The sequence below is a fragment of the Colossoma macropomum genome, unplaced genomic scaffold (genome assembly GCF_904425465.1).
Source record: "Colossoma macropomum unplaced genomic scaffold, Colossoma_macropomum, whole genome shotgun sequence".
Taxonomy (NCBI): domain Eukaryota; kingdom Metazoa; phylum Chordata; class Actinopteri; order Characiformes; family Serrasalmidae; genus Colossoma; species Colossoma macropomum.
In genome coordinates, this window is record NW_023494805.1 from 40,030,484 (window position 1) to 40,145,183 (window position 114,700).

Consider the following 114,700-nt stretch of genomic DNA (forward strand, 5'->3'; position numbering starts at 1 on the left):
TATAGTTACTTAAATATTCCACTGTAAAGACATTTAACTGTTTTAATTCTATTCTATTCTTCAGTGAAGGCAATGGTTATGTAAAGAATACATGCATTTTGAACATGTTTCAAATCAATATATTGTTGTTGTATGGCTCTTTAAAGAACCTTGTTAAAAATGGTTCTATCTAGCACCAAAAAGGGTTCCGCTAGAGTCACAGAAACTTTATTTGGCACTACTTTTGGACCCTTTTTGTCTTACTAAGGCTAATACTGTTGTTTTAACTGAATTATACTTGTGAGGAAAGGGTCACTTGTTCTTCAGGTCTGTTTTGTTCTGCAGGGCTCTGCTGCTGCCGCTTCTCACCACTGAGCTACGGAACACCTAGTGTGACACTATTATTTTGGAATGAGGTGTGGCCATGAATTAATATATGGAGGCCATGAATTGCTATACTGAAGCCACAAATTAACATTTTGATGCCATGAATAAATATACTGAGTCCACAAATTTATATATTGAGGCTGCAAGTTAAATTTCATTTAATATGTTGAGGCCACAAATTAATATTGGGGCCAAAAGCCAATATATTATTTTGTGGCCTTGAAATATTAATTTGAGGCCTCAAAACATCAATTTGTGGCCTCCATTAATTATTATTATTAGTTGGCCTCAATATATTAATTTGTGGCCACAAAAAACTTAACTTGTGGCCTCGACATATCAATTTGTGGCCTCAAAATGTTAATTTGTGGCTTCAATGTACGAATTTGTGGCCTCCGTATGTTAATTTGTGATGTCAATATGCGCATTTGTTGCCCTTAATATAGTCATTTGTGGCCACAAGAGGCTTAACTTGTGGCCTCAAAATGTTAATTTGTGGCCTCAAAAGGTTAATCTGTGGCTTCAGTGTACGAATTTGTGGCTTCAGTATAGTAATTTGTGGCCTCCATATGTTAATTTGTGATGTCAATATATCAATTTGTGGCTTCAACGTAGGAATTTGTGGCTTTAGAATATTAATTCATGGCCTCGATATATTAATTTGTGGCTTCAATGTAGAAATCTGTGGCCTTAATATAGTAATTAGTGGCCTCAATATATTAATTCATAGCCACGAGAAACTTTTGGAAAAACAGACACCATGTCACCATAGGAGCTCCGTACAAAAACAGAACAATAAAGCCTAAAACACTGAGGTTTCTGTGCTCAGTACTGGACGAGTTTTTGCACCTCTGACGGTTTTTGTGCTTGCTGGTTCTCGGCAGCTCATTTGTCGTATGTTTGAGTCATTATTTCACCGAAATAAGAATATTTTGCCTCAGCGTGGCTGACCGGCTGTGGCCGCTCTGAGCCGCAGCTAATGGAGCTGCTGCTCCTTTAAGAGCTCCGAGGCGCTCGGGGAGGAAATAGGAAGTCTGTTATGAAGACTTTAGCACAAAGAAACAAAAACGAAAGCAGTTCTTGAGAAATGGCGGGGATAAAAGGTGACTTTGAGCCCGAATTGTTCCCTTTTTCTGTCGTTTTAGCGCGACTATCCTGCTAAAATACGTGTTAGCATAAAGCTACGTCTTAGTTTAGCAACTATCACAACAGTCGACGGGTGGTGGAGTCGCCTCAGCCTGGGAGACGGCAGCGGCCGAAACTGCTCGCTTTTACGATTTTACGACGATATTTAAAGTAAAATATGCAGTTATGATGTTTAACAACAGTATATAGTCAGAATATAGGTGTTAGAGCAAGTGTCACGGTGCGAATTTGCCGAAAATGTTTAATCGTGTTTCTGTACAGCGGGCACTAAATGTCAGTTCGACCTCATTTAGGGTCAGTTTGGACCATAACTATGGTAAAACGCTGCTAAACTTCAAGTGTTTTCAGTTTGTTCTGCGATATTGAAGTTTTTCCATAAGTAACTTTGTGTCTTAACACACAGCGTCCTATAGGGGGCAGCAAAGTCAAAGTCTGCCTGAAACTTGACGCTTGACCAGTTTGTCCATCCTTGTTTGACACGGTTGATGTTCTCTTACAGCTCTGGTCGGTTTGTCCTTCAGTGGTGCTCTCGGACTGACCTTCCTGCTGTTGGGATGTGCATTGGAGCAATTTGGGTATGTGTCCAGTTTCAGGTGTCACTCCAGTGGTGTCCAGTGGAGAGACCTAAATGACAATCTGTCATAAGGCAATATGTGGATTTCAAATATATGACATATGTTAGCATATATGGGTCATTCTCCATTGGGAGTGGGAATTCAGGTTTCACCCCAAAGCTAAATAATCTTAATATGTCCATCAACATCTCCTGTTGTCATATATGCAAACAGGAGAGCTTAATTTCAAATATATTGTACAGTCACTGGTGTTATATGAATAGGTCGTAACACCAGTGATGGTGACTCCAGTGACATTCTGGTTAAAACTGAGGATTTTGTAAATTGGCTGACTCATTGGTGGTCAGGTGACCTTAAAATCAGTAATAAAAATGATATATGGCATTATTTTGACAAAATTTTAATTACCCAGCCATTAAAACACATAACACCAGTGACACATATTAGTTATGTGCTGCCTGATAAACAAAATGATTAATAAATTAATGAAATACAGTAAGCATGCTTCCTCTCTGATGAGCCTTGACCCAAAGAAGCAGTTTAATAGAGCATAACATAAGAGTCCTGATAACACCAGTGACCAAAATCTTTGTGACAAATGAGTTTTTTTAAAATAAAATACATATTTTTTTAAAATGTAGTATAACGTTAATGATATAAAAAGTAAATATGAATCTGTTTTATACAAATTCCTTAGTTAAACCTCTTAGAAATATTGTTTTATATTAAAAAGTTTAAAAGTTTTGGAGCTGTTGTTCATGTAGAGTGACTATGAAACATTAGAGAAATCACAAGGGAAAATTGTCATTTAATCTTAGGTCAACAGTGTAAATGTACATACTGACTTTTGGAGCTGTGCCTAATATTTGAAGCATCTTTATTAAGCCCTGCAACCTTTGTGACATGGCTACCCGCTCCAAATGGAGAATGACCCTCATGGATTTCCCTTATATCCTCAGTCGTCGCATATATTTCAGTCGTATATCACCACATATATATGCAACACATGTATTTAACACTCTTAAAAACAAAGGTTCTTCAAGGGTTCTTTAGTAAAGAAAATGGTTCGACATAGCACCAAAAATGATTCTTCTATCGTTACGACATTTAGCCTGTAACAACATAAGAACCCTTTATGGTGCTATATAGAACCCTTTTCAAAAATGTTTTATATAGAACCACATTCTTTATCAAGAAGAACCATTTCACCATGCAGAGAACACTTTAATCATGCTGAGTGTTCATGGTTCTATATGGAGCCATTTTCTTTGCTAAAGAATCCTCAACAATCCTCATAATTGTTAAGTGTGTAGAAAACATTCATATATGATATATTATTGATACATGCTAGCCTTATGTTACATGATATAAGGTCTGTTGTTGCGTGTATTTTATTTCATTTTGATTTTTTGCTTTATAAAGTCTTTGAGTGTTTGTATTAGATGTAGACAGACAGTATATATGTGATCCATATATTATGCATATAAGTGTTCACCCACCTATGAGACATAATTATATGGCCCATATATATATGGCCCATATATAATATAAAATATATGTACATATATTTTGAAATACATGCCTCACCTTTTATGATATATGTGCATTTATGGCCCATATGTATGATCTCCATATGGTGACTGTGCAGTCCAGTCATGCCCTGTGTTTCTGTCGTCCAACAGGGTGTACTGGCCACTCTTTGTCCTGATTTTCTACATCCTGTCGCCGCTGCCGCACTTCATAGCCTCCAGGTGTGGAGATGACACTGATTCCTCCAGCAACGCATGCAGGGAGCTTGCCCTCTTCCTGACCACTGGCATCGTCATATCGGCGTTTGGGCTGCCCATCATACTGGCACGGAAGCAAGTGGTGAGATTTTTTTTCTTTCTTTTCTTCAACCAACCTGTCGGAGTCAGACACATAAGTTTGCATTAATGAAATAGTCCTCACCCTAAATGTGCAGTCATAACCTTGACAATCTGCCTGTCTTTGAACCACGGACACCAAACATGCCTCAGCTGATCAACTACAGGGTTATGCAAAAGTTTGGCTGCCCCTGTCTTGTTGATTTTGTAATGTAAAAATAAGTAAACACATCCTCTACAGGCATTTTTCTGCAAATTTTGGTGCAGTTTCTACTTATTTTAACATATTGGACCAATAAAACATAAAGTATATAATGTGCCTTAACTTTTGCACAGGTTTTGTGTTTGATTTAGCCCCAAATATGTTAAATTCAGCAAACAGTAATTAAAATGTGCACTCTGTGGAAGATGTGTTAACGTATTTACCCTCAGAAAATCAACGAAACGTAATCTTACCGGGGCACCTGAACTTTTGCATACGACTGTAGTTGATAAGCTGAGGTACATTTAGTGTCCATAGTCTGAAGACAGGCTTATTGTCATGGTTGGGATGTACTGGGATACAAATATACATTGTAATGCATATTCATAATACAGAAATTAGTATCTGTATTCATTAACGTTTTGAAAAGGCAGCATTAAAGATACATTTTTAGAAGAATACTTTTACAATAAAGACCCAATGAATAAAAGAAACAACATCAGTGCTTATTTACTAACTTAAAATTAGCACATGGTTCGTAGCATAAACAGTCATTAGATGGACTTTACAAACACTGAAGTTCCCGCTAAAGCCTGAGTAGACTGATAAACAATAAGTGCTTTTACATGCACTTAATAATCCAATTACTGCAGAAAATCAGATTTTTTCAGTAATCTGATCAACACGTTTACGTGTAATCAGATAATGTGAAACTCTGGGTCTACATGAGTCAGACAGTAATCGGATTTCTGCTTCACAACCAGCCAATAAACTCACAGAAGAAAACGTGATGTAAACGTAATGTAGAACTCAAACGTCTGTTTTCGCACATGCTCAGACTGAGAAATCCAAAAGAAATCAGAGTAAAAGTTTACATGCACTGTGAAATCTGATTACTGATCTTAAATCCAGCCTCTTTATCAGTGCTCTTATTTGTAAGATGTATTCTGAATATGTTACAGTACATTTTGGACGGTGTACAGAGTATTCTGCCATCACTAATTTTTTCAAGATATTCTGCCAATTTATATAAACAAAAATGGACATAAGTGTGTCCCATAGCTAAAAACAGTAACAGCAGCCATCTTGAAGTCTGAATTTTGTGTGTATGTGTTTCATGTTTATAGATGAGTGTATCATACAGTTTTAGAAACCACTTAAACAAGTCTATTTGAGATTACTTGACATTACAACACAGTTAGATGCAAATATGTGATGATTTAGACAGACTTTGCACAGAGCTAATTGGTGGAGTATCCAGAGCAAAGTAAATCACCAGGTGTGAGACAAGGAAAATTAAAATTTGACAGCAAAGTATTTCTTATTCAGGTACCAAAATACTGAAAAATTTAGGCCATAAATTTAGACCGAAAGAAGTTTTTTGGTTTCGTTTTTCAGCCAGATGTATCCTAGATTTGAAAAATTGTTGTTTCACTGCATCGCTATCCTCTGTCTTGTGCTGTAGGGCATATGTAGCAATGCTTTTACAGAAAAGCGTGACGTGATGTACCTGTTATGTACCATGTAACACTCCCTGACTCACTGATGACTCTTCAAATGAATGTCGTCAACAGATTTACTGGGGAGCCTGTGGCCTGGTGATGGCAGGCAATGCCGTCATCTTCCTCACCATTCTTGGTTTCTTTCTGATTTTCGGCGGTGGAGATGATTTCAGCTGGGAGCAGTGGTAGAAGCCTGTGATCACGATGCCAGATTGAGGGTAAAACCTCATGTCTACTGGTCTGGAAACGCAGGAGGGAGGAGGGGAAGGGGGGGAGGGGGATGTGCAATAGAGGGACACTAAGGCCAAACTCCACTAATCACAATAATGCGTTACTTTGGCAATACTATTGAGGAAGAGGACTAGGGGTCACCAAACCTTGGGGGTATGGACATGGACTGAGACGAATGAGCAGGAACTATGGCGCCCCCCCTGAGAGTTTCACTGGACCGCGGACTCTCACTTTAAATCAATAGCCATCTCACCCAGTCATGTCTCCTTTCATTTCTAACTCTCTCTCATTCTACACTTTCAGTAGAGCTTAATGTGCAGCCCATAGCTCAGTGCACACAATAAGTGGTCACTGTAGACTCATCACCACATGCCGCATTACTATTATATTTGCATTATTTCACTTATAATTCCAGCAATCACGTAGATTCTGTGACGATCGTCTATGGAGGTGTGACAATGAGCGCAGTATTTCTCCAAAGATCTCCTGGGAAACTGTAGAACTTAGCGAGCTTAAAGGTTAACTACAAACAAAAAGCATAACAGAGCTTTGTGTTAAGACAAAGCTTCGGCCATATTGCAACATATCAGCAGAAAAAAATCTCCAAACCCTCACTGCGGCCTTGACCGCATGGGTTTGTTCTGCGTGATGCTACCGCCTGGTGTGATTCATCGTTGCTCTTTCGTTATAAAGAACTCTTTCTAACTCTTAACTCAGACATGTTGGCCTAACAAAGTTCCTTCTTATTTCAGCTGACTGTTAGTATTCTACACTCAACAATCCTCCATTTCAGCTCTGAGGTTTCTAGGACACAGTGTGGCTTGAAGTTTGTAGTTACTCTAATTCATATTTGAATTTTAGGTCACTGGAACATAGCCAAGGTTATTGCTGCCTTTTTGTCCATGATCCTCAGCGTTGTTTGTCTTTCAATATGGCCGTCCTCCCTAAAAATCCATCAGCTGAAACGACCAAATTTGGTGGATAACTTTAAACAGCTCTAAATGAAGGTTTTCTTTTATTATTCCACTTTTTTTTTATTTAGACAACTTTCAAATGTTCATATCCTTCTATTTTTCTACCTGCCATTTCTCTTCAGGCAGTTTAAATAACACTGACATGTTCTGTCCTCTCCACCTTTCTTTCTTTGTTGATCCAACCAAATTGTCATCTCAATATTGTCTACAGCGTCCCTCATACTACAGATATTAAGGTCCAGAAAGGTCCAGAAACTGGAGCGCCACCACTGCTAAGTAAAATATCACACATTGTAAAACCTATCGCACAATTGTCATGACTGAGCCAAGAAACTTGCCAAAAAAGATATATATACTCATACCTATGTCCATACACCCCCCCCCCATTCCTTCTCCTTTTCTAATAGCGTTATTTGGTCGAGCCATTTTATCAACCCAGCAGCAGTTTGTCATTGCCAACATTTCAACATGTTGATCCCTCTCACCATTTTAGGCCTTAATGTTCTCGAATCCGTGTTTACATAAGCGTTACCAAAGCACACCCCTTCCAATCCTTCCTCTTTCATCATTCCCAACTTTATGTTTATCACTGAACCTAATACAAACCATGATTTACTCCTACAGTAAGCACCTAAAGGCAAACAGGGCTGTGGGGGAAAGCCATGCTGATTCAGACAGGACCTGTGCCTTCTTTAAATGTGTGTTGGGTGTTGGTTTCCATTGACAAAATGCTCTTTTCTATGTTTTTTTAAGGATGGTAGTTTATTATAATTTGTCCATTCCCTCCAAACTGACACAGCTCTGTAGCTAAATATATGAAGACACTTTCTTTGGGGAAGTACCTATGCAACTCAGAATACACTTATATTTTTGTAGCTCTGTTATCATCTGGATCTCGTCTGGCTCATTCTGTCATGATTTCACGTTTCGTACTACTGGTAGTCATTGGTGTTTTAAAACACATGCAGTTGATAACAGACATGATCATTTTTAATCCACTGTGTACTTGTTTCTTCTTCACTCATTTCCACAAGATTGCTTCAGTAGTTTTCAGATTAACTGCATAGCCTCATGTGTTTATTACAAGCATTTGCAAAAACCTTTAATTTGATTGTGTGTATATACTATTATGAAATAAAGCACTTGTATTTAAACGGTTTGCTGTCATGTTCATTAAAGGGGAACTCAAAAATGCATCATCTAAAAATATAATGCAACCATTATTACATCTGTTGGAAACAGGTCTATTCTCATCCAGCAGAAGTGCTGTAGTGATATTTTAAGGTTTGAAGACGAGGAAATCCCCCTTCTGATGATGTGTCTTTAAGGATATTTCGAAACACTACAAGGGCTTTGAGGCTGATACTTGGGCCCAATCCCATTTCTTAGTTGTCGAGTGTCACCCTAACCCCTTGGAACTGAGTTACAAGGGGTAGTGGTTGAACTCTTACCTACAAAATGGGACCCTCAAATAAAAAGAGCATTACTTCATTAACAGCTACTAGCGCTGCTCTGTAGGCGACCCTGCCAGTCTGCAGTGACAGCAGAGGAGGGTAAAGTTCAGCTCCTCACTGCTGGGCTTTAGTTACATTTAGGGCATCATATGCCTTCAAAGAGGGGGGCAATTATTTATTAACACCCACCCCTAATTCTTCAGTGATATGAAGCTGAAGTCAGATATTCACCAGCTTGTTGTTCAAATTTTCCTGTTACACTTTAAAAGGAGCAACAGTTTTGACGCCTGAGGTGCCAAAATGTGAACTGCTGCACCATTTAAGGTGGAACGAGAAATTTAGCTAACTAGCTACCGAAACTTAAGCATATTACTAGCTTATTTTTTATGCTTGTTGTAAAGAAGAGGACCATAATACATTGAAACGATATTAAACTAAGACAATACGATGATTATTATAATTTTTTACAGTGGAAATTCTCACATTTGTGGGTTTCTTTGGTCTCTTATTCAGCCGTCTTACTGTTTTTTTTTCTCATAACACTGTTTGGAGTCTCTGAAAAACCTGCGTTTGGAGGGTCATGTAGCTTTAACACTTCGCCCTACCCCTCTATCTCAACAACAATCAGGACACCCTACCCCTAGACGTGAACCTGCAAAACAGAGGGCTAAGGGCTAAGTGGTAGGGGCGAGGAGTGAAATGGGACTGGGCCTTGAAGAATGTTTGAAATGGTTTTTCCACCAGCTGGCTAATGCTAGTGGATCAGATAGCTAATGTTACTGCTAGGAAGCTGAATATTACCAGAGAACCTGTAGAGAGGAGAATTACTGCTCTGTAATGTCTTCTGGGTTTCTCAAACGCTAGAGGGCGCTCAGGAGGTCCAAAATGAATAGGTTAAGATGGAGCATTTGAGCAAAATCATAGTTTATAAATGCTGAAACATTTTTAAGATAAATACATACATTCATATCCTGAACACAGAACAGCATAAAACATTTTAACACCGCTGTTATATTTTTAAACGCTTTTGAACCGAGTTATAGTTTAAAATGGCGCCTCATGTACGTCCATGACGTCTTTGAGTGCAAACAGCCAATAAGCTGCTCCGCTTGCCAACCAATCAGCACTCAGTAGCAGTAATGCCAGCGTTGTACTGCCTAAAACCCATTTGCTGTAGAAAAAAGAAAAAATACAGGTTTTTATACACAGTTTTCTTTGCTTTTTTAGTGAAATACATCATTTTAATAAATTTTTTGTTTTTAGCAGTTTAGCTCCATTTACTCCCATTCATTGAGGACTGGCTCGCAGCCGCCCTCTGCTGTTTAGCAGTCATGTTTTTGATTTAACGGAGTAGAATGACGTATTTGTGTAACCTAATTCGTCAAAAAATATGCAAGGTTGAATTCTGTCAAACCAATTAGGCTGAGGGATGCAGTGCTGCTCTACAGAATATTACATAACATGACAAATATCATATCAAAACACTAGTTTTGGGCCAGAATGCCTCTTAACTTTGTCACAACATGTAGATCTATCTGGTCGTGGGTTCCTTGTGACAGCTAGTGTGTAGCTCTAATTCCAGCAGCAGAATCCTCTCTAGGAAACCTTGCGTTATTTTGAGAAACTGCTTCCACTTTGAGCCGACCTTCTTTTCATCTGTACACTTTTGTACTTGTTTTGGCTGCCCACATTAGAGGACTTCTATTTAGAGCTAAAATGGTGGCATGAAACACAAAACTCCTCTGCCGCCCACAGAGCGATTCTGCTGCTATTTGGCATTTTCCAACAACATTTCACACATAAACTCCTGGAAGAGGCAGAAGAAGCTGAGATGCCTTCCAAAAAGGCACAGCTAAATTATCCTAAATATCGTTTTGTCCTTGGCTACTTTATTAGGACCCCATCCCTTGTAGCTCCACCTTGCTGGTCTACAGTAAAAACCCTTAGCCTGTCTATTAATGCACATTTCGTGCTAGAGATCCTCCAGTCCTTCATCAGTGGTCAGTTTCTGATCACAGAACAGCTCTTGGCTAGATATTTTTGGGTCGTGGACCACTCTCAACCTGTCTGCTATCTGGTCAATGGCTGCTCTGTGGTCAAAATGTGTTACAGTCATAGGATGGCACTTTTACCACAAATCAGTTTGTGAAATTTCTACCCTGCTAGATCTGCCCCAGTCAACTGTAAGTGCTATTATTGTAAAAAGGAAGCATCTATGGGCAACAATAGCTCAGCCAAGAGGTGGCAGATCGCACAAACTCACTAGGCGGGGATGCCGAGTGCTGAAGTGTGTAAAAATCGCATATGCTCAGTTTGATCCCTCACTACAGAGATCCTCTGGAAGCAAGAACTGTGTGTCGGGAGCTTCATGAAATGGGTTTCCATGGCCGAACAGCTGCACACAAGCCTAAGATCACTATGTGCAATGCCAAGTGTCGGCTGGAGTGGTGTAAAGCATGCCACCTCTGGACTCTTTAGCAGTGAAAACATGCTTGATGATTCATTCTTCACTATCTGGCAGTCTGAGGGACAAATTTAAGTTTGCTGGAACCCCAGTGAACACCTTTGGGAACTAGAACATCGATTGTGAGCCAGGCCTTCTCGTCCAACATCATTGCCTGACCTCACAAATGCTCTTTACACTGAATGGACACAAATTCCCACAGACACACTCCACAATCTTGTGGAAGGCTTCCCAGAAGAGTGGAGGCTGTTAAAGCCACAAAAGGAGGGCATGGTTTTTAGGATAAGATGCCCAACAAGGTCATATGTGATGGTCAGGTGTCCACATACTTTTGGCCATACGTGTACACATAAGGTAAGTGGCGCTCATGAAGTGGACAGTGAGAGGAAGTACAAGATAGTGGTTTCTAATGAAGTGGATGGTGAGTGTGTAGCTCCGTTAGAGGACTACCATCCCTCTTATTAAGACGTATTAACACAGCAGTCACGACACTGCTCTGCATGAGAGAACACTGAAGAACAGTGTGTTACAAACAGCATCCAAGAATGAACACGTACCCTTGCAGAGGGTGCAAGCATAAAAGCATGACTTACTCAGTTGAGATTAGTTAGAAATAATTGGGCTTGTTATCTAGTACCATGACCAGAAATGCAGGTAAACAGGACCATAGTACCTCTAGGTCAGCAACATGTTGCTCCGGAACCACATGTGGCTCTTTTACTGCCCTGTTGTGGCTCCACGGCAGAATCAGATTTGTAGGTAAAAATAAAATAATCCTCCTTTACAGTAAAATAAAGCTCTGCTGATCGTTCAACACAGTTTAACAATAAATGGTCTTAAATGCTGGAATTTATGTTGCTTATATCTGGTAATTCACCATTTAACCCTGAAGACTGGTGCACAGACTGCTGGTCACCATAGCAACACAGACAACAGTATCACCTAACTAGTAGCTAATGAAAAGGCAAAGAGACGAATGGACTTATTTGCGTTTATAATCACTCCAGCTGGTTTCTTGATACGTTTAAACTGTCAAACACTAAAAAGTCAGTTTCTCTTTTGCCAGCCTCTTGTTCAAATTCTCCCGTTCCACCTTAAATGGTGCAGCAGTTACATTCTAGCACCTCAAGCACCATTTAAGGTGGAACAGGAAAATTCGAACAAGAAGCTGGAGAATGAGAAGTGACTTCAGCCTTATTAAAAATCAAACATTGAGAGACATTTTACAAGAAACTACTCCACATTGGCAGAAAAGTTTCCTGCTGGAGATGTGAGAAAAGTGACTATAGCTGAGCTTAAGCTTAAAGCAGAGCAAAGAAAGTCTGCGTTTTCATATATATTTTTTTGCCTGTGCTAGTACATTAACACATATTAAGGCATATTTTCAGCCAAGATGGTAAAACGTTACTTCAGTAAAATGGACGTAAAATGTTGTGGCTCCCAAGGAGGTTTGATTTTTGTTAAAAGGACAAAATGGCTCTTCTTAACATTTGGGTTGCGACCCCTGCTCTAGGATGACAGCGACTGATAAACCCCTAAAGGCTGCCATTTCTTCTGATTGCATGTCACATGCTTTAGCATCTTCAAGTGTCTGGGAGGAAGAAATGCTGGGCCGTGTGGCCGTGCAGGGGCCTGATTGGCTGATACGTTCAGATAAAGAAGAGGACCTCCTATTCCAATGAGGTTGCTGCCAGTTGTTTTCTCATGGACCCTCAATCACAGAAAGCACTTGGGACTGGAACCCGAATCTCAGCGGTTGGACACGCCTCCGCATTACTAAGCAGCGCCTTCACTAGCTGTGCCGATGGGGGAACGGCACAGCGCTGCTATAATGGCACACGTCTAGGAACCTGACAGCATTTTACAGCAGCATTCATCTCTGGTGGCTTTCCAAGCCACAAAATTTGAGCATTTGAATTAATTTGGCGCCGCCGTTTGATCCGATGTGTTTTTATTGGAGCCGCCTGTGGCACCACATCAAAGTCCAAACACATCTGAAGTTTGGAAATGATTTGTACTCCTGCGGTGGAAAGGCAGAATGACGTGTGAAATGAAAGAGCAGAGGAGAGGGTGACAGTCATTTGGCCAGAGGCGGCTGTCTGCCTGTGCTCAGGCTTTCTCTGAGCTGCTCTTCCCCGCCAGTTAAATAAACGAGAGGCCTGCAGACGGCGACCGCAGTGCCAGTGGTGTGGCTCAGTAATGACCTCCCCCCCAGGGGGCAGCTCTATTTTTAAGCAGACTCAGAACACACAGATGAGACTTTTAAAGTAGAGGTGGAACACAGGCCTGCAAAAAGATGTTCCTAGTCTCTGCCAGTGCAAGAGTCGCCTTCAATCTGAAGACTGTACTGTGATTTCGTGAGTGCTACACATTGGATTTGGATGAATTAATGAATAACGAGTATGACCTGATTACAATGCAGACATCATCGAACATAAACACACACAGATTACCTTTAAGATAAACATAGCCAGCTAGCTTACACCTACAGCTTAGCTAACATTAGCATTGGACTACGACATGATGTAGCAACAAGTAGCTTAGCTACTTTGGCTACATATTTCAGAATAACAAAACAAAACATAACATTACTACTACTCCCACTACTGCTGCTACTACTACTACTTATAATAATAACAGTAGTAATTTAAAAAAGTTTATACTTTGCAAACTATAGTGGTCTCTGTGCAAAAATCAGCCCTTCATTTATTTCACTTCCAGTTAAAATAGCCATTAACTACAAGTTATTCATTTGTCAGGAGATGTTTCTGAGGAGATTAGATATAAGATAATCCACTCGCATAAGAGAGGAGAAAGCCAAAGTGAAAAAAAACCCTTTCAAAACTGGAGTTTAAAAACTGACTAAAAGCTACAGAGAAAATGGGCCTCCTAACAACCACCTGGAAGACCTGGTGGACACCAAAACTGCCCCCATCAGATAAACAGCACTTAAAGCTTTCATCTCTGAGAGAGAGGAGAAAATCAAGCTGCTTCAGATCTGAAAACATCCACAGGTGTTTCTGTCCATCCTTCCACTGTGAGAAGACGACTCAGCGCTGTGGGTCTGAAAGGATGTGTAGCTGTGAAGAAGAACCTCACTGAGAAAAGGAGACGGACACATCAAACAAAGAAGCTGAACAATGGACTGACCACCCCAGAGTCCAGACCTCAACATCCCCTGAACCGTCTCCTGAAAAGAATGGAAGCTGTAATAAAGGTATAGAGTGACTCACTGAATACTGTAAAAACAAATACATATTATTGAGGCTTATTTTGTGTAAAATATGTTTTCTGCTTTTTTTCCCTACACTGACTAGATTTGACTAGAAATTATATGGTCACTATTATTACTCGGATACTAATTATAAAAAAGAATATCATTATAAGTTGAGGCTTTAGTTATTACATATAAAAAAGAAAGCCAAACACTCTTCTCCTCCAAAAAGTCAGCTGTAGGATAGCAGCAATTAGCAATTCAGAAAATTATTTTTGTATTTTTTTTCTCATTATTGCGGAGCCCTGCTGGTGACATCCCTTATAAATAAAAATAACGCATGGCCAAGACATATTAATGCATGGGAACAAGATCCTAATGCGTGGCCACGACTTATTAAGGCGTGAGAACAAAATAATTAAGTCACAACCTTAATTCACAGCCTTAATTATCTCATTCCCACACCTTACTAAGTTGTGACCACACATTAGGATCTTGTGGCCATGACTTAGTAAGATCGAGATCATGCCTTATTAAGCTGTGGTCAAGGCTTATTATCTCATTCTCACGCCTCACTAAATTGTGGCCACGCATTAGGATCTCGTAGCCACAACTTAGTAAGGCGTGGGAACAAGATAATTAAGTCACAGCCTCTACTTGGTGAGGCTTGGGAACGAGATCATGCCTTATTAAGCTGTGGTCAAGGCTTATTATCTCATTCCCATGCCTTACTAAGTTGTGGCCACGCATTAAGTTCTCATTCCCATGCCTTACTAAGTCATGGCCACGACTTAATTGTCTCGTTCCCACACCTTACTTAGTTGTGGCCACGTGTTATTTTCATTTATATGGGCTGTCACCAGCAGGTCTACATTATTACTGTTGTTATTACTATTTTTATTACTAATGAGTTGTTCATTTCCAAACCTGCTTATTGCAAATATCGTCATGCTGACTTTTTAAATGATATGTTTTTTCGGCCTTCCTTTTCATTCGAGTTTGGTAACAACAAACATAGATCTGTGTCCACGTTAATGACACATTCTGTAATCGTCCTCACTGTTATGTAACGAGAAGCAGATCTATTCGTCTTCACTTTGCTACTGAACCAATCTTGTAATGTAGACACATTGGATGGGTGATCCCTGCTGGTAGAAGATCCTCCAGAGTGGGCTTGTAATTCATAATTTAACTAGGGGAAAGCAGTAAATGTATAATTCATGCCTCGTGTTGAGATGCACTGGTTGAAGAGTCAATTGATAAACTCGGTCCACTCAGTAGGTCCCTAGCAGAAAGCAAAAGAGGGCAAAGTAAGTGTGTGGAAGAGTCGGATGAAGTTGAGGGTTAGAGGGAAGGACCCTCCAGTGGCAATGGATCTCTGCATCAGGACAACCGTTGCCTGGAAACAGCCTTACCGTCATCTTTCTTTTTTGTTTGTATCTTTATTTTTGATAGGTACTTTGGCCTTGAATATGGGCCATGGAGACGCAAGCCATGATGCTCTTGCTTTGTCTGACTGCTTCACTGTCGGCTGCCAAAGGAGTCATATGAGCCTTTTCAGATTGACGCAAGCCTCATGCAAGTCCAAGAGGATGAATAAAAACAGGAGGAAAAGGAAGATGGTGCTTGAATGATGCTGCTCATGTACAGTACACTGCTAGTGCTCTGGTCCCTGTGCTGTACTCATGTTTTATTTTCAACACCAATTGTCATCTGCCTAGTGAGCGTTGCCGATGGAGACAGTCAGGAACAATTCCTTAAGAGCACGATGCAGAAACACTGAGAGGAATCAAGAGTCGAAACGAAAAACACTCTGAGATCATGAGGAAGAACCACTGAGAGGAATCAAGGAAAAAGGGGAACAAAGTTTACATGGAAGATTAAAGAGAGGCAATGAGATAATGCAATGGAAGATCCAGGGGTCACACAGATGGAAGATCAAAGTCAGACAGACATCTGAAGGATCTACTGATTGCATGGGACGCAAGCAAAATGGTACAGAACATGGTGGACTCATACAGAACAATAAATAAAAGAACATGGTGGACCATAAGATACAGGACAATAGATACATACACGTACAGGATGATAGATATAGAACATGGTGGGCTTATACAGGACCATAGTTAAAGAACATGGTGGGACACATGACAGATGTAGGACATGGTAGAACACATATCGGATGATAGCTATAGAACGTAGGGGAACACATACAGGATGGTATATGATGTAGAACATGGTGAAACACCTGGTCGAACACATACAGGACAAGAGATATAGAATATGGTGGAACACATACAGGATATAGAACATGGTGGACTTGTAGAGGACAGTAGTTAAAGAACATGGTGGGACACATGATAGATATAGAACATAGTAGAACACATTTGGGGTGAAAGACATAGAACATAGTGGAACACATACAGTACAGGAGATGGCATGGTAGGATGGTAGATAGAGAACATGCTGGAACTCATACAGAATGGTAGTCGTAAGATATGGTGGACATGGTGGAACACATACAGGACAAGAGATATAGAACATGGTGGACTCATATAGGATGGCAGATAGAGAACAAAGTAGAACACATACAAGACAGTAGATACAGAACATGGTGGAACACATATGTACAGTAGACATAAAACATGGTGAACTCATACAAAAGGGTAGATATACAACATGGTGGAACATGTGGAACATGTACAGGATGGTACATATAAAACATGGTGGACTCATATAGGATGGCAGATTGAAAACATGGCGGAACAGGAAGGCAGTTACAGAACATAGTGGAACACACACAGGATGTTAGACATAGAACCAACTGAACCTGGCCATTAGCTGATAAGCTGAATCCAGGACTGGAGTTCCCCATCCCTGATATAGAACATACAGGATGGTGGAACACATACAGGATAGTAGAACATGGTGGGGAAGAAGTTATGAGCACACAGCAGGACTACAACTTCCATAAACAGCTGAAAGAGTTCATGCAAATGTTTGCAGCCATAAAACCATACAAATCATGACAGTTTAAGAATGACTTTGTGGTTAAACCCCTAACATTCCAGGCTTATTATTCATTAACTACAGGGACTCCAATGCAAACGAATGGAGCTTTTCTTAGGTTATAGAAATGTGTAATAAAACTTTGGGCCCGCCGGCGTGCCCATGGCTTGGTAAGGGGTAGTTCGGCTGTTCATTAAAATCTCTGTGGGGACTGTAAAGAAGGGACACTGGCTCAGTGGGATAGCAGGTTTATCTGAGTACAAAACCGAGCGCTTTCAATGAACATGAACCACAGCTGAAGTGGAGTGTGGGAGGAGAAAGAGAGACAGAATCATGAATGCTTTTCTGCTGATGTGGAGGACCGTTCTGCATGTTGTCCTTGAGTGTCCTGCATTAGCGTACCTGTTTTCCAACTCCGGCTCCATCACAGAGAGAGAAATATGGAAGCCTGTTTCTGCCACTGAAAAAACATATAGCCATTTAGTAAGTCATAATAATGAGAACGTTTTCCGTAATTATGGCTTAGTATCTTATAATGATAATTTAATTATGCATTTCATTGTTATGACTTAGCATCTCATAGTTATGACTTACTATCCCACAATAAAGAGAACATTTCTCATAATTATGAATATCTCATAATAATTACTTACTATTTTGTAATAATGAGAAGTTTTCTCATAATTATAGAAACTAAGTCATAATTATGAGATGTCAAGTCATAATCATAAAGTAAGTCACAAATATGAGATGTTAAGTCATAATTATGAGGTAGAATCTCATTATTATGAAATAGTAAGTCATAATTCTGAGAAAGTACATCATAATTCTGAGATGCTATATCATAATTATGAGAAAATAAGACATAATTGTGAGGTAGAATCTCATTATTATGAAATAGTAAGTCATAATTATGAGAAAGTAAGTCATAATTATCAGATGCTAAGTCGAAATATGAGAGCCATAATTATGAGATGACGAGTCATAATTATGAGATGCTATATAAACCATAATTATTAGATTGAATCTCATTATTATGAAATAGTAAGTCATAATTATGAGAAAGTAAGTCATAATTATGAGATGCTAAGTCATAATTATAAGGTAAGTCACACATATAAGATGTAATGAGATAGAATCTTATTATGACATAGCAAGTCATAATTATGAGAAAGTAAGACATACTTATGAGATACTAAGTCATTATTAATAATATAAATAAATAAATAATATTTTTTTCCATTGGCGGAAACACAGAAAGCTAGTAAACGGAGTAAACGGCGGTTTGGTTCATAACAGGGGAGGCAGAGACTCAGTCAATCGATGAGCCAAAGCCTGAGAGCACAGAGGGAGAGAACAGAGGCGGAGGAGGAGGTGGAGGAGAGGGCTAGTCACTCCTCTTCTACTGGGATAGGAGGAGAGAGAAATACTCTCTCATTCGTTCCCCCCATCGTTATTCTACTCTCCATCTCTGTCTGCACCTGCTTTCGACACGCGAGTGAACAACACAAGGTAAGCTGCTCTCAGTCTGTGAGGCAAAGGCGCCTCGAAACAGCCGAAAGGGGACGAGGCTGAAGTTGGCTCCCCATTCGCCAGCGTCTTGTTCGAATTTTCCCGTTCCACCTTAAATGGTGCAGCAGTTCCATTCTGACGCCTGGGCGCCAGAATGGAACTGCTGCACCATTTAAGGTGGAACGGGAAAATTCGAATAACAAGCAGAGTTCAGCTTCGTCCTTTCGAAAGGGAGGCATTGTTTTGGTGACGGCAGGGCTTAACAGTATGCTGTTAGATGCTCTACGGCAGAAAAACATAGTCACTCATCCATTACTTCTCGGTTTTAAACTTTTTTTGGTATTAAGTTGTTAAAAAAGCCGAATTGTCGTCCTAAAACGTGCACTTGCAGCATCCACTGTTAGAGTTCAGTGTAGCGTTAGTCAGGCTACAGACATGGTCAGCGTAACGTTATGCTAACGCCGACATAACGACATAATATTTCATAACGGCGATAAAAGTTGACCATGTTGGCTAGATAAAGTGTTTGGACGTTAGACGAGTTAAAAAAGCCCAAATAAAGTCCACAGAAAGCGGGAGTCCGGACTCCGGTGGTCATTTTACGTCACGTTAACGTTAGAAGTGAAGGTACAGGCTAACTTAACGCTAGCAGCCCAGTCGAAACCAATGAGGATTCGCTTTGTGTCGTTTTTGGCGAGAGTTTTGTGTTAAAATGCGCTCTAAACTTAATAAGGGAAGTTTTCAACTCGAATGGGACGAAGTTGTTGTCTTTAACAGCTTTAACTTACACAAAAGAAGCAGTAAAATATCGTCGTTAGCCTAAAGTTAACCGATTTGTTAGACAACGATAACTGCTACGTATTTCGCGGTATTTTAGGCACTTTCCATTAATACTGTTCAGTTTGTGTCCCATTACCTTTTTAAAAGCGATAAAGTGGATGTTGTTTTCTGTTTCTGTAAAAAGTGAAGAGATATGTGTTCTAACTTTAAATAAAATTAATGTAATTAGCATTTAAATGATCACAAAAACACATAAAATGTCGGTGTCCCCCCTTTATACGCTGAATTTGGGCTCTACCAGCTTACTGACGTTCAACTTCTCTATGAACCATATTCGTTAAAACACACTAATTGCAATGTTATTTGGTTAATTTCCAAGCAATTTAATTGCTTTAAATGTTCCAGATTTTACGCACATTGTTACCCAAACTCGTTCTGTATTAAATAAAATGAATGTAATTAGCATTTAAATGATCACAAAAACACATGAAATGTCAACGTTCCCCCTTTTATATGGTGAATTTGGGCCGCACCACCTCACTGACATTCAGCTTCTCTATGAAATACATTCGTTAAAACACCATAAACACGCTGCTGTTTGTTCATTTCCAAGCAATTTAATGTTAAAAAAGTTATTCTCCCCTATTAATGGATTTAATTGAACGAAAAAGTCATTTAAAGCGGTGTTCCACATTTTATGCACACTGTTAGCCAAACTTGTTCTCCCCCTCGTAGAAAAATGGAACGTTCCATTTATTATGATGCTGGAATTAGCGTCATGTTGTTTTCTGCAAAATGACCATCAAATAAGTCAGTTTTCTCAATCTGTTTTCTCAGTTTATATACAGAACTTTCGTTTGGCTGCAGTAAGGCTCGATCACTGGACCCTGTTACCAAAATTATTGTAATAGAATACATATTTTTTAAATGCATGTAATCTGTATGGTTATTAGTAGTTAGCATGCAGCATGTGCACCCTGTCAAGCTGACCGCTCCTGAATGCTGCTTATTTTAGCTCATTTTACCAATTTTTTAAAGCTTCAGTTATTTGAAATTAAAAAAACAAAGATTTAATGAAAACATTTTGATTAAAACAAATTTTTGATTTCCCTTCTGCTGTATGTTGTGTAGTGTAATTGCATTAATATCAACTAAATGGCTAAAATCTCTGTGTTCAATCCTGTTACTCGCTTCAACCCTGTTTTTCAGTTATTTATGGTGAGAACAGCTCATATATTTTCTGATTTGACAGCCTGAGGTGGGAAAATAAATTTTTCTGAAGGTTAAGCACATACTTTGACTGAAACTTTGTAAAAAAAGAGAATTTTTAAAGAGTTTGGAGACCTAAAATAAACTTTCACAGAAAGTGCCTGTAAACGTTGCTAGGATACGACAGTATGATTCCTCTCAGTAATATACAGACTGTACTTTATATCCAACACGTTTTATATTTATGGTTCGGTTCACAATAAACGGCAACAACTCAGACTTAAGCTCTCCTTTCTTTCGGTGTTTCAGTGTAGTTTCAGTATATCCTTTACGCCAAATGTGAAACCTGAAATATTTTCGGATGATCATATTTTGTTTTTCAAAAAAAAGAGGATACTGTGGGCAGGAGAGTGGCAGAAGTAGTCTAGTGGTCTCTAATGCTAACCATTATTCCAGTTTCCATTAGAAAGCAAAACCATCGGGTTTTAATCATAATGGTTCTGTGTTTTTTTTCAGCAGGGAACAGAAAAGCAAAGCCAAATCCAGGACATTTTAGAAATCCCAGTCGGAAGTCCCAAAAAGATGTGCTGAAAAAGAGGCGTATAGTCACTGTAGAATATTTGGGTTCAGATTTTTGACTTTAATCGTTAACTATATTTCTATTATAGATATTGTTGACCATTTCAATGTCGTTGTTAGCACCGTGGAAAAAATGAGCAAATGAGCTGAACGTCTTTCTCACAAAACAGGTAAACTGCCTTTGGGCAGCTACTTCCCGTTTTGTGAAAGCAAAAGAAGAACAGAGAACAGACAGTTTCACAACCTCGTTCAGGAGCTGGAACTTTATGAGTGCTGTCACACTCAGACGACTGTCAGAGAGTTGTAGTTGCTGAGACGAAGCCAGTCAGCCCGTCTGTGTTGTCGCCATGTCGGAGCCAGAAACAAAAGCACGGGATTAAATTCATTAAAAATCTGAATTTGAATGTTATTATGTTATTAATTTTAATGTGTTTCATAGCACCTGAAATGGAAAATGGAAATAAAATCCAGAAAGTGTGTGTGTTTACATGCACTCAATAATCCGGTCATAATCGGATTTCTGCAGTTATCCGATTATTCAAATGGTCATGTAAACACCACACTCCGATCTAGAAATCCGATTAATAAATCTGATAAAGAGGCTGGATTTTAGCTCAGTAGTCAGATTTCTCAGTGCATGTGAACTCTTACTCTGATTTCTTTCGGATTTCTCAGTCTGCGCATGTGCGGAAACAGAAGGTACCCGAAGTAGGCAAGCAGCTTTACCGCGAGATGCAGCAAAACACTTTTGGAGCGGTGCGGAAACCAAACACGACGGAAAGGATTTAAATATTCTTCATCTTTTAGATGATGTATGTACATATTTTTAGGTAAAGTGGCGCAGTGTTAAAAAAAAAATGCGGCATGAAGTTTGAGCTTTATGTTACGTTTACGTCACGTCTTCTTTGAGTTTTTTAGCTGGTTGCAAAGCAGAAATCCGATTACTATCTGACTCATGTAGACCTGGAGGTTCCCCCTTATCTGATCACAAGTGCATGTAAACATGCAGATCTGATTTTCTGCAGTTATCAGATTATTAAGTGCATGTAAACGCACTCAGTGATGAAATGAAATATTTATATTGTCATACATTCCGGATACATCATTTTCGTATGTAGTACATTTGTCCTGTATTCTCTTAGTCAATAGTTCTACACCTTCTCATGCAGCCTCGATATACTTCATTGCTGTAAACACCCTCAGGCCTGGGCTCGGTGACGGTTAAACTGGTTACCGTGGTAACAGCCCCCAGTGAGAGCAAAAACATTTACCCCAGTCGAAAACTTGTCATTCACTTATTGATTTATATTATGTGAACCATAGGAAGATGCCAGCATTCCCACCAACGAGCATAATTAAACCTTTAATTATGGTGATGTGACTTCCTGCATTAATACCACGTTTATTGTACATAACATGGATGAGATTGTTTGGCAGTTGAGCTGCACAGGCTGAGCTCAGTGCTGCAGGTACATATCAGGAATGATGAGGATATTGGTGTTTAGTTAAGAATAATAAGGTTTGGTGGGGAATGATGGTGTTTGTAGGAGAATGATGGTGTTTGGTGGAGAATTATGGTGTTTGTAGGAGAATGATGGTGTTTGTAGGAGAATGATGGTGTTTGGTGGAGAATTATGGTGTTTGTAGGAGAATGATGGTGTTTGGCGGAGAATGATGGTGTTTGGTGGAGAATGCTGGTGTTTGGTGGAGAATTATGGTGTTGGGTTGAGAATGATGGTATTTGGTCGAGAATGCTGGTGTTTGATGGGGAATGATGGTGTTTGGTGGAGAATGATGGTATTTGGTCGAGAACGATGGTGGTTGGTGGAGAATTATGGTGTTTGGTTGAGAATGATGGTATTTGCTCAAGAATGCTGGTGTTTGGTGGGGAATGATGGTGTTTGGTGGGGAATGATGGTATTTGGTCGAGAATGATGGTGTTTTTAGGAGAATGATGGTGTTTGGTGGAGAATGCTGGTGTTTGGTGGAGAATGATGGTGTTTGGTGGAGAATGGTGATGTTTGCTTGAGCATGTTGGTGTTTGATGGAGAATGTTGGTGGAGAATGATGGTGTTTGTTGGAGAATGATGGTGTTTGGTGGGGAATGTTGGTGTTTGATGGAGACTCATGGTGTTTGGTGGGGAATGATGGTGTTTGGTGGAGAATGTTGGTGTTTGGTTGTGGTTGAGAATATTGGTGTTTGGTTGAGAATGATGGTGTTTGGTGGAGAATGTTGGTGGTTGGTGGAGAATGTTGGTGGTTGGTGGGGAATGATGGTGCTTTGTTGGAGGACGTTGGTGTTGGTGGAGAATGATGGTGTTTGAGAATATTGGTGTTTGGTGGAGAATGGTGGTGTTTGGTTAAGAATGATGGTGTTTGGTGGAGAATAATGGTGGGGAATGATGGTGTTTGGTTAAGAATGTTGGTGTGTGATGGAGAATGATGGTGTTTGATGGAGAATGAAGGCGTTTGGTCGAGAATGATGGTGTTTGGTGGAGAATGATGGTGTTTGATGGAGAATAATGGTGTTTTGTGGAGAATAATGGTGTTTGATGGAGAATAATGGTGTTTTGTGGAGAATGACGGTGTCATTGTGAATACGCTATTGTTGTTGTTGCTGTTATTATTATTATTATTATTATTATTGTTATTACTTTCTTTTTTAAGTGTTTACTGTGGTTATGTCCAATATGGTTGCCCCGAATAAGAAGACTATTCATTCATTGCAGTACTCACTGAAAGCTAGATAGATTGTGTGTATTAGAGCTATTTTGGATTATTTATGCTAATATGATTATTTGTTTACTTAAACTAATATTGATTATTAGTTGGCTTGTCCTGATGTAGTAGAAGGAGTATTTGTAGCGTCTGGCCTTCTGTTGATTCACAGGGCAAAGTCTCAGCCGAGACCGTAGCTCACGAGGCTGAGACAGTGTTTTTAAATTGAATTTGGGAATTTCTTGCTTCCTAGGAAAAGTCGATATTTCCAATAAATAGCATCACCCCAAAGTCTAATGGACTGAATGAAACAGAGCTTAAACCATAGACCATCATGTCAATACCTCTCTCTGGGGACCTCATACAGTGACACGTGCAGAAATACTGAAAAGCAGCAGCTGTCTGTCTAATGGGAACGCACAATATACTGTTTGTTTTTACGGCGTTTAAGTGATCCAAAAAATGTAAATAATTTTGCTCAAAATAATGCAGGCCGATATTTAATCATGCCGTCTGAGGTCCACAACTTAGTTCATATATATTCCAATAACAATCAAAAATGCAGTAATCTAATTACATATTGTACAACCATTATGAGCATCAGTGATATACAGTTATTATGTTGAGTCAACCACAATATTACTGCAATAATTCCCACTCTAAATGCACAGTTTTTATTGCTGGAGTGAAAAGTAGCTCAGTTTGGAGTTATGAATTTGATAGGCAGGTCCTGATCCAGTTTTTTTGACCCTGAACTGTGTATTTTAATGTTGAATGTCGACTGATGCCAGTCCGATCTTTGTATGTTCATAGATTTTATAGTGTATTTAATATTGATTGCAGTCTAATTTGATTGACTTCCCTGATGATATGACTACCAGTTGTCTTTCTATCTGTCTGTCTTTCTATCTATCTGTCTGTCTGTCTGTCTGTCCATGTATCTATATATCCATCTATCTATCTGGCTATCTATCTATCTATCTAACTGTCTGTCTGTCTGTCTAGCTGACTTTTTTTATCTGTCTGTTTTTCTAACTATCTGTCTGTCTGGCTGGCTGGCTGACTTTTTATCTATCTGTCTGTCTGTCTATCTATCTATCTATCTATCTATCTATCCATCTATCTATCTGGCTGGCTGACTGGCTTTCTATCCATCTGTCTATCTGTCTGTCTGTCTGTCTGTCCTTCTATCTGTCTGTCTACCTGTCTGTCTGTCTACCTGTCTGTCTGTCTATCTATCTGTCTGTCTATCTGTCTTTCTATCTATCTGTCTGTCTGTGTGTCTGTCTGGCTGACTGGCTTCCTATCTATCTATCTGTACGTCTGTCTATCTATCTATCTATCTATCTATCTATCTAACTGTCTGTCTGTCTGTCTGTCTGTCTAGCTGACTTTTTTTATCTGTCTGTTTTTCTAACTATCTGTCTGTCTGGCTGGCTGGCTGACTTTTTATCTATCTGTCTGTCTGTCTATCTATCTATCTATCTATCTATCTATCTATCCATCTATCTATCTGGCTGGCTGACTGGCTTTCTATCCATCTGTCTATCTGTCTGTCTGTCTGTCTGTCCTTCTATCTGTCTGTCTACCTGTCTGTCTGTCTATCTGTCTGTCTGTCTATCTGTCTTTGTATCTATCTGTCTGTCTGGCTGACTGGCTTCCTATCTATCTATCTGTACGTCTGTCTATCTATCTATCTATCTATCTATCTATTCACATACTACAAATGCCATGCAGAAGCACTGAAATGCAGTACAGTTGAATAATTGATGCCGAGTGTTTATAACTCTGTAAATCATACCTGTGCAAAAACAACAAGCAGCTCAGATGTGGGTGTGACTGAACCAGCCGGCTTCTAATATAGATTAAACATGAAACATCACATATCTTTCTCTACTTTCATACCAGGCGCCATGATTATTACATGAAAGTGAATCTGAAAGTCATGGTGTGATTCTGACTGCCTTATTAGAGCGATCTGCCACATTTGTGCGGTCTGATGCGTGACAATCAAGATGTTCCACAGCCTGGATCTGGAAATCGGATTGTTCCGTGTGCCTCTTGCATAAAAACCCATCAATGACAACTAAAACACAGCAAAAAGTAAAATACTGTCTTATTACGTAAACAGAAGTTTTTCTGGCCCAGAGGGTCCAGACTGCCCTGTTGATAATTAGCTTTGCTGGGAGTCAATATGTGATCCACATGTACAGCTACGTGAAACACTGCATGAAGCATTTGAGCGTGGACAGTAATGACGCATTACATGGCATGACATTACATGGTATTGACCAGATCTCAGTCAATAAGACACGCATGTGGACACTGTGCTCTGTCAGATTTGTGTTGCGAGTTAAAAGCTGCTGAACAGTCGGAATATCAGCTGACCCAGGGGCCAGCGGCTCTTTTACTGCCCTGTTGTGGCTCCACAGCAGAATCAGATTAGTAGGTAAAAATAAAATAATCCTCCTTTACAGTAAAATAAAGCTCTGCTGATCGTTCAACACAGTTTAACAATAAATGGTCTTAAACTCTGGAGTTAATGTAGAACTGCTAATTCACCATTTAACCCTGAAGATCAGCGCAGAGACAACAATCTCGCCTAGCTAGTAGCTAACGAAACGGCAAAGAGAGAGATTTAAGACGAACATCGATAATTTGGAGACGAATGGACTGATTTGCGTTTATAATCACTCCAGCTGGTTTCCTGATACGTTTAATCTGCAACGAGAAACTGTCAAACACTAAAAAGTCGTGAGGCTGAAGTCGCTTCTCATTCACCAGCTTCTTGTTTGAATTGTTCTGTTCCACCTTAAATGGCGCAGCAGTTACATTCTGGCTCCTCAGGCACCATTTAAGGTGGAACCGGAAAATCTGAACAAGAAGCTGGCGAATAAGAAGCGACTTCAGCCTCATAAAAAGTCAAACGTTGAGAGACATTTTCCAAGAAACTGTTCTACTTTTGAGGAAAAGTTTCCTGCTGGAGATGTGAGAAAAGCAGCTACAGCTGAGCTAAAGCTTAACCTTTTAAACTCCTTGAGACCACCGGTGGTCCCAAAACGCACTTTGTCATATTCTTCATAACTTTCATAAGCTACATTCTAAAGGTGGGAGTCGTATGAGGCTGCAACTGTCTTCTTTCCACTCAAATAGATGGGTGATGTAATTTTAAACCCTTATAATAAAAGAAGCTGAACTCAACTGTTTTTGTCTGCTGAAAGTCGACCCATTTTTCCTCAAATCTGGGCTATAAACTATAAACAGATGGCGTCCCTTCAGTGATCTGATCTGTAAAAATTACTTTTATAAAATAATACAAAGAACGTCCAAGATTTTTGCCTTTCAGCAGTAAATTGTAAGCATATAGTAATATGTGTGATCATAAAACACACGTTCTGTTAATTTGAGGTGAGCTTTTACAAAAAATAAGTAAATAAAATAAAAATTTACATTTATTTCATGCAGTTACTGAATAATTTGCCTTACGATTTGTTCATGTAAATTCAGATGGACAAATCAAAATATACCCTGGAGAATAAGAGGTTAAAGTAGAGCAAAGTAAGTCTGTGTTTTTGTTTATACTGTAATTTTTAGCCTATTCTTGAACATCAGCACATACTGAGACACATTTACAGCCAAGATGGTAAAATGGGCATTAAATGTTGTGGCTCCCAAGGTGGTTTGATTTCTGTTGAAAGGACAAAATGGCTCTTCTTAACGTTTGGGTTGCGACCCCTGAGCTAACCTGTCCATAAGACATTTTACTGGAGACATATTACAGACTCTTTATGTTCTCTGCACTTAGATGCTCTTCTTGCTGGTTCCTGTTGTTCCTGAGAAGCTCTTCTTGTCGAGTGTTGTAGAAATGTTGCATTTAGGATGTAGTTTTGCAAATGAAGCTTCCCAGCAGAGCAGCAATGTTGCATACTTACATGTAAAATTTCATCACCCAGAAAGTGGCCTCTCCTCTCGCCTTCAGCCAGAATTCAAGACACCTGCACAACCTGCGAGACAGAGAATAAGTTAGACCTCACTGCATTCAGGTTCTCCACTTCCACTTCACTTGTCTGGCATAAACACAGCCGTCCCAGGGGGCGGAGAACAGGACTGACCTTCGTGTTAACCCCCTGAAAGTCTCAGAATCAAAATTCTGAACATGAACCTGGCATTCTGCACACTTGATGGCTTTTCAGTGGTTCTTTAGTAAAGAAAATGGTTCTGTAAAGAACTATGAACACTGCATGGGGTTCTTTGCATGGTGAATGGGTTCTTCAGATTGATGGAGAATGCGCTGTAGATGGTTCTACATAGAACCTTTAAAAGAAAAGTCCTATATAGCACCAAAAAAGCTTCTTTTGTTGTTGTGATGTCAAGCCTGCACTATTAAAACTGATGGTTCTTCAAGGGTTCTTTAGTAAGGAAAATTGTTCTATATAGAATCATGAACACTCAAAGAACCATTTGCATGATAAAAAGGTTCTTTGCGTCATGAAATGTTCTTCAGATTGGTGGAGAATGTGCTGTAGATGGCTCTATATAGAGTCTTTTTGAAAAGGGTTCTATATAGCACCAAAAAGTGTTCTACTGTTACAGTGTCAAGCCTGCACTCTTCAAAATGGTGGTTCTTCAAGGATTCTTTGGTCAAGAAAAAGGTTCTATACAGAACTATGAACGCTCAAAAACACTGCATGTTCAGTGTTCTTTGCATTATGAAAGGGTTCTTTAGATTGATGGAGAATGTGCTATAGATGGTTCTACATAGATCCTTTTTGAAAAGGGTTCTACATAGCACCACAAAGGGTTCTATTGTTACGATGTCAAGCCTGCAGTCTTAAAAATTATGGTTCTTCAAGGGTTCTTTTGTAGAGAAAATGGTTCTATACAGAACCATGAACACTTAAAGAACTCTAGAACCCTTTGCATGATTAAAGCGTTCATTGCATTGTGAAAGGGTTCTTCAGATTGGTGGAGAATGTGTTGTAGATGGGCTTGTATAGAACCTTTTTTGAAAAGGGTTCTGCATAGCAGCAAAAAGCGTTCTATTGTTACAATGTCAAGCCTTCACTCTTAAAAATGATGGTTCTTCAGGGGTTCTTTAGTAATGAAAATGGTTCTATATAAAACCATGAACACTCAGAGAACCCTTTACATGATTAAAGGGTTCTTTGCATCATGAAATGGTTCTTCAGATTAATGGAGAATGTGCTGTAGATGTTTTTATATAGAACCTTTTTGAAAAGGGTTCTGTGTAGCACCAAAAAGGGTTCTTCAGTTGTTACGATGTTAAGCCTGCGGTCTACAATGGTTATTGTAATTTTCTGACAGATTTCTTTAGTCGTTTGTTCAGCCAACTTGCCGGTTTTTCTTTTTTCTCATAATTCTCTGTTTGGAGTCTCTGAAAAAACTCCGTTTGGAGGGTCATGTAGCCCCAACACTTCGCCCCACCCCTCTATCTCAACAACAATCAGGACGCCTGACCCCTAAACATAAACATGCAAAACGGAGGGCTAAGGGCTCAGTGGTAGGAGTGAGGGGTGGAATGGGACTGGGCCTCAGTATCACCTGCTTAATTTGACCAAACAGAAAGATAATAAAGATGATGTCTTTTATCTTGCAGCATTATTTTCTTATTATTTCTGAACTGTAGATATGTTAAGAGCTATTCCTAGGCCTCAAACTAAGTGATGCAGTGCTCATTTGCATTTCTGCTTTACTGATGTTGGAAAAGTTCTTTAGTCCAGACAGTAACGTTTTATTGCAAATACAAATCGGTGCTGGGCATTAAAGACCCCCTATTACTGTCAGTCAGACAGGGCAAATGTAGTCCAGTTGAATCGGTTAATAAGGCTGCCAGCATCAACTTAATGAACTTTATTGCTGCTTTTAATTTTACTTCCAGAAAACCATCAAAATAGCCTCGGTTTCTGTTCGGAGTCCCTTTAGAGCTAATTAGAGCTGCTTGAGTAACTCTGCTACTGGCTTGTTTTGACTGGTGTTACAGTAACCTCATCATCAATGCTGGTGCTTCTCCCACAGAAGGTCATACTGCTGAAACTCATGAATGAAAATGTTTATTTATATCACCATATTATTCGCAAATCTGTTGTCTGAAAAAAACCTCGTATCTCCAAAATGATAACTTCACAGGAGAAGGGAAAAACATATTTCACTTTTAATGTAGGTCAATGGAACCAGAGTTTTATCCTCTGGGCCGTTTCTTTTGGTCCATTCATCATGAAACTTCCATATAATGTAAAGGCCAACAGGCATTTTCAAATTATGTCAAAAACTGAAGAATGGGGCGCCATCCAACCCACCCAGAGAGCGAGGCCAATTGTCTCTCTTGGACTCCCGGCCAATGATGGCTGTAGCATTAACAGGGATCGAACTACCGATCTCATGACAAAAGGGCCAACGCTCAGTCCAGGGGTCGCAACCCAAATGTTAAGAAGAGCCATTTTGTCCTTTCAATAAAAATCAAACCACCTTAGAGCCACAATATTTTATGTCCATTTTACCATCTTGGCTGTTAATATGTCTCAGTATGTGCTGATGTTCTAGTAGAGGCTTAAAATATTATATAAACAAAAATGCAGCCTTACTTTGCTTTAATCTTTAGCTCAGCTGTAGCTGCTTTTCTCACATTTCCAGCAGGAAACTTTTCCACAAAAGTAGAACAGTTTCTTGTAAAATGTCTCTCAGCGTTTGATTTTTTATGAGGCTGAAGTCGCTTCTCATTCGCCAGCTTCTTGTTGGAATTTCCCCGTTCCCCCTCAAATGGTGCCTGATGTGCCAGAATGTAACTGCTGCGCCATTTAAGGTGGAACGGGAAAATTTGAACAAGAAGCTGGTGAACGAGGAGCTGACTTGAGCTTCATGACTTTTTAGTGTTTGTCAGTTTCTCGTTGCAGATTAAACGTATCAGGAAACCAGCTGGAGTGATTATAAACACTAATAAGTCCATTCAGCTCCAAATTATCGATGTTTATCTTAAATCTTTCTTTGTCTTTTTTATTAGCTACTAGCTGGGCGAGATTGTTGTCTGTGTTGCTATGGTGACCAGCAGTCTGCACACCAACCTTCAGGGTTAAATGGTGAATTAGCAGTTCTACATTAACTCCAGAGTTTGAGTGCATTTATTGTTAAACTGTGTTGAACGATCAGCAGAGCTTTATTTTACTGTAAAGGAGGATTATTTTATTTTTACCTACAAATCTAATTCAGCTGTGGAGCCACAACAGGGCAGTAGAAGAGCCCCTCAAGACATATGCTAATGCCAGGTGTGAACAGGGTCTAAAATACAGGACACATTCTCAGTTATTGTGCACCATCGCTGTAAGATGACTGATGCAGTAACCTTGGCTGGAGTTCATTGGGGATGGTTCACTACACTTCTCATAAAACCTTCATAAGCTATAATAGTTTAAAGTTACATGGGCTCACCTTTGGTTTTGACTCCTCTCGTTCAGTATGTGCGTATCATAACTGTATCGAAAGGATTCAAGGTCTAGACATAAATATGGAAGATGGTAAAGGTATCGTCTTGACCAAATCCTAGCAGTGTTGCTGAGTAAAGACAAAGACAAAAACAAAATGCATTGACTAAAAGAAATGTTTATGAATGGAGGGGTGAATTATTATTATTATTATTATAATTATAATAATTATTATTATTTTATGAATTTATCACACCGGGGCCATTTTTTTCTAATATTTCTCTCCGTGGTGACAGAGAAGCTTTTAATTCCTTTCTAAAGTGGTAAACCACACTGCATAGTGACCCACATCGCCGTCTTCATGGCTCCTTTTAAGTCTTCTCTTGTCAGTTGTTAATGCATGACGCCATACGCATTGCCACGTTGCTATAGCTACAGCCCTGAGGATTGACCCCTGTTGTTAGGGACCAACCGGCATTTTTGAGCGTTCAAGGCTAATTTGAATGCATCCGGTTGGTTCTGACTCTTAACAGATAATGGACTGTATCTCGAGTGTCTCAGGCTGTCACTTCATGCTTGTGAGAAAGAACGTCTGATTGGAGTGTGAAAAGATCTCTGGTGGTGATTTTGATTTCGCTCGGCGCTTCCTGGATGTGAAGTTATTATTTGGAGGGCCGGCTGATTTTATGATGTTCGGGTCAGCCAGATAGAAAGTTCCCCGCTAGGATTCGTCACCAGTGACCAGCAGACAGTTGGAGCAGCGGTGCTGCTGGGGACCTTTCGCCATCAGTCTTTTTATAAACCATAAAACAGTGAGTGTGTTTACATGCACTCAATAATCCGATCATTATCGGATTTCTGCAGTTATCTGATTGTTCAAATGTTCATGTAAACACCATACTCCGATCTAGAAATCCGATTAACAAATCCGATAAAGAGAGCTGGATTTTAGCTCAGTAATCAGATTTCTCAGCGCATGTGAACTCTTACTCTGATTTCTTTCGGATTTCTCAGTCTGTACATGTGCGGAACAGACTGATGTACCGGAAATCAGCAAGCAGTGAAACACTTTTGGAGCGACTCTCCATCCAGAAAGTACATTTCAGAGATTCAGAGACGGCTATTCCAGAACTGTACAACCGAGTGTCATCACAGTTAGCAGCGCAGTTAGGTAGATGTTAAATCCATGAGCTTCACAACTGATATTTGGAGCTCAGATGTGAGTCCAGTGTCTCACATAAGTCCCACTGTACACTGGGTGAACTCGGAAGCATAAGGACTACAGCATTCAGAAAGTGCAGGGAGTCACACACGAGCAGTTCAGCTGCAGCCTCCATTACAGATGTGCTTAGTGATTGGAAGATTAAACACCTTAAACACAACCTAAATACCAACAATAATGATAACATTAAAGTGAAAAGAGCTCTTGTATCGGAATCTGTGTCGGTATCGGTAGTTATGTATCGGAATCGGATGGGAGCTGAAACAGTGTGGATCGGCTCATCACTCATTTAAATACAACAACATCTGCTAACATATTTAGTAGTTGCGTACACCAAGCTGCAGAGGACGCACTTGTAGAGGACTTTATTAGAATCCATTGTGTGTACTGCCTTTTTAATACAGCAGGGTTTGTACACACGTCGCTGTTGATTGGGTGACACCTCTGATGCCCGTCGAACGAGAGAAAACATACCGCAAAGTCCGTCGCAAGCGTTGTACAACCTGGAATCTGTAGCAAAATGGTACACAATCAGTGTGTTTACATGCACTTAATAATCCGATCACTGCAGAAAATCTCATTTTGTCAGTAATCAGATCAACAAGTTTACATGCACTTGAGTAATTAGATAAGGGGGAAACTCCAGGTCTACATGAGTCAGACAGTAATCAGATTCCTGCTTTACAACCAGCCAATAAACTCACAGAAGAAGACGAGACGCAAACGTAACGTAAAACTCAAACTTCATGCGGCGGCTTTGTGCCACTTTACCTGAATATATGAACATACATCATTTAGAAGATGAAGAATATTTAAATCCTTTATTTTGTGGTTTCAGCGCCACTCCAAAAGGATGCCAGGTGACTGAGCTCCTGGGAACATGTACATTTTTAATATTTCATATGTCCATGTAATATTTCAAGGTCTACTACAAGTGTCTATATTTTATTATTGACGTTTTTGCAAATTAATTAAAAACGTTTTTCTCTCTGGCCCACGAATTTGATGAGATTTTTTAATATGGCCCTTTTACTGGTTGAGTTTGACACCCCTGGTTTAGAGCGTTTCCAGCGCAGGCATGTTTCAGTAAATAAATCGATATTTGGCGCCAGTGTATCGATAACGTATCGCAAAAGAAAGCGAAACGATATATCGCCGAATCGATATTTTATCCCACCCCTAGCTGTCAGTCACTTCTGATCCAGCTCCTGACCTGGAAAATCGCTTCAATTGCGAGGGGCAGATCGGGGTTAAAGTCGGGTATAATCGTGTAGTGTACGCCCAGCTTTAATCAGATACATCAGGTGTGATGGAAGCTGGAATAGAGCAAAAGCTCGGACCATCTGAGGGTCCCTAAGGACTGGCTTAGGAAAACAGTTGGGAAGAAGGGCGGGCTGCCTTGCTGCCGAGACAAGTGGACTGATCGAGCTCTCCAGGACCCCTGGGCATCGTCAGTGCCTGGTACAGCTTGGATTCAGCCAATTATTCTTCAGATTGAGCATTCTGTCCATGCAGCTCTACTAGGCTAAAATAAGTGAATTGGATTTGGGTTGGATCTTAATTGACCCCCTTAGCATCTCCTCCAGCTTTTACATAAACACTCTGATTATCTTCTCAGGTCTAAAACGCAGCTCAGAGAGGCCAGGCGACTCGGATGAGTCCTAGCAAGATGCAAATTTACCTGAAAAAAAAGAAAAACTCAAGGCAAACAGAGATGTAAATGGCCTCATCAGGGAACTGCTCAAGGGGCCCCGCAATCATTTTTCACACTGGTCATGGAATTGGAGTGTGGAGACGCCGCAGAGAGGACGCTGAGTTCTCCGGCAGCAATTGCTGATCTCTAATGAGAACTTTCTAAGAAATTGTGTTTTGGCTGTAAAAGTGTCGTAATAAATTGCATCAGCCTCTAAATCACATGATATTAGATTGAACTCAGCCTTTGTGCTCTGCAGTGAACATGCTGTAATAGCGAAATTGGGCGTCTGGAAAGTTAAGCAGTGTCTTTCTAGGATTGTGATTAGATGAATGACAGAAAAAAAGATTTCAAAATGATCATTCAAAAATGTAAATATATACATTATTGAATGATATGGCTAAAACATAATATCGTGACACTTAAAGGATTTTCAGGATATATTACATGTCACGATGTTTAAGAACGAGCAGTGCTACATTTTTCAAAAATATAATCAAAAACAGTGAACACAATGATTTTTCTGTAATATTTGGCACTAAATCCAGTTAAACAGGACTAATTTTGCTCTCTTTATAATGATCAATGCAGTTGGTCAGTGTTCTATAAGTACTGACGATATACACAATGTTCAGAAAAGCATACTGTGTAATATTGTGACATAATTTATCACGATATATTCTCATATTGCCCAGCCTTTATTTAAAATAAATCTCAAAAATATTAAAAGGTGTATGATGTGGATTTATCCGATTTGTTGATGTTATAATGGTATAAATCTGTCTTTAAACAGGATCAAATGTATCACTCAGAAAATAAAGAATATTAGATTTTAATATTATTTATAATGAAAATGGGTATAAACCAGCGTTTGTACGGGTACCTGTATAAACATTTGTCCTTGAACTTAAGTTTATACATATAAATAAACGTTATTATAGTAACAGGTTGCACCACCTGACTTGGTAAACTGAACCAACCTAACAAAGACTTCAAAATGACTATTTTTTTCAATATTTGCGAAAGTGCTACTGAACTTGCGCCAAAATGGTCACTTGCGGTCTTCTTTAGGATGCAATAACCTGCAGTACTCTTACTTAAAAGCATGTCAAAATAAAAGTCCTTTGTTGTTGGTCGTGCTGCATGACATTTGAGGAAATCAGACATTAAAGTTTGTCAAAACTTTTAAAGTTTGTAATGTTACGATTTTAACATCAGCAAATATGCCAAACGTATTTATTTAGAATTTTATACAGCTAAAACACTTCAGTCGGAATAGTCTAGTCCGATTGAGGCCATTCGGAATACAATTCCTATCCGAGTGAACGAGGTGGGCAATCCTGTAAATAATCTGTTAAATAGAAGAATAATATCCGTGTAAACGCCTGTATCTGATTACATTCCCTATCAGAAAGTTTAAGTCCGTTCTAATCATGTTCGTCGCGTCATAGTGAAAGTTTATACCGTTCAACATGGCGGAGCAGAAACTGGTCTGCAGAGGAGACGGACGTCCAGCTTATGTGTCTCAGAACACGACGTCTTCCTCTCGGCCTTCTTTAATAAGGACATGTGAAGGACGTTTTCCTGAGTCTGACATCATTTTAAAGCAATTAAAAACACAAGCGCTGCTCACTGCTGCTCATCTCACTCTGACTGGACTCATGCTGGTTGCCATGGCAACATCTACGCTAAGCAGTTCTCTACACAATTTTGGATCTGATTACTTGTAGTGAGCATGTAAACAGAGATTTTCCATCAGATTGTTGAGTAGAGTGAGAATAAACACCTCAGTCTTAGTCTATAATCAGAATGTGTTCAATCAGATTGGCAAAAATCTTTGCATGTAAACACAGACGGTGAGTCTTTAGTGTGGTGCCACATAAAGGGATTCAGAAATGTATAGACAGAGTTTGACAGCTTGTACACCTCTAGCAATTACAGCATGTTGTATAAGGACAGTTTGGATGACACTTGGCACAATCTGAGCCACTTAAGGAGTCATTTTCTGGACTTTCCTGGGGCTCTCCAGCTGGGTCAGCGTCTTCTCACATTTCATTTGTTGTAGCTTTAGCTTCAGAAGACCAAGAGCATTGTAAAAAAAAAGCAAACCCCAAAAAAAACAAAAAAACGACAGGGCATCCAGACATGTTCAATAAAAGTCTGGATGGATCCTCTGTGCTGTGGCTTTTGGCCAAAGGTCACCCTGACCTTTTCGCTCACAGGACAGATCGTGGACCATCTCTGGTCAGAGAGCGACTCTGAATCCTTTTTTAACACAAATATAGCTCCCAGTGGTGTTCGTTATCTTTAACCTTTTAGGCTTTGTAGGTGTTGGGTCAGTAAAGAGATGTTCCTACGGTCCTGCAGTGTCTTTAGAACATCGTACCGTTTCCCTTTTTTATGTCTTTGTCTTTGAAAAGAACTGTCTGTTTTTGAGACGAGTCTGATTGTGCTGATGATGCCGTTCTCAGGTTTGGAGAGCCCCATCTGCATTCAGGACGCTCACCCCGAGGAGAGAGAGGAGGCTCGGCTGGACGCCCGTGAGAGGGGAGCATGAGGAAGAGCCGCAGTGTGTTGACAGTGACGTCCAAAGATGTGAGTCTGATTGACGCTGTCGAGTCACGTTCGGATCTCAGCATCAGCCGCTGGGACTGGAGCCAACTGCGGTTCAAATGATCTCACCACATAATTTATACACAAACAGACTCTTTAAACATCAGTCATCCACTGTCTACCCTCACTGTCCATTTTATCAGCTCCACTGACCATATAGGAGCACTTTGTAGTTCTACAGTTACAGACTGTAGTCCGTCTGTTTCTCTGCACGCTTTGTTACCCTGTTCGTCAGTGGTCAGGACCCCCATGGACCCTCACAGAGCAGGTACTATTTGGGTGGTGGATCATTCTCAGCACTGCGGTGACACTGACGTGGTGGTGGTGTGTTAGTGTGTGTTGCGCTAGTACGAGTGGATCAGACACAGCAGTGCTGCTGGAGTTTTAAACACTGTGTCCACTCACTGTCCACTCTATTAGACACTCCTACCTTGTCAGTCCACCTTGTAGATGTAAAGTCAGAGACGATAGCTCATCTGCTGCAGCACAGTTGTGTGTTGGTCATCCTCTGGTTTTTCATCAGTGGTCACAGGACGCTGTTGGCTGGATATTTTTGGTTCTCAGTCCAGCAGTGACACTGCGGTGTTTAAAAACTCCAGCAGCACTGCTGTGTCTGATCCACTCAGACCAGCGCAACACACACTAACACACCACCACCACGTCAGTGCCACTGCTGAGAATGACCCACTACCCAAATGATACCTGCTCTGTGGAGGTCCTGTGGGAGTCCTGACCACTGAAGAACAGGGTAACAAAGTATGCAGAGAAACAGATGGACTACAGTCTGTAACTGTTGAACTACAAAGTGAAATTATATGGTCAGTGGAGCTGATAAAATGGACAATTAATGTAAATACAAGGAGTTGTACCTAATGTTATAGCTAATTGGTGTCTGTGTATACACACACACACACACACACATATGTATGTATGTATATATATATATATATATATAAAATCTCCTTTGTTTCTGTAGCAGTGAAGGGTCTCTTACACAGTGTGCTGTGGTTCTACTGTACTGCACTCTCTCTGTAACAGTGCGGAAAGAGAGAAAAAAACAGACGAAGGTCAATGTGAGGTGTGCGCGTAGTGGACGGCAGTGAGTCAGAGCATATGACCAGCACAACAGACTGGCGTCCCACAGGACCCGGAGGGGAGGGGGGTGGTGGAGCGGGCACCATGTCCATCTGTTTCTTTTTGCTGTAGCTGAAAGCATGTTTATGCCAGACAGTCATGCTCACCGGGGGTCTTATTGATTAGCAGAGGGGATATATGGAGCTGAAGCCTGAGGCTCAAACCATTGAAGTCCTATAGAAATAATTCACCAATGAATTACACAGGATCTGCACTCTTCTTGGATTGGATGTATGGATCTAGGAAAAACCTTTAAATGGTACTGAAGGGAAAAGTCTATATGTACACTTGCCTGTATTTTTAGTGTCTTTAGCCTTTAGGTAACACTAAAGACATATTTTCACCAAATAGCTAAATGGTACAAACTGTAGATTCTAGAAACTCATTAATACTGCATTCATTAGGAGACAGATATTTAATTATCAATACATAGATTTTTAATTCTAAATACAAAAGCTCAAGAGTCCCTTTATTAGGATCAGTGTATCAGTACTATCATGGTTAATAAAAAGGGGACAAAGCACAGGTAGTCAGAGGTAGAGGCAAATCCATAACCAGAACCGCAATTAGAAGTATTTGTTTATTTGATGTTTGTCAATAACGCCTTTAGAGGGCGGCGTGAGTGACGTTTGTTTATTTTACTGTTAATATCGCCTTCAGAGGGCGGCGGTGAGTAAGGTTTGTTTATTTGATTGTTAATAACGCCTTTAGAGGGCGGCGGTGAGTAACGTTTGTTTATTTGATTGTTAATAACGCCTTTAGAGGGCGGCGGTGAGTAACATTTGTTTACTTGATTGTTAATAACACCTTTAGAGGGCGGCGGTGAGTAACGTTTGTTTATTTGATTGTTAATAACGTCTTTAGAGGGCGGCGGTGAGTAAGGTTTGTTTATTTGACTGTTAATAACGCCTTTAGAGGGCAGCAGTGAGTAACTCAGCACTGTTTAATGCAAAAACTTTCACTTTATAAAACGTTTTGGTAACCAAATTACCACCGTGAGTCTTAATTAGCATTAATCCAGCGGTGCCCCTCTTCTCACGCCGGGGGTTTAATCTCAAATGGCACCCTGCTCCCTACATAGTGCACTGCGTAGGAATTTAAATACTGGATCCTGCAGCCCAACAGAGCAAAATATAGCTAAGAAATACTCATTAGGGGCTCAGACACATCCACACTCGATAGATGATGCACTGTTAGGCTGTTGAGACTAGAATTTCTAAACTCTAATAGTTAGAACATTATTTAGGGAATATGAAGCCATTTGGGATTCAGCCTGGGTTTGATGCGACTTCTGACCTAAACACGGAAATTTGAAGTCATTCAAGTGACATTTTTAGACTTTTATTCTGCTGTTTTACAGTTAATCATACCGCAAGTACTTTAATTCAAGTCTGTGATATTAATGATGGAGCTGATTAGGCTGTTGGCTCTTTAAGCCTGTTAGCTAGCTGACCAGCCAGGTTCTAGTTAAGAACATAAGTTGCCAGCCCCTCAGTTTAAACAAAAAGCAGGTTCTTACTTCGTCAATATACCCGGTGGTCCATATGAGCAGCATTAGAGTCAAAGATAATTCCATTCACAGCACAAAGATATTTTATGGCGCAGTGATACAGAGTTCAGTTGTTGTGAGGCGGTTATAGTTGTGAGTATATCATGGATTTTACAACGGCTTCGAATGCAGCTCAGCCAATCAGATTTTAGGACCAGAAATATCCGACTTATAATTAGGTTGATTAACAACTTGACACTGGGAGTGATTTAGTGAAGCAGGCTGAACTGTGCTAATTGGTGGGCTATAAGCTTCCATTGCTTGTGAGCCTCATAGCTCCAGTACAAATGAAAAGAAACTTCAGACACCAAACATGTAATTGACTACAACTGGGGGTCATTTATTTTCTCCGGACTACCCCCTCAATCATCAGTCCACTGTCCCCAGTGGTCTAAACTGTGGACGGATGTGCTTTGTCTGAACCCCCGCTTTGATGTGAGTGCGTGTTTGGTCTCGGGTACGTCAGCGGCGCGCTCTCCGGCTGCGGTGGCGCTCCTCAGGGTTCGTGCGTTTTCTTCCGAACAACGTTACTCAACCTTCAATCATGTCTCATTGTAAAAAAGGGAGGCAAAGTGGTTGCCATAGTAACAAGGCTTTCTTCTGATTAGCCGATGCCTGACCCTGTACTCAGTCGGCAGTCGCGTCCAGCTCTGACGTACATAACGAGACGAATGTGTTTACGCATAAAGGGTCTTACGCATCAGTGTGTTTGTGAAAATGGTTTGTTTGGGTCTTTGCTGTTTTCGCTGCCCGCTGTTCTGCCCCGCAGAGCCGGACGTTACGTCTGGTTTGTTTCTTTTTCTCCTTCTGAAAAGCGCGGCTGTATTTCTGTTGTAGGGTCTGTTCGAGACTCTTCAGCCGCCTGTCTGACCGTTTAAGGTGTGGCGTCACTTCCAGTAACAGCACAGCAGCATGTGTTAAGGTTTTCTTTATCACCGGCCACTTTACCCTTGAAATAGTAGAGTTAGAGATTGTGGCTCATCTGTCTATGCATGGTTTGTGTTAGTCATCCTCTAGTCCTTCATCAGTGGTCAGTTTCTGACCACCAAACCGCTCTTGACTGGATATTACGTGGGTGCGGACACTGTTTGGTGGGAAATGCAGCAGATATGCAACCACTAGTCAGGATACGAGGTACTTGTGTCTTAGCTGAGAGAAAAATGGAACACAATACTAAAACACAATATTAATATTAATAGTTTTAGTTAAACAGGGTGTAACTGACTATGATTGTCTGTTCTCATTAGTCACACTTATTAAACTCTAATGAACAGTAGAAAAGTCACAGCTGAGATAATATAAATGTTGCAAAATTCTTTGCGGATTTAGTTCAGGATAATTACTTCTTATTTTTCTTTTTTTCCTCTTCTTCTTCTTCCTATTATTATTATTATTATTATTGTAATTTTATCTCATTTTTATAATTACTTCTTATTTTTTTCTTATTCTTATTATTGTATCTATTATTTTTATAATTACTTCTTAATTTTCTTTTTCTCCTTATTATTATTATTCATTTAAATATTATTTTATGTCTTATTTTTTATAATTACGTCTTATTTCTCCTCTTCCTCTTCTTCTTCTTATTATTATTAATATATCTCTTAATTTTATAATTACCTCTTCTTCTTCTTATTATTATTATCATTATTATTATTTTATGTTTTATTTACCTCTTATTTTTCTTATTGTTCATTACTTCTCTTCATAAAAAAACAACACATTTGTGGTATTTTTTTAAGTACGCTACCAGCTGTGTTCCCCAATGGAACAACAGTTGAAGTTTTTGCCATGTCATCAGGAGATCATGAGATCAAATCCTGCTGACGTTGCAGACAAAGCAGCTAGGCCCAATGAAAATGTGTAGGCAATACACGATAAACATAGAAACACGTCAACCGCAGGTCTTATTTAATAAAACAAAACTTGTTTTTTTGCAGGAAATGCCCTTTTTGAAAAGGGTTCTTCACCCATTTCGGCAGATATTACAGAAAAAGAAACAAAAAATGTTTCTAAAATGAATCCAGCTTTAATGCGGTTAGTAAAACGGTAGCTTCTGATGCTGAAGGAGGCACAAGTGCTGTAGATCTAGTGGGTGTTCAGTCTTAGCTTTCATCACTTGATAAAATACAGCATTGAGGAAGGGGAAGGGAGGAGGTGGTCAGTTCTAATCCTCCTGCCCTCCTTCTATCAGAGCCCAGAATGGCGGAGCTGTCAGGACTAATGTATGCTTATATGAGCTTAAAGTCAACAGACCTGCAGCGAGAGCTCTGGGCTGCAGGGTGTTGGCACCAGCCAGCCGTCTGTTTTATGTGTCTTGTCATTGTGAGTACAGTATGATCCGTCTTATGACCAGATGAAACGGTGCTGGAGCGTTTTTGGGAAAAGGAATCAGACACTATACTGGCAGCGTTCATTAGCATGCTGCTCTCGGCCAGTCAGATTCAGAGGCTGGTCTACAAAAAAGTGGAGACACCTGATTAAGTTGGCTTGAAAAAGCGAACTCACTGTTCTTCGTTATTATTCTACACTCAAAAAACAAAAAGGTTTCTTGTCCCGCAGTTTTCACACTACAGCCTATACCCGATTAGGCTGCTGGTGCTTTTCTAGGCGATCCGATGTACAGTTTTCATAAAATAATTGTTCAAAGATATTTTGAACAATAATTTTTTTTACCAAAGGAAATGAATGCCAGAATGTTCGGGACATTCAAGTCAACAGTGGACGTCTCTCACACAGACACCTATACACAGTACACACAGACTCACACCCTTACAGCTTAATGCACTACAACAACAGCTCAAAAAAAGGATTCAAGGTGGAACCGCACTTAAGGTGGCACTGAATTTACGGTGAAACCGCATTTAAGGTGGCACTGAATTTACGGTGAAACTGCATTTAAGGTGGCACTGAATTTACGGTGGCACTGCATTTAAGGTGGCAGTGAATTTAAGGTGGCAGTGAATTCAAGGTATCAGTAAATTTAAGGTGGCATCGTATCTGAGATATCAGCAAATTTAAGGTGGCGGTGAATTTAAGTTATGATTACATTTAAAGTGGCATTGAATTTATGGTGGCAGTGAATTTAAGGTAGCAGTTTAAGTTAGCACCTGGCAACACATTACCATCCACCTTGGATACTGTAGCAACCGCCTAGCAACATCTAAGCGACACTTTTAACAACCATCAACAGGCTTCCACCTTTTTAACGTTTTAACGTAATTAGCCGTCTTTTTCAAGCCAACTTAGAGTTCGTTCGCAAACTTTTTTCTTTCTAGTTTAATATGTTTTCCATCATGAAAATGTGGGATGTTATTAGTTCATGTTTTATGTTTAAAAAACAATATTAGGCTTAGAAATAGTCTACAGTTCTACGCTTTTACTCTGGAGACCTAAGCTTGTGTATTACTGCAGATTTTAAACATACATAATAGTAAATTAATTAAAAATACAACCTGCACCCTAAAACTAGCTCACACAGGGTCCGTTTCTATTATTTTTAAAATGATTTAGTCAAACAGTCCTGAAATATGGGAGTGCTGCAGCCTCACTCACTGAGGCAGGAGTCCGCCAGGGGGCGCTATGAGCAGTCTAGTATGTCTTTGTGCTTTGTAAGAGTGAAGCTGTGCGTCAGCGTCACCGCGTGTCCTTTTTAACACTGTAATTCTGTATGGACTGTTTCACAGTTCAGTCTTCGCTGTTATTACAGCATTAAAACAGCGAAACTCGTGAGATTCTCAGAGACGGAGAGTCGGGAGTTTTCACTGGTGCTGAATGTGAAACTGAATTTGTGCTCAGACAAACAGAAACAGCCGACTGTCAGGTGTCTGACTCCTCCCCCCTCTCCTCTGAAACAGAACAGAGTGTCTGTTCTTTATCTCTCTCCTCTTGCGTTCTTCTTTTGGCATCCTGTCATCTATTTATCTCTCTCACTCACTCGCTCTCTCTCATCCTGTCTTTCTCACTCTCTCTCTCTCTCTCTCTCTCATCTTTGTATCTCTCTTCTCTCTCTTTCTCTCTTTCTTTCTCTCCCCCTCTATCATCTCTGTATCTCTCTCCTCTCTCTTCCCCCTTCTCTCTATCTCTCTCTCATTCTCTTTTTTCTCCCCCTCTCCCTATCATCTTTGTCTCTCTCCTCTCCTTCCCCCTTCTCTCTCTATCTCGCCCTCTCTCTCTCTCTCTCTCTCATTCTCTTTTTTCTCCCCTCTCTCTATCATCTTTGTCTCTCTCCTCTCTCTTTCCCTCTTCTCCCTCTCTCTCTCTCTCTCATTCTCTTTTTTCTCCCCCTCTATCATCTTTGTATCTCTCTCCTCTCTCTTCCCCCTTCTCTCTCTCTCACTCTCTCTCTCTCTTTTCTCCCCCCTCTCTCTATCATCTTTGTCTCTCTCACTCTTACTCTCTCTCTCTCTCCGTGTGTCTCTCTCTCTCTCTCGCGCTCTCTCTCTCTCTCTTTTCTCCCCCCTCTCTCTATCATCTTTGTCTCTCTCTCTCTCTCTCTCTCTCTCTCTCGCTCTCTCTCTGAGTTTACAGCCCTGTCAAAATTACCCAGAACACCGAGGGGGAGGGGCCGCGATACCAGGAAATTCCTCAAACACAGACTTGGGTGGGGGGGGCGGGTGAGGAGAGAGATACAGAGATGATAGAGGTTGCGTTTGAGGATTTTCCTGGTATTGCCCCCCCCCCTCGGCGTTCTGGGTAATTTTGACAGGGCTGTAAACTCGGTTGACGGTGATTCACGGGGGACGTGACGGCGCATTTAAAGTGGAATGTTATTCACAACACAGGGCGACCAGGCGCCGTTAGAGGAGAACCAGCAGGCCGTTAAACACGGCGTCCATAAAACACTGTCAGCACACAGGGTCACAACGAACGGCCGGCGGTCAGTCAGCGCAAACACGCTCCGTTCCTCGCAGCATTATGGGAAAAATGCTTGAAGACGCAACATGTATCAGGATTATTAGTTATAGAAACGCTGTAGCCACGTTTCTGTTTTTCTTCTGAAAAACATTTAAAAAGAAATTCTTCAAGGGTTGTTTAGTAAAGGGTCTGGTTCTATTTAGAACCATGAGTTCTATATAGAAACTTTTCATGCTTAAGTGGTTCCCTGCATGGTGAAATGGTTCTTCAGATTGATGGAGAATGTGTTGTAAATGGTTCTGTATAGCACCCAAAAGGGTCCTTCTGTTGTTGCAAGCTCGACATTGTAACAGCGGAAGAACCTTACAGCACATTCTCCATCAATCTAACGAACACTTTAATCATTAAAAAGGTTCTTTGAGTGTTCATGGTTCTATATAAAACCATTTTCGTGAATAAAGAACCCCTGAAGAACCACCATTTTTTAGAATGCAGGCTTGGCATCGTAACAGTACAGGAACCCATATACAACACATTCTCCATCAATCTGAAGCAGATAGTTCTATATAGAACTCATGGACCCTTGAAGAACCATCTTCTTTAAGAGCGTAGGTCAGTGTTTTAGGTAATATTTTAAGACTTTTTTCGACTTTAGCGGAAAAGTTGCTTATCGATACCTGAAATACTGTTCTTCACCTCTAAAGAGCAGCTCATTCCAGTTTGATGCAGTAGAGCGCCCTCTATTGTACATAATGTATGTGCACTATGGAGTCTCTAAAGAGAGAGAACCCTTGTACACTTCACTGTATTAGAAACTCCAGCCTTGTTCTTCCACTCACTGTCCACTTTATGAGCTCCACCTGCCTTAAAGGGGCCACTGTATGGACCGGTCCACCTCAATTAGTTGCAGTTCTACAGTAAAAAATATAAAAATAAAAACAATGAAGTATTCAGACTTTAGATATTTACAATGATTGTCATGATTGATTTAAACTTATATATGCATATGTGTATGTGTATATATATATATATATATATATATATATATATATATATATATATGTGAGAACTTTACAGGAGGAAACAACCTACTTTACTTTTAATGTAAGTCAATGGAACCGGACTTTCCAAGTCATTTTGGGTCATTTCTTTTTGTCCATTCATCATGATAAGAGATTTTCTTCCGACAGCAGCGATATATGCGTGTGTGTGTGTGTGTATATATATATATATATATATATATATATGTATGTATATATATATACATATGTGTATATATATATATGTCTATATATATATATGTATATATATGTGTGTGTATATATATATATATATATATATATATATATATACACACCAATCAGGCATAACATGCATAACATTATGACCACCTCCTTGTTTCTATGCTCATTGTCCATTTTATCAGCTCCACTTACTATATAGGTGCACTTTGTAGTTCTACAGTTACAGACTGTAGTCCATCTGTTTCTCTGCATACTTTGTTAGCCCCCTTTTACCCTGTTCTTCAGTGGTCAGGACCCCCATGGACCCTCACAGAGCAGGTACTATTTGAGTGGTGGATCATTCTTATTTTAGCCACACCCTTGCATTTTAGAGCAGTATGTGAGACTGCATCCCTCATGGCCACATGGTGAGCAGTTAGATCCCATTGTTTTGTGTCACAAAGTCTAAAGGTCAGTGTGGAATTGTCACTACCGAAACACATTTTCTACAGTTAAGTCAACTTTTTCCTGTTTTAATGATAAATATGATGATCTTATGTGTGTACAGCTGTTCAAAGCTGTGTTTGTTAGTCATGTACTGGCTGCAGTTATGCTCAAAATGTCACTACCGAAAAAGTCATTTCTGAAATATTTGACTATCATGTTTATCGTTCATGTAATTATACTCTGTTCCGTTGTGTAGGACGGCAAGGAGCCCCCAGCAACCCCCTCCTCCGGGGCGACTCTGGGCGCGGATCTCCGCCGGTGCTGCCGCCGCCACTCAGGCACGCTGGTGCTGCCGCCATTGTCATGGCGACAGGTGGAGAGAAGTCGGACTCCTGAGGAAGACTGCATGAGCCGGCCAACCTCGCTGGTCTTCACAACGACTCCGCGCATAGACATCACTCCAGTGGCTCCTGACAGGTGAGTTACATGATCTCAGAGTTCAGGTGAACAGAAATGAGCTGTCACAGATGGAAACAGGCGTATGTGTTTCTAATAAAGTGGCCAGTAAGTGGAAGTACAAGGTAGGTGTTTCTAATAAAGTGGCCAGTGAGTGGAAGCACAAGGTAGGTGTTTCTAATAAAGTGGCCAGTAAGTGGAAGTACAAGGGAGGTGTTTCTAATAAAGTGGCCAGTTAGTGGAAGTACAAGGGAGGTGTTTCTAATAAATTGGTAAGTGAGCAGATGCACAAAGTAGGTGTTTCTAATAAAGTGGCCAGTGAGTGGAAGCACAAGGTAGGTGTTTCTAATAAAGCGGCCAGTAAGTGGAAGTACAAGGGAGGTGTTTCTAATAAAGCGGCAAGTGAGTAGAAACACAAGGTAGATGTTTCTAATAAAGTGGCCAGTGAGTGGAAGTACAAGGGAGGTGTTTCTAATAAAGCGGCAAGTGAGTAGAAACACAAGGTAGATGTTTCTAATAAAGTGGCCAGTGAGTGGAAGTACAAGGTAGGTGTTTCTAATAAATTGGCTATTGAGTAGAAACACAAGGTAGGTGTTTCTAATAAAGTGGCCAGTAAGTGGAAGCGCAAGGTAGGTGTTTCTAATAAAATGGCCAATGACAGTACAAAGCAGGGCTTTCTAACACTATAATGTTGCAAGGAGACAGATGTGCCACAAGGTGGCAATATTCTCAGCACAATCTCTCTCAGGTACGATCCACATTCAGATGCCCTCTTTTCTATTTCTGCACATTGTTTAATCTCCTGAATTGAGAGTGAACCGCGTGAACTCGCGCTCACCCAGCACAGAACATCAATATGACCCAGTTTTACGTAAAACGGGGTCGTTTTTCTCCACACCTGTTTCTTTGCGTCAGAGCTGTGCCTCACTTACATTTGGACGCTGAAAGCGTCTGGGCTCGAGTGTCAGCTCCACGGCAATTGAGGATACTGAACTTTCCGCAAAAGCGTGTGTCACAAGGGCGAAGGCTTGGCAAGCCAAAGAAGAAGGAGGAGAAAGAGGGAGCAGTGCAGAGGAGAGAGAAATGAGGGAAGAGGGCAAGATAGAGGGCAAAGGCTAGGAAACAGAAAGCTCAGGACATTCTACTAGCAGCCGAGGAGAGTCCAGCTTTTCAGTGCAGACCACCAGTGCTGCTGCTACTGGGATTAGAAGCTCAGGCTCATGGAGCCCAGTTCAGGAGGCATGGATTTGAACCAGGAGTCAGAGCCGAGCTCCAGGAGGCAAAGGCTCCAGCTCAGGTTGGATTCGGACGCTCAGTCCAGCATAATGGAGCAGGAAAGGGCCTCATTCCGGAAGCTATTGGTCAAAAAGACAGTCCGGCAAAGACGGCGATTCACCGTGGCCGTATCTCACACATGGTAAGAGTGGAGTAGCGTCGGGAGGAGGCAGGAATATGTGTGGTTGGTACCGGGAGATAAATCGTCTGTATTGGTTTTGGTGCCTAACAACAATACTTACTTCTTGTTGTGGTGGGATTGACAAATAACAGTGCTGCAATTAGAGATGTCAAACAATTTAAAAATATTTTAATTGTTAAATGGAATGTATGTTCATAAAAGATTATTGTCTGTATTTCACAGACATTTGCAGTTATTTTAAGAGTTGTTACTGTTATTATTATAGTAAAATACTATAGTCATATGCAAAAGTTTGGACATGTTTTGTTGATTTCCTAAGTGAAAATAAGTTACCAAATCTTCTGCAGGGAACACACTTAAATATCACATTTTTCTTCTCATTTTAGTGCACAAAAATCTATTTATTGGGAAAAAATAAAACATCCAAATAACATTTTCATATATATTCAGCAAATAAACGTTAATTGTGCATTAAAATGCACAGAAACATGTTCTCTGTGAAGGATGTGTTAACACCCTCTTAAGTACTGAGTGTTTTAACCGGCATAGTAATGTAAGAGCGCTTTTTGGACCGTGCGTTTGCAGTGCATTTACCAAGCATTGCCATTTGCGTTCTCATACTTGCGCTGAGTATGTCTCTGGCCTCACACCAATTTTGAAGGACCCATGTTAGGGAAAAACATTTATTTTTTAATTCTGTTAAAATAGAGTAGTTTCAAAACATACTATTCACTCCACATTTCATTGTTTTTCTGAAGTCACACAAACATTAACATTTGCATATATCCACCTGTTCAGTCCACAGCAGTTTAGCTCCGCCTATTTACACTAAAGCTACAAAGAGGGTTTCAGGCTGGACTGCTGGACTGAGGCGCAATACAAGACAGCCAATCAGAACAGAGCTCATCTACATACACCAGTTGTAAAGGCATAGGAACAAGGACAGCCTGTTTAATTCTGAGGGGTAAACAGAAGTTGACAGATGGTCAGGGAGAAATGAATTATCACTGTTTTTGGTACATAAAACCACACAAATGTTATAAGTGAACAAATGAAAAAAAGAGTACAGGAAAGTGTTGGATATACGCCCTTAAAAACTTGAAAGAAACTGTTGAGTGGGAAGTGAAGTGCCAGGAATGATATCCTGGATGTGATTTTATAAAAATCTGGCAACATATCGCACCACCAAATGCTGAAGTTAAGTAATAATTAAGCAGTATGGACTAGCGGATTTGCTGTTACAGCCAGGGGTGGGCGATATGGCAACAATATTACATCACGATGCTTCAAGATATTTTCACGATACACAATATGCATCGATATGCTAGTGCCACATATAAAAATACTGTAATAACTGCAGTGATTTTATTCAGTGTTTTACAAACTGCACTGCACTGAATCCAGTTCATAGTATTGCATTAAACTATACTTAATTTGTCATTAAGACCACGTCGCCATTTTGGTTGGCAAGCTGTGACTCTGACTGAGCTCATAACTTCACCTTTACAGAATTTACAGCCCTGCAAGTGGATAAAAAAACAAGCAAAATGGACCAGAATGACCACTAAAAAGATTTGAAGACATGTAGACGCTTTAAATGCCTCTCCAGAAAACGCTACGAGGAGAAGATTAGCTAGATTGGTGATCTGGATCTGTCTAACCTGCACATCTCCAGAGTTCACAGCATTTCAGTGTGTGATATTTTATAAAAACTAATAAAAGTGCCTAACAAAGCTGCCAAAGTTGGTCTTAAATAAAAAACTCATACAGGGTGATTCAAAAAGATTAATCCGATTTCAAAGCGCCATATTTTTACAACGGTGAGGCGCCTCACATTCCAACTGAAACAGGGGGTCATAGAGTTTCTGACTGTCAGTGGAAGATGGCTCCCTTCAGTCTGAGAGACGATGAGACCCCTGAGCAGAAAGCGCTCTGCGTTCTCCACTTCAATAAGAGTGAATCAGTCATAACTGTGCAACGTGATTTTCGTGGGCAGTGAAGCTCCAACAGCTCAGAGCGTTCGTCGTTGGTTCCACAACACTGGATGATCTCCGAAATCGCACTGAAAGAGCTGTGAGTGCAGCGACACCCGACATGCTCAATCCAGTATGGGATGAATTTGACTATGGCGTTGATGTTGTCTGTACAGCTGGAGGAGGTTCATACTGAGACCTTGTACAATTACATAATAAACTTTATGCTCATTTAAACCATTTACAGTTCACTGCATTGTTCTGTAATGATTTACAAGAGAAATAAATCATTTTGAAATCGGATGAAGCTTTTTGAATCACCCTGTATTTTAAGCTCAAGTCAGCTTCTTATTCACCAGCTTCTCATTTGAATATTCCGTTCCACCTTAAATGGTGCTGCAGTTACACTGAGGCGCTTTAATCGTAGAACAATTTCAAAAGCTGGCAAAAATGAAGCCAACATCAGTAAATGCATCAGTTTGCCTCAATAAATGCTCCCTAATCAACAAATACCTCAAACCTTTGCTTGGAGATGTTCAGCTGTTACTGAGCAGCTAATGTGCAGCATAGTGACGCTATAATCAGCCATTGGAGCTGCTGATCGCGTCTCACTGGCTGATCTAAGGCGGCGTCCCAAACCACACACTTCTGCACTTCACCTACTACACTAATGAGTACAATGGGATATGTGCTAGTTTTGTGTACTGTTTAGTGAGCTGGTATGTAGTTTGTAATGCAAAAATAATAACGTAGCTGGGGAATCTCAGCTGTTCAGATTATAGCTTTGTTTGTCATCACTACAACCGCAAACCAAATGAAATCAAGTCAGTACACTCAAATACAGTGGTTAATATGCTTTATATAGCAGTTAGTTCCAGCCTCGCAAGCTGATTGGTTGAGAAGCATTGTACCCGTGCTGTTATTTCACCATAACATCACATTTTTTTTTCACAAACACTGTATCACTCCGCTAAAACGCTGTTGCTAAGCAGCAGCTGTGCGAGACGCTCAGACCATTTGAACGTTTTTACTTCTTACTTTGCCACAAACAGAAAATGGACACTTTTAAGATCACATTTGACCGACAGCCGATTTGGTCAGACACTAAATTCCCAAACTGTCATCACCACTGAGCAGCTTTTCAGTCGGCAGCTGTGACAGAAGAACAGCTGAACAACCTGGAATCAGCCAGAAATGAACCCAACACCATTCGCCAAACGTGTAGTCTGATCTTCAGAGTCTGACCAAATCAGACTGAGACATAAAACTGACGCAATAAAAAACAAAAATCTTGCTCAGTGGTGATGACAGTTTGGGAATTCAATGTAAAGAGCTGGAGAACGAACTGCCAGCTGTGCAGCGAGTGGGCGGAGTTCGTTACTCTGACGTAGCAACAAGCTGCTTGTTAAGGAACTATAATTTGGTGAAGGAACTGCGAACATTGAAACATATTAAACGCTGCGTTCACGGCCCAGTTTATTAATTTATTACTGTATTTATTTAACTGTTGTATAAAAGCAACAGAACACTCGAGGAGTGTGTTATCGCCAATAACATCACGGCTGTGATGATCTACGGCGACCAAATCACAGCCGTGATGTTATTTCGAGAAAACTCTCCTTCTCGTTTCTGTTGCTTAATTAAACATTTTTTACAGAGTTTAAAAACGTGTTTTACTGCCTTTGCTGGATCAGTTATGGCTTTTTTAATTCATTACACAGCCACAGCACTAATGAATGAACCTGAAGTTGCTATCCAAAATTGTGGCGGCACAATTGTGACGTCATCGGAATACTATCAGTTACACAGGCCTAATTCTGCTCACATTGTAATGAAAAGACGTTATTTTAGGATAACAATGTCCACGATACGCTCAGAAAAGAGTATTATGACATAATTTATCACAATAACAACATCATATCATCACGATCCTATTGCCCAGCTTGAACCATGAACCTTTTGAAAGTGCATTGCAGTACTTGAGTACGTTGTGAAACTCTGAGTAATGTGTTTGAACAGACATGAAACCCTGTGTTATTCCGGGTTGTTCTGTGGGTGCTGCTGTCCTCTGGACATCTGGTCTCCTGAGACGGCCTTAACATCTTTAGCTTGCCAGTTATGATGACCGTGCACTTTCAGCAGTAACTAGAGCCTGGAAATACTCGAAGCTCTGCTACCCACACACAAATATACACTCCCCGTCAAAGTCCGGGGACTCTGTCTGCTGACCGCAACGGAACGCAGACTAATCAGGACGAGCTGACGTTAATGACATGCATGCAGAAAGGAACTGGACAGCAAGTCAGCAACCTAGATTTTGGAGTGTGCTTACTGGTTCACTGATGGTGGTACGTCTGCTTAGGTCAGGGCTGGGCTGTGTGGACCGTTCTACCTGAATTAGTTCAGACTGTGGTCCCATAGTAAAAACTATTTTGAAAAACATTGAAGTATTCAGACTTCAGATATTCTGAAGGACTTTGTTATGATTTATTGAAACCCAAGGCATTAATAGAGATAGTAATAAGCTAAATATATACAAAATCATGATTTATAGGGTACTTTCTGTTGCGAAGTGACTGTTCCAAACCCTAACCTCTAAATTTACACTTGTGAAAATAATACTTATTTTTGTGTTTTTCAAAGTTGTTTTTAAAAAGATCTTTCTGATTTCTTTTAAAAAAGAATTTTGGTCTGTAGGCGGGGCCTTATGTTAGCCAGGCCCCTGCATTTTAGAGCAGGAATTGAGGCTGCATCCCTGTCCCTCATGGCCACATGGTGAGCAGTTAGATCCCATTGTTTTGAAGTAAATGTGTCCCAAAGATTAAAAATCAGTGTGGAACATTGAGAATTGTCACTACCGAAACACATTTTCTGAAATTAAGGAAACTTTTTTGCATTTAGTGAAGCATATTATGATTTTATGTGTGTACAGCTGTTCAAAGCTGTGTTGAGTTCTGCTCAAAATGAGCGAAAATTGTCACTAATGAAAATTTGGTAAAGTTTTAATAAAGTTTTAAAGTTTTAATAGTCCAAGTCATTTACAAGTCCCAATTGTGTTTTCAGCTCTGACTTTGAACCAATTTCAAAATTATGTTGTGTCAAATTTCTATTCCACATCTGAACAGCCAAATAACCATATTTCACCCCTGTATATTTTAGAGGGGTGTGGGGGCTCACTGATAGATGGTGCTGACAGAAACTGACACTGAAAAAACAGAAAAACTAAGCATGAAAGTGGCTAATCGACAGATAAGAGCTACACTCACCAAAACACGTTCAGCTTTCACTCTAACACCAGTCACTCGACTCTACGCTCTCAGATATCCTCTAAATGGGTGTCATTTTAGCTTCAGCTAGCTGGAACCGAGCATCTCAGATGTTAGTTTTGTCATCTACACTGATGGCAAAGCTGGTGGTCCACTGGCGTTTTCTGGGTGGCTCACCGGTGTTTAAGCAGAGTATTAGACAAAATTCCACTTATCATCGCTCATTTTTCTCTCACAGTCCGATTTACTTATTTTTCCTTCCTTCCTTTCTTTTATACTTAGTTTAGTAAATAATTTTAATCCAGCACAGCGTCAGTAACATGATTTGCTATAAAACCATTTCATATCAGGCCAAGTCATTATTTTTTTCTCTAAGTTGCTTGTAATATTTGTTTATTTTCTAAAATTAAAGTCTCTGTGCCTCTAAAATCTGTTTGAGATTAAAAACTAGATAGAGCTTGAATGCAGGACAGTAATCTGGGAGGTCCGAGAGTGGAACAGCAGTGGGAAACAGTCAGCGGGGTGCTGACCTTACCAAGCCAGTGGACCGATATATGCACGCTGTCTGGGTTGAACTGTGCACTGTGACCCGCTTATTTGGTGACCATGTGAGCAAACTATTCTGTTTTGTTTTTATTCAATTTTAAATTATTGCAGGATGTTAACAAAAACCGCATTAATATTTGGAGATGTTTTAAAACTATTAAAACTGCCCCACCCTAACTTAGGTCTTACAGTCTGGTACTGAGTGACATGACTGAGAGTTTTTCAGTGCACTGTGGTACTGAAGCAGTTCATTTGGTGCCATGAAAGTATTGAATTTCACTCGTGCTGACATGGTTACAGCAAGGAGATCAAATGTGTGGACACTGGCGTTCCTTAGCTTGCATTGCCACATATTTTCCTCTTAATAAACCGTAATAAACCTTTGAACTAGACTTTAATATCACTGCTGTCAGAGGAAAACCTTGTATCTCCATTTTTGTTGTTTTTCAGTTTTTGACATAATTTGAAAATGCCTGTTGCTCTTTATGTTATTTGTGAATTACATGATGAATGGACCAAAAGAAACGACCCAAAATGACTTAGAAAAAAGTCTGGTTCCATTGACTTACATTAAAAGTAAAGTATGTTTTTTCCTTCTCCTGTAAAGTTACCATTTTGGAGATACGAGGTTTTATGTGTTAAGTTATTGCAAACTAATGAAGAAAGATGCTCGTTTGTATTTGAAACATTTCAGCTGTGAAAGTTTGGAAGGTGTGGGAATGGGCAGCAGTGTCCAGGTCTTGCTCAATGCTCTCAGTGTGTCTTAAGTCATCCTGTGAATGGTCAGTAGTCGCCCTCTGCTCCTGCTTGGGTCAGAGCTCGGTGTCGTTTGCACCAGTTCCCCTTCACCCCACTTCCTGCAACTCTCTCATCAAACACACAGCTGAACAGTGGGCTTTTTCTGCCGTGACTCATTTTGATCCATATTAGGACACAAACTGCTGCTCATACGTTTGGAATCACCGGTCAGAAGTTTTGTCACAGATACTATGGTGAGCAGAAGAGACCAGCATTTACACTCTTTCTTTTGGTGACACATAGATGCACTCAACTCTCGCAAGAGGACTGGTCTCCATCCGCCTCTCTCTCCCTCCCTCTGCTGGAGTTGGTCTCTCTCTCTCTCTCTCTCTCTCTCTCTCTAACTTTCTCTCTCTCTCTCACTCCCTCTGCTGGAGTTGGTCTCTCTCTCTCTCCCTCCCTCTGCTGGAGTTGGTCTCTCTCTCTCTCCCTCTCTCTGCTGGAGTAGGTCTCTCTCTCTCTCTCCCTCTCTCTGCTGGAGCTGGTCTCTCTCTCTCTCTCTCTCTCTCTCTCTCTCTCTCTAACGCTCTTTCTTCTGGATCTGCTCTCTCTGCTGCAGCTGTTTTTTTCTCTGCTGGAACTGGTCTCTCTCTGCTGTAGCTGGTCTCTCTCTGCTGGAAGTGATACCTCTCTGTCTCTCTCTGCTGTAGCTTGTCTCTCTCTCCTGGAGCTGGTCTCTCTCTCTCTCTTCGTTGAAGCTGCTTGCTCTCTCTCATGCTCTCTTCTGGAGCTGGTCTCTCTCCTAGAGCTGGTCTATCTGCTGGAGATGGTCTCACTCTCTCTCTCGTTCTCTCTGCTAAAGCTGGTCCTATTCCTTCTGCAGAAGCTGGTCTCTCACTGCTGTAGCTGGTCTCTCTCTTCTGAAGCTGCTCCCTCTCTGCTGTAGCTGGTCTGTTTCTTCTGAAGCTGCTCTCTCTGCTGTAGCTGGTGGTCTCTCTCTCTCTTTCTCTCTCTCTCTTTTTCTCTCTCTCTCTCACAAAGCTGTTTTTCTCACTCTCTGCTGGAGCTGGTCTCTCTCTCTCTCTCTCTCTCTCTCTCTCTCTCTCTCTCTCTCTCTCCCAAAGCTGTTTTCCTCACTCTCTGCTGGAGCTGGTCTCTCTCTCTCTCTCTCTCTCTCTCTCTCCCAAAGCTGTTTTCCTCACTCTCTGCTGGAGCTGGTCTCTCTCTCTGGTGGAGCTTCTCCTAATTTTCAGGAGCTTATTGTTTTTCTACCACTGTCTATCAAACACCACAACCCACCTCCTCTGCCAACAATATCCACCTTTCAGCTTTATGACAAAACCAAAATCCATCAGTTTCGCTCTTAGGAAAGAACCATATATGAGACTTTCTTTTCTTGTGTTTTACAAGCATGAGTTCTTGATCTTTAGGCTTACAGATTCTTGAGGCTTCCAACTTAAGAACCTATTTCAAGCCTGTCCTTCAGGCTTGCCCTTTTAGCCGGGTTAATGTTTTTTTAATGTTTATGTGTTGTTTAGAGGAATGATCTGAAACATTGTTCTTACCTGAGTGCTCCTGTGGTTGTGTCCTGTGTGTCCTGCTGTAGTTTGGAGGTGGAGAATGGCCCGTCGGCGGGCTGCAGTCCGCTGGATCTGCAGCTGTCCCCCGGCTCAGGCCTGGTGCTGCACCCCAGCATGGCTGGACACGGTCAGCGGCGTGAATCCTTCCTCTACCGTTCGGACAGCGACTACGACCTGTCGCCCAAATCTACCTCCCGCAACTCTTCCATCGTGGGCGAACTGTGAGTGAACCGCACACCTTTGTTCAGATCTCTTTGCTGTTAATTGGCCTATAGACGAGTGCAGAACTATACGCCATAAAACAGGTTATTATCCCAGTTTTTGTCATCAAATGTAACAATAAATTGACAACCCATTGAATTTCATTAACCCTTATGCTGCGTTCATATGTTTGCGTTAAAAAGACGTCGTTCTGTGCCTCGTACCGTTACGCTACCGATAGCGGCATGAAGCCACGCAAACATCGGCGTGTTGACAGCTTTACCAGCAAAAATGGATCGTTATCAGAGGAAAGCTTTAGCAGTGTGTATTGTCCACTGACTCGTCTAGAGTCCAAGTCATTTACAAGTCCAAGTTGTGTTTTCCGCTCCAATTTGGTAGTATGATCCATATAACAGTAATAAGGTATTCTCCGGTATTTCAAAGTAATGTTGCGTCAAATTTCTATTCCACGGGCTCCTGAGTGGCGCAACCGTCTAAGCGTTGGCCCTATCGTCAGGAGATCGCGAGTTCGATCCCTGGTGATGCTACAGCCGTCCGTAGGGAGTCCGAGAGAGCCCAATTGGCCTCGCTCTCTCTGGGTGGGTAGGATGGCCCCTCCCTCTCCCCCATCACTCACTCAGCGCGATGCTAGTCAGCGTAGGTGTCTGTTAGCTGACGTAACAGATCTGGCGGTTGGCGCTTTCCTCCGAGCGCGTTCGGCTGTCCAATGACGTTGCGTGAGCGGCAGTTCGAAAAGATGCAGTGGCTGGTTTCACAGGTCTCGGAGGAAGCCTGTGTTAGCCTTCACCCTCCTAGCGTTGATAGCGTCGTGTGTGATTGGGGGAGTCCTAACTAGCGGGTGGAATTGGAGACGACTGAATTGGGGAGAAAACCGGGTAAAAATTGAAAAAAAAATTACACATCTGAACAGCCAGATAATCATATTCCACCCCTTATATTTTAGATGGTGCTGACAGAAAGTGGGGGACTATTAGAGCCAAGAAAAAACACAGAAAAACTAAGCATGAAAGTGGCCAATCGACCAATATGAGCTACACTCACCAAAACACGTTCAGCTTTCACTCTAACACCAGTCACTCGACTCTACGCTCTCAAATATCCTCTAAATGGGTGTCATTTTAGCTTCAGCTAGCTGGAACCGAGGCTTTGCTGCGGTGTGTGGCACCTTTGGCCTAATAACTGAGCTATCATTAGCTTAGCCAAAGCGCTACAGTCCCAAACACCACAGAACAGGTTAGATTTCATCTTTCTGTCACTCCAACACCGGTCACTCAACTTCAACTCTCTCAGACGTTAGTTTTATCATCTACACTGGTTTCAGCAGAGCAGCACTCAGTCAGAATCAAACCTGTACTGTGGTGAGGGGCTCTGTTTGGGTCTGTAGCCGCTCACTATGAACCGCTGTGGTCTCCAGAACGTTGCTGCTGGCAGTGGCAGAATTTTCCGTCGCGGCTCCATCGAAAAACCATCATCTGTCTACCGCCAACATGTAAACGCAGCATTAGAGGCGTGGAGTTATTAGTACTTGATTATAGATTTAAAAGACATTAATCGCAATTATTTGAAAAACACTATATGAATAATTACACAGTTATATGAACGACATAATAAGATGTATAATTAATGTACATTCAGCTTTTAGTCTGCACTTCCGAGTTCTGTTTCATTCTTGTTCCACAGAATTTCTCTGCTTGTTTCGGTGAGCTAGAAATGAGAGATATTTCAGATAAAATGACCACATGCTTTCATTATCTCCAGTTATAACTGCTGCTCTAAGGGCTGGATTATTCTTCTGAGTCTCCGTATCTGTGAACGGGTGTAGGCGTCGTACAAAACAGAAAGTACAGAAAACAAAGAGGAAAGTCTCACCTTTCTGCTCTCACTCTCCAAGAATGAGTACTCACTTCACCATTGTTGTCATATTTTGAAGATGTGGTAAACCCCTTCTCCGCTTACCTCCATCCATAAAAAAGAATAAATCAGCCCTGAGAGTTAACTCAGCAAACGGCCGTCTAGACCTCCATTCTTCACTCCTGTACCTTCTACTTTTAAAAAGGTCTACATAATTTAATGGTTAAGATGTAAACAGTCGTTCAGGGTGGTTTGGTGTGAAACGCTCTGTTCTAGAGAAACTTACTGAGTCAGAATTGTTCACAGTGGTGGTGATGGGAACCAGACGTCCACCTCTAAAAGCTCCCTCATAGAAAGTTACTACATGAAATGGTTATGAACAAGCTGTCTGATGTCTGAGACGTTGTTTAATGATCATTTTGAGAAGGTTTTGGTCGCAAACGTGTTTTTAAAAGAACCCAAAGAACCCCTGATTTTTCTGATTTTACACTGATTCACTATTAAATATCATCACTGTCCAGAGATAAACAAGTATCTGCAAAATAGTAACAGCGGAGGGCAAAAACGTTCTTCATTTTTAATGTGAGTTAATGTAACATCATTTAATTCCAAGCAATTTTGAAGCATTTCTGTTGGTCCATTCATCGTAAAATTTCAACACAATATAAAAGACAGCTGCTAAACTGAAATGTAGGAACTAAAATTGCAAAAAAACTGAGATATCTGTTTTTTTTTATTTTGAACAGTAACAGTATGACTCAGGATACACGTGTAGGTTCACTGGTGGTTTTGGACGGTAAATAAAATGTCTATATTTGTGTTGTAGTCATGGTGACGTCTGGTTCCTATCACCACCACTGTAAAGAAATCTGAGTCAGTAATTTTCTCTACAATGAAACATTTCACATCAAAACACTCTCAATGACTGTTCACATCTCAACCACTGAATGATGCAGAATTTTTTTAAAATTGGTGGAATTCCCCTTTAAGAATAACTTAATAGTTTCCATTTTTCCATGTAGTCTCTGAATAATAACCCGCCAGTTAAGGGGTTAAATTTCATTTAACTAATTTCAGTTTTCATTTGAATTTATTTCATTTTAGTATGTCCACAGAGTTTAGAGCGTAGATCTGTATCAGCCTATCAAAGGAGAATTCCACCCATTTGTAGACATTTCTACACAGTTCAGTCGTTAACATGCAAATAATTATTCATTATTATTATTATTATTATTATTATTATTGTTACTGTTATTAATTATAATAAAATCAATACATAATTTAAACATAATATGTAATAATACTGATATATAAGTTAACATATATGTTATAATTATGATATAATAGTAAGTAATAGTAATATATAATACTATTAGTAATAACATTATTAATACATTGTTATTATTATATTATTGTTGTTATTAGTATTATTATTATTATATTATATATTATTATCAATGCGTAAAATAATCTGAAAACTACCTTTTTCTTGGAGACTACTTTACCTTACAGCACTACGCGTGCATCTCTTCGTCATGAATGAATTTGTAAAAATATGTTTTATTGCAAAATCTGATCTCACAACTATCGTTAAACAGTGTCTCCGATATCAGGCAGTGAATTCATAACCATTTCATGTAGTAACTTTCTGTGAGGGAGATTTTAGAGGTGGACGTCTGGTTCCTATCAGCACCACTGTGAACAACTCTGACTCACTTCTCTTGAATGCACCATATAAAAGCCAAACTACTCTGAATGACACAGTTTACATTTAATCATGCAGGAATATTGATATTTTGAGGTTTTCTGCTTGGTGTCATAAGTGAAGTGTGGTGTGTTATCACTAGTGTTGGCACTAACAGTGTTTTTCGGTTCTACAGACATGGTGAGGACCTGATAGTCACGCCTTTCGCTCAGGTAAATGTGTCACTGACAGTCAGTCCGGTTCATCCAGGCCACATTCAGTGCTTTATCAGCTGATTAACTCAGATGATTTACTGCATCCATCTTATATTTTGTTTCCCGAACTCCAGGTGCTTGCTAGTCTGCGTACAGTCAGGAATAACTTCAGCTTTCTGACCAATGTGCCGTGTCCCTCCAGCAAGTGAGTCCCTTTTTTCTTACTTTACTGTAGTTTCCAAACAATGTGACAAAGTGGCCACTAGAGGGCACCCTTACTTAAGGGTTTGAGTTACTGAGGCTTTTAATTTGTAGGTGTTTGCTGTCACTGTAATGGAAGACTGTTGCATCTGCTCCAAAACACACAATGCTGAAACCCTGCTTATGCATGGAAATGAACTTCATGCCATGGACTACAAAGTTTTTTTTTATTTACAGAGTATCATTTTTGTTATTTTATGAGATGAATAAATCTCATAGATCCACAGAAACAGCAAAGATCATCATATTTACTGCCCATTAACTTTAAAAAGACATGTTTACAGTTAACAGTGACTGAAAAGGGCCACAGACTGTATTAAAAATACGACAAGCAAATAAATAGAATAGAATAATGTTATAACATAAACATGTAGTCTACAGTCTGACAGAGACGTACTATGTATTGCACAATTTAAATTAATATTATATCATACATACAGTACTGTGCAAAAGTGAGAGACCACCCTTCACTTATTTAATTTCCAGCCAACACAGCCATAAAGTACAAGGTATTCATTTTTCAGCCTCAGGAAAGAAGCAGATCTTAAAAAATAAATCTTTAGAAATAAAGATCTTTAGAAATAAAAATCTTATTAAAAAGGACATGATGTGCATTTTTATATCTGCACATATATATTTACATTTATATTTATGTGTATTTTATGGCTTAAATATAGTTAGTATTATCAAAGCTTTTAATTGCCTATTTCAGTTATTAAAACTGTGCTGGTTTGGTTGCGCCACCTGACTTTTCAGACTAATGACGTTTGCTTAGACACTGTAGAAACCTTTATTCTTGAACTTGAGTTTAAACCAAATTTTTTCAAATACATAAACATTATTATAATTATTACACATTTTTATGGTTCTCCTGAGGTCATAACACTTGACATGGTAAACTGAACCGTTCTAACCACGACTCAAAAATCAGATTTTTTACTAATTTTGTGAAAGGGCTACTGGCCTCAGTATTGCACCATGAAGGTCACTTGGGGTCTTCTTTATGATGCAATATGCTGCCCCTTCTTTTGTAAAAGCCTGTCAAAATAAAAGTCTTTTGTTTTGGTTGTGCCACCTGACATTTGAGGATGTAAAAACTTGCGGACAAAAGTTTTTCAGTGAATTGAGTATTTTTAAAGTTGCCTTATTTTGCAACATGTTTCTTAAAGTTTTCAAACATAAAATCATCAAACTATTTTATTTATAATTTTATATAACAATTACTTTTTTGGATAGTTTATTTAATCAGCATATATGGTTGGATGGTTGCACCACCTGACAAACCAAGGTGAATTTTATATGGATGCTCTGACAACAGTTTCACATAAATCAAGTATTGTTAAATAACTTGATATGTCATATATTTATTAAGTTATTTGTTAGGACAATAATGGGCTTGGACACAAAACATGCATGCCATGTCAATGACCGCTATTCTTATTCTGTGCTCTCCTCTGTTTTTCCTTCAGGAGATCACCAGTGACGACTCAGCCACCTTTAACTAGAGCCTGTCTGTCAGGTAAGGCTGTTAGATCACTGTGGAGTAAATGCTGATATTGCAGAAAGATGCAGTGTGTATAAGAGCTGTCTAACAAAATACGATGTTTTTGTTTGTTTGTGATATTTTTTATTCTATGAGCATTCTGACTAACTTTAGATGAGTTTCTATGGGTGTTTTAATGAATCAAAGCCTTGTGATCCTCAAAAATTAAATCATTTCAGTAAAAATAATGCAGGCCAATCTTTTGTATAAAAGGTTGTTGTATAAAAGGTTCACTAATGTGTGCTTTTTAATATATTGCAAAGCGTTTGACATTTCCAATATGTAGCGATATAATGGCCGTAAAGTATTTGGTCCATATTGTACAGGCCTACTACGGACAGTTTGGGGGTTTTTAAACTGTGGGTCATGACTCAGTGGTGGGTACAAGTGGGTCGCGAAGATTAGAGTGGTCAAGAATTGTCATTAGGAAATGTCAGCCAATGACAGTTCTAGAGTGTAAACAGTGGCCAAGGAGTTCTCTTCATCAAATGCTGCTGATCCTCCTGAATGCCTCTGGCTTATCTAGATGTTGTTTTTGGACACTTCAGACGTTGACTTATGTGATGATTTTGCAGGTAAGGATTTCTTTCTGATTAATCTTTCACGCAGATCATGTTTGTGCAAGCAACACTGCACAGTAGAACGCTGCACCACCACTCCTGCGTCAGCTAAACCTTCCTGCAGGTCCTTTGCAGTCATATGGGGGTTTTGCTTTGCCTTTCTGGCCAGCATGCAGCATTTCTTGATGACATTTTAGAAATTGGAGTGGAACTTGAGAGCTGAAAGCTCTTTTTTCATTTTATAGCCTTTCCTAATTTGTAAACATCAGTTAAACTTCATTTTCAGATCCTCAGCCAGCTGCTTAGAGCCCATGGTTGTTGATTGTTAGCACAACGTTTGAAGAGTCAGTATAAAACAAGCTTTAGCTTAGTTAATCGTCAGTGATCAGAGTTCAGAGCTGGCTGTCCTTCTAAACTGGCTGACAACATGTATCAGAACAAACGTAAAACTTAAAGTAAAACATATAATATCCAACTAAATATTAATGAAATGTTAGTGAAACAAATATTAATGCGTTCATACTGAAGGTAAGAGCTGGATTACGTCTGAATACAGAACAGATAAGCTGTGGTGAACTGAAATGTTCCAAACCTGCTACATTTTGTCCAGTGGAGATTTTTCCTGGTTAACTGAATCCTCTGAATTACGAGGTCGTTAAGGAACGGAAATATGAACGTTGCCGCATGCAAGCTAATACTGTTGTGCACTGAACTAACACCATAAGACCTTACCTGAATACCCCAAACGGACCAGCAAGCTTTGTCAAACGTGGTTGTTCAGTTGCTTCGGCAGGTTTAGACTATAGTTTGAGTAGCTGGTGTTTCTCTATAACAGTGTTAAGGTTTATTAGTTAACTTACTTTCACACAACGTCATTTCAGTGCTCAGGAGTGTTAGCTTGTTTGTAGCATTTTCCATATTTTGACTACTTAATGACCTCATAATCCAGAGGATCTGATGACATTTGGGGGGGAAATGTGCACCGGATAAAATATGCCGACTTTCTAACCTGTACGCATTTTGACATCAAAGCATGCTAATATTTGTCATTCTAAACTACACAAAGACCTGGTGACGCCTGTGAGTTCCATTGTGCATGTGCAGTAATCAAATCTAACGGCAAGAGGCAGCAGCGTCCAGCCTTCCGGAAAACAAAAGAAGAAGAAGCAGGGATGACAAATGCATAATGTCAATTATTTCAAGAGACCGCAAATCGACAGCAACACAAAATGGTTTTTATCCCTCTTGTTCATTCTCCTCACTCCGTCTGGCTGGTTCCACCAGGGAGGACGGTGCTTTTAGCTCCTTTGCCAAGGTAAATGGGCTGGAGTTACTTAACACACATCTGCCAACCATCTGCAAATATCTTTATTATTAACGTTAATAATATTTGCCTAACGTTATGTAATTTGTAAGCTTGTTTGCTTGTTCACCAGGTGTTTACATTGGCAAAGTAACATTAAATTATATTGTCTGTGTTTCACTGTCTGTGTTTACATGAAAAGAGTTTTGCCAATCCGATGGAACACATTCTGATTACAGATTAAGACTGAGGTGTTTATTCTCACTCTACTCAACACCCTGATGAAAACCTCCATTCACATGCTCACTACAAGTAATCAGATCCAAAATGATGCGCAAGAACCACTTAGTGTAGACGTTACCATGACAACCAGCATCACGTGAGTCCAGTCAGAGTGAGACGAGCAGCAGTGAGCAGCGCTTGTGTTTTTGATTACTTTAAAATGATGTCAGACTCAGGAAAACATCCTTCACGTGTCCTTATTAAAGAAGGCCGAGAGGAAGACGTCGTGTTCTGAGACACATAAGCTGGACGTCCGTCCCACCGCCGTCTTTTAGAGATCAGAGCATAAACTTCGTCTCCTCTGCAGACCAGTTTCTGCTCCACCATGTTGAACGGTATAAACTCTCACTATGACGTGACGAACATGATCAGAACGGACTTAAACTTTCTGATAGGGAATGTAATCAGATACAGGCGTTTACACGGATATTATTCTTCTGTTTAACAGATTATTTACAGGATTACCCACCTCGGATAGAAACTGTATTCCGAATGGCCTCAATCAGACTAGACTATTCCGATTGAGGTGTTTACATGGACGCATTCTATTTATTAACAGATTATTAGGCTGCATGTAAACATGGCGAGAGAGCAGCAGGCCCTGTTGAATAACTGAACTTGACTAGCATATTTTCCCAAGGTTGGCAGCTCTGCAGACGGGGTCTGGAACATTTCTGTTTACTACAGGGTGCAATATTGGCAATTTGCCATTTATTTTTCCCAAAGAGAAAACATGCCTAGACTCTGAGCTCCTTATACAGGCATGAGGCCGACTTCAGACAGCTAATACAGTGTTCATGGTCAGTGTTACGTTGACTGGACTAGCAGCTCTTTAGTTCGTCTTCAGTGGTGCACGGGCACAGATGGACCCTCCCTACAACAGCTCTTGGTGTTCTCTGATATATTTTTCTTTTTGTGTTGTTGTTAAGCTTGTGCTTGACCCAGATTTTCTTGAAAGAAGAATAATGAGCATAAAGCTTATGAGAAGACAGAAATGAGTGTGTGCATGTGTGTGTGTGTGTGTGTGAGTGAGTGTTAGGGGGGATGTGAAAGTGTGAGTGAACCACATTGTGATGTATTACAGAGTGAGAGCTTTTACGCAGCTAAACCACAAAGAAAAGCAGTGTGTGTGTGTGAAAGTGTGGGGGAGAGTGGAATGAGATGTGTGTGTGTGTGTGAGTGTGTTTGACGTCTGCCAAAGTTTGATGCAAGCTGGCCTTATTATATTTGTGTTCGACTCCTTAAACTGCAGACGTATTATTCAGTAACTACTACAAATTATTCATAACTACTATATATTATGCATAACTATTATAAAATATTTAGTAACTATAATAAAGTATGCAAACCTCTACACATTTTTCAGTAACTACTATTACATATTCATAATTACTGTCTAAATTTATTAATTGCTATGAATTATTCAGTAACTACTATATAAGTAACTGCTGTTACTTATTTATAACTACTATGAATTATTCGTAACGGCTATAAGTGGTTTAGTAACTGCTATAATAATTTATTAATTGCTGTTAATCATTCATTACCGCTGTGTAGTTACTACGCCTTCTGCCCAGTGACCGCTGGGATAGGCTCCAGTTCCCCATGCAACCCAGACGGATAAGCGGCTTAGTGTGTGTGTGTGTGTGTGTGTGTGTGTGTGTGTGTGTCACTACTATGAATTTTCCTGAATCTATTTATTATTCAGTAACTACTACCACATTCATTATCTACAAGAATATATTCACAATAACTATTATTTTTTCATTATTATTACTAGAAATTACTAAAAAATGTATATAAATTATGCATAACTATGTCATTCATTACCTTTTATTAATTATTAATAATTAATGTTAATTATTTAGTAACTTCTATAAATGATTCCATATCTACCATGAATTATTCAATAACCTATGAATTATTCAGTTTCTATTATGAATAATTCAGTTTCTACTCTGAATTATTCAGTTCTACTGTGAATAATTCAGTTTCTAATATAAATGATTCAGTTTCTATTATAAATGATTCAGTTTCTATTATGAATGATTCCATTTGAACTGTGAATAATTCAGTTTCTATTACGAATTATTCAGTTACTATTATGAATGATTTAGTTTCAGGGCCAACAACACACTCCTGATTTTTAATGTGCTTTTACCAAAAGCTCCATGTTTCCTAAGGTTAATATATCTTATTGTTTTCTAATAATTACATAACAATTATGCCGTTATTCTTGGTATATATGTGCATATGTGTGATCTTTTGTTTTATACATGGTATAAAACACCTGTGTGTGTGCGTGTGTGTGTGTTAGTTCAGGTCAGGTGGAGGTGGCTGTAGCGCAAGTGAAGCAGGCCTGTGAGCGGAGGGGGGGGCAGGGGATTGTGGGATGTTTTGGTTCCTGTTTCGTGGTCTCTGATGCCTCATTGACGTCAGATGCCGCCCACCAACCAGCTCGCTCACTTCCTGCCTGCATGAATGGGCACTCCTCACCGCTTGGAGAGGAAAACATTCACGCAGACTCAACTCCCCCCACTGCCCCCCCAACACCACCATCGCACACACATAGTCGTTAAAGACGTTGGAGAGGTGTTTCTGCTCACCTCACGTTTTTCAGTGGAAATCAGAGTACAGTCTTACTCTGTACACTAAACCACCCTGCGGTGCACCTCCACGCTGACGTCCCAGTTACGGTACCTGTCAGTTTGATTTGGCCACTGGTGACTTAAAGGAATAGTTTGTCAAAAAGATGTTCACAGTTTTCCCCTCACGCTTAACGTCGCTGATTTGTTCAGACGTGTTTACTGTCTGTCGTTGGCACATTGGAATCTGATTTGTGTCTGTTGTACTGCAGAACAGCTGAATGTTTAGGTGACGCTGGGTTGCTGTGCAAAACATATACATGTTTAATTAATTTCTGATAGATTTTAGGTAGATTTTGTCCTAATTTCTACAGGGAGATTCACTCGAAAGAGGCCCTGAATATTCTGTAATAACTCTTGCTAGGATGAAGCGATCTGAACAAAACAACGTGCAATGAGCTCCTCAGTATATGGAGCTTCGAACAAGCCAGGATGCCCCTGCGTCGGAGCGATGAGGTAGGCGCCGGACAGCCGTCATGACGTTTAACCTCCATTTGCAGCGTCCGGGTGCAAACCCCCGTTCCCCTTCATGTGTCTGGCAGAAAACGGAGATCACTTCCAGCATCGCATGTAATGCAATCGATTACACATACGTCACGGTATGTAGCATATTTTTAGGTTCAGATCGCTTCATCATAACGGGAGTTACAACAGAATATTCGAGTGAATCTCCCTGTACATTCTATAAAGCTTTATGTATCAGCATTGGCAATGTACATGAATAATATCAAGTTTTGGCATCGGCTCACAACCCTATATCGGTGCAGGCAATAATATTAATTAATATAATTAATTTTGTAAATGTAAAGTGGATTACAGGTCAAACTACACAGGAGAGGGTAAAAAAGTAAGAAAGTGAAGTGATTTTTTTGCATTGGCCTCATTACGTTTCCTTTTTTCCAATATGCTGAATTCCGATAATAAACGGTAACTGCATTAAAATGAAGTGTGTTCTCTGTAGAGGATGTGTTCACTTATCTCCACTTAAACAAACTATGCCGTTTGACCAGGGCTGTCAAACTTATACAGCTATATTGTAATTTAGACCGATATCTAGTTAAATCTGCCCTTGTGGATTCATTCCTGACGGTGGTGTCGCTCAGTGTGTCAGAATTAAGAACTGAATGGAATTATCAAACGAATCCACTGAGAGCGCAGAATAAACAACACTTCACGCACGTTCAGCAGAAATGCCAGAGCATTCAAAATAAGAGTCCTGTATAATTCTACTGTTAAATATGGTGGTACTTGATTTAATCGAGCACTAAAATACAAAAACTCCAGCAGCACTGCTGTGTCTGATCCACTCGTACCAGCGCAACACACACTAACACACCACCACGTCAGTGTCACTGCTTGGGAAAATGTACGGGACTTTTATTTTATAATGTCAGATGACGAACGCTAATCTACGTTAAAAAAACAAAAAAAAACAGGATTTTTCATGGGAGAAGATCACCAGAAGTTTGCAAAAGTTTGTGCGCCCCTGGTCAAAGGGCATGTTTAAATAGAACACACTGCTGCACATTTTAATACACAATCACTGCTTATTTACTGAATTTTTTAAAAATTGATTCTATTTTTTCCCCCCAATATGCTCATCAATCAGTCAGCCTGTGTTTTCACTCGAAAAATTCATTGAAGGTGACCCTCATTTTCAGTGTAGCCGAGCATTTACGACATTAAAGGGACTGAAAAAGAAATTAAAATGGAATTTAATGATAAAACACATTTTTAGGTTAAACTAAAATAAACAAAAGTACATGAACAAATTAACAGAAAAGCCAGACAAGATAAAAGACAAAAGAGGTAAGAGACCAATTAAGATTTGATCAAGAGAGAGAAATATAAAATTAAACCAAGATAATAAACCACTGAATAAGATTTCGAAATAAAAGGATGAATAGACAAACTAAAATTTAAAACGGTTAAGTAAAAGGATTATAAAAACAGTAACAGAATGGAGGTAAAATAAAATGAAATGAAATAAAATAACAATGTCAAACAATAAACAATTGACTTAAGTTCTCTGAAGAGGACGTATTCATTTATTTTCACTTATAAAACCAACAAAACATTTAATTCGACCTGGTTTGTTCAACGTTTTACCCGCGACTGTGTAAGTTAACTGTTTGCCTGAAGGCCGAGGTGCTGTGCGTGGGATCTCTGCACACCTGCGTACACAGCGTGCTGCTGCTGTTTGGCTGCTCCTGCGCGACAGGCTGTTTGAATTAGAGCCTTTGAAACAACAGAAGCGGCGCGGCGGAGGAAAAGAAAGATTTAGTTTCACACTCGCCGCGTTTTATTACTGCGCTCGCGTCATTCAGCCTGCAGCCAACGTCCTGTCCCTGACCCACACTTCTTTAAAACCCTTCCAGAGAAAAACGCAGAGAGGAGAGAGAGGAAGAAGTGGGGAGATGGAAAGCAAAAGAGTGATTGAAAGAGAGAGAGAGAGAGAGAGAGAGAGGGGTAGGTAGAGAGAGGTTCACACTTTAAAGTGAAGCCAGACTCTTGTGGAGAGAAGAAAGTGCTCGTGTTTTGTTCTCCAGCTGTTGTGTACAGAATAGACATAGGCACAGTATGAGTGAGGAGGCCATGCAGGAGGATTCAGGCTCAGGCAGGTCAGACTGCTGCTGATGGTCACCCTGCAGGCGAGGAAAGACACAACAGCTGACCGCCAGCTTTAAACCTGAAACTGACTGACCAACACAGCCTCTTTCTGTCTGAGCAGTTTCCGCCAGCAGAGTGAAAATTTTTAAATAATATAATCAAATAAAATATTTTCCTGTAGCTCTGTTATAAAACTAGGGCGCTGTTGTTGCTCTGTGTATGTTGAGCTGCTAGAGAGCAATGATGAGGTGCAGGGGGGATGTGAGAACCCCCTCCTGTGAAAAACAGCTCACACCTCTACACAAAAACGACCGTGCTGAGATAAAACGGACGACTGCGTGTCATATTTTCTTAATATCAAACAATCCTGCACTGCTGACACAATAAACGCAGCATTTGAACATGTTTTTGGAAATGTTGACTTACTCGCTCACTTACAAAGAAAATCCAGCCCCTGGTTTAGTAAGTTAAACATATTTCCATCAGAACGTGAAGAGTTTCATTCCAAAATGCTGTATATCCATTTGTAACAATAAAAAAAATACTGTCCTATGTTTTCATGTCACTACCAAAACACAGAGTTTTAGTCGGTGGGCGGAGCCTTATTTTAGCCACACCCCCGCATTTTAGAACAGGAAGTGACGCTGCATCCCAGTTAGATCCCATTGTTTTGGAGTAAATGTGTCCCAAAGTCTGAAAATCAGTTTGAAACGTTAAGAATTGTCACTACTGAAACACATTTTCTGCATTTAAGTAAACTTTTAAGTGAATTTTAATATGTGTGTTAACTGTTCAAAGTTGTGTTGAGTTCTGCTCAAAATAAGCTGAAATTGTCACAGACTGAACTGTTCAAAGCTGTTTGCTACCGAAACAGTCAGTACTGAAACATTTGGTAAAGTTTCAGTTGTGTTATGATTGTTTTGCTACTGACAAAATTGAATGGTCAATCATTTGTTTTAATAAAATGAACATAGTTTAGTTATAGGGTCACTCAGAGCAAAAGGATTTTAGTCTAAAGTCCAAGTCTTTTAAAAGTGTGTTTTCAACTCTGAAACAGTTCGGTAGAATCATCTACGTCACTAAAAAATAATTTTTTTAATAGTCTGGAATGCATTTTGAATGCATCCCTCCATCAATGTTACTGAAGAAAAAATGCTTATTGCAAAAAGTGAAGAGCCTCCAAAACGAGGCTGATACTACATTTTATGGCTGCTGTGAAAAAGCGTTAAACAGGGTTTCCCAGCACTTTTACAAAGCAGACCAAACCGCATCCCACAACAGTTCTGATGGACTTGTAAGGAGTGGATAGTTGGGAAATGTTTTGTTTCCAATGTTGGAGTAACTGGACAGCTTCATTGTCTCATTCACTACATACCACACATAATGGGTCTGGCGCATTAGCATCCCCAGCGGTGATAAATCCGCACTTTATGTGTCTGTTTTCACATTTTTCTTCCTGGTATTGTTGTCATTTGCGTATTTGATGTGTTTTTTCAGGGTTCGTGTTAAAAATAAGTGTGTTAATGTTTCAGTTTCCTTGTTTTTGACTTCTTCACTCACTCTAGCCAACTGAAAGCAGCCAATAGTAACCTACAAACACACAAGGCCTTGCAGAACGAGAAGTAGGCTAATATATTTAAAATACAAACATAAGATTTAACATGTTATGAACATTTAAATGGCGAGAATGAAGCATTAAATGGAAAACAATGTTAAAATTAGTGGTCACAAATTTTTATTGATTCTGATTTCTTGACAAACAGAGTGGCTGATGGATGATTTTTTTGGCCAAATTTGATTAGCCTTTATTTTATAAAGTATATACTTATATATATATATATATATATATATATATATATATATATATATATATATATAGTTGCTCCAAAATGTCAGAGCACAATACACGTTTCCACTCCGCATCAGACAATTTCTAATGAGTCTGAGCCCAGAGAAGTCGGCGGTGTTGTGGATGCAGTGATGGATGGTGTTTATTGACAACAGTTTTTTCAAAGTATTCCCAAGCCCATGCGGTGACCTCTATCACAAACACATGCCGGTCAAAGGTTGCAACCATTCAGTTGTGATGTGGTGTTCGGCCTCACCCTTTATGCACATAGATTTCTCCAGATTACCTGAACCTTTTGACGTAAGTATTCACTGAGGATGGTGAAATGCCTAAAAGCATTGCAGTCACTCATTGAGGACCATTGGGCCTCTTTCACCAACCGTTCTTAAATAGAAAATCCTTCTTAAAACCCACTTACGCAGTTTTCACGAAGATGCTGACCTTCACCAGTGTTTTCTTATTTGGGATCTATTCTTGGATAAGAACAGAATCTACACACACTCAAGAGCACAAAGGTGAGAACACGTCATGAATCTGACATAAGACTTTTTCTTAGGAACTTCATCAACACATTTAAGAAGAAACTTAGGAAGCATTTGGTGACCCAGTGTTTTTAAACTGTTGCATTATTTATTGACACATTTTTTTGCCAAGCACCAACAAGCCTTGACCCGTCCTTACTCTTAGAGGACAAGGCCTTTCCTGGATATTCTCTTCATGCTTGCATCACCTGTTCACGGTGTTTTTTGAACATTTCACTATGTTCCTAGTCTTAAATTGCCCCTTTCTCAATGTTTTTAGACCGCAGGCATCTAAAAACATTGGCATCGGTTTCAGAATGAGACTATACTGAAAACATAACAATGAAGTTAAGATAAAACACTAAGGCCTAATCCCATTTCACCCCTCGCCCCTACCACAGAGCCCGTAGCCCTATGTTTTTTCGTGTTTACGTCTAGGGGTGGGGTGTCCTGATTGTTGTTAAGATAGAGGGGTAGGGTGAAGTGTTGGGGCTACATGACCCTCCAAACAGAGGTTTTTCAGAGACTCCAAACAGAGCGTTATGAGAAAAAAGCAAGATGGCTGCACAAGCGACTGAATAAACTCACAAATGTGAGAATTTTCTCTGTTATAAAATTAAAATAACCACTGTATTGTCTTAGTTTAATGTCGTTTCAGTGTATTTTGGTCCTTTTCTTCATAACAAGCATAAAAATCGCTAATAGTATGCTAATGTCTCAGTAGCTATCTAGCTAACTTTCCCGTTCCACCTTAAATAGTCCAGCAGTTTTGATGCCTGAAGTGCCAGAATGTAACTGCTGCTCCGTTTAAGGTGGAACGGGAAAATTCAAACAAGAAGCTGGTGAATATCTGACTTCAGCTTCATATCACTGAAGAATTAGGGGTGGGTGATAATAAATAATTGCCCCCCTCTTTGAAGGCATATGATGCCCTAAATGTAACTAAAGCCCAGCAGTGAGGAGCTGAACTTTACCCTCCTCTGCTGTCACTGCAGACTGGCAGGGTCGCCTACAGAGCAGCGCTGGTAGCTGTTAATGAAGTGATGCTCTTTTTATTTGAGGGTCCCATTTCAGAGGGAAGATTTCAACCACTACCCCTTGTAACTCAGTTCCAAGAAGCAAGGTAACACTCGAAAACAAGGGGTAGGAGTCATTATAAGATATGGGACTAGGCCTAAATGTCTTCTGACTGAGGAGTGAATGTCTTATTTTACACACTGAACAGTGTTTACACACTACATCAAACTCTTACTTTAAAATAAAGCAGGGAAAATGAGGTTTTCTGTGTCATGAGCTGTTTAAGGTGTTGGTCCATCAGTTTCTATGACACGTATAGCAGCTGAGATGTTTCTCCTGCCTGGACAATAAAGAATAGAATAGTGTGGACGTTTGTCACGCTTGGCATTATCCGCCTTAAAAACCATTCACTTGTGGTGTTCGGCCTCACCCTTTACGCACAGAGATTCCTCTGGATTACCTGAACCTTTTGACATAAATATTCACTGAGGATGGTGAAATGCCTGAAGGCCTTGCAGTCACTCATTGAGGACCACTGAGCCTCATTCACCAACCGTTCTTAAGAAGAAAATCCTTCTTGAAACCCACTTACGCAGTTTTCACAAAGATGCTGACCTTCACCAGTGTTTTCTTATTTAGGATTTGTTCTTAGGTAAGAACAGAAACTACACACACTCAAGAGCACGGAGGTGAGAACAGCTCTGCGTTTTAAGAACACGTCACGAATCTGACATAAGACTTTTTCTTAGGAACTTCCTCAAGAGCACACTTAAGAAGAAACTTAAGAAGTATTTGGTGACTGAGGCCCAGTGTTATTAAACTGTCGCATTATTTATTGACACATAAAGAATAGAATAGTGTGGACGTTTGTCACGCTTGCCATTATCTGCCTTAAAAGGAGATCAGTGTCGGTAAGTGACGAGCAGAGATTGTGATGACACGGCGCAGGAATCTGATAAAGTCCTGAAGTGGTTAGACAGGCTGTTGCATACGTCAGCACATACATGACTGCCTGGATGAGTATCTGAGCGCTTTCAGTTTTATTACATGTAAGCTGTTTGCTGTGAGGCAGGGCGGCGCAGGATGTGTAAACAGTGTGTGTGTGAGTATGTGCATGTGCATGTCATCTGCGTAAGCACACAGGCTGCTTCTCCGCGGTCACGTTTGTTGGTTTGCATGCCTTTGCATACAGTAGTCTGCAGAAGGCAGAGACCACCGTTCATTTATTCGTTTCCAGCCAAACCGGCCCTTCATTTCACAGCATCAGGAACAAGAGCAGACAAGATATTGTTGAATGCCAAAGTTTGGGCACCCCCGGTCAGACCACATGCTTTGTTGATTTATGAGTGAAAATAAGTGAACACTTGCAGTACAATGAAGTTAAGTATGGCATTTTTCTGCTAATTGTAGCGCAGAGTTTCCATTTATTGGAAAAATACAACAAAAAAATAAAAAATGCCCAACTTTCCCATTGAGTTACATTTTTACATGTTTAATTTTGTGAACTTTGTTCCAACAGGCAAAAACAGTGGAAACTACCTTTTTACCTATTTTAGATTATGGTGATATTTTTATAGGTACTTCAAACATAACATTGCACTCACTGAACTGTATGAAATGGTTGGCCTCCACTTTCAGTGCAAAGCCAAATTCAATGGATATTTTTGTCTATAAAGTGTTTATTGGTCCGCTTTTTTTTGTTTGTCTGCATTTATACTACAATTTATGTTCTGATATGAGTGAGAATCTCTTGGCACCTCACAATTCGATTCGATTACGATTCAGAGGCTGCGATGCGATTATTAAACGATTATCGATGCATCTTGGTGCACAAAGTCCTCACACAGTGAGAAAATAGAAATGCTGTATAGAAAAAAAATCTATACAGGATTTCTTTTTTTCTCACTGTGTGAGGACTTTGTAGCTTTAAAGCATCATATTTGTAATGATCCATAATGAATTTACTTCCAATATCTTTTATTAATAAATCAAATAAGTGAATACGTCCAGTACAATGAACTTAAATATGGCATTTTTCTGCTAATTGTAGCGCAGAGTTTCCATTTATTGGAAAAAAATACAACAAAAAATAAAAAAATGACTAACTTTTGCATAGGCCACATTTTGTGTTTTATTTTTTCTCAATATGTTCTCAAAATTTCAGCATTTCACTTTATTTAACAGGCAAAAAAAAAACAATGGAAGCTCCTTTTTACCTATTTTAGATGGTGATATGGTAGTATTTTTATAGGTACTTCAAAAACAACGTTGCACTCATTGGACTCTGTTTATTATTCTGCATTAAGAATTATATATAAATTTATAACAGAAATAAAGAATTTATAACGGAATTATTATGAAATGGTTGGCTGGCCTCCACTTTCAGTGCGCAGACAAATTCATTGGATATTTTTGTCTATAAAGCGATTATTAGTTAGCTTCCTTCATATTTGTCTGCATTTATACTACAATTTATGCTGTAATAGTTATATTCAGCTGGACGTTCTGATAGTACGGTCTGAATATGATGAGGCAGCTTTTAATTACAGAGCTCCATCTGCGTGGAATGATCTGCAAAAACATTTGAAATTGACCAGTAAGTACAGCAACGTGTTTCGGTACAGGATGTTTGCAATTACATAGTTCAGCATACAACAGAAAATCACACAGAACCTCAAAAACTGTAACACATATTTTTTTAAATCAGTATTTAGTGCGTCCACTCTGCCTTTATTCATTTCAGGAGACTCGCTTTCAGTTATTCAAAGAAATCTGCAGGGATGTTTTTCCACACCTCCAAAGTTCAGTCCAACAAGTTGGTTTTGTATTTTCTGCTTCCCACCTTCCAAATAATGCCATTTGGTGGTGTTGAGGTCTGGACTCTGTGGTGGTCAGTCTATTGGTGTTTGTTATGCACCAAAGATCTGTACCATTTTTAAAAAACAGAAACATATTTCTTTACTTTGGTCTTTAACTAGTTTTTAATAGTTTCCTTTGTTTTTACTGGAATATTACTGTTATTTTTACTTTCTTGTTATTTGGATTTATATTGTATTATTTTCTTTTTATTATACTTTAATCTTGTGCTTTTTAATTCTAATTATTAATATATTTTTCTGCTATTTATTAGTTGTATATTTTGTTTTTATTTTTGATGATCTTTTTTCTCTTCTTCCTCTGTTGTTTTTACTTTGTGAAGCACTTCGAGCTGCATTTTTAATCTATGAAAGGTGCTGTATAAATAAACATTATTATTATTATTATTATTATTATGAGAACACCGGCAGCATCTTCATTTGATTTACAAATATTCTTCTTGGAGCTTGATTTTCTCCTCTCTCTCAAAGATGAAAGCTTTAAGTGCTGTTTATCTGACGGGGGGCGTCTCCCAGCTCTTCCAGGTGGTTGTTAGGAGGCCCATTTTCTCTGTAGCTTTTACTGAATTCTTGACGTCCAGTTTTGGAAAGTCTTTGACTTATATTTAAGTATTTCCTTAAACATGAATAACTTGTACTAAACGGCTGTTTTGACTGGAAATGAAATGAAGGATGCTCTCTGACTTCTGCACAGTGCTGTATGTATGTGTATTAGCGAGTGTGCGTTGTCAATGTGTTAGGGTGTGTTAGCTTGGCGTGCTAGCTGTGGAATGTAGCACCTCAGTGGTGAGTATGTGCACTCAGCATTAGCTGATCACAGCGGGGGAGGGCTAGTCGCTGACTTACAGCAAGTCATTAAGGTCACACTGCAGGCCATAATCTGCCTTTTTCCTCTAAACACTGACGCTTTCAGTAAAGCAGCCAGCAAAAGCGCACTCACTCAGACAGTGACTTATGGTGTCACCCTCCACGTCCTCGCGCCTTCCTGTCTGGCTGAGCTGATGCTAAGGACTTTCAGAGAAGCTCGGTCAGCAAAGAAAAACTGCAGCTGCTGTAATGTTGATGCTTCCTCGCATTACAGTTAAGGACACGTTGGTAAACGGCTCATATCCTGAAATTTTCTTGTACGTTCCTTTTTTTCCCCCGCAGTCCACTCATAACAAGAGATGCACCGACGTCTCTTATTTACTTCTGATACCTGGATCAAAATTATCATCTGTTAAATTTCTGTTCCATGTCTAAACAGCCAAATAAACCAGGAAAAACCTCCGAAAAATAAGCATGATAGCAGCTCAGCGACGGCTAAGAGCTACACTCACCACAGAACATGTTCAGCTTTCACTCTAACACCAGTCCCTCGACTATCCCTCTCAGATATCCTCTGAAAGGGGGTTATTTTAGCATCAGTTAGATGGAACTGAGCCTGCGCTGTGGTGTTTGGCATGTTTGGCCTGCTAACTAAGCTATCGCTAATTTGGAATCTGGTTAGTGATCAGTTAAAGCAGTTTTAAATAGTAGTAATATTTTGTCTGTCTGTCAGTCTGGCTTTCAGAAAGAAAACATAGCACTGATACTGATACCACTGAAGTACTTAGTGACATAATTAAGGCTCTTGATAGTAGAAAATCATGTGCTGTACTATTCGTAGATTCATCAAAAGCTTTTGATGCTGTTAACCATAACAACTTGTCCCGATTGGCTGGTGTTGGGTTCTCTGACAAGGTTATAGGCTGGTTTAGAACTTATTTAAGTAACAGATGTCAGCGTGTACTTTTTGATGTTTTTTTTGTTTTTATGAGAGGCTTACTATTAAAACTGGGGTGCCACAGGGTTCCATTTTGGGGCCCTTGCTGTTCACGATATGCATTAATGACCTCTGCCATCATGTTTTAAATGCTGATATGCGTTTTAATGCAGATGATACTTTTATCTTTTGTTTTGCTTCATCACCTGCAGAAGCTCTTTCAAATTTACATGAAGCATTTGTGACTGTTCAGCAGAGTCTTAGCTCTCTAAGGCCTGATTCACACGTAATGCTTCTGCGTGGGGTGAGCCGGTTGCCAAGGCGTCTTCCTTCACAACAGTGTTTGCACCTCCTTTTCAGCAAGTATCGAAAATAAACTCCACTTTTTCTCCTTTGATGTTCTATCTTGTTGCCTTTGACGCTGATTTTGAGTTTTATCACTGCATCCTGAAGCACTAATCAGTGCCTCTAGATGGAAAGAGCAGCTACAGAACAATGAATTGAAAGCGATCCAAATTTTTAAGGTTTAATAACAGCAAAATTCCTCTGAATCTCTTTTGCATGGCTTGAACTGGGAGTTCTAAACAAGTTAAATTAGTCATAAGTGTGTTTTGGCTAAAACATCCCCATTTCAGGCCATTCAGATTCAGTAAAACATGATCCAGGCTGCCAGTTTGTGATGCTTTCTGCGAGCACAGAAGGCCACGGCCTTGCCGTCTGCAGATCCTGTTTTCAGCGACGGGAAAGTACCTGTGTGCCATCTGAGACATGAGCAGTGGTTTCACATGCTTGACCCCCAACAGCAGCCTTGAAGAACGGAGACAGTGACAACGTTCGGCTGCTTCCAGAAGAGCTGCTTATTAAAGCAAATAAGCCCACTGTACCTCACAGGAATGCCGCAGCTTTCAGCATTTTAGGTACTTTCCAGACTGTCTCAGCTGCATCTGTACCAAACTGTACCAGGCATACAGTATTGTGCAGACATCACCCTTCATTTATTTAATGTCCAGTGAACAAAACAGGAGTTTCCAAAACTGGAATACAAAAACTGATTAAAAGCTACAGAGAAAATGTGACTCCTAACAACCACCTGGAAGAGCTGGTAGACCCCAAAACTGCCCCTATCAGATAAACAGCACTTAAAGCTTTCATCTCTGAGAGAGAGGAGAAAATCAAGCTGCTTCAGATCTGAAATCCACAGGTGTTTCTGTCCATCCTTCCACTGTGAGAAGACGACTCAGCGCTGTGGGTCTGAAAGGATGTGTAGCTGTCAAGAAGAACCTCACTGAGAAAAGGAGACGGACACATCAAACAAAGAAGCTGAACGATGGACTGACCACCCCAGAGTCCAGACCTCAACACCACTGAATGTGTTTGATTACTTCAGAAAATGATCAACCAGCTTCTAAGACTGAACTTTGGAGGTGTGTCTGCAGATTCTTTGAGGAGCTGAAAGTGAGTCTCCTGAAAAGAATGGAAGCTGGAATAAAGGTGAAGAGTGACACATTAAGGCCTAATCCCATTTCTTATTTTTACCACTACCCCTTGTTTTCGAGTGTTACCTTGCTTCTTGGAACTGAGTTACAGGGTAGTGGTTGAAATCTTCCCTCTGAAATGGGACCCTCAAATAAAAAGAGCATCACTTCATTAACAGCTACCAGCGCTGCTCTGTAGGCGACCCGGCCAGTCTGCAGTGACAGCAGAGGAGGGTAAAGTTCAGCTCCTCACTGCTGGGCTTTAGTTACATTTAGGGCATCATATGCCTTCAAAGAGGGGGGCAATTATTTATTATCACCCACCCCTGATTCTTCAGTGATATGAAGCTGAAGGCAGATATTCACCAGATTCTTGTTTGAATTTTCCTGTTCCACTTTAAATGGTGCAGCAGTTCCATTCTGGCACTTCAGGCGTCAGAACTGCTGGACTGTTTAAGGTGGAATGGGAAATTTAGCTAGCTAGCTACCGAGACATCAGCACTACTAGTGATTTTTTATGCTTGTTATGAAGAAAAGGACCATAATACACTGAAACAACATTAAACTAAGATAATACAGAGGTTATCGTAATTTTTGATGGAGAAAATTCTCACATTTGTGTGTTTCTTTGGTCTCTTGTTCAGCCAACTTGCCGGTTTTTCTTTTTTTCTCATAACTCTCTGTTTGGAGTCTCTGGAAAACCTCCGTTTGGAGGGTCACTTCGCCCCACCCCTCTATCTCAACAAGAATTAGAACACCCTACCCCTAGATGTGAACGTGCAAAACAGAGGGCTAAGGGCTGAGTGGTAGGGCCGAGGAATGAAATGGGATTGAGCCAAAATACCCTGAAGTTATATTTACTTGTTCAGGTTTCAGGATTTTGAAGTGTTTTCTGTTTTTTCCCTGACACTGAAAAATGAATAACTTTTTTTTAAAAATCTACTTAATTTGAAAAGAAATTAAAGAAATGAAGTCTCTGACTTTGGCACAGGACTGTAGATTGGACAAATTTGTATCAGGCAAAAACACTGGTGAATTAAGGTTTGAATCTCAGTCGAATCCACTCAGAATGTAGAAGCCAACAACTTTACTCGCAGTAACTTCAATTTAAGCATGAAATGGTTCTATATAGTGCCCAATAGGTCCACTGGCTTTACTAAAGAACCCTTGAAGAACCATCTTTCTTAAGTGTGTAAGATGTGCTTAAAAGAGTGCATATCTTAAGTAGATAGGATTCACACTCATCGATAAGATAAGATAAGATAAGCTAAGATAATCCTTTATTAGTCCCACAGTGGGGAAATTCACAGAGCTACAGCAGCAAAAGGAGAGCAAGGCACTCAAGAAAAGAGTAACAAGAAGAGAATTAAAAAATTAAGTAATTAACCTTTTTATTTACTTAACAAGGTTACAGTTTGTTACTTATTGCTGTATAGACAAGATAAATAATACTAAAGAATATCCTTCACATAAACTCTATTTATAATATAAACATTATAAATAGAAAAAACAAAATAAATTACACTGTAAGGATATTTTACCCGAATCGCACATGAAGCATTGATTAAATTGCACATAGGAACTGTGATGAATTAACAAACATTATAAATAAAAAAAACAAAAAAACTTTACACTCTAGAGACATTTAACACGTATTTCACATGGAGTATTGATTATACTGCACGCAGGTTTGGTGGTGAATGAAGTCTTTTTGTCTGAAGTGCACAAAACAAGGAAAACTGCCTAGAAATACTTCCTTAAAAAAACCCCCAGTAAATTAAAGCTGGAAATGTTTGTCATTATGCAAATTCTCCATTTCCTCCATGTTATCCACGCTACCATTGGAAATGGTCCGTCAGATCTACTAGGCCTAAACGGCTGACTTACAAAAACAGCTTTCTCAAGGACATCCTTCATAACTCACTGTGGGATCGCTTCCGTCTGTTCTGCCTCGGTCTACAACGACTCGGAGTTCCGCCAAGTGAGGCAGCTAATAACAGCTAATACTGCTGCTGCTTAAATAAACACGTTTTCAATGGCGGAGTGGGCCTTCTTGTATTTGTTAAAAAAAGAGCTCAGAGCCAACAGTTTAGTGGCTCTGAGAAAAAAGCAATGCACTGAATTTACTGCATGCAGTAAATAATAATAACACAGTTACTGACAAATAAGAAAGATGTGCTGCAGTAACATATTTTATTCATGTGGAAATGATGTCCACATTTCAGTGCCTTCTGCTCCACTACAGTCAGTTATTTGGACTCCTTGTACAACTAAAGGCCACTCAGCCATTGATATGTCTAATAAAACAAGGCCTAGTCTTGCTGAATTCCAGCCCTGCTTGGCTGCTTTGCATGCTCCACTCCGCCGGATCCAGTCCAGGTTTTTCGGGCCTCCGGGCTGTAAAGCGGTAGTGCAGGTCTCAAAGCTTGCACGCTGGTTAGTATTTGAATTATGCCATTGACGTCAGCAAAGCTGTAAAGCTGACCGGCGGCCCTTCCCTAAAGTAATCCCCAGCCAAAAGCGCTCTATGGTGCATTGTGTAGGCTGTCAGACAGGCCTGAGATGAGAGGCAGGAGCGAACCAGAGAAGGAAGCAAAAAAATAAAAAAAAATAAAACAGAAACAGAAAAGAGAAGGAGAGGGTGTGGATGCCGCTCTTTGCCAGACTTCTTTTATTTGATGTGGCTTGAGATAAAACCGCCCTCGTAAAAACCTCCAAGCAAGAAAAAAAGTCATAGAAACGTCGCAGCAAGAACAACAAATGTCAGAGAGGCGAGATATCGGCCAGCTCGCTGCGCAAGCTGCAAAAAGGATGTGGTTGATTTCAGGTTTGCACAGAGCCCGTGCAAGGAATGCTGCATGAGATCTTTCCAAGAAAACGGGGCGAGTTGCCTGGCCTGTACGGAACGGCTTTGACCGCGGGTGGCTTTGTGTCAGCCTTCATATGCAGAACTTCTTACATATCGCTGCTGTTGAAAGGAAACCTCGTATCATAATTTGAAAACGCCTGTTGCCCTTTACATTATGTATAAATTTCCTGATGAATGGACCAAAAGAAATGGTCCAAAATGACTTCAGAAACATTCTGGTTCCATTGACTTACATTAAAAGTAAAGTAGGTTTTTCCTTCTCCTGTAAAGTTACCATTTTGGAGATGATGGATGAGGTTTTGTTCAGACAACAGCGATATGTTACTCCAGTCCATGCACCCGTACTGTATACACCCTTAGGCCACAGGCACAGTCGACGCAGTTCAAGTAGCGCGATAAAGAATTCTGAACTGTCTGCTCGGCATCGTCAGATCACGCTGACAGTGAAACCTTTGCCTGACTTGAAGTGTACATAAGTTTTTGGTCTGGACATCTTCTGTCTCTCACAGATGTCAATCATTTCTGTGTGAACAAGAAAGTAAAATGTCCTCAAAAATACACGAGTCATTCTACCGAATTGGTTCAGAGATGACAACACATTAGGGACTTTTAACTTGGATTTTGGACTAAAATTCTTGTGCTTTGGGTGACCTTGATTTTGTTTATTTTATTAAAACAAAAGATTAAACATTCCATTTTGTCACTACCAAAACAGTCATAACACTCCCATAACTACCAAATGTTTCAGTAGTGATGGTTCCGGTAGTTACAATTTGAGCTCATTTTGAAACGCAGGCCAGTACATGACATTTATATTTTTAGCATTTAGCAGACGCCCTTGACATGACTAGCAAACACAGTTTCGAAAGGTTGTACATAAATAATATCAGCATATTTTTTTTAAAACACGTATATAAAACGTGTTTCGGTAGTGGCAATTCTAAATGTTCCACCCTGATTTTCAGGGATACGTTCAAAATGCAGTAAAATGCAGGGGCGTGGTTTAAAAAAAGTTCCACCTATGGACTAAAACTCTGTGTCAGTAGTGACATGAAAACACAAATTTTTATTTAAAAATTAGACTCATGATAAATTTATCATGAAAACGTGATTAAAACTAATGTTCTATAACTTGTAATGATAGCAAACCTGTAGCGTTTTCGAGTTCCTCTCAAAATGAGCTAAAATTGTCACTAAAGAAACAGTCACTTCAGAAACATTTGGTAGTTTGGGTAGTTATGATTGACAAAATGGAATGTTCAATCTTCTGTTTTAATAAAATAAACAAAATCAGGGTCACTCAAAGTCTAAAATCCAAGTCAGTTAAAAGTCCCAAATGTGTTTCCACATTTTCCATCATCGAGAAGAACCATTGAATCCTGCAAAGAGCCATTTATGCATTCACTCCATTTTGTCACAACCAAAACAATCATATCACTACCGAAACTACCAAATGTTTCGGTAGTGACTGTTTCGGTAGTGACAATTTTAACTCATTTTGAAACGCTAGCCAGTACATGACTAGCAAACACAGCTTTGAACAGTTGTACACACATAGTATTGTCATATTTTTAAGTAAAACACAAAAATATTACTGGCTTGCAGAAAATATGTGTTTTGGTAGTGACAGTTCTTCCACATATTCCACACTGATTTCCAGGGATTGTCAGTCTCACTGCTTTAAAATACAGGGGTGTGGCTAAAATAAGACTCTTGCCTATGGACTAAAACTCTTTGTGTTTCGGTAGTGACATGAAAACACAATTTTTTATTTAGACATTAGACTCGAGATAAATTTGTCATGAAAACGTGATCAAAACTAAGGTTCTATGACTTAATATAAAACAAAATTAGGGTCATTTAAAGCATAAGGATTTTAGTCTAAAATCCAAGTCAGTTAAAAGTCTCTAAAGTGTTTCCATGTTTTCCCTCATAGAGAAGAACCATTTATTCATGCAAAGAACCATTTATGCATTCAGATGTTTTTTTCAGTGTTCACTGTTTACTAAAGAGCCCTTGAACCATTGAACCAAAGTGAAATAGCTCTTCTGTTTGTCTTAAAGGCGTCGAGTCAGTTAATTTAGTTTGCTGACTTTAGTATTCTATCATTATCAGGACCATTAAAGTCATATCAGAATATGATCTGGTTCTTTTCTGACAAAGATGAAAGTCAAAGTAAAGCCTTTAAACTGTTCCAAACGATGATGCCTCCCATCTGACATCAGAAACCCCTCCTGTCCTTTTTTAACTGTATTAATGGAGCAGTTCCTCCTGGTTTTAAGAGACTGCTGGTTGTGATGATACAGTTGGAAACCTGGGGCTGTAATACAGAAACTTCTTAAGTCTGAAATCTTATTTGTTTAGTCACCATGACGACTTCAGTTAGGACAGAACTCCAGATAAGAAAACAGCATCACACAAACATCCTGACTAGACTAAACCTCCTAAACACTGTCCTAACTTTAGGATGAACCCCAACAGGGTCCTCACTTCTGTTTAACCATCTGTTTCTACAGTTTTGTGCAGTGACAGGCAGCAGTTCACTGTAACTGGTATAATGATGCTACATTTATTTACACCGAATGTCTTGAGAGGGTTTTTAACAGTGTTTGAAAGCCCCAGGCGCTGCAGACTCGATCTCCACCGCCCCTCTGATTACCTTCGTGTGTTAATGTTGATGATGAAATATTACAGTGATGGTAGTGAATAATGAGGAGGCGGAGCTGAACGTGTGTCTGTTTATTAGGAGGAGTAACGTTAGCGCGCTCGGCTAAAGCGTTCGGGAAATGGAGACTGAAACTGGGGAGCGGCGACGCTCTGATAAACAGCAGGGGGCGCTCTCACAGTATTCTTAACTTCAAGCTTATTACGTTTTAGTTTACATTTTGTTTGTCCTTTATATATCAGTAACGATAGCTAACGGTAGCTGTCTCGCTAACTAACTTGATTATTTTGAGTACGTGTTTATATCTCAGTTGTGCACGGTTGCTAGGTTACAGACATGAAAAGTTGATTGCCAACTTCAATCAAGCAGATTAAGATTTCCTAACTTGAGATAAGATGCTGTAAGATAAGATTTGCTTCTGTAAAACAAATTAGTGAAAAATCTGATCTTGACCTGTCAGATCTTAACTGGCAGGTCAAGATAAAAAAAAGGAAAGTTTCTGTAAAGCAGCCTTTTCTTCTCAAACTACTGTAAACTCTAAGCTTTCCTACCAAACAACTGTAAGCAGTTTAACTCTGCTGAACTGACGGATCTGATTAGAGATTATTAGAGATATTAATCTACAAACGCTGTTAGCTAGCTAGCTTGGTGTAAACATGCTTTTAAGTACATTTAACAACAATCAGTTAGAAAAACAGTGGCTTAAGCATAACAGTTATGCAAGGCTGTCATTTTGTGAAAACCCGTTGACGTGGAACAGGCCTACTTTCCTCAGCCATGCAATTTACTTCACATTACAGTACCTGAGCCGTTTGTTGTTCACACGAACCGCCGGTACCGGAGCTCTGGCCCAAATGAACGCCTGGTTTCTCCCATAATCAAGTAATTTAAGTAATGGCTTGACAGCATTTATCCATTACTGTTCAGCTCGAAATTAGGTTGCAGATTTTATGCTTGACCAGGGCAACCAAAAGCTACAGTAAAAGGCCTTGTGTAACACTGGATGCTAGTTTAGAGTCCCATATGAGTAAAATCTCTGTGCTCTATTACTTGAGAAACATATCCAAAATAAAGACAGATGCTATTTCTTCACAATGCTAATGAAGTTTCATGCTTTCACAGCTACTAGATTAGACTGAGAAAGTCTAATCAGTAACGTGTTACTGGCCGGTTGCCCTGCTCGCTCTCTAAATCGGCTCCAGCAAGTTCGGAACGAAGAAGTCTGTGTGCTGACCAGGATAAGAACGTTTGAGTGTATTACTCCAGTCTTATTCAGCTTATAATGGCTTCCTGTTAAGTTTTGCATCGACTGCAAGGTCTTGTTTATGGCATTTAAGGCTCTTAATGGCTGAGCTCTGGCACATCTTATTGATCTGTTGAGGCCTGTCCAGACTACTTTACTCAGCTGATTCAGGCTTACTGCAAACATCTAGGATCTCTAACAGCTCAGTTGGTGGAAGATCTTTGTCTTATATAGCCTCTAAACTCTGGAAAGGCATTCCTGGGAATATCAGGAATGCAGGTGTTTTTGACTCCAGATTAAAGCATATTTGTTTAGGCTGCCACAGGGGTCGGCAACATGCGGCTCTTTTACTGTCCTGTTGTGGCTCCACAGCAGAATTAGATTTGTATGTAAAAATAAAATAATCCTCCTTTACAGTAAAATAAAGCTCTGCTGATCGTTCAACACAGTTGAACAATAAATGGTCTTAAACTCTGGAGTTAATGTAGAACTGCTGATTCACCCTTTAACATTGAAGGTTGGCACACAGACTGCTGGTTAGATAGCAACACAGACAACAATCTCGGCTAGCTAGTAGCTAACGAAACAGCAAAGAGAAAGATTTAAGACGAACGTCGATAATATGGAGATGAATGGACTTATTTGCATTTATAATCACTCCAGCTGGTTTCCTGATACGTTTAATCTGCACTGAGAAACTGACAAAGTCAGTTAATTCTCATTTACCAACTTCTGGTGCGAATTTTCCTGTTCCACCTTAAATGGTGCAGCAGTTACATTCTGGCACCTCAGGCACCATTTAAGGTGCTACGGGAGAATTTGTACAAGTAGCTGGTGATTGAGAAGCAACTTCAGCCTTGAAGTTGAATGTTGAGAGACATTTTACAAGAAACTGTTCAACTTTTGTGAAAAAAAAAGTTTCCTGCTGGAGATGCGAGAAAAGCAGCTATAGCTGAGCTAAAGCTTAAAGCAGAGCAACGTTTTTTTCATTCTATACTAGTACAGTAGCACATACTAACACATATTTACAGGCATGATGGTAAAATGGACATTAAATGTCTCCCAAGGTGGTTTGATTTTGTTGAAAGGACAAAATGGCTCTTAACATTTGGGTATCGACCCCTGGATTAGCATATGCATAGAAGTGTTTAGGCTCATTTTCACGTGTTTACAATTGTGCTTTTATTTTTAATTTATCTTCTTAGTTTTTCATTTACATCCTGTTTAAGGCACGTTTGGGATTTTGTAACTGCTATATAAATAATGAGTATTAATTTTATTATTACTATTGTTATTATAATAGTAGTAGTAGTAGTAGTATTACACTATTTTGTTTGTAGTCCCGCGTGCCCCCTCGCTACAGCAGCTGTTGAAAGCAGGTGACTTTCACAACATAGTGTAAATGCACAGTGCTCATTTCCACTGACAGGTTTTGCCCTGGTGGTCACGTGCCAAGCCCAGACAAACAATATAAGGAGAGGGAGGTGGGAGGCAGCGAGCCATGCTGGGGTCAAGCGTGTGCCCTGGGCGTTTTTCCACACGCATCCCAGAGGCCCGGCGAAACCATGCCAATTCACCACCTCCTCCTCTTCAGCCAAGTGTTAGTCTAGCGAGACAAATAGTGTGACCTCCGCTGAGAGTGCAAAGGGATCAGAGAGGGGCGTGCTTAATTGCTTTGGCTGAATGTGACTAATTGTTTAACATTACTTTCTCACTTCGTTTGTAAACAGCTCGGCACTCCGCAATTATTAACCGATATACACGGAAACACACAGTACAGTCCGCAGTGACATTAAACAACATGACACAAATGTCAGAGTTCAACAAACTGAGGAGATCTTTTGTGGTTTTGAGATTTGGTTCGGTGTCCAAAGCCAGATACATGTCCTCGGATGAGGCATCCAGGCCCTGAAAGATGAATCTAGTAGATTATGAGCAAAGTGCTTACGTGGGTTTGTCCCGTTTGTTAAACTTTAAACAGAGATTCGGAAAATGTGGGGCAAAGTCACACCGACCAAATCAGGAGGTCAGCGAGGAGTCAAAAGCTTTGCTTCCAAAATGGGACGAAAATCCATCTGACTGAGGGGAACTGTAACCTGAGCAAATAAATGACCTTCGAGCGGGATTGACTCCCAGAAAAACAGCCAATTATAATCAACGACCTTGCACATGTATCAGGATATTCTCAGTTGATGATTCCTCTTCCAATCGCTTCAGGCTTTTGGCCGTATCATCCCAGTCTGAGAGTCATGCTTCTGATGGGACATTTCAAAGGCATGAGCCGACATAAGGCCACTCTAACAAGACGCACATCAAAAAGATCCGAGACATGCAGCTGTAGTATGTTTACAACTTTGTGACTCATATTCGGCAAAAGCTGCAGGCTCTTTGGTTCTTTATGAGCAGGTCTGGGAAAAGCCTGGCCCATATATCACCAGTGCGGCTGGGGGACACAAGCAGACAGAGAGGAGTAGTGTGAGGCTGGCCAGGGAAGAGGGGGGGGCTGCTGGAACAGCCAGCCACTTGGACAGAGCCGGTTTTGTGGGCCCAAAGAGGATTCTGGGTAAATCCACACTGTGGGTTTTTGTGGAGTAAGCCCATACGGTGGACCCATCAGACAGATTACCAGACCTGGACGTTCCTTGGCCTTTCACGAGAAAGTGTTTTGCGTATGAACTGGTACGCGGTGAGCAGCCTGATAGTTTGTTCACGACTGAAGTGCGTCATAAGAGTCGCGGGGGAGGCAGCGTTGCATCACAGACTCGCTTTGCATTTCGACTTTTCAAGGCACGTTCTTGTCTTGAGATCTTGCAAAAAATTGCAGAATTTTAATACCTGGCATCCTCTTTGATTTGATTAATAATCTACCGTACCTTGCTGTAGTTTCCTATGAATTTCCTCTAATGTTATGATGTTATGTTCAAAACCAATTTGGTCATTAAACTAATTTAAAAGCCCCTTTCCACATAGACACGGTCCATTAAAGATGCAGAACAGAATCACGTTAACGACAACAGAATGCAAAATAATCAAATATCTTTCTTTTTTGATCATGGTTTAACATTCAGGAGATTGTGGAATCTCAACTTCTTTGATACTCAAGATTACGAATTCTGCCTTCTCTCTAATTCAGAACGATTTAAAACCGTAATTTTGGGTGTGGGTAGTTCGACGGCACACTTTCGGGTTACAAGACGCCCCTGGTAGAACGTGCCCGCAGTTCTCCCCCTCTCAGACTCCTGCGGTGGTGACATATTGACAGCAGTATTCGTGTGAATCCATGCCAGGCCTCAGATCGAAACACATGGCTTAAATCGGCCCCATATGTGGAGCACACTGAGCACAGGAGTCAGAGCTTCAGAGCAGCCTTATTCATCAACTGTAATGCTCCGTATATCCCTCAACGGACGTCAGCATGTTTAATCTAAACCTTCCCCTCAATTTTATTGCTCGTCTACATGTGTAATCTGGAGACAGACATAGTGGGTTCAGTCATGAGCATCGACTAAGATGTTGATTAAAGTCATTCATTAAGCGAAATGTCATCAGCTTCCATGGCAGACTTAGTGTCATATTGCTTGGACTCACTTTATTCCTACACTCATTCCATGGTGGAGTTTTGTTGAGGACTCTTGTAGAACATTAATACAATTTACCGTCACTTCTGGTTGGTTTTGGGCTGTTGACCGAAGTTGGCCCTCAGTACGAGGGGGTGCGAATGGGAGACGGACCAAGGCAACCTGGCACTGCAACATTACACCAAGGTCACTGAGGCACAGCATGCCCTTGGGGAACGAATTATCTCGAGCATTGTGCTGGCAGATCTCACAAATAATGACTCAGTACGAGTTTCAGAGTTTCAGCAACGAGCGTCATTGTTCGCCTTACAACAATGGTGTCCATCCCGAAAGTAGAAGTGGCCTGTAGCCGCCGGTCAGTCAAAGTGTCATGTAGAAATCTGCTCCGCAGTTTAGCGGCGTCTGGCCTTCAGGGGGAAGTGGTTTGATTTGCTTGGCTCCAAATCTGCTGTGCTTGGAAGCCAGCCAGAGGAGGGAGTAAAGTTTGCTTCTCGTGTTGCTCCTGCAAACACAGCGCGGGCTTTGATTTCATTCCCCCACCTCGTTATTTCTCTCGGGGCGGATCAAAGGGAGCAGTGGGGGGCTCATGAGCTGTGGTGTCAACCAAAAGTAACGGCAGAAGTCTGGTGTAGGGGTGGTAGAACCTTTCAAATGAGACGTAGAGGCATCAAGCTTTTTCTCTCCCACTTTCCTTCTTTCTTTGTTCTTTTTTTTTTTCTTTCCGCCTCATTCCACAACTTTCTGCTCAACTCAGTTATCCCGACACTGTTTCATGCTCAGTCGTCTCCTCCTGGGGTAACACTGAGGTGATTTCAGTCCACAAGCTAACTGATCTCTTATTGTGATTTAACCAGTCTCCTCAAAGTCTGTTTCGGTTGACCTCGCTCTCACGCCCTTTCATTTTGGCGAGAAAACCCAAAGCACCTTCACGTCCCTTCAGTGTAACATTGTTCAGAGTCGCTGATAGTGAGGGAGCAAAGGAGGGAAAGAGAATGAAGGAGTTTTAGAGTCCCTCCCTCCAGAAGCTCCCCTGAGTTTGAGAATCATTCACACATTAGCGTCAAAGCCAGTCAGAAAGAGAGAGAGGACAGAGAGAGTGAGAGATGGGGGAAAAAATAAACGGGTAGTAGTGACGGAGTGACGGAAGACAAAGACTAGCATGAGGAACTCGCTGCAAAAAAAACTGACAGACATTGAAACGGTTTAAGGATCATGGACTAAACCGGTGGTCCAGTGGAACCCTAAACCGATCTACCAATGAAGAATGCAGCCACAACCACACCAACATGAAAGGTCATTCTTGCCCTGTTTGTGCCAGACCACCTCCTCTGGCCCCTGACTGCATGTCCGCGTGTCTCTTCCCAGACGAGTCCTACCAGAAGTTGGCCGTGGAGACCATGGAAGAGCTGGACTGGTGCCTGGACCAGCTGGAGACCATCCAGACGTACCGCTCGGTCAGCGACATGGCCTCCACTAAGGTGAGCCCGAACCCACACACTTCCAAACAACCTGAAAATAGGGCTCGGCGATGTGTCAGCAAATTAGAAACACTGCGATAAATTTTTACTAGAATTATCGCGATAAATCACATCATTTTAGGGTATAGCACGGGTATTGTCACTACTTCCAAGGTACAATTAGACCAATTATGGTGCATCTGTAAACAACAACCACAGTTGACATAGTAACAGGAGAGTACATCCATCAATCACATAGGAACCAAGTAACTAAGTGGATGTCAGCTCGTTATGCCATTATTCATGGTTCAGTTTCAGTCCAGAGTGTCAAGATGCAATTATAAAACGATTCTCAGTGCATCTCGGTTTATGATTTTTAGAGCCTATGTTGTGATTTTGTCTGGTGTTTGTCATTAACAAGTACTGTTATATTTAAATGTAGCTTAGATTCTGTGCACTAGATAAGTCTACAGACCTATTTTCATATAATTGGTTTACACTAAAATAAAAATAATAATAAATAATAATGAAAATAATAAATAAATAGAAATAATAAATAATGAAATGACATTTTTATTTAATCATTTTGTTCTTTATTTTACATATTTAATACAGTTACAGCTCATAGCATTTTATTTTTCATCAAAAATGTACTGAAATATTTGATTTAAAAATAAAAGACTGGTATTGAAAAGCTGCACTGTAGAGCACTGCAAGGTAACACACTAAAATAGGTGTCAAAACATTTAGTGTAGCAAAGCACAGGGATGGGGGAAGTGGGGGTGCTGAGGATGCGGCAGCACCTTCAGATTTTAGGACTGTTCAACATAATAATATAATATAATATAATATAATAATTCACAAAAAAAGAGGAGAACTTTAAAATGATTTGAATGCGATAAAGACCTGTATGTGCTTGTTTGAGAGCGCAGTTTGTATTTTCAGGTTTCATTCATGTATTTTCAAAACGTGCACTGTTACATTTTCATTACAGCGACCTGAATCACTTCCACCACCGACCGCTGGCCACTTTGGGGCTCATTGTTAAAACACAAGCAGCTGAGCTGTTCTGAGCTCCAGAGCAGCCTAATATTGTTTTTTAAACCCCAAAAATATTTTACCGTAGTAATATCCTGCACTTTGAATACATCAATGTTTTTAAATCAACCTTTCTATCAACACTCTGTGTTGAATCTCAGTGCGTGGCTGTGGGCGAGACACAGTGGGTTCCTGTGCCACACATCAACAATGTGATTGGTTGCTACGTAGCTTATTTGCATAAAGTTTGTTCAAAGCAGAGTGAGCGGGGTCTGCATCAGCCGCTTGAGGTGTGAGTTATATGTATATATTGCAGTCTCTCACCACGTTATAGCATATTATGATACGTTCTGCTTGATGAAAATTATCCCAAAAAAAAAAAGAAAAAAAGAAAATCATTTTGCATGACGTTATCATTCACACTGTGAAGCAAACCCAACTTCGAACTCCTTCCTGTGACCCTGGCATTTGATATTCCAGTCATTTCATAAGATATTTAATGTTTTGTTACATTATCGCAAACATTATGTCCACAAAAGATCGTGAAAATGGCAAATTTACAGGAGAAGGCAAAAACATTCTTTATTACAATGTAGGTCAGTGTGCGTTTCTATTGGTCCATTAGTCAACAAACAAATGATGAAGTGAAAATGACAACAATATGAGATATATATATCAGTATTAGTGTAAAAAAAACAAAAAAACAAGTACATCCAAAATGGTAAGAGGACAAAATGTGTGTGCGTGTATTAGAACAGTCTTAAACTCAATGTCAGTTAACGTAAAAAGATGTTATTCTTAGTCATTTTGGGCCATTTCTATTGATCCATTCATCATGAAACTCTTTCTCAATGTAGAGAGAAAGAGCAGCTGCAGCTTTAATCAAGTGTTTATTTGACGGTAAAACAAATGCAGAGCCAGACAAAAGTCTGATGATGACGTTTCAAGAAAGAATTGTGATTCCTTTTAGAACTGAAAATTTCCTTTCAGACCAAGGAGGCATGCCAAGTCCATAGCAGCGTGATAGTTGATTGTATTTGAATGAGATTAGTGCTGTACCTCGTGCTGCATAATTACACTGGGCTACAGCTTCTCTTTCACAGTTCTGACTCTCAGCCGAAGGCGTTGTTTGTGGTGTATCTCCTGTGAGGGGTTTGTTTTCCATCATTCAGTTGGGATATTTTGATACCCTCTTGTGGCGTTTGGTGGTAGTAATGGTGGAAACAGGTGACAGTTGTATTCGTGCTTCTTACACAGTTTGCATTCCAGTTGCATACAGTATTTTTTTCTGGCACAGCAGCGTAACTGTGCACTGTGGTATTGTATCTGATGAATGAATGCACAGTGTCTTTTATCAGATCGTGTGTGTGCGGCTGCAGGATGTTATCTGGCTGCTGATTTCAGGGTCATGTTTGCTCACAGTGAAGGATGGGTTTATAGCAGGGAGAAGCCTTTCCAGCTCTGGCTCTCACCACAAACTGCAGGTTCATGCTGCTTACAATGCTTTCTGCTCCAACCAGCGCTACATTAGTGCGCATGCTATGGTGAAGGCACATGCTTAGAAATGAGTTTCCCAGTCCAACTCCAGGCAGCAGGGAAGATGAGGTTTTGCAGAAACGTGTATCCTGATCCAAAGCCCTGCTGGCGAAAACGGTCCTCCTTTTCTTTCTGCCTAACTGAAATACGCTTGACTAACTTGTTTTACTTGCTGCTGTGCATGTAAATTAAAGCGTTTTGAATGGGCGGCTCTGGATTTCACTGGACATGGAATCAGTGTCGTTATACATGTACACTACTGTGCATGATACATAAATGATATGTAAAGTCATTTATCTGGGCTGTAAGTGTTTGTTCACGTTAGAATAAATATAAATAAGCAAGTAAACAATACATTGTGATTGGATACGTGTGTGTGTGTTGGCTTAACCGTTTCCAAAGTGTTTCCAGTGTTTACACTTATGATCTAATGCCTAGTTTATCTAATCAGGGTTAGAATGGTAGAATATAACAATTGACTGAAGTGCAAATTGGTGTTCATCTAACTGTATTTTACAGTTGTATGCCATAGTTTAAACCTCCCACCTGGTCAAATAACATGTTTTGTTGATATTCTAAGCAGGAAAAAAGTCAACACATCCTCTACAGAGGAGTAAATATGGCAGTTTTAGAGCACAATTTCTATATATAACATATTGGAAAAAATATAAAATATAAAATGTATCACAGCTTTTACACAGGCCACATTTTATGGTTTATTTTTTATCCTGTATGCTAAAAAAACAGTAACCATGAATTAAAATGTGCATCCACAGATACATTTTTCACTTAGAAAATCAACAAAACATGTACCCAAACTTTTGCATATGACTGTATTAATACCTCTACAGCAAGAAAACAAGAGAGGATGTGACGCTTTACTGTATTTATGCTTATTCTAATGTTATATAGTGTTTTTATTGTCAAAATATACTCGTTTACGTGCGACTCTGTTGAGCTGCTAGTGAGCAATGAGGGGTGAGAGCAGAGGGCTGTGAAAACAATGCACACCTCTTCTCAAAGACGGCCGTGCCGAGATAAAACAGCACAGCTGCAGCCTTCTTGATACAACAAATCATGTACAACTGCCACAATAATAGAAATGACATTTAAATTATACATTAAAGAAATAAAAACGCTTGCTTTGCTCGCCTGTGAAGAGAGAAATCCAGTTAGCTTCCATCAAAATGCATTCCATCAATATTATTGAAGAAAAAAATGCATAGTTCAACTGAGGGACCTTTGGTAGCTACAATGGTGATAACGTAAAACTAGGCCTGTAGTTTAAGCGATTTCTTCCAGACTAAAATGCTTCCTCGTTTCAAAGCCAGCTTAAACTCAGTTTGCAGGGTCATATCTAGGCCTGGGATGGCTGCTTTTTCTGCACCTGACCTCGTTCCTCTGTTTACACTGATAAGAACTCAGAGACTGGCATGGGGTAATACTGGACACACATGACCCCACGGCCAGGGCTGCGTGATTGGTTGCAAATAGCTTTCCACAGTTATTAATTCCTGCATTAAAAACTTCATCTGTTTTTTTTTCCATTTGAGTTAAAACATTCAAAAAAGTGAAAGCAGGCCAACGCGTAATGCGTGCCTGCTCATAGAGTGTAGCGGTGGTGATTTCAGTCAAGGTTTTTTCACAACAGCAACTGCAGAAAACAAGTGAAAAACTGAAATGACGGTGGTGCAGTTAAGGGGGCGGAGGGGCGCACTCATTTGTAATCAGGAAATGAGTGTGCGGCTCGGGCTGAAATGAGTGCGTACCTGGGGCCGCGGAGAGAGTGAGGGAGGAGCTGGAGGAGGGAGGCGGGCGCGCTCAGAGAGAGAGAGGGAGAGAGGTGAATCAGCCAGGTCTTTGTCTAATGCACTTCCTGGCATCCGTCAGTGAGCGAAGGCAAGCGGCGCGGGGCCGACACACACTCAGCACGCATCGCGCCTGCAACCATGGGACTATGCTGCTCTGAGAAAAGGAGAAAGTCAGGAGTTCTGAAAGGCTGGGCAGAGGTGAGTTCCAGCTAGAGGACCGTTCGAGCATTATTGCAAGTTTTCATCAGCGCAAAAAAAGAACTTCTGAGTGTTTTCTTCGAGCTGAATGGTTGACCTGAACGCATAGCGCTGCAGATAGACTCACTTTTCCAAGTCATGTGCTGATAGAGAAACTTCGTTTTTGTTTTGCTTAATCTTGAGGGGGTTTCTGGAATTGTGGATCATATCCACTTTTATGTAAATGAATGAAAAAGATGTGTTTTCCATACTTTCGAGAGGTAAACCTGCTCCGTTGCCCTTCGGTTAAACAGAGAATTCTCTGTACATACTGTCTTTGTTACCTTGACATAAATTACAGTTGTTGATGGCACAAAAAAAATACACCTCCATGCAATTTATGTGGCTTTTGTTGAATAAAATCAAAATAAATCTTTAGTCCAAATTGCGTAAATCAGCTGCTTGAAAACAACACAGTTCCTTTGCTTAATGTCGGCATGTTTCCAGGTTGTAAGGCAAGCGTGTAAGTTCGTCTTTTGAGGGGATAAAAATGTGCCTTTGATATAAACTTCTGTTTAACAGATTCCCAGATTAGCTGCGATTTATGTAACTAGGGTCGGTGCAGAACTCAAATTCTGTAGCCCACAAATGATTGAGTTGTGACTCATGACTTTGTTTTGGAGTAAAAAGTGGCACAAAATAATCACTTCTTTGCCAAAGATCTGCCACTAGTTCTTTATGACAGTTGAGCAAAGAGCCAGGCTGTAGGGGCCATCACTCTGTTTTCTAGGAAAAGAGGTTGATAGAGAGAGGAAAGGTGGAGCGCATGGCGTCTCTCAGAGACAGACTCACTGTCTGAGCTGGCTGACTGGACACATGAATCACTTATCTGCTTCCTTTGGTGTCAGACAAAGGAAGGATGGTTTGGACTGAGTAAGGCTTACTGGGACTGACTAAGGCGTATTGACGCATGTGAGTCTACAGGGTAGCTCTGTGTGATGTTATCAGCTTGGTGGAAAAAGTCCTGAAAGAGACTCCGCTGTACGGCTGTTTGCACGCACGTGCAGGGGATGCGAGGGGGTTTTTCCCTATCACGCGAATTGCAGGAGAATGATGTAGGGCACAGGGAATGGAGAGGGGGAGAGAGAGAGAGAGGGGGAGAATGAGAGCGAATGAGAGAGACTGCAGAAGAAGGAAGGAAGCGGACTGAGGCAGACAGTTTGCTGTCGGTGTAGAATGTGGAGAGCTACTCTACTTCAGCCTCTGTGCCTCGGAATTCTGCCTGGATACCTCGGCCTTGTTTTTCCGCACCGGAATTGGATCTGTGACAGAATGCAGAGGGGATATGGCGAGGATGCTGCGTGTTGTTTTCCACATGTTGGGAGAGTTGTGTCAGGCAGCGTTGTGGTCCAGTAGCCACAAGAGAGGAGCGCAGTGCAGACTGGGTAGTTGGTGCCCACTGCTGGGGCGTCCAACATGCCTGAGGCCAACTACCTGCTCTCGGTCTCCTGGGGTTATATTAAGGTTTGTGTGGGGGTGCATGCTTGCAACATTTGCTCTTATTCTGATTGATTATGATGGACTGGAATGTTTATAAAAAATAATGTATAACTTTGTATTTAAGGCAGATGGTTTAAAGGCCTGTGCGGCACATGGCGCTTCAGTTATGTGTTGTTGACTGGACTCAATTTTTAAGAGAACAATGGAAGGCATTTAACATGACTCGTTTTCTTTTGTGTTTCAGTTCAAGAGGATGTTGAACCGTGAGCTGACACACCTGTCGGAGATGAGCCGCTCAGGCAACCAGGTGTCCGAGTTCATCTCCAACACATTCTTAGGTGAGTCAGATCTTTCGGGGCTCATTCCGTAGGCTTAGCCAAGCGTGGCTGGGCATTTTCAACACGTGCGAATCCCCTGCGGAATAACTGAAAAAGTGTCTTAAAAAGTATTACAGTCTTATTATAATGCATCCACTCTGTCTGTGGGAAAAATCATAACGCAGTGGGCGAGGGGATGAGGACTGAGACAAAGAAGGCAGGATGAAGAGCTAGTATAACTACCCTGCAGTGAGAGTGAGAGAGGGAAGCAAAAGAAAAAGGAGGGGTACGGTAGCTGGATGCCTCGTGGTTTGCCTGCACCGCTGTTCTCAAACCAGTCTGATCTGGTCTGCAGCCTGCAGAGAGAGCGTGTGAGTGTGGGACAGAGGGGAAAGTAGGAGGAAGACAAGAAGAAGAGGGTCTTACAAAAGACAGAGTAAAGGAGTGGGGGAGAGTGACGTCCGTGTTTGATTCTGAAGGGTCACCGTACTCCCCTCACCTTTTGAGTTCAAAGCCCTGAGGCCCACTGTTTGAGTCACTTAGTGGCTAGCGGACAGGTTTTCTGCAGCGTAGCATGCATATGCAGTGCCGGCAGGCAGACGGAAAACTTCTGTTTTCCTGGAAAAGAGGTTGACAGACAGAAAAACAAAGGAGGAGCTGCAAGAATCTGTGCTAGCGGTGGGAACTAAGCAGTATCAGGATTACAGGAAAAGACTGGAGAAGGACTTACTTGTATCAGCTTCTTTCAGTTGAAAAAGTGAAAAGAAACATGATAGGTAATCAGAAAAGGCTGCGTAGTGGCAAAACATAAACAGTACTAGTAGTGAGGGACCTATGCAGTCTACCTGTATGCCTCCATTCGGTTGACGAGCGTGACGTAATTCTTTGAATTCCCCCCCTAAACAATTCATTAGGCAGAATTCTCTGTTTTGCTTTGGGTTTGCTGGCCGTTTGTTTTGTGAACAAAGTGATGAGGGTTTCTTTCTTGGTTGTCAATGGCTTTTCAAAGAGATTTCAACGTTTTACTTGTAACTGCGTTGTTTACCTTCTTCATGGCATGTGACTCAGTCCTGAATGTCATGTTTTTGTGAAGAGATGTTTTTAGCCACATGAATTGCCACAAAGGCCTTAAAGGTCACAGAATCAGTTGCGGGTTGAGTGTGTGAAGGATGGCTTCGGGACATTAGCATAAACGATAGACTAAAACCTCCCCCTCCCCACCGTACAGACAAACAGAATGAGCTGGAGATCCCGTCGCCTACTCCGAAGTCTCGAGAAAGGAAGAGGAGGCAGCCAGGGCAGCAGCAGCAGCAGCTCATGACTCAGATCAGCGGGGTGAGGAAGGTCACACATGGCCCAGGCATCTCCAGCAGCTGCAGCGTGGCCCGGTTCGGCGTCAAGACGGATCTGGAAGACCTGCTTGCCAAGGTGAGCTCCTAAAGATCACTTTCTAGTGCCTAATTCTTAAAGATGACGTGCTTTTAGCAAGTTTGACTCGAGCTCAATAATGGAACTGTCCTCTGTTCTTCCTGCCAGGACTTGGAGAACATTAACAAGTGGGGCTTGAACATCTTTAGGATTGCAGAACATTCCCATCAACGTCCACTTACCTGCGTCATGTATGCCATCTTCCAGGTCAGTGCCTTTAGTCCACTAGTCCAATGAAGTCACATGACTTGATGTGGTGAAACTCAGCTAACCTTCATGTATTACCTGCAGGAAAGAGACTTGATGAAGACGTTCAGGATCCCAATGGACACCTTTGTGACTTACATGATGACCCTTGAGGACCACTATCACTCAGATGTGGCCTACCACAATAGTCTGCATGCTGCTGATGTCGCACAATCCACACACAGCCTGCTGTCCACCCCTGCTCTGGATGTAAGCATCTATGCTACTCAAACAGTGCCTGTTAATCATATACTGTTGCCTCTTCTAGTCCAGGAAACTTTATCTGTATTAGCCTTTAAGCGCTAAGAATGCATGAAAGCCCTGGTTGTCTATTTTTAGTTAGCTTTTTTAGGCTTTATCTTAAACCCGTGGTATTCATATCTTCTGTACCTGTAGGGCTTAATCTAAATAGTTTGTAAACTGACAGTTTAGCTCCACTAATCCCCAAACAATCTGCCATGTTTGTCTGGAGCTCATTCTCACTGTCCATGTTTCCACTCAATGGTGAATAAACACGTCAAAAGCCAAAGCTGGTTTGAATCAGCTGCTTAGCGTTCAGCTTTTTGAGATTTGTCACTTTGAGTAAAATTCACCCGTTCTCACATTCTAATTTTTGTCTTTTCTAATTTTCAGGCGGTCTTCACAGACCTAGAGATCCTGGCAGCCATCTTTGCAGCAGCTATCCACGATGTGGACCACCCAGGGGTCTCCAACCAGTTCCTAATTAATACCAGTGAGTGCTCTTGCCCCATCCACCCCTCCTTTCACATGCAGTTAGACTAACCAGATCCAGATGGAGATCCACCAAAGAGCAAAGATTCAGTCCTATTTATCTACTCCTCTGTTCAGCCACGTCCACTGAGAGCATTGCATAAACATGTCTGCTATTTCTCTACTGCAGACTCAGAACTGGCCCTCATGTACAATGATGAATCCGTTCTTGAGAACCACCACTTGGCTGTTGGCTTCAAGCTCTTGCAAGGGGAGAACTGCGACATCTTTCAGAACCTTTCAAAGAAGCAGCGGCAGACCCTCAGGAGGATGGTCATCGACATGGTGAGACAGCACCCTCTCTTTTTTGGGGACATTATTTGTCTTCCTTGGATTCCTAGAGCCCCTTTAGCTAAGGTTCCCTTGCTTCTCTCTCTTAGGTGCTAGCGACAGACATGTCCAAACACATGAGCTTGCTGGCGGACCTAAAGACAATGGTGGAGACCAAGAAAGTGACCAGTTCGGGAGTGTTGTTGCTGGACAACTACACGGACAGGATACAAGTAAGTTTTTGCCCCTGTGACCAACTTACAGTTGTGCCTTGAGAAACGGTTGACAGCATCTTTCTCCAGCTGTGAATCCCTCACTAACCAATATTCACACTTCCACACACAGGTTCTGCGTAACATGGTCCACTGTGCCGACCTTAGCAACCCCACTAAGCCTTTGGATCTCTACCGGCAGTGGACGGACCGCATCATGGATGAGTTCTTCCATCAGGGTGACCGGGAAAGAGAGCGTGGCATGGAGATCAGCCCCATGTGTGACAAGCACACTGCCTCCGTGGAGAAGTCCCAGGTGGGGCACGTTCTAATTGAAAGTTCTGTCTAGAAAAGACTCCAGAGACCTTGCTGCTTTCATCTGTTCACACTTACTGACCATGTTCTCGTCTTCCCTTCAGGTGGGCTTCATCGACTACATTGTGCACCCGCTATGGGAGACCTGGGCTGACCTGGTGCACCCCGATGCCCAGGACATTCTGGACACTCTGGAGGAAAACAGGACCTGGTACCACAGCATGATCCCCCAGAGCCCCTCTCCTCCTTTCTTTGAGACCGGGGGCGACGGTGGGGACAAGTTCCAGTTTGAATTGACTCTGGAAGGTGATGCAGGGGAGGATGTGACTCAGCAGGACACAGTCAGTCAAGGTCCTTCTTCACCCGCAGAGACGTAGCAGGCCACTGTGACCACGCCGTATTCGCCTATACCATGAAACGGAGATGACTCCTTCTGCTTAAGAAGCTGCTCGGGAGCTTGACAGGTCCAGGAAACTGACGTGAGGCGCTCTGCCGCTCTGCTCTTATTCTTAGAGCTCAAGCGGAAGGTAGTGGTTTGTTTGGACGTGAGCTGAAGTTTGCAGAACTCACCTGCAAAGTTGGACCTGTTCCCTGCAGTTACAGTCACTCGTGGTTTCCACAGTGTTCCTCCAGCGCCTGCTGGATTGAAAGAAACACAGCCAAACAGAATTTCGGATTCTGACACTCGAGTTTGGTGCTGGCATGAGATGCCACGAAGGAGAACTACTGACTTACAAATCGGACGGATTTACTTTTTTTGTACCGCGGATTCACTATACCAGCGTGTATTTTGTGACTCTCATAAACACTTGCATATATATGAAGGACCTGTTTTATGCTGAAAGCAAAACCGTGGATTAACCCAAGGTTTCTCAGAGATATTTAGATCAGTCTTCCTTGATTTGGGGCAATAGAACTGTTTATCCTCAAGCCTGTACATTAACCTGATTCAGATATTTCTAATTCACACGAGACAGTATTTCGTATTTTGTAACATCTGGTACAATGTATCTGTTGTAAATAGGATCCAAAGAACCCGTGATGAAAGCACTTTAATGGCGACACTGAAACCACTTTACTATGGGCAGATAAGCTGTCCCAGGGCTGAGCACCCTATTTAAAAAAAAACCTCAACATATAATGATTTGGAATTATTCTGAAATGCAGGAGCCCTTTTATAGTAATCTAGCAGAAGGGTACCAACCAGAGAGGCTAATGCAACCTTACACAAGGGAGAAACTAGAGAGGCTACGCAAACAATTCAGAGAATATAAGTGAAATCTTTCACTGTAACTGGAGCAAACGCTTTAAAAATAACAGAATATTTCCGAGTCATGCCAACAGCGAGCCTCTCTGTAACAATCGCTGACGTCAATGCCTTTTGTTTCTCCGCGTGTTAGCGTAGACTCGCTAACACAGGATGTGGCGTCTGGCCTACACAGCACTCAGTCTTAAATCACCGAGTTGAAATCTATTAAGGCAGGTAGTTTTTCCCTCGTTCCGTACCAGGTTCCTATAAGGCCACATGTGCTGTTATGTTTGCTGTAGCTCCCACATCTTATCGGTACGGCCACATACAACTCACTGAAAGCGAAAACCGTTGTTTGCTTTTTTCCTGAGAGTATGTGAGAAGCGATAGAATAATGTTTTAGCCTTTTCTCTCCTTTTTTTTAAACAACATTATGTTTAAAACAACTGCTTTGTTTGTGAATTTGTTTCCTGTTTTCTTTGTATTGTTAAACGGAAAGCAGGAAGCCGTGAGCACAGTTCACTGAAAGTGACGAGGCTGTTCTGTAGTCAGAACATTTCCTACGATGACAAGAAGCTACTTAAGAAAAAATAAAAAAACTACAAACTCATACTTTTGTTTTTTTTTTACTTTGTATCATTGCGATGGCGATGGTCCTGCACACTGTAGTCTGTGATTTCCCTGGTGGAATTAACATTCATTGCCATTGTTATTGTTCAAATTATTTTGTGCGGCACAAAAACAACTGACTAAATTGTCCAACTCAGTGATGCCGTGATGTACATGTGTCACAAAGAACCTATTAAACCTGTACATTTTGGAAACGTTTGGTCCTTCGTTGACATTTCAGATGTTTTTTCTTCCTTCAGGGCTGAAGCTGGCCCATTGAGATGTTTGATTTGGCCCACCTGCACCACCCCAACCAACCAATGAAAGAACAAACATTTTTTTTTACTACAATTGTGTGCAAAAGTTTGTGTGCCCCTGCCCATTTTAATGCACATTTTCTGTTTATTTAATGAAATGTATCGGGGAGAACAAAATAACACAAAATGTATAAAAAGTGGTATAAAAATTTTGGTCTCCCCCCCATTTCATTTGACCAGGGGTGCCTAAACGTTTGCTTCCATAAAATTGTATATTTTTAAGTGTTTTAGAAACAATAGTGTAGTGTTACTTGATTTGAAACCTGCCTAACTTATTTATGTGTATATCATTTTGTCTTTTTGCCCCCCAAGACAAAAGATTTGGGCCCCCTTTTAGGGTTGTATGAATATTTAATATTTAACACCTGTATATATTTGACTAATTACTTATTTTAATTTATTTATGGTGGCATTGTTAAGAAAAAACAAACAATAATAAAAGTAATTAAGTCCAACATTCTCAAATGTAAATAAAATCTATGTAGGTAACTGGGCCAGTTTTCCACTCATGGATTAAATGGATTATAAACTCCACCAGTTTTTCATAATTCCTGCATATTTTAGTCGAGTCTTCTGAGTTTTTATAATATAATGTTGATGATGGTAAAATAGTGGTTTTCTCTGGGGACTATTTTGCCTCACAACACCCTGCATGTATCCCTTCGCCAGGAATGGATTTAAAAAATATATGTTTTAGGCCAAAACCTTCTCAGAACTATCGTGAAACAATGAGTCTGGCTTCAGGCACTTCATGTAAAAACTTTCAGAGGTGGACGTCTGGTTCCTATCACCACCACTGTGAACAATCCTGACTGGATCAGCTTCTCTAAAACAGCATTTCACACCAAACCACTCTGAATGACTCTGTTTACCATTTAACCATTTAATTATGCAGGAATTTCGAAAAATTCCTGTTAGCGTTCAAAAAGACGGTTCTTCAAGTTTTCTTTAATAAAGAAAATGGTTCTGTACAGCACCACAAAGCGTTCTTCTATTGTTACGATGTCAAGCTTGTATATAGTAGAAGAACTCTTTTTGGTGCTATATAGAACCTTTTTTCAAAAAGGTTCTCTATAGAACCATCTACAGCACATTCTCTATCAATATGAAGAAAGCTTTCATGATGCAGAGAACCCTTTAGTCATGCAAAGGGTTCTTAAGCATTTATGGTTCTATATAGAACCATTTTCTTCACTAAAGAACCCTTAAAGAATTTTTTTAAGAGTGTAGTCTTGAACAAAACTGCAGCGTTAATGGTGAACACATTTTTAGTCTAGGCTTAGGCTTAATCTGAGTCTGGGATTTGGTAACCGCCCCACTATGTTATAATACGAAGCAACGACTACACTTTCTGTCAGACCTCAGAGATATCTGTGCTAGGCTCCGCCCCTACAATCTCTCTCCCATAGCCAGCCATCACAGAAGATACAGATCAGGTAGACGTGACACTCTCCACTACCCAGAGGCAAAGAACCAGCGAAGCGTGCTGTGTACAGCAAGACTGGCTTTAACCGGATTTGGGGCAGAGGTTGCTGGTAATGCTGGAATACTATCACAGTTCAGCATCAGATAATAACGGCTGTTCTCAGTTCTGTGACATTATACACAGAAGTACCGTACATGAAGTACATGAGTAGGTCGATGGCCACAGATGGACACTGGACGGAGTGTTTCTTCTAGGCTGCAGAAGACGTAAAAAGGGCTGTCAAACCAAACAATGATGCAATCAAAGCCATGGAAAGTTCTTCATTTCGCTTGCTTATCAAAACCAAACATCCACAGGTTCCTGATGAGGCAACATTCGGACAGATGCAACCCTTGAGAGGTTTAGCTGTTGATACTAGATCGACTTCCTAATAAAGTCCCTCCTTAAAGCCACTTTATGTAAACATAAACTTGACCGTGTACCACCACTTTCTTTTCTGGATGCCACAAGTTCAGAGAGACTCGTCACGGGCCACTATGGTACCATTATTTACACTGCTAGAGAAACGTGTCGGCTTGTCAGGTCACTGCCGAGGATATTTTGCATAGGGCTCATTCTATGAATTGTGTTTGATGGTCTGTAAATCAGATGCATTTCACATTAAATAGTGGGGTCTCTTCTTTGGACTTCCACCATAAGCGTAGCCTCTTCTCTGGAAAAGCACAAAAAGAACAAGCAATAAAGCCTGCTTTGACAAAAGGTAGATAAATGCTGGGTTTGAAAAATGCTCAAGGGAAGCCATTTTTTTCCCTCTGCCGTGGCCATTTGAATCCCAAGAAGCAAAGTTGACTGTTTACCCAAACATCCAGTGACACCAGGGCCAAGTTTTTCCATCGAGGCTCCAGCGGGAGCCAAGAAATCTGGGGAGTTTATTTTCGAAAAATGCTGCGAGGACCGAGGTGTGCTAAGGCCGGCTGACGTCAAAGCACCGACGGTCCAGGGAAAACGGTATGCTGGAAAGCCCAAATATGAGAAACGAGGAACCTGGGGCTGGAGCCCTTGGGGTGGAAACGAGAACAGGATCCTACCAAAACAAGTCAGCTCGCTGCACTTTCAGAGAAAGGAGTCGGCTTCCTGCTCGCCGGGCTTCTTTATCGCTTCCTCAGAATGCGGGACAGAGGCCAGCGCTCATATCAGATGGAAGGTTCATAGAATTTATTCAAAAGGAAAAAGACAATGAGGTTGCTGACAAGGAGAAAAAGCCTATTCCTGAAAGGGCAACAGGGGACACAGGGGCGTTAGTAGGCCTTTAGGCCCGGCGTCAGGAAGTCATTTATTGGGGCAATGCATCACCAACTCCACCACCACCATCACGGTTTCTCCTAAATTGAATTCTATTGATATATTTTGTAAAGAAAAATATTCAACAGAAAATTACACAGAATTATACAATGAAATATAACATTTTTTTCAGTACTTACTGTGCCTCTTTCCCTTTATTCCAACTTCCATTCTTTTCAGGAGACTCACTTTCAGTTTTTAAAGAATCTGCAGACACACCTCCAAAGTTCAGTCTTAGAAGCTGGTTGATCATTTTCTGAAGTAATCAAACACATTCAGTGGTGTTGAGGTCTGGACTCTGGGGTGGTCAGTCCATTGTTCAGCTTCTTTGTTTGATGTGTCCGTCTCCTTTTCTCAGTGAGGTTCTTCTTCACAGCTACACATCCTTTCAGACCCACAGCGCTGAGTCGTCTTCTCACAGTGGAAGGATGGACAGAAACACCTGTGGATGTTTTCAGATCTGAAGCAGCTTGATTTTCTCCTCTCTCTCAGAGATGAAAGCTTTAAGTGCTGTTTATCTGATGGGGGCAGTTTTGGGGTCAACCAAGTCTTGCGGTTGTTACTGTACATTACCGTCCAAGCTTAGCGGCAGTGGCCTGATATTCACTAGCAAACCAGACAGAGTGAGCAAACAAGCCACAAGCACTGATGATGGGCCACTCGCAATATCTGATGATGCTATCAGCATGGACTTCAGAAGATACTTGAAATTTCAGCGGCCGAACCTTCTGCCAGCACACTGTCGCCATCTCTGCTTTCTGCGTAGCTTTGCAGAGTTACTGATACCGATATCCCGTAGGCTCCTCGGATTACTCTTCCTTGTGTGGATATGCTGCCCCCCTTGTGCTTTTTGGATGCTCCACTCATGATTTACTTCGGCCAACAGTCTTGAGGTACACACTGCAGCTTCCAAAAATATTAAGCACAAAAACGTGGTGAGCATGCTGTGCGAGTACGTCAGTTGACTCGATGTTGATATCTCTTTGCTCTTGGAACAATACAGCACACTGCCTCTCCACTCTGGAAATTACACTGCAGTGACTCATAATATTAATGTGTTTTTGCTATTTCCCAGTCATATCTAATTAGACCTGGGTCAAACCACAAGCACAGCCCTTGCTACAGGTATTCTTGTAGAAGCTGTAACATATGATAATGTAGCATCCTGCAAGCAATGTCGCATCCTGTGAGGAGGCAGGAGAGACATTTGATGTAAATAAGTTGCTGTTGTTTGGTTACAGATGTGCACATGCCGTTCTGGGCTGTGGGGGCAGTTGGTGCAGTGTTAAGGCCTTATGTCGGAAGTGTAGGCCTAGAAGAGACCTGCGTGCTGTCAGTAGCATAGCTCGATGCTGGAGGAGGCAAGGCGAGGCACGATGGCGGTGCTGGCAAGAGGGAAGCCGGTGAAAGCATGGAGCGGAGCGGTTGGTGAGCCGGCGTTATGAGAGAAAAGACACTGTGTGGGCAGTGCTGTGAGTAAACGGATGCCGGCCGGGAGGTTCAGTGGCAGCTGCTGGCTGGGGGTCTTGGAATGAGCTCATTGCCCTCGACAACATCCCTACTGTGACCAGGCGTGTTCACGCACACCAAGAGAGGTACATCACACAGCTGGAAGCCGGCCATCGTCCAGCTCAAGCTTAAGGTGGTGGGTCGCTGGGACCGACCTTTGAAGAGGGGGTTATGTGGCATCCACTACTGGCTGCATGCAACTGTGAAAGGCTTGGGAGGCCATGCAGAGGGCTGTGCGAAGAGGCTTCCTGATTTAGATGTTGTTTAAATTGTTTGTTAGTATAAAGATGTGTAGTGTTTTATTTGTGGTTTAATGTGTCTGGGGGTGTAGGAGTTTTGTGCTGATGGTTGGTCACAATGGGCTATGGTGACCTCCCCTGTGAGCTGAGTGCTTTGTATGTGCCTTTCTGCTAGTGTCTAATAAAAGAGCACTACTCACAGCAGAATCATGGCCTCCCTGGCTCTGCACCGACACCACAATATCATCACCATACCTGCTAATTCAGCTGGACTATGAACTTTAAGAAAGTAAGCTCGTACTTGTTCCAATCTGATCACAGAAGCTACCTCAGACTACAGATCTGACCTGCAGACCTACAGTCCAGCTAGAGGTGGTGCAGAAACACTAAAGGCTGACAGTTTAAAACCACAAAAATGATCATAAAACCACATTAACATTTTATTTTTTAAGAGATAACATAGTAATATCTTGTTAAGTCCAGGCTTAAAATGAAAACTGACCTGTTTTACTTTGTTAGACCAAATAAAGGGGAATTCCACCCAATTCTCAACATTTCTACATACTTAAATGGTTGAAATGTAAACAGAGTTGTCAGAGTGGTTTGGTGTGAAATGCTCAGTTCTAGAGAAACATACAGAGTCAGAACTGTTCACAGTGGTGGTGATAGGAACCAGACGTCCACCTCTAAAGGCTCCCTCACAGAAAGTTACTACATGAAATGGCTCTGATTCCTGACACATTGCTTTAGTTCTGAGAAGGTTTGGGTCTTAAATATATATATTTTTAAACCCATGCAGGGTGTTGTGAGCACCCAAAAACATGTTTTCTCATTTTTTCCATCAATACATAAAAAACTCAGGAGACTTTCTCTACATCTCAACATCTGAATTGAAATGAAAAATCAGCGGAATTCCCCGTCAAGCATGATTCATCATAAATCATTTAAAGGACAAAATTCTTGTTTTCCTGTAATCTTTGATCAAAGTGTTTGCCTCGAAAACATTTCCTGTTTGGATTAAGTCAGCGTGCACCAGTGGGTGGGGGAAAATAATAATAACCAATAAAGTTATTTATGTGAGTAGGTTATTTGAGCCCAACGGTGCTGGTTATGAAGGGTTATAACATCCTTGTTTTGTAGCTAGACGCTGCTTTCTGCTTGCATTAGTCACCTGTCGCAGGATCCTAAAATGATTAACCCTTAATAAGCCATGAATAAGCCAGGCCCAAAGCTTCATTATACACTTCTATAACCTAAAACTGCTCCATTCGTTTGCATTAAAGTCCCGGTAGTTACTGAATAATAAGCCTTTATGTGGCATAAACCTGGAATGTTAAGGAAACAATGGAAACACAGTGAAGTTAAATTTTTTTACACTTCTGCATAATTAAGTTGTCAAGATGTAAACGAGGTCATTCACAAAACAGCAATGGTTATACAATCCAGGAAGTTGTCTGATGCCTGAGGTACTGTTTTACAAGAGTTTTGTGATAATATTTTGGCCTAAAACATATTTTTTTAAATCCATGCATGGTGGGAAGCTACCTGCAAGATAGAATAGTAGAATAAAATAGTAGAAAACTTTTTTTCACATCATCAGCATTGCACATCACTGCTGTCGGAACAAAACACTGTATCTTCAAAATGATAACTTTATAGGAGAAGGACAAAACATGCTCTACTTTCAATGTAAGTCAGTGGAACCAGACTTCTTTCCAAGTCATTTTGGGCCGTTTCTTTTGGCCTGTTCATCATGAAATTTGCCCACAATGTAAAGACCAACATCTATTTTTATTAATTATGCCAAAAACTGAAAAACGTCAAAAAAGGTGATACGAGGTTTTATTCCGACAGCAGTGATATAACTCGGAAGGCACGCGTGGATTCCCTGGATAAAGTTTTTGGATAAATAAAATGGCTGTATTTGGGTTATAGAGTCTGTAGATTTCACCACAATACACAACAAACCACTTTGAATGACATTCAACCACTGAATTATGCAGAAGTTCTGAAAAATAAGTGGAATTCCCTTTATTACATACTTAGTCTTATTATTCAGTAACTACAGGGACTTCAGTGCAAACAGGCTGAGCTATTCTTACATTATAGAAGCGTGTAATAAAACTTTGGGCCGGCTGGCGGGCCCTGACCATTTAAGGGGTTAGCTCCATTTATGAGAGCGTGATAGCTAGTGGCCCACCTTCACTGCAGGAATAAAATGATACGTCAGCATAGTGTTGTGTCAGTTATGCCCCTAAACCCCCCCTCCCTCCCCACCGCCGCCCTCATGATGGACTGTTTACATTACATCTCAGTTCTAAGCCGACAGCAGCCCTGAATAAATGGAGCTTTTCTCAGCATTAGATTCTATTAAATGACATATATTACTTGAATATGACACATATTGGTCCACACAAAGCAAGGTAGAGGTGAACGAGGCCTTAGACGCCCTAAACTCTTAATATTTTGTTTGGAAATGCATGACGACATTCCCAAACCTCCGACAGTAACACTGTGTGCAGTAAGTGCTTGTTAATGCGTTTAGCTCCTGCTGATCCACCTGAGTCCTCATCCAGATGCTCCTGAAGGCTTCATCAGTTCAGCCAGATGTGCTACATTAGCAGAGTGGACATAATTAAAAGCGGCTCAGTGTTTCCGAAGTGTACCACCTATGGGTGTAACACAGGCCTATTCCCAAGGAATCGAGGGTCTATCAGCGCTCTAATGTAAATCCTAAGCCCCCTGTCTTCTCTCAGCTTTGTAGTTTATGACTCGCAGGCTTTGAAATCTAACCCAGTTCTCAGATGGAAACATTGACACAAAAACAAGGGCCCTATTCCTTCTGGGTTTACAATAAACAAGCACTAACAACCTCCCTGCGTTATGATGACGTCTTTTCCTTCAAACAGAACTTACTCGGAACTGTTGTTAGAGAATGGCATTGCATCACACTCGACCTGTTTGTTTTTCAGGCTTTTCTGCAGCGTCTGCAGAATAAACCACACAAGTGACTGTTATGCAGACTATTGTTTTCCACATTATCATCTCTAGAACTTCAATGCGGCCTTTACAGCAGCCTTGCTGAACGGTGGGCATGTGAATGTAACCGTTTTTAGATCAGTCTAATAAAACCAATGATGACCTCGTGTTTAAATATATATATATACGTCATTTCAACACACCAGCTTTAGATTGTGTGTAAATTTCATGAAGAATGGACAAACAGAAACGGCCCAAAATTACTTGAAAAAAGTCTGGTTCCACTGACTTACATTAGAAGTAAAGGTTTTTTCCTTCTCCTGTAAAGTTGTCATTTTGGAGATACGAGGTTTTCTTCCCACAACAGCCACATATATATATATATATATATATATATATATATATATATATATATATATATCGTCACTATCCAAAACAAGTATCTCCAAAATAGTAACTTTACATGAGAGGGCAAAAACAGTTTTACCTTTCAATGTAAGTCAATGTAAAGAGGTTTTATTCTAAGTGATTTTAGAGCATTTCTATTGGTCCATTCATCGTGGAATTTTCACACTATGTAAAGCTGGTGTGTTGAAATGATGTAGAAAAATAAAAATTGACAAAAATAGAGATACACAGTTTTCTTTGGACGGCGACGATACATAATATAGTACTATCATATTATTTATGTGTATTATAGTGTTATTATGTATCACTATAATACATATTGCGGATTATAAAAGGATAAAGGATCTTTTCAAACATAAAGTACTAAAGAAATCGTATTTTTATATTCTATATTCCAGCTCCTCCATTTAGCTGTGTGTATTTGGTTGTTTTTGCCGTCTAGCAGGCCGGCTCGCTGACTGACTGACTGACTGACTGACTGTCTGACTGTCTGACTGTCTGAGTGATTGGCCTGATTGTGTTTGTAGCTTTATGGCTACTGGCTGCATTTCTCTCAACTGTTATATCGTTTAATTACATGAATGTGTGCTCTACGCTCAGGTTAGAAGGCAGTGCAGGAGGGAGAGCTGCAGAGACGACAGGGCTGTTAATAAGACTGGTAAGTTCTATCTGGGCTCTAAATGAATGATTGCTTCCTGCTGTTAAACGCTGTTGACACTTGTGTGATTAATGCTTTGCAGCCGATGGCCGTCTGACAAAACTAGGCTCAGCTAGTGTTGTTTATAATATTTCTGAATCATTCCAAAATAATCTAATCGGATCAAAGTCAGGTGAGTGTTCATGATGCACTGAATTGATTACTTAAAAACCATAATCAAATCAAATTTACAATCTGAAACTAGCACATTTGTGGAATTTGGCAGTCTGATTGGCTCGACTGCTCCAGATAGAACAGGAAAAAGGCAGGAAACCCCACTCTGTGTGATTTGAGTGACTTTTCTGAAAACAGTGATCTTCTTTAAAAGCGTGTATCGTATTTCTGCATGTTCAGACAGCACAGTCACCTAGAAACGTGTGCAAGGACACTGGAATGCATGTCAGTGCCAAACGTTTTTACCGAGAATCAGTCAGGGGACTAAAACACACACACACACACACACACACACACACACACACACACACACACACACAAACTTAGGCTTGTTTTTTATACCTTGGAGGATGTGAGGTCATATATTTAAACATAATAATGTCACATAAGTGTTTATTATGTATTGTATTATGTCCCATCTATATATATATATATATATACACACACTGGTGTTCTTACTTGTAATATATTATATGTAATATATTATATATATTATATGTAACATTTCCCGCATGTATTAATTTTATAATGGTCAACAGGTGTTATGCTCAACATAAAGTACAGTAAAATCATTTTAACTCAAGGCCTTGAGTCAGGGACAGATCATAGTCTCATGAGACCCCTGGACACAAGTGTCTTTAAAGGCCCCCCAACCCTCAGATTTTTACTCTTGAATGCAAAAAATGACCAATAAAACAGACCTGCAAAACAACTTATCACAGAAAGCTGGATTTCCTCATAGATGTTCAATAAAATAGGTTGATGTAGCATGTAAACCACTGTTAAAGCACAGTCTGCACCGTCCAAGCTGTGAAATATGAATTCAATGTTTCAGTGATGTCACAAAAACACACTTGCATATATCAGCCTATTCAGTCCACAGCAGTTTATCATAGCTCACACTTGCTTCAGCCTGGACTGCTTTTTGAATGATTCCCAAAACAAGACAGCCAAGCAGAACAGAGCTCATTTACAAACAGCAGTCTTAAAGGCGCATTTACAAAAAACAGTCTATTTAACTGTAAGTGAAATGGAGAGGTTGGAAAATAGTCCTTTAGCTTTTGGTACCTAAAGGCACACGAACGCAGTGAGTCGACCTCAAAGGACATTATTAATTACGAGAAAATGTTGGATATCGGCCCTTTAAGCCCTAAAGTCCCAGGCTTATTATATACTAAGACTCATTATTCAGTAGCTACAGGGACTTCAATGCAAACTGGCTGAGCTATTCTTAAGCAATAGAAGTGTGTAATAAAGCTTTGGGCCCACCCTGGCCATTTAAGGGGTTAATAAACCGCTTATATTTGTTTATGTGCACTTTAAATGGCGCTGGGACAAAATGCAATCTAACCAAAATTCTCAGATTATTTCCTACCATTATATTTTTGCATATTTAAGTGTTATGGGGCTTCATTTTGAATATGCTGGCAGGATGTGGCCATTCATTTAGTCTTTACGTATAAGGGCTATTTGGTCATTTAATTTCTGTATCTGCAGCGGACAGTTCTTAGTCTTTGAGCCGGTGGTCTGAGACCCCCTGAGGCCCCTGGAGGACAGAGGCCCTTGAGCACTGGCCCCACTGGCCTGGTTAGTAATCCATCCCTGCCTAAAAGTTTACACAGTTTACTTTATTATTAGATCAACATAACTGCAATTCTTCTGCTAAGCAGTGCAGGTAATTCACAGTATAATACGGTTTCCAAGCCGCAGAGGTTATTAGCAATGACATGTTCGACTGTGTTCAGACGTGGCTCAGCCAATCAGATCAGTTTTATAATAACTTTCTATGCCTAATCCTAAATACTAAACAAAAATGTTTTCCAGTTTTGTAAAAAGCACTTCACAAGGTCAGGGGCATGTTGTCGGTCCTGCAGGTCTTCCCTGTTTTCCTCTAGTTTTCCTGCAAAGTCAGGACATTTCTCAACCCGAAAATGTATAAAAACAAACACAAACAGGGCTCAGAAGAAGTTCGAAGCTACATTCGTTACATCCACATACCTCTAAACTCTGTTCAGAGAAGTACCGATGTTACCATGACAACAGCGAAGAGCCTAAGAGTCCTATGAGTCAGTTTTATGTAGCACCCACATCATCTCACACGCATATTCACAAATTCATAGCACAAAGACGCCTGTCAGGCCTTCTGCAGCAGCTGGACCGTGGTTTTGTTTACCCTCCAAATCTTTCCCATACTGTAATTACGGGAACTCTGCTCAGCCTCTCAGAATTCCCTATGGACGTCCAGCAGGCGCGGACGGCTTGCAGAATGTACTGGCCTCCCATTCAAAATGTGCATATATAAGCCACATAAAGGTACATTTCAACTGCCTATTAAAACATATGCATAATTCAACTATTAAGATGTAAACAAAGTCATTCAGAGCTTGTTTACACCTTGCAACAACATGTGTTTCGTGTCCTGATCGTATCTGGATACACTTTGGCTGGATTCCATTTACACTTTCCACTAAAACGCGTCCCCAGTTTGACCAGATGAGATCCGATTGTATCTTTCCTGCGTAAAAAGACACATCGACACGTGTCGTTTCCGTTTTACTTCTGTTTACTCTTTTCTCCTTTATGATAAAAGTCAATAAGCTAAGCTTTGATGCTTTCATCGGCCTGGAGTGCATGACGGCAGTGCCTCCATCTTTCGTGTCTTTGTTTATCCTCTGACTTGCTAGTCAGCACTCGGCAGACGCACTTCTGCTCATGCATTTGTGTTCGGATAACGAAACGCATTCTGTTCAATGGTCAAGATCCGTCCCTGACCTCCTCCGAATGTGGTTTGACTGATACGATCATGATCCAAACACAATGTGTCATCAATTTTCAATTTTGTATCAACTGTGCATCAATTTTGAGAGATTTTGGAATTCCTCTTGAATATTTCCTCTTCAGGGGGCACACATTTGAACCCTCCCCCCTCAAAAATGATCCCAGTCCTTCAGCCAAGACATGAGTTGGTTTGCTTCTTTAGTTTTGTACAAGTCTAATGTTGCTTTTAGTAATGCGAGCTAATACTTCACCAATTAACATCATGCTAACTGCAGGCCTAAATCAGCACTCACTTGCTGCAAAGTGCATTTGTTGTGTAATCTCGAATAGACTTGCTTATGTAATGTCTGATACTGCATAACACCCTGTTGTCTATAAACATGGACAAAAGCAAGCTGAATATAGAGGAAGCCTCCATCCTGAAGCCTGAATTTAGGTTAAGCAGGTCTAACTGGTGTATATTCGCTACCATTGCTTGTTAGGACAGTGTGTGACGCAAATAAAAACAGAGCGGAGTGATTAGTAAATTCTGTTCAATCTGTATTGAATTGAAAACAAAAACATGATATTAAAACATGATGAATTCCAAATGTGATACCTGCAACATTATTGCATAATAGTTGGGAGAAGGTTTACCACCATGCTACATCAAATACACCAACCGATCCAGTTTTATATATAAAAAAAAACTATTTTTTTTCTGCTTCATAATGTACCGCACACCTTCAACTGGACTGCTGGAAGGTCAGTCCAGCACCCGCACTCTCTGATTACACAGCCATGCTGTTGTAGCACGTGCAGAATGCGGCTTGGAATCATTGAAATAAGTATGGACGTCCCTGAAAAAGACGTCATCTAAAAGGCAGCATGCATTGCTTCAAAATGTGTATCGATCTTTCAGTGTTAATGGTCCTTTTACAGAACCTGGATTTT

The 114,700-nt window shown here is 40.6% G+C and overlaps 2 protein-coding genes across 3 annotated transcripts; both read left to right on the forward strand.

Annotated features, from left to right (window-relative positions):
* The first annotated feature begins 1,342 nt into the window (after window positions 1-1,342).
* Window positions 1,343-8,015, forward strand: LOC118825886 (leptin receptor gene-related protein-like). The gene is made up of 4 exons (XM_036596740.1): window positions 1,343-1,469; window positions 2,012-2,087; window positions 3,770-3,956; window positions 5,729-8,015. Exons 1-4 carry the CDS (start codon window positions 1,454-1,456, stop codon window positions 5,843-5,845), a joined length of 396 nt encoding a protein of 131 aa, XP_036452633.1. The 5' UTR covers window positions 1,343-1,453; the 3' UTR covers window positions 5,846-8,015.
* Window positions 8,016-47,428: 39,413 nt separating this feature from the next.
* pde4bb (phosphodiesterase 4B, cAMP-specific b) lies at window positions 47,429-102,114 on the forward strand. 2 transcript variants are annotated; one of them, XM_036596159.1, is made up of 15 exons: window positions 47,429-47,847; window positions 55,977-56,171; window positions 59,904-59,940; window positions 60,057-60,127; window positions 61,653-61,702; window positions 90,329-90,441; window positions 96,727-96,820; window positions 98,028-98,227; window positions 98,336-98,434; window positions 98,519-98,683; window positions 99,107-99,206; window positions 99,375-99,529; window positions 99,625-99,747; window positions 99,860-100,042; window positions 100,146-102,114. In XM_036596159.1, the coding sequence occupies exons 1-15, from the start codon at window positions 47,651-47,653 to the stop codon at window positions 100,416-100,418; spliced, it is 2,055 nt and encodes a 684-aa protein (XP_036452052.1). In that variant the 5' UTR covers window positions 47,429-47,650; the 3' UTR covers window positions 100,419-102,114. The 2 variants fall into 2 exon arrangements, with proteins under 2 accessions (XP_036452052.1, XP_036452053.1); XM_036596160.1 differs by lacking the exons at window positions 47,429-47,847; window positions 55,977-56,171; window positions 59,904-59,940; ... (1 more) ...; window positions 61,653-61,702; window positions 90,329-90,441 and adding an exon at window positions 95,516-96,506.
* Window positions 102,115-114,700: the final 12,586 nt, after the last annotated feature.

Bases quoted from the DNA above. Each gene is read 5' to 3' on its own strand.
- LOC118825886 (XM_036596740.1), top strand. The intron at 2,088-3,769 runs GTATGTGTCCAG...GTCGTCCAACAG, and splicing joins TGTGCATTGGAGCAATTTGG to GGTGTACTGGCCACTCTTTG. The intron at 3,957-5,728 runs GTGAGATTTTTT...TGTCGTCAACAG, and splicing joins TACTGGCACGGAAGCAAGTG to ATTTACTGGGGAGCCTGTGG.
- pde4bb (XM_036596159.1), top strand. From the start codon at position 47,651: ATGGAGCCCAGTTCAGGAGGCATGGATTTGAACCAGGAGTCAGAGCCG. The intron at 56,172-59,903 runs GTGAGTGAACCG...TCGGTTCTACAG, and splicing joins TCTTCCATCGTGGGCGAACT to ACATGGTGAGGACCTGATAG. The intron at 98,684-99,106 runs GTAAGCATCTAT...TCTAATTTTCAG, and splicing joins TGTCCACCCCTGCTCTGGAT to GCGGTCTTCACAGACCTAGA.